The 106,535-nt window shown below is 42.1% G+C and overlaps 5 protein-coding genes across 8 annotated transcripts; 3 read left to right on the forward strand and 2 right to left on the reverse strand.

Moving 5' to 3' along the window:
* Window positions 1-9,895: 9,895 nt before the first annotated feature.
* Window positions 9,896-11,503, reverse strand: LOC146636557 (RING finger protein 227). 2 transcript variants are annotated; one of them, XM_085350892.1, is made up of 2 exons: window positions 11,026-11,503; window positions 9,896-10,174 (listed from the first exon to the last, which is right to left on the reverse strand). In XM_085350892.1, the coding sequence occupies exons 1-2, from the start codon at window positions 11,474-11,476 to the stop codon at window positions 10,116-10,118; spliced, it is 510 nt and encodes a 169-aa protein (XP_085207018.1). In that variant the 5' UTR covers window positions 11,477-11,503; the 3' UTR covers window positions 9,896-10,115. The 2 variants fall into 2 exon arrangements, with proteins under 2 accessions (XP_085207018.1, XP_085207017.1); XM_085350891.1 differs by having other exon boundaries at window positions 9,897-10,177.
* Window positions 11,504-15,849: 4,346 nt separating this feature from the next.
* On the forward strand, window positions 15,850-16,497 carry LOC146636558 (E3 ubiquitin-protein ligase RNF182). Its single transcript, XM_085350893.1, has one exon. The coding sequence runs from the start codon at window positions 15,850-15,852 to the stop codon at window positions 16,495-16,497; it is 648 nt and encodes a 215-aa protein (XP_085207019.1).
* Window positions 16,498-18,618: 2,121 nt separating this feature from the next.
* On the forward strand, window positions 18,619-41,381 carry dvl2 (dishevelled segment polarity protein 2). Its single transcript, XM_085350894.1, has 15 exons — window positions 18,619-19,116; window positions 24,489-24,558; window positions 27,753-27,907; window positions 32,707-32,816; window positions 33,041-33,170; window positions 33,331-33,421; window positions 33,512-33,581; window positions 33,694-33,833; window positions 34,316-34,392; window positions 35,134-35,201; window positions 35,287-35,421; window positions 35,862-35,993; window positions 37,953-38,129; window positions 38,535-38,759; window positions 40,128-41,381. The coding sequence occupies exons 1-15, from the start codon at window positions 18,956-18,958 to the stop codon at window positions 40,688-40,690; spliced, it is 2,304 nt and encodes a 767-aa protein (XP_085207020.1). The 5' UTR covers window positions 18,619-18,955; the 3' UTR covers window positions 40,691-41,381.
* Window positions 41,382-43,489: 2,108 nt separating this feature from the next.
* On the forward strand, window positions 43,490-62,904 carry acadvl (acyl-CoA dehydrogenase very long chain). Of its 3 annotated transcripts, none has more exons than XM_085349574.1 (21): window positions 43,490-43,574; window positions 43,819-43,906; window positions 43,996-44,065; window positions 46,514-46,588; window positions 46,948-47,020; window positions 47,155-47,219; window positions 47,322-47,456; window positions 47,539-47,683; window positions 47,909-48,038; window positions 48,792-48,917; window positions 49,037-49,235; window positions 53,837-53,941; window positions 54,248-54,334; window positions 54,601-54,663; window positions 58,424-58,525; window positions 58,847-58,944; window positions 60,256-60,328; window positions 60,551-60,623; window positions 60,792-60,864; window positions 61,086-61,161; window positions 61,933-62,904. In XM_085349574.1, exons 2-21 carry the CDS (start codon window positions 43,833-43,835, stop codon window positions 62,068-62,070), a joined length of 1,980 nt encoding a protein of 659 aa, XP_085205700.1. In that variant the 5' UTR covers window positions 43,490-43,574; window positions 43,819-43,832; the 3' UTR covers window positions 62,071-62,904. The 3 variants fall into 3 exon arrangements, with proteins under 3 accessions (XP_085205700.1, XP_085205702.1, XP_085205701.1); XM_085349576.1 differs by having other exon boundaries at window positions 46,514-46,582; XM_085349575.1 differs by lacking the exon at window positions 43,490-43,574 and adding an exon at window positions 43,584-43,691.
* Window positions 62,905-65,262: 2,358 nt separating this feature from the next.
* LOC146636561 (odorant receptor 131-2) lies at window positions 65,263-68,421 on the reverse strand. Its single transcript, XM_085349577.1, has 2 exons — window positions 67,466-68,421; window positions 65,263-65,407 (listed from the first exon to the last, which is right to left on the reverse strand). Exons 1-2 carry the CDS (start codon window positions 68,392-68,394, stop codon window positions 65,263-65,265), a joined length of 1,074 nt encoding a protein of 357 aa, XP_085205703.1. The 5' UTR covers window positions 68,395-68,421.
* Window positions 68,422-106,535: the final 38,114 nt, after the last annotated feature.

Raw genomic sequence — 106,535 nt, forward strand, 5'->3', positions numbered from 1 at the left:
GCAGAAACATCCAAAGAAGAGCTTTGAATGTCCTTCAAGAAGCCTTTCTAACTATTCCTGAACACTACTTAAGGATATGTCAAGAAAGCTTGACTAAGAAAGGACTTTTCATGAGAGGTTAGAAACAGCTATGCTCTTTTTTCCTTATTCCCCCTTACAGTTAGCCACATTAAACCATAAATAAGCCAATAAAACCTTTGACTACAGCCAGATGCAAGATGCTTCTCTTAATCCTACAACATTCCTGTATTTGTCTCCATGTATATATGAGCCTTAGGGCAAAGTTAATCACTGCAGACTCAGTAAAGTAAGTTTACACACAGTCATGGTATCCATGTGTGTGGGTCCATCCACTACATGACATCTGAAGCCATCTGAGCCACAAACACCACAGCCGACGCAACCATTTTCTAATGTATTTCCAGTTCCTTTTCCTCACCGCCCCCTCTTTCACATAGTGTACATAGCCAAACAAAAAGCCTTTCTCTGTCTTTCCCTCCCTCCCCTTCCTACTCCCGACACCACCCAGCTCTCACTCTCCCTCTCAGCCGACTCGTGAGAGACTGTTTGCTGTGATTATGGATTTGTCTGGGTTATAGGATGCGTATGAAATTAGCTCTGTCACTCAGGAGCTGGCTGGCTGGACTAAAAATGGGGAGGTGGAAACTGTAAAAAACAATAAGTGCCACATGGAGGGAGTGAGTGAGGGGAAACGAGGGGAAGAAGAAGAAAGGAGGGGGGAAGTAAGGAGGGGCTGCGAGGCCTCAGTGCTTTATTTTCTTTGAAAGCTCCCTGAAAACCACAGACACATGGTACAGAATTCCCCTCACAGTAGAAGTGGGAGGGAGGGCCAGCCTTTGCAAGAAAACACCACACACACACACACACACACACACACACACACACACACACACACACACACTGATAGAGAATATTTTAGGCGAGCATAGAAACTTGGAATTGTGTGAACTCGACACACAACACTCAGCTAACACAAAAGGCAGCACAGAAAGAGGGTGACTTTGAAGGAGCCGGCAGGCCCACGCCTTTACATGCCAGCACATGGAAACCTCATAACATCAAACATCATATCACCTTAATACCTCTCAGTCCCACTTTCCACGGGTATTGGTAGAGAGTTGGAGGGGGGTGTTAATCCAATATACAATGTGTTTAACTTTGACTGGCAGGTCCCCTCCAAATAAAAAAAAACCCTCCCACTTTCTCATGGCTTTGGGGCCTCTTCCAGGGTGTAGATGGAGGACAAGTGTAGAACTGGAATTTAAGTGGAGTACTGAGAGAAGGTGAAGGGTCAGGTGTGAATGGACTTGTGAGGAGCTGTGATCTGGGTTTAGTGTCGGCACAGCATCCCCGAAAACTGAACGCTTGATTGTCTGATCGATAAAGGAAAGGAATGGATTTAAAATGATTACTATCTGTTGCAATGATGATAGAAAATTGATCTTTGTGAATTCATTTTACTTAAAAGTCATGTAGTGGGCCAACAGCAGACCCCCAGGATGAGAAGTGCAAAGCCTCTTGACTTTATCACATTAGATAATACAGTGGATGAGCCACGCCATCTAGTGGAACATCTGTGCTCTTGCTGCAAAACCAGATCAGGTCACTCAATGTGTGCTATCCGTAAATTCAGCTAAAACTGACAAGACACAGAAGAGTAGCAACAGAATGATGATTACATCCTTGTGATTGAAACTAACTAAATGTGTACTACATCTGCATTCCCTTTACGGTTTAATTCGAGACAAATAGGGTAAATAATGGAGCGTTTTAATGAATTACTCTGTGTAAACTTATGAGATCGGTTGATGGAGTTCAAAGAAGCCCCACTTGGGCAAAGGAGGATCAAGTTTTCCATCTCAGAGACCGGCATGCTGAAAGCGTGAATGTAAGCTCAAAAACAGGAGATGGAAAATCTGTGTCAGCACACTGAACAGCCACTGCCTGCATGGAAATGAGGACACAAGGAATACAATCCATTTATAAAAAGCCTCAACAATGACCTTGCTCTGTTTTCCCTCTTTCTATTTGACATTATAGAACGCAAATCATTTGCCAAACGACTCAAAACCAACGCTCAAAAAGCCACATTTCACGTCTTCTCGGTCAGAGCTGGAGTAATTCAGTGAAAAGGCTGCGTTATCATACATTCCCAGCACGCTGAGTTTTCCACATCATCCAGAATTCCAGTAAAGCACTCTGCTAGTCATCACAAATTACTGGTTTAAACAATACTGAAACAAAGAACAGAAACGCAGGAGAGCTGATGCAGCATTAGGAAAATATGTTAAAGCCATTCAGTTCATTTAAATATCTAGACAGGAAATTATACATCAGTAATACCAGGAACAGACTACAGAGCTTTTCTGAACAGACTATTTTTTTCTTTATTATTTAAACTAGAGCAACATGCTTTTGGCATCATTCATAATGTGGATAATAAATATTGCAACATCAGCATACTGCAATCCAGTGGGATCTGGGTGAGTGCTAAACTCCTGCACCTCATGCACTACACCTATCAGTTTAACTGTAGGCACAAAGATGGCTTTATAAGCTTTAGTAACCAGGCAGAAATGTAATGGGTCACATGCCGTCACAATTCACAGGTTATTGGTAATGTGTGAAGTGCACAAAGAAAGTGATTAGTTTTCTTGTCTTTTCTTGGCTGACTGTATTGGACAAGCTAGTGAAAATTGCAATCCACTGAGAAGTCAGGGAGGTTCACGAACATTCATATTCAGGACAAATGAATCTCATTCAAGTCTAAATGAATGTGTTTGAGTTCCGGAGGATTATGAGTGCATGGTCAGTGGTAATCATGGCCATAAAAAGCATGAAAATATGTAATTTCACTGATCATGTTACTGATGTTAGCATAACAGTAATAGGAAGGCCAAAACCACAGCTTCCTGATGTGGGGGTCAACCAATAGGATCACTCCATCTATGATCATGAACATTTAACAGGGGTGGGCAAAACATTTTCCCAAAGAGCCACCATTAGGGCCTGATTGTAGCAATTACTATGATCAGTAACTGTTTATAATACAGAGATTAAATTCATATTGAGCAGAAGTTTAGCTTATTGGTTGGGTCATCCACAACAGTCCCCCATGTGGCCCCTTGGGAAAATTGTGCCAACCACTGCAGGATCCAAGTGGTAACATGGATAGCAATGCAATATTTCAAACTACCTCATCATTTGGTATTTCTTCATCATTTTGTGTAAAATGTATCATCATGAAGAGTCTTTTGTTAGACTTTGCTGAATGGTTTGAACTGAATGTTTTTCAGTACATCAGGAGCAAGAACTATGGTGAAGTTGTAAGTAGTGTGCATGGAGGTTATGCAGTGGAAAAAACAAAAGTTCTTGTAAAAGACAAATGTGAGCTTGATACATTACGTGATCATTATTTGCAGCTCATCCATCCTTTGCTGGAGGAGCTAAAATACTATTTAGAACGTTTTAAGCCAAAAGGTATTTCTAGCTTTATACTTAAACCTGCTTTGTTAGCATTAAGTATCAAAGCTAACTGGTTTTAGGTTTAAGACTAATTGGTCAAATTGTGCTTTTGTTAGCTAAACCTGACCCATTAGCTTTTGTTCTTTGGCTAAGCGGTTCTTGTTCCTAAAGCTAACAAAGTGGGTGTGTATGGGAACATCTTACACATTAGTCTTTGAGCCTACAAGTCAGGTTTAGCCACAAAACCTACTTTGTTAGCTGGCACTGGGCTTACTTAGCCTAGGAAGAAAAGCTAATTGGTTATATTTAGAAACAAAGAATACTTTGTTAGCTTCAACTATGAAGGCTACTTAATCTTTCACGTTTCCTAGGCCTTGCTTTTTGCAACTTTAGTAAAGTCCCAGGCTTTTAAAGTATTGGAAATGCTAGCCTAATTATAAAAATTACCAGGATGCTCAATACCACCTCCTCACTACATGAAAAGGTGAGGACAGATGTTTGAAATATTCTCATGAGATCTCATAATTTCACCAAACTACAGAGACCTTTTATGTAATTAGACACTGAGGTGTTTTCAGAGGGAAGACAGTTTCTGGTTGCAATGACGGTGCATATTTCACATTTTTGAAGCTAAATTAAGGGTATTTTCTGTTATCGTCCTAATATTACATCTACTATTACAGTTACATTACTATTAAGGGTCTTTATAGTGTTTATCCTTAAAACTCTGCAGATCACTGTCCAGTTAGTCCTCTTTGTTGCTGGGTACTTATAACCTAAAACAATAAATTATAACAAAACAAACAACAAAAGTAAATTATGAGCCTTTTAATTTGTATGGTGCAGCACATACAGAGGAGCATCACAGCAGATATACAGACAAGAAACAGAACTGCTCATCTCAACGATGCTCTTTCTGCCAGCAGACAAAGATTTGCACAGCTGCTCATCACAAATCTAGCATTTAAACATCTGCACATTTTAGTCAATTGGCTCTTTATGCTCCATTTCCAAGGTGAGAAGACCGATCAGCCCGTTGCACGCATAAATCCAGTTTAAATCTTCAGCAGGCGCGAAGAATGTAAACAAAAGGAAACAGACTGTCACTGTTTAAAGCTGGTATCAGGAGCTATAAACTTCACTAACAAAAGTACCCTTGAATGTAAACACGGTTTAATCAGCCATTTATAGCTCAGCCCTTGTAATAGTATATCCATCAGCTCAGTCATGTTGTTTAGAAATGTTTGTTGGCACAAAAACACTGTCATGTGTACTTTTCCAGCTTTTATTGGAACTGTTCCAGCATTTTTATTGTTTTTTTATCTGGGTGAGGCAGGTTCACTGACTTAAAGGAAACATTTTCAGTAGAAGTTTGTAGGTACTCCATCTCTAGCAAATCTTTTGTAAATGCCTGACTTCCTACTACACTTGATAAAACTTCAGAGCCACCGCTTTCCTCATTATCTGGAAAAAAAATCTGGTTTTTTCCATTCATAATCGGCTTTTTCGCTTTTATCCGCCTTGTTTTTCTCTGTGCCGCTGAAATCTCCCATCTCATTATCAGTATTTTCCTCAGAGTTCTTGGTCATGTTTTTCCACTGTACTCATCATCATCATCAGAGTTTAAATTCGAACGGTTCATCGCTTTCTTTTGCTCGGTCGTAGCTGTCACGTTTGGAAAATGATCCATATCAGTTGGCCTGTCAGGAGATTCTGTTGTTTCCATGACACCACTGAACGAAGCACTTCCAAGAACATCGGTGTAAGTGACGGCTTTAACTTCGGCGGGGCGCTTGGGCAGCCTGACTATGGCCACAGTGTGATTGGTGAATGTAGAATCGCCGAGCTTTTTGCTGTTTCTGTGTCTTGCCTTCGCGTGTTTGGCTCTCACGGAGCGGCTGGTGGAGGTGTGGAGCAGGGTTGCCTTCATCTCAGCAGGTTTGCTTTGGTTGGGTGTCCTTAGCTCTGATTTTTGCTTTGATGCAAAAGTGAGGCGCCCCGCTGACCTCAAATGAGCGGAGGAGACTATGTAAGATGCTGATGCTGGATCTTGCATCGGGTGTTGCCACCATATTTTGTTGCGAGCCTGTGCTGTCGTGTTTTTTAAGGACTTGAATCTCCGGAAAGTGTAGGGTCTGCTGCTGTTTTTACCAGGTAAGACTAATACAGAATCCTCTGCTGTCTTTAAATATGGTTTAAGGTCAACACTGCTCAACTCCTTTGGAGTCCATGTTGATGTATTGCTGCTGCCTGGCTCAGTTTGATTGGAAATTTTGAAGCTTCTCGGTTCTGAGGTCTGTCGACGTCCGACTTTAATACCATCAAGATCCTGCTGGAGTCTGGCAGATTTGTCCGGTCCTTGAACTGAAGGTTTGGCTCCCTCGAGTGGTCGAGAGTCGGATCTTTTTGGAGCTTTTGTTATTTTGTAGGTTCTGAATTGTCTGTAGTTGAGGTTTCTGTCCACACCAGGGTCACTTTTAGGTGTCATTACTTGCATAAACCCTGATACAAACAGCGTGGGTGTTGTGACTGGGATTAAGGTGCTGGGTGAAGGTGAAGAATAAACTACAGGGTTTTTCTCCAACATTACCGGTGGTGTTGTAGTAATAGCAGATCCTCCTCTTTGGCCAAAACTGTACCTTTGGAGCAGAGCAGGGTAAAAATTTGACATTTTAAACTTATAATGTTTCATGTTCTCAAAGCTGTGCTGTTTGGAGTTTGGCTGTTCTTTAAAGGTGAGAGCGCGTGGCTTCTTTACAGCTTGCCACACAGGATTTTTAAACTCTTTGAAGCCAAAGATACTTTGTGTGCCCCCTCCTGGTTTTTGGATTGGCACCAAATCTCTTGTAGTTGCATTGACTTTGCTGACTGAAAGAGGTTCCTCACTTCTGGTGGCATACCCGTGTGTGGAATAAATGTGAGGTGAAGGGGAAAAACTTGCCATATTCTTCGTTTTTACTGGAGCAAGATGGAGATCGGAAGATTGTTCTGTGATGTGAGGAGGAAGAACTAAGCTGGAGATGGGTCTTTTTAAATCTTTGTGCATCTGTTCATCATTCTGAGCCGCACTAGTATGATGATATGGCAGATTGGAAGTAATTTGCTTGGTTGTATCTTTTGTGTTATAATACCTGGATCCAAATCTGCTGGCAGCAGGTACATCAGAGGGCCTTTGATTATCTGATGTAATGAAAGCATTGCTTTGTCCACTTAAAGCCTCTCGTCCATCTCCCACAACTCTATTAACTGAGGTCTCAGGGCCCTTGAAAAGATACGCTTGCATCTTTTTGTGTCTTTGTGTCTGACCGTTGCTCATTGAGTCTCGCCCATGGGGGGAATCTGTGATGGATGATGTCAGTTTTTCTGCGCTTGGGTTTGTGTTAATAATGGGGGTGTTTGCGCCATTGCTGATTGATGTTGCGTGAGGAGCCAGATGACTTGTAGAGCTGAGAAAATTGCTTGATTGACTCCCTCTCCATGTACTCTGTGCCCCAACTGCTGGAGATTCATTTGTCTCTTTATAGTCACTGTAACGCCCCCTTGGTGTTTCCCAATAACCACTCGTCTGGGATGAAGAAAGAGAAAAAGAAAATGGGTTTCCAGGAGATTTATCTTCATCCGTCCTTGAAGAATCAGTCTTTGCAACTTGTCCTCTGCTGTAAGGTTTTGGAATATATTTCAGGTCCCAAATTTTTGAAAAACTCAAGCTTTGGTGACTGCCAGCTTTTTCTGTAGGTGGTTTTCTAATAATCATTGACTGGGAATCATGAAAATTTCCAATTAGGGCTTCTTTCTGAGTGAGCGTGGGGTCATTCCCTTTGGACCTCCATCTCTCTGCGCTTTGCCCTCCGTGCTGGGGAGAGGATCTGCTAGTTAAAAAGCTGCTTGCCGGCCTCGCTCCATCTGTTCTATGGCCTCTCTGCACTTTTATTATTCTCACTCGAGACTGCCTGCTTGCTGGGCTGTTTTGACCGTCACTGTAAATACCTTGTGTAACCTGGTGATCAATGATTGACGGAGTCCCTCTATAATTTCCACGCGTCTTAGTTTCGTCATCAGTTCCAGTGTGAAGTCCAGTTTCTGTTGACAGCAGACCAGTAGAGGCGGGACGATGTTGCCTATACGGAGTGTAAAGTTGTCTCCAGGCGTTGTACGTCGCTCCATTGTGCTTCTGAGTTGCTGTGTAACTGGCTGAAAGTGAAAACAGATAGAAAATTATAAACTAAAATATTTTACATATCATATAGCCTGGCAATTGGATGACTGACAACTCTAGCAGGTTTAAAGCCCGTGTTATGTCTTCTTGAAAGAGGTCTGATGACCTACATGATTGCCAAAGTTTCACATAATGACGACATTGTATCTACAAGTAATCCCTTTGGAAGCTCTGGTTTCAGGCTGCTGTCGATTCTCAGTTTCAAGCTTTCCCCCCTCATTACACTGTTAAAATTTCAGGCAAACACCCAGATATTCAAGGAATTACAACTGGTACGAAACAACAAAGTTTTATTGTATGCTGATGATATCCTACCCTCTCTTTTAATGCTAGCAAGGAAAGCCATGGTGAAGTGGATTGGCAAGGATCATCACTACATTTCTATGTGGAAATCTCAGAGGTTGTGAATCTGGAAAAGCAGCATCTCATCTCTTTGACATAGTTTCTTTTTTTGCTTTCGTTTGTTTACTTATATTTAAAAATGTAATAAAAAGAACAGTGTTATGCAAACTTTTCACCCCATGTACCAAAAATGAGAGCTTCACAGGATATTAAACTGAATACATTTTATATAACCTTAGTTTTATATAGAACCAATTTGATTTAACTGACATCTTAACTACGACACTTACAGCAAGTTATTATTTTCTAGAGGAGTCTAAGTCACGGTGACCTGTTAAAATCTTTGCTCTGGAAACAGTCAAACATCCACAGGAAGAACAATCTAAACACAACAGAACTGAAACACTGAACACAACACCGCAGAATTAAAGATGGGAAGCTAAGCAGTCTTGTTACTGCAAATGTTTTTTCATAATTATTAAATGAATCATGTTTGCGCCACTATATTTAATAAATAAACATTAGCTAAATCCACCGATTCAAATTAAATTGTTTGGCGTTTATAGAGTTTGTGCCGGTGAGATCATCTGCTGCTATGCTATCATCTGCTATTCAACCCTTCTGTTTGCAAGAGGAATCAAGTCAGAAGAAAGTTAGTCTTTAGAGGGCGCTCAGCTTCAGAAAGTGGATGAACTTGGCAGTCTGCACCATGGTCCTGTGACTTGTGAGTCATGCAAAATTCTCTGGCATCTTAGATTAAAAACAGATTCCTGACTGTAACACTTGTATTTCATAATCTTCCCTTATATGATGTAAGATTACTGTTACTGAAGATGAAATGTTTATTTTCTTCCCTCACGCCAGATGGCTGCCCCCCCACCCCTGTCTGAAAACCCCAACAATCTTCTCTCTACTATTGCAGGATTTTTACTTTTGCAATTTAAAGTGACTTGAGGGGACAGTTGTTGTTGATACTTTATAAATTTAAAAAATGGAATCAAATTGATCTTATTAAAATAAGATCCTTATCTAAATGACCTGGAAACTGTTTGTGACATCCCTGATAAAAGTGCGTTCTGCCATCATTAACACCATCAGCTTTGTTGAAATAAATACTATGACTCTCCAGCTAACACATGCACAGCAAAACCCCACAACAGCCATTAGGATGAGCATGCTTGGGCTCACCTCTCGCAGAATCTGGGCACACAATAAACAGCACGATGGCTGCACAGATCGGCACAAACACAAGGACTCTGGAGAGATAAAAATTACACCCAAATGTAGATAGATAGAACTGAACTGTCGTCACAAATAATTGCTAGTGCTTTTCAGATGTTTTATCTGCATGTGCAAAAAAACCCCACAAAATACTGTGTACCGTTTACCTCAGGTGAGGAGCAAAGTTGCTGAACATGATCAGCAACTTTTTTCCAGGTTTATACGACTAGTAAAAGCTGCAGCAGCGCCGTTAGTCGGTATCTTTTACTTGAACCATGTAGGGGATCTTGCAGCTCTGCTGGTGCTTGTCAGTCTGATTGGAGGCAATACAGTTCACCTGGCCTCAGGTGACCAACTTCCTGGAGCTATGAGCAAAGGGCTATTTGTTGTTTTTCTGACTTCAGTGAATTTTATGTAAAACATTAACTTTCCTTTTTTGTCTACACTCCTCTTTCCTTTGAAAGGCCGTACATTTCCCCTTCAATTTACTTATCAGCTTTTAATTATGACAATAATAAATTCAAACTTTGTTGTTTTTTATCAAAAGGCAAATCACTAAAAATCCACAGAAAGCTTCAAACTGTGTTTTTAAAAAAATGTGTTTATTTTTTTTAAATATTAAATACTTTAATAAAAACAAATTAAAAAAAACCAATAAATATCAAAACAGTTGCATCTGTACATAAGTGGGGCTGAAAAGGCTGCTTTGGCATCACATTTGGCTACACAGCGGCCAAACAAGGAATCAAAACATTCACAGTGTCCACATGGCTTTATCATCATCGCCATCAAGTCCATTTTAAGATGATTCGTCACTCATACTGCATTACTCTGGGGCCATATGGGCTGCTCAAAACATGTGGCAGGACATCATGGCGAGGGCCCTCAGGTCTTCACTGGTCATACAGTCTTCTGAAAGAAAGAGAGAGCACAGTAGAAAACAATGAACAACTTAATTCAATGGAAACCTCCCTAAAGTTAAAGAATGTTGTTATTGAATGGATACACATGCCAGTTCTTACAAAAGGTACCGAAGAAAGTGTGATCAAACCAAACTATAGTGTGACTAAGTTTGCATCTCTTTACAGCACTAATCATTTACTTAAAATAAAAAGTTGGCTATTATTTTCCTTTTAGTTCCTATAGCAGTTGGATTATTCATGTGAAGTTTTTTTCCTTAAGATTTCAGAATAAAATCACTAAATGGACACAAACTTGAGATTTTTAGATGATATTTTGACAGTCTGGTTTCGCTGATACTTAATCGCAACCCGTTCTCACTCCCAAAGCGTAACATTTTACGCTAGGTGACAAATCGTCACCATATTACGTTTTCGGCTACCCACCACGTTCCTAAATGACGACCTCGGAAAAAGAGGAAATATGAGAACCGTCTGGACTGAACCTACACATGTTCGCTCTTATTCTTCAAATCGCTTAGAAACACGCTATTTAACATCATTAAAGTCCTGGTTAAGGTCAGGAATAAGGTTATGGTCAGGGCTAGGGATAAGGTTAGGTTTAGGGCTGGAATACAGGGCTGGAACGTCTACTCCCGCGGGAGCGTCATTGCACTGGATTCCAGCCATAACCCGCCGCGTACCATAAGAACGCCGAAGGTCTCCTTTCGCGTTCCTCAGGAACGCCGCGGGACGTGACAAAACGTCGACATGTTACGCCTCGGGAGTGAGAACGCTCTGTTAATCGAGGATAAATCTGCCAGTGAAAGTATCATAAACCACAATCAGGGTCTCTCTTACCTTCTCTTCTCTGCTGGCCCTTGCCGTTTATCGCCTGCCAAACTTTCTTCAAAGACCGCCGGAGTCTCCCGCCTCCTGTGCCCGCGGAAGACTCGCTCTCCTCGGCTGGAGTCTCGGGAGCTGTCGCTTCCTCCTCGTCCCCTTGAACCTGATCGTCCACGTCGGGCTCGTTGAGGAGTCCCGCAGCCGTCAGCCGCTCCAGTGCGCTCTCGTCCACCCTCAGCTCGGCTCGGATCTTCCCATGATCGGAGATGGATGTGATGTGTCGGCACAGCGGGCATACGATCAACCTGCCAGCCCCCAGATGCGCATCTCCGGGTCCCAGGGGCCTGGACAGGGCCAAGAGGCAGCTCTCGCAGAAGCTGTGCTTGCACTGGAGCTCCCGGGGACACCGCCGACCCGCGTTGTAGGTCTGGTAACAAACCCCGCACTCGAGTTCCTCTGCGCACATGTCGTTTTCTGATGCTGGCGTTTCGTCCTTAAAGTTTGAATGAACCAGAAGGCGAGTCGCTCTCAGCTTTATTCAAACTGCACCGAGAGAGGCGGGGCGTGGACGTCCTGTCGGAAACCTAACCTTTCAGACCCAACTAAACACGGCCGATGAGTCACAAGCCCCACGTGATGTAACGATACTGCTGACAATGACGCCATGAGAAGTGGTTCCAAAACACACAGACACCCACACCCAGCTACAGTAACACAGTAACAAGTGTGTATCTACACAGAATATCCACATTAAACATACAGAGTTTGTTTTCATTCCTCCTTGTCTCTCACACACTCCTCTATCACTGTGCAGTACATGACAGGCAGGAGGGCAAGATACAACAAGTCAAGCTGTGTAGACATTTCTAATAGTCCCAGGAAGTTATCTTCAGAGATCAGAGAAATGTCTTTCACATATCAGACTAGGCTTTTCCTTCTTATCTAGTTGTGTATGTGTGTATATGCGTGGGTGACGTCGGCTCTTCCCTCTCCACAGTAATCCCCCAAATAAAACTCCTATCAGATAATCCAGCCCTAACTCCTTTCATGGTGATTTCCGCTGTGCCACAGTCTCGGCCAAAAATCACAAAGCCAGAACCTCTCCTGTTCTCTCCGTTTGTGTGTTTCCTGTGTGAGTTGTAGAGTCTTTTGTTCTCTCTGTTCTTTTTACGCCTTCCCACTTTCCCCCCCTGCATTGATCTTACTGTACAGGGTATAATTATGTAAAGCACCAGGTCTCTTTCTTAATACTCAAAGGAAAATGGGATCATATCCTGTGAAGTATTTCGTTTTTGTTTTTTTTTAGAAAAGGGGTGTTTGGGTTTTTTGTAATGGGTATATACATGAACCACTTTTCACCTGTTTAACTACAGACACACAGAACTTATACTGAAATGTTACGACTAATGTTTCAAGTCAACAAACCTAACCAGGAGTGATGCTCACTGATGCAAATATCCAATTAGTCAGTCACATCGCAGCAACTCGATATATTTAGGCATACGCCTGCCATGTAAACTGGAGCTGCCAGGGATCGAACCACCTGCCTTCTGAATAGTAGGCCTGGTCTACCTCCTGATCTACAACCAGACAGATATAAAGGCAAAATGGGCTCTAACTGGTTTGCTCATGCCTACTTGAGAAGTAGGGCGTGTGTCAATAATTTTAAGGGCTTTCTGAATCTTGCACAACCAACCTTTAAACACAGCATGTGTGATACAAACAAACTACGCCAACGCCAACGAACACAAGGGACAGACCTCAGGTGGGTTACATGTCGGTTTCACTTGCTGTTTGCGCTTCAGTACAAGTTTACAGTTTTATTTGTCATATGCAGGAAACAGCAGCACACACTTTATTCCCGGTAAGCAAAGCTAAGTGAACAGGTACCTTCCAAGTAATATAACAATAAACTAAATAGTAGGTCAGATCACTTAGATCAACATGGGTGTGTAAAATGAGTGAAAAAACACTTTAAGATCAACAGTTTAGGAAAATCATATCGAAAAATCTTAAGTCACAAGTTAAACTGTCTACTGTGAAAATTCTCCACCTGAGCTGTTTCAGGTTTCTGAGCTGGTCAGCAGGATCTCAGTAATGCTAAAGAGAAAGGAACCAGCCGTCAATTAAAAACCAGTGATGGTCTTTGCATGGAGCCTGCATCTCACGTGTTTATATCGCTGTATTAATTACAAAGGTGTAAAAACTATACACCTTCCAAACCGATACCAAAGTTTCTCTGTATGTGAGGAAACCTCTATGATGATCAGTTTCTCCATTTGAAGAGCATGAGAGGTGGCCACTGAATGAATCAAGGAATCTGAGCATGTATGCTATGTATAAACTGCAAGGATGTTTAATAATTTCAGCCTAAGCCCTACTTTCTATTTTAAAATCCCAACATGCTGACTGTGTGGAAGCATAATAACATGATACGCAAGCGGAGTAGTGCAAGTCATGATCGAGAGACACCAATCTGTCATTTTCTGTCTTTTGTGTCCTGGTTACCTTTACATCACTGAGGGTTTAATTACTGCTCAGCGAGCCACACAGGTGCCTCACTGGGGACCAGACGGATAAAATCAGGTGAGACTGAGCGAAAACAAAAGGTTGCCAGTCAGCTGAGCTCAGACATTATAAACTCGCCTGATTAATGTGCACCGTAACGAGAACAGATCTGTACCGACATGAGAGAAACTGCATGTGCCTGTGAAGAAGAAGGCGCCGGTGTTGTAGGTGGGAAACAAAGGTTCCTTGGATGAGTGGGAAGCGGAGCGCAGTGGGTAAGTGACTCTCTGATCTCTTTTACGTTTGTGATGATGGAGCGCTGTGTGTTACTCTGTGTACAGTCCCAGCAGGCCCGCTCGCCTAGAAAAGAGTTCGCTTAAGTATGCATAGCTGTCTTCCACAGGTCGCTTTCATTCACTAAAATGCTTAGTTTGGCTCTAAAAGTCGACTTTCTGTTCTCATTGCATGAATGTGCTGATGACTTATTGAAGAAAGGCTTTCAGGTTGCCATGGACCAATTCAAAGGGGACCCGGTGTGCTAAGCAACAGTCCCCCACTGAGTGTGTGTGGCTTACCTCGTCATTGTCCCGTGCGAGACACAAATATAGAAAAGCAAAGCGCCAGTAAAGCTACACAATTCTACTGATTCCTTTCATAAATCACAGATCAAATGACATCAACAAATGTTACAGACTGTCAGTGTGTCTGACCAAAAGGTTTTACGCCTTAAAGTAAAGTATTGTGTATTTCCTTGTATCGTTTTTATGGTATATACAGTGCCGTGGGAAAGTCTTGACTGTGCCATGATTGCTTTACATTTTGATACCAAGGAGCCAGAGTTCTTGTAATTTTTAAAGTTGACTTGAGCAGTATTTCTCCACAATTTCCAAAGGTCATGTTCAGTCCAGTCCTTATACCTGACCATTTCCAGAGGAGTGGTTTTGTATTAACCTCTTAACACTCACCTGTGAACCACTCAAGTCTAAAACGTATCTAACTCGAGGGATGAACGGTTTTTGTGTCTACACATAACAGAAAACTTAAAACATAAAATGGCGTGTTTTTGTGAGTGAGTCTCAAAGACCTATCAGCCCAAAGCTTTGCATATTTCAGCATGGTGTGCAGTGTGTCCTCAAAAAATCTGAGGAAACTGGGCAAAAGAAGAAGCAGCAGGTCTAAAAAAAACTATCTACAGCAGATGCTGTTCAAACCTTCTGTGTATTACAAACAACCAATTACAAGAAAGTTGCCTTAAAGAGAGAGGCACTAAAAATGGGTTGTTTTTGTCACAGGATGAACAGCTGGGCTGCACTTAAGTATAAGAAAAAAAGCATTATTTAAAATATAAATTATGCAAAGCTACTGTAGTAGAATCCAAGAATCAGAAACTGTGGAAATGAGCATAACAGTCTCCCTGAATTTGACTTCTGGCAGCAGCTTCTCATTGCAGACAACCTTATCAATCTTCACATCTAATGACAGGAAAGCAAAGCAGGGCATTTCCCAAAAAGTCTTCTTCCCATAAAGATTTTATTTGACTCTAACACAGCCACGGTGTTAAAATGCTGGGCTGCTGTGTCAATTCAACACACCTTTTGAAAAGAGTCTTTGTGTTAGAGATCCACTTAGTTGATTTAAAATTACACTTCCATGAAGTAGAAGAAAGCCGGTAAAAGCCAGCCCAACAAAAACGCTGGGTCTTACATCACCCTGAGTTCAGTATGACATCACTCAGTAAATAAATAATGACTTCTGGCTCGGTACACGCAATCTGTTTGCAACACAAACCGCTTCCCCTAAGTGCCTCCAAATACAGTAATTTTGATACCAACATTTCTTATGTTTTCTTAATTTAAAAAAAAAAACAGCTGCTTTGAATGACTGAAGTGGAACAAGCCTGAGCTGGGAAAAGACGACGTGCTCTGACAAACACACACACCCACAAATGGAGAAATCTTAGAGTGACTGATTACTTCCTTTCCCGACTATTTTGTATATTTTTCTCTGACTGTGTGTGTGTGTGTCTGTGCTATCTAGCACGCACTCAAGGGCAAAGGTGATTGTGAGTAAGTGAGGGGGGTGGTGGATGGTGGATGTGTGAGCAGTTAAACGGATGAATGCTATGACTCATGGGCCGTGGAATCTGTTCATGAAAGTTAAAGAAACAAAGGATCTTTGGGGGAGCAGATCCTGATGTTTCTGTCTCACGGAAAGTCGACATGAAGTTTATGTTGATCATGTTTTCTCTCTACAGAGTTTAACGTCTTTAGCTAAAAACTCATCCCCGACTTGCCTCTCGCCAGTTCTTCTACATCCACCCACTCCCACACCATGTCAGGGCATGTTGCCCCAGTGCCGCAGAAGGGGGATCCCGCTGCTGCTTCCGTGCCCAGCCGTGGCTCCGGTCCAGGGGAACCCATGGATGTGGAATGCCCCATCTGCTACCAGGAGTACAACTGCTACAACAAATGCCCCCGGATGTTGGAGTGTCTCCACGTTTTTTGCACTGAGTGCCTCCAGAGGATCCAGCTCTGCCCCCCTGACGCCCACAGCCCACAAGCCATTCCTTGCCCTCTCTGCCGCCATCTGACCCCACTGGAAACCGGGGATGCCCTCACCTTACCCTGCAACTCCCGCATCCTGTCCAGGCTGCCCCCCGGGGCCTTCCACCTGCCCATGACTGTGACCTCGCGGATGGCTACAGTCACCCAGAGAGTGGTGCTCTCCATGGAGGGCAACAGCAACAGGGACACCCGCTTCATCATCTTACCCACCGTCAGCCTGCGGGTGCAGCAGATGCACCCCGAAACCCCTTATGGCACAGCGCCTGGCCTGGTGGGCGAAGAGGAGATCATACAGCAGAGCAGGAAGACGCTGTTTTGTGTACAGATCCTGGCTGTCATCTTCTGGGTGCTGTTTGTGATCACTTGTGTGTTCGGGGTGGTGTTTGGGCCACATTTCCTGAACAGGAAATTTTAGAGTTACAGAAATTGTTTGCCAGTCTTTTTCTATTAACATGCTTTTTTAAGTGTACTTAGCATTCACCCTGTAATCAAATTAAGTTTTTACTTATTAGAGCTGCTCCTTTATTCAAAAGGGGTTGCTCCAGAAGACAGCTCTGCATATGGGATTTGGTAGAATTTTTTTGTGTTACAGTGGATACCCTTCCTGACACAACTCCAAAGGAGTTTGTGTCTCCTCCTGATCTTGAACTGGTGACCGTTCACATTCAAACTACTACACTAGAGTCCAATCCTTAAATGTGTCCTTACTGAATGCCTTAAGTACAGATTTTTAATCAGTGATAGCTTGATAAAGCGTGCCCCCTAGTGGTTAATAGGGAAACAACCAAACCCTAAGGTTTCTTTAATCGTTCTCATCATGCTTATTATGTTTGATAATATCATTTTGCAGCGGCTGACTCTGCTGCCAAAGAATAAATTAAATGAGGTCCTCAGTCCTTACATCAGTCCTTTACTTTGTGCAGGGTGTGCACATGTTTGGAAATCAGTGAAAGTGGCCTAACTTTAATAATCTACTTGAGAACGCACATGTATTTATTTCATCAGTGTGCACTCATTTCTCTCACCTGTGATGTAAACTACAGCAAACGTAATTGAGCATACAAAAGTTTGAACCGTACCTCACACAGAAACTTCAGTACACAGTTATAACTGTTTTTCTTGGATGAACACATCTGCCCCATTATGGAGAATAACTTTCATGGTAAGTGATATGATTTCTCTGTGCTTAATATGTTGGTATTATGTTTTGTGAAGTTGTAATTATTAAAGGAAGGAAAATGAAGTATTGAAGGAGGGCATGTAGAGGGTTGGTGGGACAGAGGAGGAGATAGCTGCAAGAAGATGATTAGCAATGAATAAAAACACGAGTACACATGAGTTTCTTTTTAACCTGTGGCTAGACAAACATTGTGCTGATATTAATTATTAATTTCTAGTTTTAGGTCATTTGAAACATGAAATATGCACTGTGTTAATAAAAAGCTCACCCTAAGCACTGTATTCTTCTGTTTGACATTGCCACCCAATTAAACATGCAGTTTGTCCCATTAGTGCCTTTTGTCACCCAGTGTCCAGGTTTCAGTTCATTTCAAGGGTACCTGTGGCTCAGGTGTGGGTCAGCAACGAATCAGAGGGTCAAAAAACAGAGCAATTACCAATAAGTGATTTTAGATATTTTCCAAAAAGTTATTTTAAATTTTAAACTATTATAAATGACTTATTGGCCTATAATTCCCCCCCCCCAAAAAAAATGTCAAAGATGTCTCTCATGAATGATGTCATGGCATTTTGACTCAGAAAGAACATTCCTGTCACTAAAAGGCTAAAATAAGCTGCAGTCAGTTTTTGGCAGAGTTACTGTTATATAGCTTTTATTTATCCGGATGCAAAGTCTCATTGACATTAAAAATGTCATTTTCAAGATCACAATTCTATAAAGATAGTTCTTGTGGCCAAAAAGGTCTGGATTCATTATAATGTAGACACAATAACGCAGATTCATGAAGACACTTGCAAAATAGGTAATTTCTTTATTTTATATATAAAGGTACTGAAACCTTCGTTACCCTTTTGCATCCATCGCAGTGGTGTTAATGTTAGAGAAAATGGTGCTTATGGACATATAAAAGCACTTTATGAATGTGTGTGACTGGGTGAATAAAGGCTCGCAGTAAGAAAGCCTTTTGAGTGTTTAACCTGAGTAGATAGGCGCTATTTAAGCACCAGTCCATTTATCATTTACAGTCTTGAAGTTTAATGCTCCATACTATTTAACCAACTGATGGAAATAAAAGCTCATTATTAAAATGTTAGACTAAAAAACAAAAAAAGTATTAAAAGAAATATTCAGAAAAATATATGAACGTGAACAGGCTGTGAATATATAGTATAAAATACCATTAGAGACGCTTTATTTATGTATGTAAGAATACTAATACTACAAGGTCGGGGGGTCTGGTTCGGAAGGGTACGTAAAAAAAAAGAAAAGAAGGGGGTACGTCTTTACGTCACACGCCGCGTTGGCTCGCAACAAGTGGTGAAAAGTTTTCAGACCCCCCCTCCCCTGTATGTTTTTGTTGGGGGAAAAGTTGTTGGGAGTTAGGTCGTGTGAATGTAGCTTCCCCGTATTTTTTCCCTCGCCTCTCGGTAACAGTGGGAATGCGAGTTTTTACTCCAGGGAAGTCGAGCTTCGAGCAGGGTTTTTCCTCCCTACGTCCTCCGGCTCGGACCGAAAATCTCGGTGGCCCTCATCGTTTCACCTCTGCCGTCTCGTTAGCCACCTAAGCTAGCTCCGCCGCCAGCTAACTGCCCCACAAAGTTATCGCTACCTCGCCTCACGGTGTGTGTATTTCTTTCGGAAACTTCCAGGTCGGCAGGAAAAGAAGAAGAAAAAAGAAACCGCAAACGTAGAGATGGCGGAAACCAAAATAATTTATCATATCGACGAGGAGGAGACGCCGTATTTGGTGAAGATTCCCATCGCTGCCGAAAATATCACTTTGCTGGATTTTAAACAGGTCCTGAACAAGCCAAACTACAAGTTCTTCTTCAAGTCTATGGACCAAGACTTCGGGTGAGCTCCAGTGATTTCTTTCCTTCCCCTCTCTCTGTCTCTAGTAGAAGGAGAGCTGTGAGCTTTGCATGCAAAATAAGGAGATCCATCATGCAAACGTGAATGTAGGCACAGAAATTTTGGAAAGCAGCCCCCCTTTTGTTGTGCTTGGATTTTCTGATCGGAGGAGTGACTTCCCAGAGCTAACGTGCGTACATAGTTGTGGGAGAAAATGCTGTTTGTATCTCTAAAACCACTCTATCCCATCTTGTGAGCAGTTGTGGTATATTTGTCGCTGGGGGTAACTTATGGTTCGAGGGAGGGTGAACATGCATGAAGCCAGCCTGTCTGGACCCCAGTCCCCCAAGCCCGGCCTTAATCAGAAAGTTGTAATGAGTGGTGATGAATATTCAAATACCAGAGGTAGCTGTGTCGGCTGGGACTTTTCTCAGAAAACATCATCATTACAATGGGAGGCATTCCCTGCCCCTGCTGCTTTTCTTTGCCCTAATCCTCATGCCTCCCTCCCTCCTTCAGTCCATCATCTGCTGAAATCCTCGCCTTTTCTTTCTTTCGGGTTTTGTCTCCCCTCTTTAACACTATGGCCTCCCAGCCATCCGTTCATTCCCCCAATTCCACACAGACACACACAAAACCTAAACTTCCTTAGAAAGAGCCGTCTCCTCGCCTCTATCAATTCAATCTTGCTGTGTGTTTTCGCGCAGAGGAATGCATGTTTGTGGTTTATTCACACAGCGAGAGACCCTTAGGGTTTCTGTTAAATACATTGTAGTCTTGGATGAAGATTTGGTCTGGGCTATTTGCCTCTTTTACTCCGTTTGGATGGCACCAGGGAGCCTGTGCCAAGCCAGCCCTAATATCAACCCGGAGATGAGGTGGATTTTTTGGCTTTTCACTGGGCTTTGACAAAGCTGGTGGGCCACTATTAGCTGTCAACAGAAGCAACATCAATATCAGATCTGTTTAAAAATACTGTACATCTGGTCTAACCAGTGCCTGTAACCCCCCCCCCCCCCCCCCAAAAAAAAAAAAAAAAAATAAATAAATAAATAAAGATTGGAAGTTGCAGTTTACCTAATGTAGTCGAGCTGTTTACATCATAGCGTTGAGCCTGGACAGTATATAAAAGATGGATAGTTTTGGGATGGATGGGCATGATTTTCAATTCTGAAAAGTGAAGCTAATGTGGAAGTACCTTGTAATAAACAGTAGGGGGCGACTCTTCTGGTTGTGAAAATAAGTCTGCTTGCATAGAAGTGAACAAAGTGATGTCACTCCAGAATTAGAGTGTTTAGTGGGAACGTTGTAAAAGTGAGGAAAAACAGGATTTGTTTTGCTTTTGATTAAGGTAGAGCCAGTGGTGTAGCACTAGTAATGCAGTATAGTGTTTGTTTTTCTGCACTTAAAAACAACGCTGGAGCACATTCGTGGCTGGAGCCTGGCCTGTGCTCTGCGTATGGCTTATTCAGTGAATCACAAATGCACAGAAGTTGTAGTTTTTATACTCTTTACCATTACCAGTACCATTTTGGATAGTAACCTCGGGGTTTATGGGACTGCTTCGTTTTTCTAAGTAGGAAATTCAAGTTGAGGGGTACGTTCCAGTTAAACATTCCAGCTGAGAACTCGGATATCTGGACTTTCATACAAATCTCTAACACAGCATTATGGTGGGGCTTTCTTGTGTTTGGCAACCTGCTGTTGTATGAGTGAGCTCAGATTTAAAAGTCTGAATTCTGCTTCTGCAGCAAATCTAGTAATGTAGAGCCCAAGCAAGTGCCAAACACTGTCGTCTGCATTTATACCCGTAGGAGCTGCACAGACGACGATGTGTACTTACATTTCTAGGGAGATGTGTGGCAGGTTATGGCATAGGTTTTTAGACTAGTATGAACACAATGATGGCCATGTTTGGCCTACGTATTTGAAACCCATATTTAGGATTTGGGATCCATCACCTAAGCATACCATACTATAGCATCTTTCTTTTTTTTTTTATAAAACAGTTTAAAAGAACTAAAACGAACACAAAGTGGTGTACATTGGAACTAAATGATAAAAATACACAAGATTGAACTAAAAATCAATTAAATAGGTCAAATAAATACAAGAAAAAGAGACTTCACCATTAAGGTGATGCTTTCAAATATCTTCCATATATATATACTAATATAATCACTTACTGTTTATTACATGTAACATGAAGAAAACATGTTACTTGATACTCTGCTCACTGACTGTTTATTTTCTATTGAATTTCCTTTCAAAAGCACCACAAACTGACGCTACCAACATGAAGTTTGAAACTTTAACAAAAAGGAAACTTTCCAGACTTTTTGGAGGTCTGTTGTATTAGTTTTAGTCTAATGTCCCAAAGAGTGCGTGTGTGTGTGTGTGTGTGCAGCTGTCATGTGCACAGTAAGATAATTGGCGAGCTTTTCAATCAGCGTGTCGGTTTATTATGTTACCTTTACTAGACTTTGTAAGTTAACTGTCAGATTAAGAGCTTGTCCCTGTGTAACTGGGTAACACATGATTATGTTTAGACCCCGTGTGCTTGTGTGTGAGTACTAAATGTTAAACGTCTCAAACAAGCCACCCTCTGGAAACTCTCAAAGACTGTATGGCCTGTCTTTAAGTTAAATTGCACTGTCTGGCATCATGCTCTCTCATTTGAATATCTCCAACTGAGTTCAGATGAAAAATTTCAAACATAGCTCTGAGTCAGCTGTCCAATCAAAGCAGGGACTTTTTCTCCCCCTCTCTTCCCCCTGCTCTCTCTTAACCAGGAGAGGAGTGTGTAATAGTGTGTGTTTTCATTTGTCCTGGGTTGAGGCCAGCTGTCGAGGAGATCTGTGTGTGTGGCAGAGCAGGCCAGGGCTGGTGCTAGGAACCTGGACCTGGACAGGGGCCATTTGCTGGGTGTCTATGGGGAGAAGAAAGGGAGAGAAGGAACAGGGTGGTGTTCACTTAGAGTCACTGGATATTCTGCTGTATACATGTGCGCTGAGAAGGGATCAGGGAGCTGTTTGAGTAAGATTAATTGTTAGAACAGCAATGCCGTGTTGAGAGTGAGGAATTTAAGGGTAGCAAGGGACTTGAAGAATGGTAGTCGGCAGGGAAAAGTTTAAGTTAATCCAACAGGACTCTGCATATTTCAGAGTTGTTTATGCATTGTATTCGAGGCATTTCAGTATGTGAGTGAAATGACTTTCGACTGTGGTCTCTTGTTTGTTTGGGGGACAGAGGAATGACGACAATCTTACTCTCTGCAGACAATTTGTGCATCTGTCCATCTGCCGTCTAGGTGCAGATTTGTGCTGAAAAAGCGTAATGGATAGGAAGAAAAAATATTGTTAGCTACATCAGTAGCCACATAGACAGGGCTCTCAAAACCTGCAGCAGATCCTCAATAGTGCCCACTACAATCCGGCTGTATGCTAGCATGCACCCACAAAACCAGCTCTCAACAGCTGCTTACAAAAGCCCAGTGGAACCTGACCAAGTCTCACACACTTAAGAGGAGGTACGCTGGCATGTGAAGCTGGAAAAAGGAGACTTTTGGAGACGCTTGAACAGCCAAGTGTCCTCTATGTAGCACTTACGCCCAGCTCGGTCTCTTGGAACTACTGTAGCTGAAGCCAAATGTTTGCCTCTCTGTAAACATGGAAGTCTTAGATGGAGGAGGGGAAAACTGCCAGACGGATGTGTTGTCTTTAAAGAATTTAGACCATGTTGGCTATTAATGTTAAGTAGCTGCTGTTATCTGTAATGGCTTTGCATGCAGATTTAGTTGACCGGGTTGTGTAATTCACAAGTAGGCTCAATGTGTTTTAGCTCATTGTGGTAAAAGAAGAAATTCCACAGTGTCTGTGAAGCAGTTTTGTGATGTTTGTTGTTAGTGTGCTGATTCATGGCTCCATGACTTTGGTGGTATTTTGGAAATAAGATTAGAAGCAGGATCCCAGTGATAAGCTTGTACTTATACTGGTGTGGAGTTTACTTTTAATGGGGGCTAACTGAAGCTAAATTAGTTAAATGTTGCTTTAATATTCATTTAAACCTCTTACAATACTGCTACATTACATTTAGATCAACTTGATCTACATTCAAGGAATCTGAGGGCAGGAAGGAGACTGACTGTTTTGGCTCTCCTTTGTGTACAACTAAGATATTAGCAAAATGACACCACGCCAACACTGTGGAAGTCGCATTCGCACTTTAAGAATAAGTGCAATTTTGTTAATACAATAGTCCGAAAGAACAAGAAAGGTGATGGATTTGTGCCAGAGGAAGTAACAGAGGCTCATCAGCTTTACTGTAAAGATCATCCTCCCCTAATAGCCTATTCAGTAAGGAGCCAGTATAATTCAGTTCAGGTTTAGTTATATAGTCCCAGTTCACAACAGCAGTCGCTCAAAGATACTTGCAGGGTTATTGCAGGATTAAGATGGTACATTGTTACAGAGAGAACCCCAACAATTAGATAAGCCCTGGTGTGTGACTACAAATGCTAAAAAAGCCAGTCCTAGGCAAGGTTTCCTCTACCTCTGCTGACTGAATCCAAAACATTTTTAATACAATTTCTGTGCCCTTGTTTCGTTTCATTTCATTTCAGAGATATTTTTGAGACTCTCGACTGGGTCACACTAGTTTCTTTCTTCTGCTGTCGTCACACTTCAGGGGTGTTTTTTGCCAGCCCCTAGTTTGGTAGTGTTGGTGAGATACTTGGATGTGTTATACAATCAATTCCCTATTATAATCAAAAACATGCAAATTATTTTATCCTTAAACCAAGTTTTTCTTATATAAAGGAATTTTTTGTACCTCCCAGAGAGGTTCTGTTCAACCATGAGTTGAACCCCTTCTTATCTCTATTGCCTTTACTCTTCATAGCAAGTAATCTGACTGGCCTATGTAGCCACCCACCAAAAACACAAAACAAAAGCCTTTAAACTCATTATCCTTTTTGTTTCATTAGAAAATGTTCCTCAGGTTTGGCCGAATGCGATCCTCCTCCCAGCCGTCCAGTTTTTCAGTGAAATCAGTTTTAATATGAGTGTGATCGACTGCAGCTGCATTGATGTGGCTGTAAGCTGATGATTTACCCAGATGGGTTTTGAGTTAACCCTGACACTTTGATTTGGTGCAGCTGTGTTGTTGTCACGGGCTCATATATTTCATGTAATGTGTCGGTAATGTAAACTGTTTAATTCCCCTCCGCACTTTCACTTTTTCCATCTATGACTTAATGTCGTTTTCAGCCCTCTTTTCTCCACTGCAGTGTACCATACAGATCACACTTATCATGATGTCAGAAAACCAGAACCGTTCAAACCTACTGAACCTCCCTGTGTGTCTCTGTTCTTCAGGGTGGTGAAGGAAGAGATTTCAGACGACAGTGCCAAGTTGCCATGTTTCAACGGCAGAGTGGTGTCATGGGTAAGAGATGATAAACTTGCTGTTTATTTTCTTTTTAAAGCAGGAGTGGAAGCTATACACATTTCCCTGCTAACCTTTCTTTTTCCATCATTTCCTCTTGAGGCTTGTCTGAAAATGTCAAGACTTAACTTTAATCTCAAGAATAAGCCTACATCATGTTTAGCCAGAGGGTGTTTGCAAAAACCACCTCTTCTTTTTCCTGTGTCTTCCTTCAGACCTCCCTCAGACCAACAGTCTTGTCTAACCAGCAGCAGTAAAATGAAGTAATTAGATTTCAGATTTTTAGCCATTAACTTTGCACAATTATATGTCATCAGAGAGTTTGCACATCTGGTCCTGGCTTGCTCTTTGGTGAAACGTTTGGAAACTTGGAACAGGAAAAAAACTGAACCAGAGTAACTGTCCACCCAGGTAAAACAGGAGGGAGCAGATTCAGCAGAAGTATGGGGAAAATTGTTCTTGGAGCTTTATCAACAGTCTGAGTCACTGGTAGTTTTGCTAGACTGTTACTCTCAGACTTCAATAAATCTTTTGTCACTTGAGAATTTTCTTACACTGAGCGCCTTGAACCGACTGTTTCTTTGCATGACATTTCCCTTTTAAACATTTAAAAGAGATTTGTCAAATGAAAGCGTGCACATTTTAACCTGGAGACAGACATGATGTCCATGTTTGCAGTAAGGCTGATGCACTTTTTCCATTTTTCTGAGAGAGGGTCCCTACAAATATTTTCCATATCATAGTTATGCTTCCATTCAGCTTGAGAGGGGTCCTTTTTGTACCATTTGTTTTACCCCGTTATGTGTTTTAACACCGAGGGCAGTAGAGATAAAGCTCTTATCTGCTTTATATTCATAGGTGTTTTTGTGTTGTTTCCTCTGCTATTTGTGTAAATTGAAAGTTTACAAAATTTCCATCCATCCACCTTCTGCCTCTTATCTGGGTCCAGGTTGTGGGACAGTAGTCTAAGCTGAAATGTCTAGACTTCCCTGTCTCCCTGACGTTTATTCTAGCTCTTTCAAGGGGGACAACGCAGGCAGTTTCAGGCCTGGGTCTAATCCGGGGCCTGCTCCCACTAACACATGCCCAAAACACTTCACCAAGAAGCATCCAGGAGGCATCCTAGTCAGATGCCTGAACAATCTCAACTGGGTCCTTTTTGTGTGGAGCATTAGCAGCTGCAGTTTGAGTGCCTCCTTAACTACCAACTCCACAGTCTATCTTTAAGGCTGGGCCAAGCCACCCTTTGGAGGAAGCTCACTTCCTTCTCCTTGTATCTGCCATCTCGTAGTTTCAGTGGATACCCACAGCTTAGGGCCGTAGGTCAGAGTAGGAACGTAGATCGACTGGTAGAGCAGCGGCTTTGCTTTCAAGCTAACTCTTACTTCACCACAACAGACTGATATAGCATCACTGCTGACACCACACCAGTATACCAGTCTCATGCTCCACTCACACCTCAGTGACCCTTTAAATTACCCCACTTGGGGCATCCCACCCCTTTCCAGCTGAGAACTGTGACCTCAGACTTGGAGGTCCTTATTGTCAAAGCACAAACTAAATGCCTATTATTAAATTTACGCATTTACATCAATGTCAGCAAAAACTCAATACTATAAACAAGATGCTATATTAAACTGGCTCTCATTAAAAAGATAGTTCATTATTTTCTTTGCCAGGTAATTGTCAAATCTGGCCGGGGTGGCTGCAAGTCCTTATAAAGCTTTTATCTTAAATACGTATTTGCTAATAAACAACCTTAAAAGTTTTAAATGGTCTTAAATTCATTTTAAATGTGTCTTAAATTTTTTTTTAGTCAACTCGCAGCTAAAATGTTGACCAGCAACATAAAAATTTTCACTCTGTCTACACATTGATATCCTACAATGTGACTGCATTGTCAAGCTGAGCTATTTTGGAACAACTGGACCCCCGATTTAGAAGGCGATATTAGCAGGAAAGCATGCATCACAGTTGTTTACATGCAGCAATGCATGACTTGGCCATGTGCAAACACATAGAATAGTATTAGGCGAGAAAGTCAAGTTGAAATTCTGTAGCCGCACGGAATTTAACATATGCAAACATTTAAATGAGCATATCGAGATAGAAAAGGCGTTTTTAAGTTTGCCAAACAAATTCACAAAGGAAGCAAATGTTTCTCTGATTGTGTTAACTGATACTCGAGCCGAGCTGCACGCAGCGTGGCTTGTTAGCAGTTATAGCACAGCGAGTTGCCAGGTACAGCTTTCATACTTTCCATTTCTCTTGTAGAAGACCCAGTTGTTGTACTCCACCCTGCGGGTTGCATTTAAAAGGAGACAAAACACTGAGACTTGGCCCAGATAAGAAGGACAGGGGCTGGAGCATCTGTTAAGTGCATAAGAACTCAAAGAGAGGGAGAACAAAGCTCAGACACCAGAGGGACTGATATGCGATCTGCACAGAGAGATGGATGAAGGGATCCCAGAAGATGAGTGTTTCACAGTTACGTAGCCATTAATGGAGAGCAAAAAGCAGGGAGTGACTGGATAAAGTGGGCGAACGTCTCTGTGCACATGCTTGTGGACATTTGGTTGAGTTATTTTGACAGGAAATACAAAGCATGTTTATATGAAGTCACTGAATGCACCAAACTTCCCAAACTCTGGAGCTCATATGAAGTTTATAATAAGAAACGTTATGTGTGGGCTCTGCAGTGATGTAAGAAGGCCTGGACTCCGCTCTCTGTGTTTCTATGGTCCATGTAATTGGAAGCTATATGCCATTCATCCTAATTGTTGATGTGTGATACCTCTCTCTCCCCTTGTATGTGTGTGTGTGGACACTTTTGTTGTATAATGAAGAGAGACAGGTTAAGTGTAGGATAGCGTTTCAGTTTGCCCTTGAGACCTTCGTCTGAAAAGAGTACAGTGTTTGTATGTGAAAGTAATTGACATAGTACCCGTTTTTCCTCCCTCTGCCCTCCACCTCCTTCCTTCTCGTCCTTTCATTCCTCTTCTTTTTTTTCACCCTCTCGTCTCTCTGCCCTCTCTTACTTTGTGCCAGTTTCTCACCACTCCACATACTTGCCTACTTTTTTCCTAATACTTTCCATCCTGCTTCCCTCGACCTTTACCTCAGATTCTTTCCTCTCTTTATTATTTTTTTGTGTTGTCTCTAAATCTTTTATTTTGCTTCCTTTTATATATCAGTTGGTATCTTCAGACACTCCAGCAGCAGAGCCTCCAGTGGCAGTGGTCCCCCCTGTGGAAACAACTACCCAGCCTTTGCCCCCTCCGCCACCCCTTCCTCCCCCACCTGCAGAGAGGACCGGGGGCATCGGGGACTCCAGACCACCATCTTTCCAGTAAGCAACACACACACACACACACACACACGTGAATCATGAATCATTTACTGTGTATTTAAAGTGAGGGAAATGATTATTTGATCCCCTGCTGAAGTTTGCAAGCTTGCTCACTTATCAGGAAATGAACAGTTTCAAATTTTAAGGTAGTTTAAGGTAACATCAGCGAACAATCCTGAAAAAAACACTGCATAAAAGTTTTAAACTGATTTGCATGTCACTGTCATGAAATTAGTATTTGATCAACAAGTAAAACTTAGTACTTGGTGGAGAAACTCTTGTTAGCAAGCACAGCTGTAAGATGTTTCTTGTAGTTGGTCACCAGGTTTGCACAAATCTTTAAATCCTTTCTTAGCTGCCCCATGGCAGCTCAAAACTTCAGCTTCCTCCACAGAGTTTGTATAAGTCTGAGGTTTGAAGACTGGCTAGGCCACTTCATGATTTCCTGCTTCATCTGTAGCTGCTCCTTTGTTGCCTTGGTGATTTTTTGGTCATGCTAGAACATCCATCCATGACCCGTTTTCGGCGTTCTGGCTGAGAGAAGGAGGTTCTCGTCCGTGATTGTATATTACATGTCTTGTTCATTGACATCCTCGATGCAGTGAAGTCATCCTGTCCCCTTAGCAGAAAAACAGCCCCAATAATGGTTCCAACTCCTGAACTGCAGGGATGTGCTCAGCATTTTCCTCCTTTCAAACACAGTTGGTTGAGATGATGTCAAAGAGCTAGATTTGAATTTTACAGTGTTTATTTATCGGATAAAATAAGTTAAATGTCACCGTTATTATTGTCCGGCTGGAAACAGCGGAGGTGTCCAAATTCAGAGGCTGGGTCCACCTGAGGACCCGGCCTTCGTGGTCTAAGTGGGTCGGGTAGACCGGAAATGAGCGACCGTGAAATTGGACGGTCTAGCCTTCAGAACTACGTCACGAGCTCTCTCGGTGGAGTGAAACTCTGCCGTCTGCTCCTTGCTATCTAAAATATAACCGGACGCTGGCGTACATTTTCGACCATCTCACACTTCAGTTTAATCAGTTTTCTGTCTGACGTTTATTCAGCTGTGTGAAAACCGCCGGAGGAACCCTCCCGAGAGATTAATAAAGTTTTGTTTAATCTAATCTAATAATTTTAATCTCAGCCAAACCGATTTACTCACGAACAAATAAAACACTGAAAAAGCCAAACAATAACATGTTTAAGTTATTTAAGTGACTTATATATCATGTTTATCCTGAGTAGTGAAAGACCGCGGGGGTTTATAAACGATGTGCCGGGAGTTTGCTGTTCTCGTCAGCTCAAGTTTACACAGCTACATTCTCGCCTGAAAATATGTTGAAAGTTTATTTTGTGACCCAGAAAGAATAATTAGAGTAGTATTAAAACTAAGTAACTGCAGTAGTAGTAGCCATTGTTGGAAACTGGAATTGCCTGGGCCTATCTGGGGTATGGTTTTTAAATTTTGTTGTCCGGGTGGAAAATCGGGAGATTTTCGGCAGGGGCACTGAAATTCTGAAAGACATGCAGTTTGTGGGGATAGGTTAATTGGATAATCCAAATTGCCACTAGGTGTGAATGTGCGAGTGAATGTGAGTATGAATGGTAGTCTGTCCTTGTGTGTTAGCCCTGCGACAGACTGGCGACCTGTCCAGGGAGTACTCCGCCTCTCGCCCTATGACAGCTGGGATTGGCTCCAGCACCCCCCGCGACCCTGAAAAGGATAAGCGGTAGCGAATGGATGGATGGATGGCACTGAAATTCGGGATTCTCACAGAAAAATCAGGAAGGGTGGCATGTATGGATGTTGTGTGCGCTGCAGGATTTCATTGCATTGTGCTCAAGTGTGTTACCAGTGTTGTTCTTAGCGACTGTGATCCCAACTGTCTTCAGGTCATTAACAAGCTGATCTCATGTAGTTTTGGGATGATCCACCACTTTTCACCCATTGTACTTGAAGACTTGCAACACACACCTGTGCTCCTCCTATAGTTTTAATTAGAAACTGTATATTTACCTGAATATCTCACACTCTCAGAGTATCAGGTTTACGCACGAATATGTGAGCTCATTTGAAACTGATCTTAGCTGGGACCGCCCTTGTTATTGACACAAGGAAAAGCTTTCAATCCCTGAGTAGACAGATCTGATTGAAGTGTTCCCTCACACAGTTTGAGTATGTTTTTTGCCATATTCAAGAACTTCCAGTGTGCTTTGAAATGTTGTGAAATGTGGTCTAGTTGGTTTGGATAGTTGGGGTTACTGCAGAAAACTGTAACATCACATTAAGTTGATATGACAAATGTGTCAACAAACAGTTTCCTAGTGATTATTCTTGTTTAACACTGTTTTGGAAAGATCTGCTAATCGCAGTGAACCAACTGGTTTCTCACTTTGTTTGCTGTCAGTTCCTGGGCAGGTATTCAACGCTGGGTTTACCAGAACCTGCATTGAGACAGAGGCTACCAAAAACATTAGTTTTGAGCTGAAAAAGCAAAACGAAGAAGTGAATGAAGCTTAAAAACTGTCAAGCTAATACAAGTCTTTAGAGCAAGAATGAGATCTCATCTTACATATAGTCATTTCATTTTTTAAAACAAACAACCAAAAAATCCATGCGCGCGCACACACGTGTGTGATTAGGACAGCTTTTAAAAAAGCAAAAAACCAGTATAAATTTCAAAATAACTATTTATTATTTATTTGTATTATATTATGTCATATTGTACAGCTTGTACATACATGTACGAAGAAGGTTAAAGTGGGACTTCACAGGTGGGCAAGCTGTAAGATCAGGTGTAGCAAAAATGTGTATCAGTGTGGGCCAAAAAATCAGAAGTGGTTGCACACTGTTTTGTATTGGGATATCCAGTAGATCTTTGCATTATTGTACATAAATCATAGGTCAGCTGTGATGAACTGCTACTCTGATATTCACTGCTCTTTGTGGATCGAGCCAATTGAACTCAACAGGATATAAACAGATGATTCAATAGCTGTAGGGATGATTTCTAACACCTGGGCAGTATAAAGCTAATCAAAAAGGTAGAATTCAGTGAGTGAATCTAATCAGCGTCACCAGCTTAGATATACATCGATGTTTGCTGCCTTTCATGTAATCTAATATTGATATTGATATGACCAATCCAACATTACTGAAAACTATAGTTATAACCATAGTCCATCCTTTATCTTTATAAAAAACCAAGTATATCTGCACACTGCTTTTTCACGAGTCATTAGTAAGGAAGTAAAGAAGAAAAAGTAAATTAGTTATTTGTTTCCATAATATGTTTGGAGCTAGACCGACACCTTACTGCTCATACGTGACAATCTTCAAATGAAAGGGTCTCTGGTACCAAAGAAAAGGTTCAGTTTAACCAGCTGTTTTTATGACTGGGTGGTGTCCGGGGTACTGGATGCTGATGTATTATCAGTGTAGATATAACACCAAGCTATGAGAAACTGATTTTGGGGGAAAGTTCTTTGTTTTTTTTGTATGTTAAAAAACAATCAACCAGCCATTTAATTGTGGGTCTCATGAATCCAGTGTTAGTTGTGCTTTTAAGTTTTTATAGTGTGGACAGTGGGTCTGAATCTTAAAAGCAAACTAATTATCATTCAGTCTGATTGTGGTTGTGTTGATGTACACACAGCTTACAAAAATGAAGAAATCCATGTGAGTGGTAGAAAAAAATGAAAAGCTTACTGTGTGATGTCAATAAAATTACAGTAGCTCTAATGCACAGTGACCATGCCGTGCTTTGTGTCTTCATGTGTCTTAAACTTTTTGATCATTGTAGGAAAATGTGCTAATATTGGACCAGCAAAGAGATTGTGCTGTTCTATAGCCTTCACTGCAATAAGAGACAATGTAATACATAGCAGATGTCATGTCCAAGGCCTGATTAAAGTGACACGTACCTGACCGACAACTTTAATGTAAGCAACATTAAGCACATAATGCTAAAAGTATGTATTAAAATGTTGATTTGGTGTTTAAAAGGGAACAGTTGTACGTGTGTTCAGCTCTATATTTGTATTCTTAGACTCACAGAGTAGTCTGACAGCATCTAAGGAGCCTATACTGGGCCTTGGTCCTTCTCAGGACACTTATTTGGACAATTACCAAGTTGTTTTTAAATAGCGTGATATAAATATGTAAATGTTCTGTAAATGTGACAGAAAATAAGGAAAAGAGTGAGTAGTTCTGTTTAACTGAAGAATAGTCTAGAGTTTGACTAAAGAAATGGACTGATATCAGCTGATTCTAGTTTATTACTGATAAGGATGTCTCTTGGGAGATAACAGCAAAATGTCTGCAAAGATGGCAATGAGATCATTTAGAAAAAAGGCCTCTTTTGAAGTTTGTCCAGCAGAAACACTGACAGGCTTTTCTTTTGACTGTTCAAATGTCCTCCTGAAAATATTACAGTTCTCTAAATAGCAAATTGGCACTTATTTTCTTTATTTATTTGTATGATAATTAATAAATAATATAAATACTTGTATTATGTGTCAGATTCAGTTAAGCCCATTTTCATTCAGAGGAAGCTGTTAGAAATTAGGACGAAAAAATAAAGCATAGATATTCGTATACAGCAGCAGGCAATACTGCTTTAAAAGAACAGGTAAATTAAGGAAGGGCATGTACTTTCTAGCCTACTATAATTGCAAAAATGCATAACATAAAAAACGTATGTAGTTAGAAATGCCTTTTATGTTGTAAACACTGATTAGTGCAAATCCAGTGTTGAAATCCAGTCGTGCTCTAATTCCATCTGTAATTGTGCTTATTTTTACAGTCCCAATGCAACAGGCAGCGTGGAGACTTTGGACGACCAGACTGAAACGGAGTCTGTAGTTTCTTTCAGGAGAGAGAGGCCGCGGCACAGAGAGAGCATGGAACAACACGGTGAGACACTCGTGCACACAAAAACAATCCTTTTAATACTGCCTCCTATCAAGATTTGGCACGTCTATATCTCCCAGACACTCAATACAAGTTGATATAATCAGAGAGTTGCTGAGGAGTGAGGAATGTTTGGGATCTATAGGGAAACCCTGACTTGCACAAACATGAAAAATCATGTTGATTATTTTCCTGTTGTCTTTGGGGACTCTCGTGCGGCATCTCAGGCCCTCGTATGAACGGCCAGAGTCGTCTGGAGCGCCACCTGGCAGGATACGAGAGCTCTAGCACGGTGATGAGCAGCGAGTTAGAAACGACCAGCTTCTGCGACTCTGAGGACGATGACACGATGAGCAGGTGAGAAAGCGATAAATGTCGTATGTATCCAGTAGGTGATGGAACAGGCTAATGCGAGAGAAGCTGTCCCTTAAATTTGTGTTGACCTCCTTAAGAACCAAGCCTGTTAAAGGTTTATGAGATATTTCTCTCTCTTGACCTTTCACCTTTTGTTGAACAGGTTCAGCAGTGCCACAGAGCAGAGCACAGCTTCGAGGCTTCTTAAGCGACATCGTCGACGGAGGAAACAGCGTCCCCCACGTCTGGAGAGGGTGTGTGCGCACGATTTACTTTGTGCAAACAGATTAAATATTTTGGTCACGTCAGTGTCTGTAGTGTAATGTTGTCATTTCCTGCTCCAGGCCTCCTCCTTCAGCAGTGTTACAGATTCCACGATGTCTCTGAACATCATCACCGTCACTCTAAACATGGGTCTGTACTCTCCTCATGCACCTCATGAACCTTTAAACTTATATCTCAGATTCATTTTTCTTACCTAATGTTCACCTCGTCTTAACATTATTGTGATTTCTCAACCGTACAGAAAAGTACAACTTCCTGGGTATCAGCATAGTGGGTCAGAGCAACGAAAGGGGGGATGGAGGCATCTACATTGGCTCCATCATGAAGGGAGGAGCTGTGGCTGCTGATGGACGCATTGAACCTGGTGACATGCTGCTGCAGGTGAGGAGGAATGATGGCTTTTTCCTATATAAATGACGATGTCTTGATTTATTTAGTTTTTTAAATTACTGCTCGGACAGCTGGTTTATCCAGGAAATACCAGTGTGGTTGTTTGGTTTTGAGATCTGCTGGGTCTCATTTCAGGAGCTTTTCTAGTGGGTGATCCAGTCCAGATCAGTGCTTGTTCACTTCAGTTGTAATTCATTCCTTGTCTACATGAACACATCTGTTTCTCTCTAAACATAAACAAAGGAAGTATTTATGCATATGAATGCAACTGGTTTTTATTTTATTTTTTTGTTCCGATCAAGAAGCTAGAACTGGGAAATTACTGACATTTTTCTGTTGAAAAGACTTTGATTAATCAGCTACCAAAACAGTTGGTTGTTATTCTTCATCATCAGCATCAATAAATAATTCATCTCCACTTATGAGTCTAAATAAACCTTTTTCTTATGCCTCATTATCCCCTCTCCTCCTAGGTGAATGACATCAATTTTGAAAATATGAGTAACGACGATGCAGTGCGGGTCCTGAGGGAGATTGTTCACAAGCCAGGGTATGTTGTTTTTTTTTTTTCCATCTGACTTTTTAGATGATATATCAAATGTTTTCAGGTTTTGTCTTGTCAACAGGTAGTAAGCTTTTGTTGTTATCAGGGATGGGTGGTATAGTCTCAAAATTATATCATGATATTTAGAGAAGCTATAATGATATTTCTGAGAATATAGGAAAAGTTTACTGAACAGCATTTTATTGATGCTTGCAGTTTTATTAAGGCAGCAGCATTTAGAAGTGTAAGTAAATAAAGGGGATTTTCCTTCTTGTCCTTCTGTGATGTTATATCTTGGGTTGGGCTTTAATCCAGCTTCTTAAAGTCCTGTTTCAGTAACTTTGATCCATCATTTGCTCTTCTTGTCTTATGATGTGTAGCTAGTGAGCGCTCCAGTGACGCTGTGTGGAGATTTGTTTAAATCGCACGTCGCTGCTAGTATCTCCTTCTTCGTAGCCTTGTGTTTTTTCCTCAAGTGGTGAAAGGTGTTCGTTCTCTCCACCTTCAGTTTTCTTGCATATTTTGCAAAGTACTGTGCTTTGGGAGGTTGTAGAAGTATCTGTCTTTTTTTGTTTTGTTTTATTAATAAATGATCATTGGAGGCTGACACACAGCTCTCACTCTCAGACATGCCCTGCCTTGTCTTGTTGCCATGTGACGTTTTTGTATCGGGTAAATCTTCACCCCAGTATTAGCGTGGACGATGTGATCTGACCGTAGTCGTGATGTTTGCGTACTCTTTTCCAGGCCCATCATCCTCACAGTGGCAAAGTGCTGGGACCCGTCTCCTCAGGGCTACTTCACTCTGCCTCGCAGTACGTACAGCTCTGCCTGAGACACAACACACGGATCCATGTTTGTGTCAGTAACTGTTTCCTAATTGTTTTCCTCACCCTGCAGATGAGCCGGTCCGACCCATTGACCCTGCAGCATGGGTCAGTCACTCCGTGGCCATGACCGGGGCTTACCCTCCCTACCCAGGCAGTTCCTCCCTCAGCACCATCACGTCCTCGTCCTCCGTCACCGAGACTGAACGTAAGCGTCTTTGCGTTCACCCTACTCTATATTTGCTCCTTTATAATATCCCCTTTAGTAATATCAGCCTTTTCATGGCTGTGTATTATTTTCATAAAACTGTCCTTCGTGTCTAGTTGTCTAGTTTCATATCCAGACTCGTGATATTCAGTCTGAATTCAGTTCATTATTCTAAAGTATCTCTTTCCCCTTCTTCAGTCTGTGTCCGTCTTTGTCTCCCACCGACACTGGCACAGGAGTCGTCTTTCACATCTGTCTTTCTGCTTTTGTCGCGGCTGTTGTGTGATAAATGACGTCTGCTGCTTTCCTGCTTTTGATCTCTTTGAAGTTCCACTCCTTGCTTTCTTGTTTTTGGCCCCGTTCTGTTTTCATCTGTCATGCTTTCTTGCATGTTTTTCCCTCCTGAGGTTTTTCCTTAACCATTCTTCATCCTTCTCCAGGTTTTGATGACTTTAACTTATCACTGCACTCTGACATGGCATCTGTCGCCAAAGCCATGGCCTCACCAGAGTCGGGTCTGGAAGTCCGGGACCGCATGTGGCTTAAAATCACCATTCCCAACGCTTTCCTAGGTAAGACAAAAAGTGGAAACGAGGCAAGAGAGACTACACTCGTTCCATGAACTTTTTGCGGCTCACAGGACTTTACAGGGCAGGCATTATGTTCACAGAATTAAAACCGTGTGACTTGTGGGAGGAAAAACCCCTCAAGTACAAACGTGAATGCCTGTTTTGAATGAAAACATGTGTTAAATTGGAATCGCATGCAGCTGAATCACAAGGGATAATTACTACATGTTTGTCTACTTTGTGCTTTTTGAAATGAAAATTTGGTGTTATATTCAGTCTCTGATTTTATTACTTTCCCCCCTAACTTCTTAATGCACTCTAACACAGCAGCTTACAGGCACACCTCAGGCGTCAGGCAGGTTTTTTTTCAGTCAGAGGTGTTCATTTCACCTGGCTAGTTTTTGAGCTTGTCGTTTTCCTGCTAAATTCCTCTTAAAGATATTTGATTTATAAATAATCCGCTGGTTAGATTTCCACTCGGCTACTTTAGATGTAAGCCAGAAGTAAGCCCGGCGGTGTTGATGTTTCAGTTTCTCCACATAAATACATGACTCAGTGGTCTGCATCCAGCACTGGGAACCCTTCACTTTAAAACAAACTCTCAAACAGAATGCAAGCAGTGAGGTTACAGACATGGGGAAGTTAAATATAAGGAAGTATATTAGGAATAAAATGTGTAACCACACCCAGCCAGCTGTGTGGTGTGGTACATTTGATGGCGGTGTTGCTTTTGTTGCTCTTCACTGCAGCTGTTATGGTGCTGCATTTAAAGTTCAATGTTTTTTCTCAAACTCAATCTGCTGTTTCTCAAACTGTCTACAGGCATAACATCAGATATGAAAACATCTGTTGTTTTCATATTGATGTGGCCTCCAGAGGGAGACAAACAACATTAATGAGTTAGTGTCTTTATCTAGTTCAATCAGTGTGGTAACTACGGCTTAACACATAACCTGAATTCTAAAATCCTCCGCACATATTGACAAGTTGAACTGAAAAATTCAAATTTGTATTTACCTATTGATTATTTTACACATCAAGTAATCTATCAAGTCAATCGATTAATGGAGTAATAAGATAAGAAACGTTTTTGTCTTATTATGGATCAACTGCTCCTTCTTGTTTAATTACTGTTTAATAACGGCGCCGCCTCTTTGCTCCTCGCGGTGTGTAAACAGACTCCGGCTCCACATTAAAGTGTGCCAGCATCATCATCCCTGCAGCAGTGACCTAATGTTAAACTTTTTATTCACACTCTGCACCTAAATATGTTTCTATTGCGAGTCTGTTTTTAGTCACAAATGTGGGTGAAATGCTCCCGTTTACATGACTCGATAAATCGTCGCACTGAACCATTAATCTCAGGTCCCCTTTTTTTGTAACAATGTTGGGTTTTACTGTTATATTTACCGGCCTGCGGCGCTCTTTTTCAAATTTTTCCTTCTGTGTTTACTGGTGATTTGAACAAAATTCCATCATGGGTGCAAATTTTAGTGACTGTTAAGCCACATGACGAACGTGACGCTTAAAACAAAAGCATTCACAGGGGATGAACATGAAACATGAACTGGGATTTATGATTATTTAAAAAACATATGTTAATAACTGAGGTATGCTCGTGCAAAGTTTTGCACGAGAGGGAAAAAGGTCCATGCAGATATATGTATGGTATGTTCATTATAATAAGATGTTCTTTAATTATCATTTTCATTTAGTACGTTTTCTGGTTGTAGTAGGGGCTCTCACTGGGATTATGTTTAGAAAAAGAGTCATGTGTGAAACAAATCTTTTTATGTGAGCACGCACTGAGCCTAGTGTGTGTTTTTGTTTTGCTAGTTTGTTTTTAAAAGATCAGTCAAAACTCTTTATTTCATGATTGAATTTTATTACGAAAACCTGGCATCTATGGGACAAAATGTTTCTTAATGATGATTAGAATGATTTCTCTGCACCCCTCATCAGGTTCAGACGTAGTTGAGTGGTTGTTTCACCACATCGAGGGATTTCAGGACCGCCGTGAAGCCAGGAAGTACGCCAGCAACCTGCTGAAGGCCGGCTTCATTCGTCACACGGTCAATAAGATCACATTCTCCGAACAGTGCTACTATGTATTCGGAGACTTGAGCGACTGTGAGAACTGTGAGTGGCTGCAAAACCCTGACATCAAACACTGAGCAACACATCCGACTGCTGAGTTTTATCCTTAATCACATTTTGCACATGGGCACTGGTGGACGCACCGGTTGTAGAAGGGGTTAGACATTTGACGTCATAGTTATCAAAGGATTCTTTAATGTCCTGCCATCGCTAAAATGAAATCTCAGGAAAGAAGACCAATCATTGTCCACCAGCTGCACCATATCAACGGTTCAGATGTAGTCATCTTTTTTTCGGGTTTGGTGCAAGAAAAGATCTTTTCACGTCAGATGTTGATATTTGAAGCCATTCATCATGCAAACCTAAAAATTATTCTCTGTTAGCTGTAAATCTTGAAGGAACATTTTTGCACCATTATTCACCCTCTCCCTCGTGTCTCCCACACAGATATGGCCAATCTGTCTCTGAATGACAACGACGGTTCCAGCGGCGCCTCGGACCAGGACACCCTGGCCCCCTTGCCGCTCCCTGGGGCTTCCCCGTGGCCCATGATGCACACCTTCCCCTATCAGCCATACCCAACACATCCCTTCTCCAGCCAGCCGCCTCCGTACCACGAGCTTACCAGTTACAGCTACGCCCCGGGCAGCACTGGCAGCCAACACAGCGAAGGTAAGCGGAGAGAAATGTTCTTTTATCCAGTATTTATTTTTAGAGTGAGATGCTGTAGGTGAGGCCGCTGTGAGCAAACTCTTCCTGTTTGAAGGGCCACTCCAAAATATTACTCAAGAAGTTTAGCTTTTCATGACAGAGCTACATAGTGTGCTCTGACATTGTGTATAATATATCCTGTGGCTCTTGATGACTGTACACAGGGCTATTAATCATGGATATAATATTAGAAAATACAATAAAACAGGACATATGAGCCTATTGCTCAATTTCTAACATTTCAGGATTTTCCTTGGCTCAGATGGGTCATTTGAAGATGACAGCACATCCCTGATCCATGTCCACTAACTGCAATAAGTCTGCATTATATTATTTTCTGCCCATTTAATGAATAAAAATGTCTGAAGCTGAGTAAATGACGGGCTTTTAATAAAACATTTTACTGCTTTTGGCCTAAACCTCCTTTGTGTGAGCCAAAAGTGCCTTCATGCATGAGAACACTGCATTTCCACAAATTAAAGTACACTACCTCTTAGACTGGGATTCTGCCTCCTCCTGGTCTCAGACGACACATTTTATCTTTCACGTGTAAGATGAATGTGTTCACCACTACACCAGAGACTCAGGAGAGCGTCTGTAGCATCTGTGATTCAAAATTCGGCTATTAAAAAGTGAAAAATCAAAATGAGCAGCAATTCCTGTTGTGCAAAGGAGAGAGGATAGTTGCATATGTAGAGTTAAAGGTTGAAGACATCTGCACACAGGAGTTTGCAACCAGCCATTGCCAAAGACTAGAATGCTTCAGCCCACTCAATCGTTAATCTTCACTTTAATCAAATACAAAAGAAAATGATGCATTTTCTTGAAATCTTTGTTTAAAAGCATAAACAGCACAGTCTGGTGGCTGTACCCAGTCATATGCAAAGTGTTAGGGCCAATGGTTCCATCGCCTGCTGCTAGGACACAACTTCAATGCAAGAGTAGTAAATTTAGATCACAGTAATAAGTAATATCATAAATGAACCACCTCCTATGAACACTTTTAATTCAGTTTTTCTATAAATAAAACTGTAGACAAAGGCAGCTTAAGTTTGCTAATGTGTCTTCGTCCCATGTGTGTCCTGAGGTGCATCTTTACTGTTCTGTCTGAGCCATCACACAATCCATGCAACTAAGTTGGTCTAACCCACCTCCACCGGGGGGCAGCAGTCAGCTGTGTGGAAAATGCTAAGAAATTACACAAGAAAGACTTCACAGAAAAGTGTAAATAATTTTAGTAAAACTGGTAAATCAGCTAAGCAGTGTCATCAGAGCTCAGATTTGTTTGACTTGTTATCAAACAGTATTTTCTCTCCCGTGTTGCTGCAGGGAGCCGGAGCAGCGGCTCGACGAGAAGCGAGGGTGAGCGGCGTCGCAGCAGTAAAGGCCCTGGTAGCACTGTGGGCGGAGGGGAGAAATCCCCGTCCGGCGGTGGTGGAGAAGGTGGCGGGGCCGACTCGCGCTCCGGCAGCGGCAGCGAGTCTGAGTACTCGACGCGCAGCAGTCTGAGGCGCGGCCACGGTTCAGCCGCCCCCAGCGAGCACAGCCACGCCTCCTCCCAACGCTCGCATCATCACCGCATACCCCAACCGCCCCACATGTCCCCCTACCCGCCGGGAATCCTGCCGTACAACCCCATGATGGTGATGATGGTACCCCAGCATCCACACCCGGCCATGGCAACCGCCCACGGCCTTCAGCACACGCAGCCGATGGCGGCAGCTCCCATGCACCCCGCGTTACCTCCACCTCCTTCCTCCACTCCTGGAGGACCGCCTGGTGCTCCGCCCACTCGTGACCTGGGTTCCGTACCCCCAGAGCTCACTGCGTCACGGCAGTCGTTCCACCTGGCCATGGGAAACCCCAGCGAGTTCTTCGTGGACGTCATGTAGTTTTTTTTCTCTTCCTTGTGTTTGGTGTCCGTTCATGTGAAGTTAGTGTTCCCACTTGTGTGGACGAGGATCTGATGGTAGCTTATTGAACTCGTGTGTGCCTGTTGGAGTCAGGGCGCTTGACACTAAATTTGGTCGAACAGGGTTTTAAAGTAAGAACGACGATAGGACAAATCTCAATTGATCTATGTAGAAAGTTTAGCTTCTCTTCTTCAAATCCACTACAGAGCGCAGCCTGTTTTTATTTTTCAGGCCTTAACCCAGGAGGTTATTGTTTCCCTCCTACAGAAAACTGTACAATATTTAGCATTTGATCATTACACTCCTTCAAACACTCACTTAATATTTTATCATGGGAAGACCCTTCCAGTTCAGCCACTTGCCCTTGAGCTGCCCATCCAGAAACAACTGAGACCACAGTTTGGCACTAGAGGGCGCCAGGCACTCAGGCCAGATTCATTGGCTGCACAGGAGCAAATCAAGTGCCTTTCCATTATTATTTACGTTTTCACACTCCAGGTACAGCAAGCATCTTTTGTTTCAGCATTGTTTGACAGTGAGCCCCTCTGTATATATCTATTACTCCTGTGTATATGCAACTCTACAGACCAGCAAACTGTAATGTGAAAAGAAAGAAAGGTCCAAAAATGTCAGAAGAACTTGTTTTTAGTAATCACTGTCTAGGCCTAGTCATGAGATAACTCTTGTTGTGAGGAATGCGGGGTGGGGGTGTTTTTTTTTTTTTTGTGTCAGGCTGTAGAGGCTCGATGGTACTCGTGGCACTAGACGTCCACAGCGGTACTTTTACCTACATGCAGTGTATATCCTCAGTAACTGTGATCCAAATGCCCCAGCTCTCCATGCTTATTTTTATGTTACTGACTCGCATTATTCACCCGTTCCTTTTTCTATGTGTGACTATATAAATCATGTGTAACCCAACTAACTATTAAGGTGCTAAATGAAGAGTCAACATTTCAGAAAGCTGACATTTATAGTGTCACATTGCTTGATTTCATATTGCCACCTTTGCTTGTGTATTTGAGAATAAATTTGATACATACTTATGGTTCAGAGTTGTTTATTTTAACTAGACACGTGAAGATTTGAATGAAGCTTGTGACCGTGAACTTTATCACATTGACAGACTGCAGTACAGATGCTGCAAAAACTCTAAGGTATGTGGGATTTGAATTTAGCTTAGCATCATGTTTTTAATAGATGTGATAATAGAAACAGAAATTATCATACGAGAGAACCGGTGTTGATACGGGAAAGCTTTATGGTAGAAGTCTTTAGAATTTATTTTAATAATACAGTTAGATCCAAATCAACTAACAGAAAGCAATCAAGTAGCACATTTTAGCAACAAATCAAATACAATTGTGCATTAACACATGTTAGCTGGTTACTACACGTTGACCACACACTTTTCTAGAATAATGTTCAGACCGATTTGTACTTGTGTGTGTGTGTGGGCTGGAATTACACACAAACTGCTATAACCATTTGTAAATCTTACTTTACGCTGATGGATCACATCGTACACGTTTGTCCATGCATACCGGACAGCAGGGGGCGTTCATGCGATGTTCCAACACTGTCGAAAAGTAGTAGAAGAAGAACGTCTGTTGATTGTAATAAAAAATACAGCCGCAGGGGGGGCGTTTTAAAAACGCACTACACTACGCATGTCAGTAATGGTATGCCCCCCGTCCCCAAGAGCACCTCCGTTTCCCTCCCGGACGCTCCGCCCACGTCAAATTTTCTCCTAGTTTGAGGCAGGCTCTGCCTCTTACGTCCACAGGAGACCGCTGTTGTGCACGGTCAGTGTTGCCAACTTTTTTTTTTTTTCTGAAAAGCGACCAGTGACAAATCTGGCGACTTTTCCTGGTGTTATTGGAGACTTATGACGACTTTTTGACGTGAAAGCACGTATCGCTCTTACAGCAGCGGGTGCTGCCGTGGGCACCTCGCCGTCTAAAATAAATCAATGCACTAAAACACATCATTGCAAACTTAGAAATCGGATGTCCTTGGAGAGCCTTAACTCCATCTTGTACATCTCATATATAGACTGAAGCTGTCTGGTGGGGCTTCCTATGAACACCAGCTGCTTGATAAGGTTTTGCAGCTGCACATCAGCTGCATGCTAACTTCCATTAAGTCAAATGCTACAGATGCTGATCCTGCCATAAAAGCTCTCAACCAAAACGAGGATGACCCACTCCTTCTGTGAGCCAGCACGGCCTGTGCGTGTGGAGGGGTGTCTGAAAAAAACAAAAACAAAAAACAATTAGCCTGCATTAGAACCAGACTAGTTCCCATCATTTTTCACATTGCCACTGTTTCTTCTAGTGTGTCTCTTTTTTTTGTCAATTTCGATTGTTAATGTAGTTTGTTACAAACGTTATGGTTACATATGTTTTTCTGTTACTTTTTGTGGACCACAAGGTTTGCAACTACTTAAACACACACACACACACACACACACACACACACACACACACACACACACACACATATATAAAGAGTGCCTATTTCGGGTCAGTTTTGCCGGTCCCAAGCCCTGATAAAGGAGGAAGATTGGAATTGTGACATTAAAAAAGCAATAATCGCTAAAAGAAATTTAATTTGTAGTTTTAAAAATATTCTAAATGCATTAGGGGTGTTTTTTTACTCACTTTGTCTCTCCCAGCGCTGGTTACAATTACATAAACACGACCAATTATGTAAATTAGGCGATGACGTCATCCGCTGACTTTTATGACAGCCAATAGCGATTTCCCTTACTGAGGAGTTGGCAACACTGTGGACGGTTCATTTTTACCGGACTGTTGGCAGCATCTTTGACGGAAGGGACGCGTTCTTCTTACATAGACAGGTGTGTTGCGTACGCTGATCTTTTTGGCCTTTCGTAGAAGGATATGAAGCATTTCCTCAGGCTTTTTGTGCGCGGGCTTAAGCACCGAGCCCAGCTTACAGAACAGACCGACGTTTGGTACAATTGTGTTAGCTAGACGCCGTCAACAGCTAAGCTGACTTGCATGACATATGTCCCTGCTTCGTTATTAATACTAGTTGCGGCAAATGATTGTGTATAACGTCTTCTTCTTCTTATTTTAAAGAACAAAATAAAACCATGCTGCTTCGCAAAGTGAGCCAGTCTTCCGCCCTGTGCAGCACCGTTCTCCGGCTTCCTGCCGTGCTAACCGGGTGAGTAATCATCAGTAATTATTGCTATAGAGACTTTAGAATGAGATGTTTATGTTTTACAAACATATCGTGTCATGTCTGATCTGCAGAGGTCAGCGTCAGGCCGCGGTGGTGTTTGTTGGGCAAAACGGCCGTCTCTACGCAAGCCAGGCAGCCGAGGTGCGTTACGTTATTATATCGTATTTCATTATAATGCATTAAGTACACATTACTCTGTTTAACACGGCAGCTTCACGCTGTGGCTCCACAACATTTGATCGAGACTGTGTCCTTGTTTGGGTAATCGCAGCTTGCGGCTGATAGAACTCCAGCACCCCCTCCCGCTCAAACTGGGGGAAAGTTCACTGTTCACGTGATCCAGGTATTAAAGGTGACACTGCAGTTGCTCAGGCAAGCGTTCACAATAAAAACAATAGGCCGATGATGTCATACGTGGAGTTTCGCCATGATGCTTGCACACCCGACATTACCACAATGTTTTTAACAAAAATGCATAAATTTATCAGCAGTTGTAAAGTCAGTGAGGCGTGTGTGTTGTTACTTTTGTTATTATAATTGTTAATAATGATATTATTTCTTTGTGTATAGTAAAACAAGTCGTAATGATAAATATGTCTAAGCAGTTTTAAAGTCTTGCAGGTCTTCCTCAGATTGACTGTGAACTTTTGGCTTAGCAAAATTGCTATGAAGTAACAAGGAAATATTTTCCACTGTTATCTGCAAATCAGAGTTTTTCCTGCTTTGAAAACAAAAGAGCTATCAACAGAAAATCACCACCACTGAGATAAAAAAATTTTTTTTAGCCTAAAATGTATTTCAAAATAAAGGTTTGGTTTATCATATTGTCAGAAGTGTCAGGAAAATGGACAGTAAGATACCCCAGAGTCATTGCCACAAATTTATCCAACCAGTCCAGTTTATCCTCCCAAGAGGTCAACTTTGATCTGGGATAAACTCTGTGTTTTTGTATTTGCTGAGAGGTCTCATATAGTGCTGGATCCATAAGCATTACATTAAAACAAATATTTCTAAAGTAGATTCTGGGGGAAAACAGGGGCTTTTCTATCCTTTGATTGTTTATCTACTACTTAATTCCTCTGGTGTAATAGAAATGGAGATGTGGAGGTCTTCATCAATAGAAAATCAGTTTGCTGAGTCTTCAGGGCTTATGTTTTAATCATTATTGATGGTGTGAATTAAGGTTGGGCAATTGGACGAATATATCGACGATAGGTTGAGGCTACCGTCATTCATTTTTACAAGGGCGATTAATTTATTTATTTGCTTATGAGTAAGTTTGCATGCCTGAATATATCGCCTATTGTCAATTACTGGACTGACGATTGTCAGCTGGAAAATTTTTACATATCGCCCAACCTTAGTGTGAACCCAGGTCCCTCTTACAGTGTTTGGTCCTTTTGACCAGCACATATAAAGTCTGGGGATGTTGTAGCTAATTCCTTATGACAATACCTATAATTATAATAATGATATTGCCTCTAGTGGTGCTGTTACACAGAGATGTTACTAGTGACTTATGGAGATCATCACTATAAAAAAAATAAGTGGCCACAAAGCTACACCAGCAGACCACCATTAAATATCTTGGCCAGACTTGGAAGTACTGGTGTTAGTGGATACGGAGGACAATGTGGAGGTGCCGGTTGTGTCCATCTGGATTTTCTTCTTATTGAAAACACTTAACCTCTGCCAATGATGCTGCTTCAAATAAAACAGTCAGAAGGTGATCTGGTACCAAGCCAGACCTGACTCCACACTGGCCCCGCATCAGTGGAACAGCTGTGTTTATTAACACGGTTATTAACTTGAAATTGGCAGTGAGTCCTGGTCAACACAGTAATTATTAGCTGGGAACAAAGTTCATACCTATTTTGTTGCTTTAATAAAATAAACATATGTAAATCCTGCTCCAAGGTCGTGCTTTTAACTCATTCACTGCCAGCCATTGGCAGTGAATGAGTTAAACCCATTGACTCATGCACTGCAATTGACGGCTATAGACGTCAATGGCAGTGAATGAGTTAATAAACACGAGCTCACAGGGTGTTGTCTGTATAGTTAAAAGCAGAACTTTATGACAGCCCTGTGATAAATACTTTTATTGTGAGGCGTAATAAATGTTGTCTTTATGAAATTAAAATGCAATTCACTGGAAGTTTTACTGGAGTTAATTATGAATCGGGTACAAAAGGCAGATTTAAAAACATGAACCACATACTCAGCACTCAGCTGAGTGGCTGTACCCTTGGCTTCACCTCTCACCTAGTTGAGATCGGAGCTGGTGTCCCGATTGAAACTGGAAAAACTGTAGCCTGTGTGCTCTTAACATTTAATCACCAAACAGCACTTGACAGCAAACTGTCTCCCTCTGTGTACCTTCATCCTGTTGGCTACATGGTGGTAAACCTTCAGATGTGTTATTCCTTTTACATGAGTCAACCAGACACTGCGTATGGTTAAGCAGTGATTTTGTATGTTTTGTAAGCTTTGTTGCACAGAGAGTTTGTAGCTTCCTCACTTGTTTCCCTTTATTCATTTTAAACATAATTTATATAATTTTGTCCTCTGCTCTGTTTGTGGTTTCAGGCAGTGCTGGAGAAGCCTGCAGCAGTCGGCAGTGACGCTGCCACCAAAGTGGAAAAGAAGACAGCTGCTGCTGCTGTATGTTTACTATCTGCTTTATAAGCAAGTCTTACGTTTATAATGGCCAAAATCTGGTTAAAATCAGTCAGTCTACTTAGTTTATTTTCAAAGTAAAAGGTTTGAATCCTAGGAGCAATAGGGCACATGTTTCTTTAAGAATGGGTCCCTCTTTAAAGCTGATTTCTTTGCTGTTTAAACACAACACACAGAGGCTTTCAGTGTTCTCAATTCACCAGCAGGTGGCAGCATAAATCACAGCAATGCATGTTTGTTAGGCCCTAAGGGCTTTAAGCTTGACCTCTCCTGTAGCTCCATAGAGCCGTTTCAGTGGTGTTTGAGTTAACTTAAATGTTACTGTTTGGTTTATCTTTTCACAGGAATCCAAATCATTTGCTTTCAACATTTTCAAGGGGCAGATCACAACTTCCCAGGTTTTTCCCTTTCCCCAAGGTAAATCCATAAGACGTATTTATGTTCTTACCTGATTTAAAAAAAAAAAAAAAAAAATTAAAGCCAGCTTCTTGCTGGTTGGCTTTGTTAAACTGGAAAGCTGTTGTCAGTGTAATGGTTTGTATGTGCCGCAGTCCTCAATGAGGAGCAGGAGCAGTTCCTTCGAGAGCTCGTGGGGCCATGCAGCAAATTTTTCGAGGTAATTGTAAATCTTATTCTGACCTCACGCTCACTGCTCCTAAACACCCCCAAACCCTCCCCTCACCGATTCCCCCTCCATGTTTCTGCTCCCTGTGGACAGGAGGTAAATGATCCAGCCAAGAACGATGCCTTGGAGAAAGTGGAGGATCACACCATGGAGGGCCTGAAGGAGATGGGTGCCTTTGGTATGCAGGTGCCAGCTGACCTGGGTGGCATTGGCCTCTCAAATACTCAGGTACAGCTTGCTTGACTTAATTATGATATTGACAACATGGCAATGGTTTTAAAAAGTTTAACGGAAATTATCCATCCAACAGTACGCCCGGCTGGTCGAGATCGTTGGCAGTCATGATTTGGGGGTCGGTATTACTTTGGGTGCACACCAGTCTATTGGTTTCAAGGGAATTTTGCTTTTTGGGAATAAAGCTCAGAAGGAAAAATATCTGCCAAAACTCGCCTCAGGTAAGAATACCAGCATCAGCATCTGGATTTCGAGGTAAACTGTAGCTCTGTAGAAGATTGGAGACGTTCTGTCTGTTTATTATTGAAAGCTAAAAAAGCCAGAGTGTTGGAGGGACACACTGTGCTAGAAAAGTCTAACTTCGTGTGAAAGAAAAGCTTAGTAATTTTTGTTGTAAATTTTTGCTTTGACAATGACTCTGTGTGTGTGTGTGTGTGTTACTCCAGGCGAGCACATAGCCGCCTTCTGCCTGACTGAACCAGCCAGCGGTTCTGATGCCGCCTCTATCAAAACCGTTGCCGTCCAGTCGCCCTGCGGAAAGTATTTCACCCTCAATGGAAGCAAGATCTGGATCAGGTGAGGACTCCAAGGAAGTTCTTGGTGAATAGTTTGCTAAAAAATAGTCCGACTTGATGACAAACCTAAAATAGAAAATCGGACAAACCACAGCACAGTCTGCTGAGGAGGGTTCAACGTTCTCTCCATAGTTATTGCCTATGTTTAAGCGCTTTCGATCCCGTTCTTCTGTATATGCTTGAATGGTTTTCAAAATGTTGCTGAGCTGAGACACTTTGCACTACACACAAGTTCTGGTGGTTATAAGACTGTGTACCCTCTGAACAACCACTCGCTTTCTCTCATCAAAGCAATGCACGACCGCAGTGGTTAGTGCAGCTGACACCTGTCTCACTTTCTCTCGCTTGAGTACAACTTCCTGTTACACGAAGACTGGGGAGTACGTGCTACTGTCTGTCATTAATCGTGAGATGCTGTGTGATTGCTTAGAAGCAACAGCTGACTGGCGTCACGCATGAATAAAATATGAATAAGTAGTTTAACCGTCTTATATCTGTGTGTGAGGGAGCTTTGATTTTATTACTTGTAGCATTTAAAAAAAATTGTATTTTATTAGTGTCTAAATCAGTGTTTAGTCCTTTTAAAACTCCTGTTTTTAGAGTTGACGTATTTGAAAAGTAATCTTAAAGTAAAGCTTGACTGTTTGACAGCTGAAGCTTTTTCGTGCTTTCACCACAAGGGGGCAGAATTACACAGTGCATCCAGCGACACACAGTAATGGCCACTCCATTCTAAATAACCTTCTCTCCTCAGCAACGGAGGTTTGGCTGAGATCTTCACTGTATTCGCCAAGACGCCCATGAAGGACCCCAAAACCGGGGAGATGAAGGACAAGATCACGGCGTTCATTGTGGAGAGGAGCTTTGGAGGAGTGACACAGTGAGCGCCCCTTTTCTTAACTTAGCAGACTGTTTGCCACTAAACCCTTTATTTTTGTTGTGGATGAAACTTTTTATTTCTTCCTTCCCATCATCGTAAACCTTACTTCTGTCTCGCAGTGGCCCTCCGGAGAAGAAAATGGGCATCAAGGCTTCCAACACGGCCGAGGTCTACTTTGATAACGTGCGAGTGCCGGCCGAGTGCGTGCTGGGCGAAATCGGAGGCGGATTCAAGGTGGCAATGAACATCCTGAACAACGGCCGCTTTGGCATGGCGGCCGCCCTCTCCGGCACCATGAAGAATGTCATCGCCAAAGCTGTGAGTGAATCCCCTCCAGGCTCCTTAAGTGTAGAAAGGAAGGGAAGTGGGTGAAGCGCACCGGTGGAGCTCTTCTCTCGAAGCCTATGGCTTTTACTTATGGTTTAGTTTCTATATGTGCTGTCAGGTTTCCCACTTGCTGCATTGTTTCTTATCTGTAACCAATATTGTCTGTGTTGCAACTCATTTCGCTTTGCTTTGTTCTTCATTGTGGGTTAGTGGGAAATTCCCCTTCTCTTTGTGGCCTCTTTCTGCTTCTTGCTGCGCTTAAATGTGCTGAAGGCCTCCGTTCGGCTCTGTCTACTGAGAGGATTCAGCTTTTTTTGATTAGTAAAGTAATTAATTTTTTTTTTAACTTAAATTACTTAAAATCAATGTTATGTTTATTAAAACAGTTTGAATTGCTACCAGTAGATGGTCATAAGATTAGAGGACCATAGACACAGTGACAACACACACTGGTTAATGGAGTCCTCTTTTGAAGCCTCGAGCTGACTGTTTTGGGTGTCTCGGCATTTAAAAACTAAATCTTTGAGCGACTGAGAAATCAAGACAATGCAGACTTATTCAGTAGCAACTTGACAGTCACATGCAGTCGTGTCCTGCTTTATTGTCTGCTTTAATATAAATACAAACATAATTGACTAAATGAACATCCTGCTGTGACTCAAAACGAACAGCTGAGAACGTAATGGCTTACTGAAAGCGTTTAATGAGGCCATAGGTCAAGGAAGATGAGGCGCAGTTTCTCATGAACGATGATAAAAGCAGAGTTGAACTATAAATATTTAATGAGACAAACGGAGAACGTAACATCACATTCGCAGAAGGATGTTGAACACATAAATCAATCAAATTGGAATAAATATTTTTTAAAAACATCGTGTGTGGAGATGCAAAGTTTCATTCAGATTGGCCCGCCTGTTAGGGAGGAGATAAGGTAAATGGAGACATACAGTGGGGCAAAAAAGTATTTAGTCAGCCACCGATTGTGCAAGTTCCCCGACTTAAAATGATGACAGAGGTCAGTAATTTGCACCAGAGGTACACTTCAACTGTGAGAGACAGAATGTGAAAAAAAACTCCATGAATTCACATGGTAGGATTTGTAAAGAATTTATTCGTAAATCAGGGTGGAAAATAAGTATTTGGTCAATAACAAAAATACAACTCAATACTTTGTAACATAACCTTTGTTGGCAATAACAGAGGTCAAACGTTTACTATAGGTCTTTACCAGGTTTGCACACACAGTAGCTGGTATTTTGGCCCATTCCTCCATGCAGATCTTCTCGAGAGCAGTGATGTTTTGGGGCTGTCGCCGAGCAACACGGACTTTCAACTCCCGCCACAGATTTTCTATGGGGTTGAGGTCTGGAGACTGGCTAGGCCACTCCAGGACTTTCAAATGCTTCTTACGGAGCCACTCCTTTGTTGCCCGGGCGGTGTGTTTTGGATCATTGTCATGTTGGAAGACCCAGCCTCGTTTCATCTTCAAAGTTCTCACTGATGGAAGGAGGTTTTGGCTCAAAATCTCACGATACATGGCCCCATTTATTCTGTCCTTAACACGGATCAGTCGTCCTGTACCTTGGCAGAAAAACAGCCCCATAGCATGATGTTTCCACCCCCATGCTTCACAGTAGGTATGGTGTTCTTGGGATGCAACTCAGTATTCTTCTTCCTCCAAACACGACGAGTTGAGTTTATACCAAAAAGTTCTACTTTGGTTTCATCTGACCACATGACATTCTCCCAATCCTCTGCTGTATCATCCATGTGCTCTCTGGCAAACTTCAGACGGGCCTGGACATGCACTGGCTTCAGCAGCAGAACACGTCTGGCACTGCGGGATTTGATTCCCTGCCGTTGTAGTGTGTTACTGATGGTGACCTTTGTTACTTTGGTCCCAGCTCTCTGCAGGTCATTCACCAGGTCCCCCCGTGTGGTTCTGGGATCTTTGCTCACCGTTCTCATGATCATTTTGACCCCACGGGATGAGATCTTGCGTGGAGCCCCAGATCGTGGGAGATTATCAGTGGTCTTGTATGTCTTCCATTTTCTGATGATTGCTCCCACAGTTGATTTTTTTCACACCAAGCTGCTTGCCTATTGTAGATTCACTCTTCCCAGTCTGGTGCAGGTCTACAATACTTTTCCTGGTGTCCTTCGAAAGCTCTTTGGTCTTGGCCATGGCGGAGTTTGGAGTCTGACTGTTTGAGGCTGTGGACAGGTGTCTTTTATACAGATGATGAGTTCAAACAGGTGCCATTCATACAGGTAACGAGTGGGGGACAGAAAAGCTTCTTACAGAAGACGTTACAGGTCTGTGAGAGCCAGAGATTTTCCTTGTTTGAGGTGACCAAATACTTATTTTCCACCCTGATTTACGAATAAATTCTTTACAAATCCTACCATGTGAATTCATGGATTTTTTTTCACATTCTGTCTCTCACAGTTGAAGTGTACCTCTGGTGCAAATTACTGACCTCTGTCATCATTTTAAGTGGGGGAACTTGCACAATCGGTGGCTGACTAAATACTTTTTTGCCCCACTGTACATGATCATATTTTTTTGATGGAAAAAAATTTTGTGCAGATGCTGATATAAAAAAACACATTTATCTGGCCAGTAGCTGATGTGGTATTATTACTATTATTAGATCTAGGTAGACTAAAGCATACAGCTGCACATAACTCTTTCACTTGTTTACAATAGGGCTGCCACAAATGATTATTTTGATAGTCGACTAGTCACCGATTTTGCGATTAGTCGACTAATCAGATCATCATCCATTGGACATAAAACTACAGCTTATTGCACCAGCAGCATCTGCTCTTATATAACTATCATTAGCTTACAGCTTTAAGTGTTTAAGGTCTGTGCTAACTAAAAATAAAGACAAGATGATAGTTTATTAAATTTTAATGAAATTTGCAGATTGTTTCGGTGAAGTTTAATAAACTCCTTGCTATCTAAAATATAACAGGACACTGGAGTATATTCTGGAGCATCTCACACTTCTGATAATCAGTTGTCTGCTTGACGTTTATTCAGCTGTGTAAAAACTATAACTTTAAACTCAGCCAAACCGATTTACTCAGGAACAAATAAAATACTAAAAAAGCCAAACAATAACATTAAGTTATCTAAGTGACTTATATATGTTTAACCTGAGTAGCAAAAGACGGCGGTGGGTTTGAAAACGATTTGCTGGGAGTCCGGTGCTCTCACGGACTCTAGTGAGCCTAGCCCCCGGTTAGCTATCGAGCTAGTGGGTAACAGACGTCTCCGAAAACGTCGGCGCACTTTTGAAAATATGTGGTGTCTTGATAAACTGAGCAGATATTTGAAGTTTACACAGCTACATTCTCGCCTGAAAATATGTTAAACGTTTATTTTGTGACCCAGAAAGAATAATAAGAGTAATATTAAAACTAACTAGCTGCCGCCATTGTTGGAAACTGAGCTGGGCTGCGCTATAAATTCTAGTTTCTTCTTCTTCGGAGTTTAACGGCAGCTGGCATCCTTGTACATGCAGTGCTGCCATCTTCTGTTTCAGTCCGTTATTACACTCTTAAATCCTACTACTTATTCCTGCGTCTTTTGGGATCTTACAAAGCTTCAAACAATGCGTCGACTATTAAATTAGTCGTAATCATGACTAGTCAACTAATCGTGGCAGCCCTAGTTTACAACACTTGTCTTTTAACAAGTGCAAAACTGATATGACACAACAGAAAACCACTGTTTACTGACATATCAGCACTGATAATTAGGCGACCGTGGACCTCTTCTTCAGTTGCAAATGTTTCACTACTAGAAAAATCCATTAATATTAAGCCAGTGTGCACATGTACCTCCTGAGAACATGAAGAGAAATTTACTTCAAAGTCAGTGTTACTGCGCTTATAGTAAATGAGATTCACAAATCAGTTTTGCAGCTAAATGGTCTCTACAGTAAGCATATTTTATTGCTGTGACTGAAGGGATTTCTCGCCCGGGGGGGAAAAACGTGGTTGTTTTGTTTGAGCAGTTGCGTCGGCTGGAGAGAAAACTGTGAAAAGTTCATGTGGGGGGAATTCCTGCCCCCTCAGCGTTTTTACTGAGGGAGAATCTCATGCAGAGGAGGCACAGGGAGCCGGTTCTCATGCACTTAGAGAAATGACTTGCTCACATGTTGATAAAGAGAAGTTCATTTTTTCACTGTTTAATGCCATGCAGCCATAAACTGCCTTCAGTGAGCGCTTGCGACCTAATTCAACACTAATCTTAACGTGTGAACTTTTTATTAAAGAAAGCATGGTTCTTTTCAGCTTTGTTGTTTGTTTTCACGTCTCATGGTATTTTGACACATTGCCACCAGTTTTGCACCTCACCACAATACTGATCATGCTTCTTTTTGTGGTGACCGGCAGCTCTGCCAAACTTCCTCTTCTCATACAAAAAAAACCTGCTAGATAGCAACAGCATTTCAGGGCACCAAAAAAAACACTTGCAAAAGCTTGTTTCCTCATATCTTGTGGCTTGAGTCAAATTCTTGACTTAAAATAATGAATTGTGGTCTTATAGCGGCCTGTGCTTTTCCACTTTTCGTCAGGTGGACCATGCAGCCAACAGAACCCAGTTTGGGAACAAGATTCACAACTACGGAGCCATCCAGGAGAAGGTGGCTCACATGACTATGCTGCAGTACGTCGCAGAGGTCAGACAACACAACACGAATCTGTAACGCTACCTCACCTGATGCCGCGCTGAGCCGTGTGGTGCAGGTTCTGAGAAGAACCTTGCTGATTAATGGTTTGCTGTTATCTTGACATCGTGGTTGATTTCCTGTTTTACTGTCAGTCAGCATAATCTGCTTGTCAGCTCACTGGGCTTTATTTAACACAGAGAATGTGCTGAGATGCCTTTTTTTAAATGTGACGAATTCAAATTAAATTCAGTTTTGATTGTCTTTATGAGAAAGGTGTCAAACTCATGGTACCATTACTTCTGTGTGTTTTCTCAGTCCATGGCCTACATGATCAGTGGGAACATGGACAGCGGAGCAACCGACTTCCAGATCGAAGCTGCCATCAGCAAGATATTTGCCTCTGTAAGAAATTTCCACTTCAGTGTTTGTACTGCAAGCCTTTTATTTCAGCTTTTGCAGTAACCAGAAAGCCTTTAAGGATGTTTGGCTTCAATTTTTCTGGCGCTTATTTCATAATCTTCATGAGGTTCCTTTTTCTGTGGAAGACTGAAGGATGGTAAATAGAGGAAGCATATGACTCCTGACTGATGTGAGATGAAATGTGATAGTGTGTTTGGCAGTGCTAAACGTCTTTTACATGTCTGTGTTTCTTTGTGTAATTGAGACAGGAAGCAGCATGGTTTGTGACAGACGAGAGCATTCAGGTTATGGGCGGCATGGGTTTCATGAAGGTGAGTCCTCAGTCCACATCCTGTTAGTTACAAACCAGGTAACACGGGGACAAATCTATTTGACAAAATTTAAAGTTTGTGTTTTTGAAAGCTAGAGTTTAACATCCTGATGAAAGCAGGTGAAACAGTAGATAGAACAGGAATTTCTCGATACTCAGAATTTATACCTTGTGTATAGTCTCTTTTTATATAGCACCAAATCACAACAGCATTCACTTTGTATTGTAAAGTAATAACACTACATTATTGGAATCAAACTTGAACAATCAACCAACCCAATAGGTCTGTGAAGGTTCTCAGTCATGGACCCCCTAACGCCTTAACACCCACTCACATCCAGGGCCATTTGACCTTGGGAAATCACATGATAGGGTGGGGCTAGGTTTCACAATGAGCTCACCTAAAACCTTGGCTGATTGTGACCTACACCCGTTTTCACAACTTGGCTTGTGTGATTAGGTAGAGGATCATTACGGGGTCCATTGTCCCTCTTGGAGTGGACACTCCCACTTAAATTTGAGACTCTCCACCATTTGACCCTAGAACTGAAGAAGGATGAGAGGTCAAACATCTTCAAGCAATTTAAAGAAGTCCAGACGCTTTTCTTTCCGAGCTGCTTAGACAACCAACCCACTATAAGCAAGCAGTTGGTAACAGTGGGAAAGAAAAACTCCCTTTTAACAGGAAGAAGGCTCCAGCAGAAGCCGGCTCAGGGAGGGGCGGCCATCTGTTGCCACTGTTGTTGCTCTGTCTCCTGACCTTCCTGTCAGTTTTTCATTATTTTATCCCAAAAGGGTAAAAATAAATATTTTTTTAAAAAACCCTAATGATGGGGCTTGATGTGGTGTCAGTGTAAGGTTTCACAGAAGACGTGATTGCTCATTAGCCTGCAGAAATGGAAGTATGTCCGTTTAAGAGTAATCGCTGTTCTTATCCCATTCACAGTTAGTGGTTACAAGTAGCTGAACAGTTCATTGTCAGGCCAACGCTGTTGGATGACTTTAGCTATTTGCTGCTGTACTAGTTCACATTGTTCACACGGATGTTCACATTGTTTACACAAACATTAGGCAGTAGGTAATGGATAATAGGCATTGATTTGGAAATAACTTGAGCTTATTATATAATATTGTACTATTCAGTGTATTTCTAATTAGGCAGCTGTAAGCATTTAAAAGAGGGATGTGGTGGCCGCAATAAAGGGAATTGAAAATATCAACATTCGGACGTTTGCCTTGTACTGCGATGCAATGTTTTTCTGCTGCTGAAAAACAACATGTTATGAAGGTGTAGATGTTAATTAATATTAACAATAATTCACTGTCCAAACCTAAAATCAATCAGGTCAAAAAAAGCTTTAATTTTCAGATTTTTAAATATTAACAGATTTTTTTGAGACAATATTTTATATTATTTCATTTTTAATCTGAAAAGTGTTACAAAGGGGATGAAATATATATGGTCTAGTACACCTCATACCCCCCTTTAGACTCACCCCTGCTTGCTTCAGTTATCGCATTAATGTACAGCTGCCTTCAGTAAGTTGCATAATTCAAACGTGCTGTTTGACCAAGTGAACAGTTCATCTGCAGATTTTAATGCAGCCTTACTTCTGGGGGCTTACTGCAGATTTTTCTCTTTGTAAAACAAGCGGCGGTGGATGGAGCACCTACAAAGTTTACTTTTCTTCACGTCAGAGTTTGTTGATCAGGTGGTTTGATTAAGGACTCCAGGTTTTAATGGTGATTACAGGAACAGCACTGTTTTCTTTCGTTCAATCTGAGATCACTGTTTCGGTAATGGCTCCGCCTCTTCGCTCTTTGCGGTGTGTAAACAGACACCGGCTCCGCGTTAAAACTCTTTGACGATGAAAGCCAAGTTTTAACATGACCCCTAAAAAGTAGATGTTTCTAAAGACATTGCTTTTTTTGTGTTTGTTTGTTTTGTTTTGTGCAGCCACAAATACAAAGGCTCCTACAACATGTAGGGGAGCTGTAACCATCAGCACTGGGAATGTGTGTAGATTGTTTTTGGATGTATGCTGACTGTGGTCACGTGCGCAGTTTCCAGATAGTTGCGCTCATCTTTTGGCTTCGCTTCTGTTTGGTTTTTGTTTTATCTCAAACACGGCTGTCAGTAAACGTTGGCGAGCCTTTGACAGGTGTGACAAGCACTCAAACAAGGATGCGCCTAAAGGATCCGCATTTCCTTGTTTTATGCGCTGGAAGATAAAATCGTTTTCCCGCTCTGTTTACTGTGTGTTTCTGTCCACGAACGCTTCAGTTTTTGTTGTGATGATGATGGTGATGGTGGGCTAATGGCCTCTATCTGTTTAGAGTTTTAAACAGAAGTAATGATGTAATCGGGCAACAGATCTTTGTTCTTATCCATTAAAGATGCACAGGTGTGGCTAAGACTTCTCAGAAGCCTTTGCACTGTATAGTGGCAGGTGCTTGCCTTGCTGTTGCGGTATTGAGTCATGTAGTTGCAACAGGCGAGTCGGCATACACACACAGAAAATACTGAGACCACATTCGAGTGAAAAAAAAGATATCAAGCAAGAAGTTCACTAGAATAGACTGGAAACAACCAGCTGAAGATACGGGGGCGTGGTGGAGCTGTGTAAACAGTTTTGTGCTGCTTAAAATAAACCAGACAGTGCAGAAGAGAGAAAAAAAAAAGCTTGCTGCTTTGGTTTGATTTTTAGTTCAGTGGAAAGCGTGCTCAGTCATGGAGGACAATGTACTATGACTTTTAAAAAACAAAAAGTTTAGTTCAGCCACTGTAAACAATGATTTACACTCTGAGTACTTGTATTGTTGAGTTACGATTGGATTGGTCTGATGTAAAGCTGCTTAAAATAATTCCACTTCCTTTGTGTTACGTGCCAGTTGATAGTGGAATTAGTTGCGCAGCAGCGGGGGGGACGAATGCAGCAGGCTTTTAGCGGTTCTGCTCGCTCTGTGCGTTTTGACTCAGGGTTTCACTTCAGCAAGGAAACCAAGTCAAATGTGTGCTGGTGTACATTTTCATTTCTGTGCCACTTAAAATATGCACACTTTCCACATACAGAATTCAGAAGCGGTGCAAAAGCCTCTATTCCTCTTTAACGGTGCATTTTCATTACCTTATTTCAGGGCGTTAAATGGACGTGAGATGGGAAAGAATTAAGTGCTAACCTTGGAAAATGTACAATATTTGCATTCCTTCTGTCTTATTAGGGCTTTTAGTTACTTAGTTATTTTTATTATTACTTTTTAATAATTCAAGTATTTAGTAGATTTTGCATTTTAGAACAACAAATGCAAAAATGCATCAACCAAAAACAAGAAGCAAACAAACAAAAAAACAAAACAAAAACAGTGAGGTCTTAACATCTGTTGCATTAAGTCAGGTATACATGTAGGTGCAAAAGTTGTCCCACTGTTCAACTGCAGCTTCCGCCACATGATGTAACTTTCCCAACATCTTTTCGCAAGCAGCGTTCCCAATCATTCTTTCTTTCCACATTTTAAGCGTTGGCATATGGGAGTCCTTCCAGGGTTCCAAAATGATACGGGCACATGTTACAAGTGCAGTATTTAACACTCTAAACTGGTGTTTATTTAATTGTGGCACCTCTCCTTTGTCTCCTAGTAGACATAATTTAGGTGATCTGGGCAAATTACACTTAGTTACTTTTTATTTTTGGTGCTTTATTGAGGTGGAGCTGAAAAGCAATGGAGCCCATCATGTTCTTTATTTGTGTTTGTTTCTGCAGGACGCTGGAATAGAGAGAGTGATGAGGGATTTGAGAATTTTCAGAATCTTTGAGGGTACAAACGACATCCTGAGGCTCTTTGTGGCTCTGAATGGCTTCCAGGTAACACAGAAATTTCCTCTGTGTGTGTGTGTGTGTGTGCGCGTGTGCGTGTGCGTGCTTTGTGAAAGTACAGAGGAAGTGGATTCTGCTTGCTGTATAAAATGCTGAAATTCTGTGATAAGAAGCAACTTCCTCTACACATTTCACATTTGAGTTCTGTATCACATCCACGTTTTCTGCACTTCGCTTTTCCTCACTTTCTATCAGGAAGTATTCTTAACATGTTGCATATGACTACAGATTGAGCAATCCAGATAAACCCTGACTCCTCCTGACTACGTTTAGCCCTTTGCTCAGCAGCTTGCATGTGCTTCCCTGCAGAATGCTGGAAACCAGCTGAAGAGCCTGCAGAAGGCCCTGAAGAGCCCCATCAGCAACGCCGGCGTGCTCGCAGGAGAAATCACCAAGAGAGCCAAAAGGTTGGTTTAGCTTCTGCAACACTGTTTTTCCTTTCTGTATGTCTGGAAGGCAGTGGGTGTGCGATCAGGGGTCGCCCCTTGCAAAAAATAGAACGTGACCTGAAGAAGTGATACAGGCTGATGTCGACAGAGACAGCAGTTATGCCATCAGATTAATGGAAATGGAGGCATTTTTTATGCACTCTTTCTCTTTCTGAGAAAAGCAGTGATGTGAAAATGATTTTCTTACACTTGTGTACTCGCAAGTGCAAGAAAATCACGTGCTGCACACATACACACAGGAGGCAGAAAAGTGTGGCTTCCTCCTCTCTTTGTGTTAATTTGATTAAGACTTCCTTTTAACCGTTTACTTACCGCTGTCAGAGGCTGTGTGAGTGCTTTTGTAGCTCAGGCATACAGGCTCATATAACTGCGGTGCAGATCATTTATCCTCTCTACTCCGCCTGCCCAATTCTAGGAGACACTGAAAGCTGCTTGCACGTCAGGGTCTGTAGTCTTGCTTTTATAGCAACAGTAGCACACAAAGGTGTTGTGTGGTGCTGCATTGCGCTGGTTGTGCAATTAATACAATGAACGGCTAAAAACAAACAGTCGACCACTGAACGCATCATAGAGAGACTTTTAGACGCAATGATAGCATTTATAGCATAAACTTGTCATAACCTCTGTATAGAGCCTCAGCTGCAGGTTTCAGTCAGTTTGACCAGCTGTTTGGCTTATTTTTGTTCTGTATTTAATTTAAACATGGTTAACTGTGCAGCTTCCCACACACTGTATATAAAAGATGGTCTTAGCCATCGTGACTTCACCATTTGGGAATTTTGGGACTTTGTCGCTGGCTTTTCCAACCAGACATTGACAATGCATGACTGCATTTTACTCGCGAAAACTGGAGTACAAACTTCTTTGATAGGCTGTATGTCAGACAGCATATTATTATTATTATTATTATTATTATTATTATTATTATTATTATTATTATTATTATTATTATTATTAACTGGACAAATTAATTTTTATAGCAGATTTAAAATGACAGAGTTGACCAAAGTGTCAGCGTGCCAGCACAGGTGCTGTCACACACCTAGCTTTTTATTTTTAGCTTTCAAAAAACATCCATGTGCACTGCATCATGGGAGTCTTTGAGGGCTGGCCTTTAGACTGAGCAAGTTTTGGCTTAAATCTGGAGCCTCGAGGTTGCTTTTTGGGATCAACAGATCCATCGTAGACTCGGACGGACGGCTGAACGATGCTGTCGGTGTTGCTGAGAATGACTTTTTGTTGTGTAACGCGGTCCTCTCTTCTTTACAGGAAGGCAGGTTTGAGCACAGGTCTGACGCTGCAGGGGACGGTGCATCCTGAGCTGGCACACAGCGGAGAACTGGTGTGTTATTTTTCTTATTATTTGTATCGATCAACTGTTATTTATGAGACAAACCCATCTAAGGGGCTGGCCCAGGCTGGATGAATGGGTGCCTGGCACTTTTAAGAGGACGCTTTGTTTACTAATGGAACATTTCCTCCTGCGTTGCCTTCATTTTCTGCTTTCTGCTACAGTCTGCGTGTTTCCTAACGCTCTGCACTTTTTGTTGTTTCTGCTTTCCAGACAGTCAAAGCCATTGAGCAGTTTGGAGGAGTTATCGAGGAGCTGCTGATCAAACATGGCAAGAAGATCATCGGTGAGAGAGTGTGTGTGTGTGACTGCGGGTGTTTCAGCTCACCTGGAAGATTTGAACTTGACTATATTATGAGTTATTTCTGACAGTTTAGAAATGACATCTTTGCATTTTATTAACAATTGTTATTTTTTTCTAACTTATCTAAACTTGTGTGCTTTCATTTTTCAGATGAACAGTTTATTCTCAAGAGAGTCGCAGACTGCGCCATTGACATCTACGCCATGGTGGTCGTCCTGTCAAGGTATGCAAAAGTGCAAACAACAGATTTAAGTCTTCGTTCTTTTTTTTTTTTTTTTTCCACTAACCACACCATCCTTTCTATCTGTCCCCGTTGCGCTCTTTCTGCACGCTCCCACCCACCTTCTAAACTAAGGTCTTCTTTTATTCCACAAACAAACTCCTACGCAGCCCAAACCGACCTTTCTTGTGAACGTCTTTTTTTTTCTCGGCCTCTTTCTGCAGGGCGTCGCGAGCTCTGAGTGAAGGCCACACATCAGCTCAGCATGAGAAGTTGCTGTGTGAGACCTGGTGTACCGAGGTAAGATCCTCCGCAGAGCCAGACACAAACACGTGCTGCTATGTAAGGAGGATGTTCGGTGTTTTTAATGACCTGAACCGTGGCTAGCACTCTTAGGTAGTGTCACTGTGGTAAGTAGTGGGATACATGATTAAAGAGAGGAGCTAGTTTGGCCTGGCGTCATTTTACACAGCAGTGAAGACACAAGTTTTAAATATAAACCAGAAGCACTGGGAGAGCGCAAACCAAGGCGCTCACTCTCTGAGCAATATTTCCCTTTAAGGGAGTAATACTGTATTTGTATATAAACATTATAGGTATTCAATGTTAAGTAACTGGACTAAAAATAAAGCTCTATAAAACATTATTATCACTTTGACCTTCAGAGGAATCTGTTGACCTTCAAGGTGAGATCTGACAGGAAATTTTAAATCTTTATACAGGGTTATATTAACAATACACACCACATTGGTCATAATTATAGTTTCTATGTTGTAACGCTTTTTGTCAGTTTGTGACTAATAGGTCATTGAGTTGACTTTGGATACCTTGGTGGATGTAAGCCAAGGTCTAAAGGAGCATTAGCACGACCCCGCGCTACACTCCTACAAAGTTTAATCAGAATTCAGTCAAATGTTTTGACCTGTCTTGTTTACAGACAGAATGGCACTGTGAATAAAAACATAAGCTCTCCTTGGCTGAGGAAATAAGTCCATACTTTACCTCTGTGGTGTTCTGATGCCATCGCGATCAGTTTGATACCATCGCTCTCCTTCTCTCTCCGTCCCCCAGGCTCACGACAGGGTCACGCACGAGATCAAGTCTCTCCACTCCAGCGAGTCCAGAAAGCTCTTCAGCAACATGCGGGCCATCTCTGCAGCAGTCGTGGAGAACGGAGGAGTGGTTGCTGCTCACCCCCTGGGTTTCTAAACGCCCTCGCTCTTTCTGCGTTTCGTCAGTCTTCTCAACATCTCGTCCTCCCGGACTTTTTTGCCATTAATCCTCTGACACACATCGGTGCCCTTTTTTAATTTATGAGATGCATTTACAGCCTCAGAAACTGGTTTTGGTTTTGGTGTCTTTTTTAATCCCACTGTTTTTTCCTGTCATTTATTTATGACATTGTGACTCAAGGCATCTAAATTTTGAGCTGCACTTTTGTTCTGTGAGAAATAAAAATGTCATGCGAGTTGGAAACGTCACAGTTCTACATTTGTCTAAAGTGTGAAGGGGGCTTTGAAATGCACCCTTTCCTTTGTATCCAAGCCTTCATGATGTAAACCCTCAGTGTTTAATCTGTTAATACATTAATTTATGCTCTTTTGGTTCTTGGTAATTAACCATAAATACAACGATATCAATGCAACTTTAAGTCAGGGAGCCAGTTAACAGGAAACTGATGTGTCTTTAAAGGACAGATTTTTACACTTGGTGTTTAAATGCAGAGAACAGCGTGATGTTTGTTCTTAACGCCTTTCTGCATGTTCAGTTTGCTCGTTGATCAACAGACACACAAATATCAAGACTGTAAAACCTTTTTGCCTTAGAAACCGGCTCGAACACACAAAGCTTTCCTAACAATACTTCACTGTGTGCTCTTTACTGTCATCAGCCACCTGGAACTGCAGTGAATGTAACATCGTCTGTGTACCATGTTTAAGTTTTCTGTCATTTATTTCTCTACCGTAGCGAACGTGTAACAAAGTGGGAGTCTGTATAGGCTGTAACTATACTGCTTTTTCCTGCCAATAAAGTTCATTTTCTCCAGACTGTCTCGCCCTCTTTGTGATTTTCAGCACGTACAGCAACACTGACTTTTAGTGGCACTTAAAAAGAAATAAAAAATCCCATCACTGCAATATTTTTACCCATCTTGCCGCCAAACGAGCTTCCTATTTCTGTTGTATTCATAACAAACTTTGCTAATTCAGTTTCACTTCTGCAGTTCGGCTCTTCAAGGGCAGGTGCCTTACAGGAAAGCCAGTATTTGCTTTTATGTCAGGAGTCGTCTGCCGGTGTGTATACAAGTGAAGTGCAAACAGATGAACCCCTTCCTGTCTTTACACAGGCATACGCACACGAGATGACAAGCGTTACTTATGTGGGTGAGAGTCTAAAGAACTTAATGCGAAAGGTGCCGATGCTGTAGAAGGCCTGCGGTTGTTGTTGCTGAGAATTCCCCAGGCATGTGTCTGTCCTCCTGGTTGAAAACCGTTTCTCAAGCTCAGCAGTAGCTGAGAAGCAAACCCAGCATCCCTGTATGATTTCCTTTTTTTTTATGCGGAAACATTCGAACCAAGATCAAAACAAAATTCGATTTGGTGTTTTTAAAAAAACAAACAAGCAAAAAACACCAGTCTCACTTTAAAAATCGAATCTTCTAAAATAATAATGCACTGGTGTCGAGCATTAACCAATGAGTGTAAGGAGAATTACGTCACTCTTAGAGGTGTTACGAGATGTGGTTAGCTCAGGAAATGGGGGCTCAAACCACCAGCTTTTTTTTAAAGCTTACTTACTGGTCATATTTCTCCAATAACAGAAGAATCAAGTGTAAAGTGGTTTAGCATCTCATCACTGCAGCTTTTTTGACCGAGGCCTGTAGCTTTCTCAGTTTTTAAATCAATATATGGACATGCGTGAACCCCCCTACCCACCCTGTTGTGTTTGGCTCATCATCCACCATCATCATCACCTCATTCAGAGCAGGGGAACGTGGCTTTAGGTCCTCACTATGTGCAGAGAAACGGATTTTTAGCATCTTTTTTAACAAACGATTTCCTGTCAATCATTTAATGGCATCTTATAATGTTAGGCTGTAAGAAAGCTCTGGTTTGCTGTGCGGAGTAACAAGCAGCGGCGTTATGTCAAACGCTCAAAACAACCCACATTATCTAACCTGGTGACAATGTTTTTAAAACTAAGTGATATTTATACTTGGACAACAGATAAATTATAACCCAGCTCGCACTTGTACCAATACGGTCAGAGGTCAGGTGATCATTGTTTGCAGATTTCACTCATGTGTGACCTTGTGTGTAACAGCCGTGCTGGTCAGTGCACGAGTTTAAACAGGTGTGTAAAAACAAAAACCCGTGTGAGTGAGGGGATGAACTGGCTCCTTAAATGGAAATCGGTCTGAGATCAAATATAGTCTGTGTCTTATGTTAAAAGCACATTTTTAATGCTGAAACCCGAAGTTGTATTTTTGTTATTTAGCTCTGTATTTAATCACGTTTATAGGCAAAGCTGTCCGCCTCCTTGTCAGCCGTAGTTAGTGTACCTGGTATGTGTTCATGTAACCGGCAGACTAATTATTACACGCGCTCAGTTAGATATGACACAGACTCTAATAGTGAATAACTTTGTGTGAATTCTCTGAGGTAAGTCTTTTCCACATGTAGACTAGCTTGCACACTAATAACATGTATATTTTGGTAGCATTGTGTTTAGAGTAGGCAGGATATTGGACGACCAACAAACAGGAAATGGTCAAAGGCAGATTTGAAACCGGGCCCCAGTGAAAGACATTGTGGCCTGTGAGTCACCTACGCAAACCAGTGAACTAAATCCACGGCCACACGTCTGCCCTTCCACAGACAGACAGTGTCTGTGTCATGTTTCTCGTTTATGGGCTATGATTGCTTGCATTATCATTGCGCAGTGTCTATGGCCTCACAGTGCTGGAATTAGCGCATCAACACCATTTAACTCACATTTCTTTTTTTAATGTCAACAATATTAATAATATATAAACAACATTCATCAGACCACATATTTAAGAAACTCGCGTATTCCAGTCATTAAGATCCCAAATGTCTCCATCAGCCTGGAGGTCAGGGAGCTTAAGTCGGGACCAGCCAGGACAGGGAACGGTCCCTCCGACCACTGCGCAGCTCTGCTGTTAATCAGCATGTGGTTCACCAGGAAAAGGCAGAAAAGGTCAAAAATAGACCCAAGTATAAACATGCTGATGTTCCATCTTGCTGCTGCTGCATGACTGTAACATTCCCATATCAGGATGAAGCCTCACGGACTGATGTGATGGCGTAAAGGGCCCTTCCTAGCTGAGAACATGTTCCTGTTACAAATAAAATCCCAATGAAGACCGGCTTTTTCCCTTCAGGCGTCCTCCGCGTTGCCTTGACATGAGCTCTGGTCATGTGAGAAACTCCTGACTGCTACCGGCTGAGTTTCCTCTTGCGGGACTTCAGGGACTTGCGAGACTTCCAGGGAAATGATGGTCTGAGCCGTCATCGTTCTCTCCCTGAAGGGCAAAAAAGAGCAAAGAGAACAAATAAGCTCATTTGCCTCCTTTCTGAGGCGTCGTGGTGGCTGGCATTTCCAAATCACTGAAAAGGAAAGTCATTAATATTCACGAAGCCGCACTTTCATCTTGAAATCACACACCAACTGTCCACAGCGATCCCTCATTGAGTCACGGTGTAGTAATAGCAGTTGTAGTGATGGAGAACCTGAAGCAAATGAGCTTTGTTTTACACGTTTATCTCAAAATTAGTCACCCGTCTACAGAAAGTTCCCTTTTTGACTGTTTCTAATATGTGAACATTAATTTGCATTGTTTTACATACATGGCACACTCAGTTTTACAGAGAACTGCAGTGCATGGACATTACCAGACGATAGGGTGAATCACGCAAACACTCCTGCCGTAAACAAACTCAGTGAAATCCTGTCTCGGTTTACTGGATTTTACAGTCAGCGTCCTATTTATTGACTAAAAGGCAAAAACAATGTAAAGTATATTCTGGGATGAGCTGTGACGGGATTGCCCCCCTCGTCTTCTGGACATCTACTTTCAAATCAAACTATTGTCACATAAAATCTGACAACAACAAGTTTTTGTCTTTATGTTTTTCCCCTTTCTACTTAGTTGCTCCATGTTAAGGATTTCTACATTCATTGATTGGTAAACTGAGCTCAAAGCCGTCCAAACGCCATTTGTTCACACTGAGAAGCTGTGAGCTCAGTGAAGGTGAATTGTGCGACTGCAATAGTAATCTTTACCCATTTGCCAGTGTACCTTTACTGCTGTAAATATTATAACTAGATCACAGTCTGATTAGCGGATTAGATAGCTGTGTGACTAATTAAAGGTAAAGATCAGACTAAACCAGTGGAGGAACTTGTGTGATGATGCCTCACAGCAACAAGGTTCTGGGTTTTTAGCCTCCAGAATGGCTTTGTGTGTGCACTTGGCATGTTGTCCCAGTGGCCTATGTGGTTTCTGAGTGCTCCATCCATAGTCCAAAGACGTGCACGTTAGGTTATCCGTTGGTTCTAATTTAGCCCTACAGGTTAGAACTGTGCCCTACTGTGTCCGTGTCAACCCTGTGATGGGCCAGCGACAGCAGCAATAGGCTCGAGTCACCCACTGTGGTTAAACGGTTAAGAAAGAGGGAGGGTGAAGTAACATGAGTCATGCAACTGCTTGTTGCACAACATCTTTAAGCAATTAATATCTAACATCTGTGGTCCTGCTTTTAGATGAAGCTGACTTTGAAAAATACTGAGCACACCTTTGGTAATTTTGTGGTGACCCTTATCACTGCGTAAAGGAAAACAGAGGGGCAACTTGTTGCCAGGTGAATGTCAGAAGATCACACTGCCTGACGCAATGATCGGGATATTAAAGCAGGACTGTAGAGCATCGACCTTAAAAGATGAAGGCACGTTTGAAAGTTCAGTGGTGCACTGTGACCCAGGGAATGGTGCAGTGATCACAAGAGTTAGACATTAGACTAAAAGTCTAATTACTTTGTTGGACTATTGTGGAGGTTTTGCAGGCGGTTCTGCGTTCAGGAGGTTCCGTGTGGAGTTTGCATGTTATCTCGGTGGCTGCGTGGGCTCTCTCTGGGTATTCCTACCATGTTAGCTTAACGTGCTGTAGTGTGACTGTGGGCGTGCACGGTTAGTATGTCTCTCTGTGAACCCTGCATCTAGACCTGCGGCAGCTGGGATAACGACCCTGAACTGAATGAGTGGATCCATGCACCTGTCCACTTTGTGGAGAGGGTCACTTGAAAACAACACACATTATTGAACATTATTCTATGTCTGTCCTAAAGGACATTTCTTTCTATCGCTTTTATCAAAACACTTAAATTAAATGAGGGGTTATTATTATTATTTTTTAGAACTTTTTTAGAAGCCGTTTTTATGATGGTCTTTTCCCCTTTAATTAGTCACTTGTCTGTATATCATCTATAGACGCAGACAGAAAAGTAGAAACTGATGGAATATTGCAATTTTGACCATTAAGGGGTTGTAAATACATTTAATGAATGGATGAGCCCGGACATACCTCGTTCTGTAGGGCACATGAGACCAGTTAGCACGCACAGTCCAGCCCAGGACACTCTTCAGATATCGGGAACAGCAGGGGAACCTGCGACTCAACTGCTCCAGAAGTTCCTCTTTACGCAAACCGTAAACAACTGGCGCAACGCACTGGGCCAGACTGAAGAAAGCAAAAATGACAACGGCGGACAGCTCCTTGGTCTCCCGCTGAATAAACTCCCGCTTGTAGAGAATTGAAAGCACGAAGTTCACAAAGTTGGGGAGCAGGTAGACAGCGAGCTGGGAACCGTGAAGGGCGATCGTTCTGCATCCTGCCCGATTTCTGCGATTGAGGACCCCGAGCCGCCGTCCCTCCATGAGTATCCTCACGTAGCTGTAGAGAATGATCAGCGTGCACAGCCCTATAAAGAGCACCTTCTGTAGTTCGCCTTTCTTCAGTTGCTCCCGGCCGCACTCGCCCCGATCAGGCGCACCACTGTCTTTAAAAAGCAAACTGAGGGGGATCACCAGCGCCACCATCCAGGTAAACACTCCAAGGAGCCAGGGCCAGTGGCCCTTATTGCACACAGAGCTGTAGCGCATCGGGTGGCACACGGCGCAGAAGCGGTCCAGAGCCATCGCGGTGAGCGTCAGGAGGATGTTGGACGCGCTGCTGATCAAAATGGTAATCATTGCCATGCACGCAGAGCGGGACAGCCGCGTGTCCAGGTGGATCTGGTAGTAGAACACACTGCTCATGCCCAGGTGAACCAGCGCGGACACCAGCAGGTGGAAAATGAGCACGAAGCGGGCGTGACGCCGGAGCCGCTCCTCGCGCAAGATAGTCCAGTTGATGATGAGGTTGAAGAAAAGCAGCACGGAGAAAGAAACCGTGGACACGTAAAAGCGTACGCAGGTGTAGTCGCTGACCTCCGTGGTGTTGTTCCGTGACATTATTCTTCATCGGGGTTTGGGTGGATTTACAAGATAATGACGGAGGCAGCGGTGGAGCTGATGGGGAAGACAGTTTGTCCGCCGCATGTTCCTCTCTGTCTGCTGCTCTGTCACTGCAGACCCAGACATCCGCTCTCTCTCTCTCTCCCTCTCTCTCTCTCTCTCTCTCTGTCATAGGCAGGCCTACTTGTGTCACGTGTCTGTATGAGGTCTTATGGTAAACAATAAATTCTCTATAGGTGTTGCGACTTTCATCTGTAAATAAAGCCGCGGCCGGCTGAGTTGGTTGTGTCCCTGTGACGCGCCTCCAATAATCCATAATGGGTCGTACTTGTACTTTGCACATTTATTTTAAGAACAAAACAAAAACAAACATTTGCGCTTTCAATCAATTTACAAATAGCGCATGGATTAACTGGTGTGCCAAAAAATGACGGTCAACAGAAAAGTTTGCCCAAAAACCACTCACCCAATACCTGCTGCGAACACCGACATCAGGTAAATAGACTGTGACCACACCCACATACCATCACCTGAGACGCAGGTAAAGCTATACACCTGTGCCACCAAAACAAAAAGGAAAAACATAAACATTGACTTTGGCTCTTACAATAGGCTTTATCAACCATCCTCACACCGGCCTCCTTTCTAACTCCAATCCCAGCCAAACCTCGACATCCACTCTTAACACCCCCGCAGTTTGCACGTGGCCTTTGGGAGAAGTTCAAATCTAACACAATTGCTGCACATTTACACCACACGCAGTATTAATTACCAGTGATTAAGTTAAATTCTATTAGTCCTCTTTGTCTTTTGAAACGACAGAAGAATTCAGGTTTAAAACGGATCAGCAAAATTAATTTAAAAAGAGCTTTTGAAACATTTTGATATTATTATTAAATATAACATTAATATTAATTATTATTATTATTATTAAAATTAACACGCGAGTTACACAGTTGCTTTCACGTAGGGGAGACCGGGGATAGTTGTAACGTGGGTCAGTTGTAACACTTCCAATTTCTCCAATCAGGGCTAAGTTTCAAATGATGTGACTCATCCTGTGCATGCCCAATTCAGTTCTGCTATCACATGTGAAAAATCAGCACATTTTGTCAAACACAGACAATTTAACACGAAAGAAAAGTAATTTGTATGCCAAAAAGTAAGTTTTTCTACTTTATTTCAATTTGTAATAGCATTATCTGCTTTGCAGTTAAACTCATAAAACTTAAATTATGTTATTTGTATGTCTATGGGGATATATTCTGTGTAGGTCTTTAGTGCTAATGTTTTAGCCGTTGGCTGTAATGTTAGCTAGTTCATGGCTATAGGAGTCTGGGTTAGTTGTAACAATAATGCAGATGTTGCAACTTACCACACTATTACTTTAACTTATATTAAACAAGTTGGGGCAACGACATCAGCAGAGAGAGGTTCACTGGTCGCTTTTGTATATGCGGTTATTGCCATTGGCAACACAATTCCTCCACTGTTTGTGTTCCCACACATACATTATGCAGACCACTGTGTCAGAGATGGACCAGTAGGAAGTACTGGTAGTGGAAATAAATCAGGATGGGGGCAAGAAACAGATTTCCTCATCTTTCTGAAGCACTTTGCAAACCACACCAAGGTAAGCCATGATAAAAAGTAATGGAATTGCGATGCTGGTGAACAACTACATTTTTTCAGCTTCATTGTTATGTTCAGAATTGGTGCAAGAGTTGTAGGTTATAATGCCCACTGAGCCAATGAGGCCAAACTCAAGGAAGACCAACCAAAATTAATGAAATATTCAGTTGCAGAAAATTCCATAATTTGTCTTTTTTGGGGGTTGGAATATGTTCAAAAGCTAGATTTCTGCATTCTGTCACACACACACACACACACACACACACACACACACACACACACACACACACACACACACACACACACACACACAGCTACATACATGGCTCTAAGTGCATTCATGTGTTGAATAAACAAAGATTACATGTTAATTTTTTGTTAGTACCCTTATTTCATTGTGTTACATTTCACCCCAGGATATGTTACAACTAACCCAGACTATGGGGTTAATTGTAACATTTCACTCTTTGTGTTTGAGACCATACCATGCAATGGGTAATTGTGCTGCAGAGAAAATAGCTGCACTATTTAATAGCAGAGACATGTAAATACTTTGCATTACATTTTGAACCCACTACCTTAAAAGAGCTCCAATTTACAGACAGAAATGTCAAAAATGTTACAACTATCCCCGGTCTCCCCTACAAAGTTTCCTCGTGTCTGAAATTGTGCAGTTTGTCATGTAAGCACTGCAACGAGGTGTCTGACAGCAGGCTGCCACCTGCTGGGCTCCAAGCACACTGGCTTCATCTCATCATGTCGACTGTCTTACACGGGTGCTGTAAGAGCCAAAGTCAATGTTTATGTTTTTCCTTTTTGTTTTGGTGGCACAGGTGTATAGCTTTACCTGCGTCTCAGGTGATGGTATGTGGGTGTGGTCACAGTCTATTTACCTGAGGTCGGTGTTCGCAGCAGGTGTGTTGGGTGAGTGGTTTGTGGGCAAACTTTTCTGTTGACCATCATTTTTTGGCACACCAGTTAATCCATGCGCTAGTTGTAAATTGATTGAAAGCGCAAATGTTTGTTTTTGTTTTGTTCTTAAAATAAATGCGCAAAGTACAAGTACGACTCATTATGGATTATTGGAGGCGCGTCACAGGGACACAACCAACTCAGCCGGCCGCGGCTTTATCTACGGATGAAAGTCGCAACATTTAGTCAACAGAAAACCTTGTCTTTTATTGCACGCATCAAAACAATGAAGAGGATTTTTGGATATACGTTTTGGAGTCACGGAGCTGTCAGATGAGTGGACGCAGTTCTCAAATGAGTAATTGGAAACGGCACCGTCACACTGGCATGGTGGAACGCAGCGCAACAGACACTTCAGAAGCGGTAGGACACGCGGATTCACTCTGTGTATTATTGGATGTTTTGAACACAGTTTGTAAGTGTCATCGCTTGTCCATTGGGGACATTGGTTTGATCTGCGTTGTGTGCGTGCGTGTGCTTGATTTGGCAAGCTGGAGGACGCTGCTCTGGTTTTGACAGCCTGTGACGCTGCTGCGCAATGGTTTACACGGAAGAAAAGTATTGGCTGTGATCTATCTTTGAAGCTGTGGAATATAATGTTGTTTTGATGCATGTGAAAAAGTGACGATGAGTGAAATAAAAGAAGCCGAACATGAACTGGAAGAAAAAAGATCTGCAAAACTGACGGCTAAAGCGCTTGCTTTTAAAATGGAAACTTTGCAGAAAGAGCGAAAAGCTCATGTTAACAAGATTAAAGGGTTAACTCGTGATATTAAAGAATTGATGAACAAGGATGACTATGCAAAAGCTGTGCTGCTTAACTTGGAAAAACTGAATGATTTGTATAAAAATGCCAAAACTGTTCATGATGCATTCATTTTATTGATTCCTAAAGATGACCAAGATGCTCATATTGACTGGTTTGGACGCATAACAAAATGTAATGATGATTTTGTTGAAGCTGGAAGACCTTTTATGGAAAAAGACAATGAAGCTGAGAAAGTGCCTACTGCTGTTACTTTGGATGTGCCCGTTTCTGCTGAGACGGTTTTATCAAAGGAGACGGTTTCTTCCACAAATGATAAACATAACATCTTAACATCCCCAAAGCAGGTTAAAACAAATTCTGACATACAAGATGAAATACAGCCAGGTGACAGTGTTTCAAACGTAAGAAGCAAAAAGAGTAAAATCAGTTCTTCAAGCTCAAACTCCAGAGCATCAAGTACAACATCAGCACGAATAATGGCTGAAGCTGAAGCAGCTGCTCTGATGGTAAGGCAAAAAGTGCTTAAGGATAAACATGCCTTGGAGGAACATGAAGCACAGTTAAGGAGACAGCGGGAGCAACTGGAGCTGGAAACAAATATAGCTGCCACGGTTGCAAAAATGAAAGTACTGAAAGGCTCAAAAGGATCCAGTATTAAAAGTAAACTATCAAAAATATCAGATGGTATGGAGTCATATTTTGAAAAGGGACAGAAGGTAACTCAAGTGTTGAATACTAGTCCGGATACTCCTGTACATGAAAGGCAACATGTGCATATCTTTAGGGAGCATAATGTTGCAGACTCACAATCTCTCTTAACCACAGGCAGAGTTCCAATACAACCTCAGACTCTTTCTGAAGATCCCTTGACATATCAGTCAAACATTAGAAATTCACATGAAAATAAACATGTACCTTCTCAAATTTCTAGTCATGAAGAAGACTGTAACATCTTATCTGTCATGAGTAAGCAGAACGAACTCACTGCTTTATTAATCCAACAACATAGTCTTTCTTCATTGCCTAAAAAGGAGATCCCAGTTTTTGATGGAGATCCACTTCAGTACCAGACTTTTATTAAATCGTTTGAACACAACATTGAAAGCAGAAATAAAAACCCTGGAGATTGTCTTTATTATTTGGAACAACACACAAAGGGTCAACCAAGAGAACTTGTAAGAAGTTGCCTACACATGACTTCAGAAGCAGGATTCAGAAAGGCGAAGTGTTTATTACGGCAGCATTTTGGGAATGAACATAAACTTGCCACGGCTTACATGAGCAAAGCACTTGCTTGGTCTTCAATAAAAACAGAGGACATGAAAGCTCTTCAAGCTTACACAATATTCCTAAGAGGCTGTTGCAATGCTATGGAAGATCTCAGTTATATGCAGGAGCTTGACATGCCTGCCAACATGTTAGCTATAACAAAGAAACTTCCCTACAGGCAAAGAGATAAGTGGAGAACTGCAGTCTGTGATTTCCATGAGAAGTGTAATCGACAAGCTACATTTAAGGATCTTGTGGAGTTTTTAGAAAAACAAGTTAAGATCGCATCTGACCCAGTGTTTGGGGACATCAAGGATATCTGCACGACAAATAGAGACACAAGAAAACTTAAGTCTCAAACTCACACAAGATTCAAAGAAAGTTCTTTTGCTACCTCTGTGATGGCATCTGAAAAAGAAAATAACAAAGTTAAGGAAAAGGAAAGAATAACACAAATGAGGAGTTGCTTGTTTTGCAAAGGTGAACATACCTTAGAAAATTGTCAAGAGCTGGAAAGAAAAACGCAAAAAGACAAAATCACTTTTCTAAAAGAGAATGGAGTCTGTTTCGGATGTCATTCTAAAGGTCACATTAGTAGAGACTGCAAAAAGCGCCTCAGGTGCAAGACGTGTGGTTTAAAGCATCCTCAAATGTTACACATCTATCAAAAGACAATGAGTAAAGAACAAGAATCAAAGGAACAAACTCAAAATCGTGCCATAGTCTCTATTCAGACCAGTGCTCTTACTGGGGCCGGTAAAGATGAATTCAAACTTTCAATCGTGCCTGTGAAAGTTAAGGCCAAGAAAGGAAATGTAACATTGTACACCTATGCATTTCTTGACCCAGGCAGCACTGCATCATTTTGTACAGTAAAGCTGATGAATAAGCTGAAAATTCATGGAAGAAGATCCAACATTCTGCTGAGAACTATGGGACAGAATAAGGTTGTTGAAACGGATATTATTGCAGATTTAGAAGTTGCTGGACTAGATGGAAATGAGTTTTGTGATCTTCCCATTCTTTATACTCAGTTCACTATCCCTGTCCATAAAGGAAACATTCCTCACCACAACGATATACTCCGGTGGCCATATTTGAAGTCTGTACATCTGCCAGAAATTGACTCTGAAATTGATTTGCTAATTGGCTCGAATGTGCCAAAGGCTCTGGAACCACTGGATGTCATTAGAAGTGTTGGAGATGGACCGTATGCTGTTAAAACTGTCCTTGGCTGGACAGTGAACGGACCTTTGGGTGAGACTCAAACTGAAGTTCACAATCAGCCACAGATAAGTGTCAATAGAGTTTCAGTGGTGAAACTTGATGAGCTGTGGAATCAGCAGTTTAAAACTGATTTTCCAGAGTGTGCCAGAGATGAGAAGGAACCTTCTAAGGAAGACCAACAGTTTTTGGATAAAGTTTCCAATACTGCTAAGATGCATAATGGTCATTATTATATTGGACTCCCATTGAAAGACTTAAAGGTCTGCATGCCAGATAATAAAAGTGTTGCTGAACAACGCCTTCAGAATCTGAAGAAAAGACTTATGAAGAACTCTACTTTTCTGCAGGACTATAACAGCTTTATGTCAGATATGATCTCTGAAGGTTATGCAGAAAAGGTACCAGAAGACAACTTAGAACGGACGGATGGCAGGAAATGGTATTTGCCGCACCATGGTGTTCTGCATCCGCAGAAGAAAACCCTTAGAGTGGTGTTTGACTGTGGAGCCAAGTATCAAGGAGTGTCGCTAAATAGCAAGCTCTTACAAGGTCCAGACTTGACCAGCACATTAATTGGAGTTCTGACAAGATTTCGTAAAGAACCTGTTGTCATTGCTGCAGACATTAAGGCCATGTTTCACCAGGTTAAAATACCAGAGGAGGATCGAGATATGTTAAGATTCCTTTGGTGGCCCAACGGAGATTACACTCAAGCCATGGTTGAATATAGGATGACAGTACATGTGTTTGGAGCAACTTCATCTCCCAGTTGTGCAAATTTTGCACTAAGGAAATGTGCTGAAGATCATAAACAACAGTTTAGCCTTCAAGCCGTGGATGCAATGTTGAACAACTTTTACGCCGACGATTGTCTCATCTCAGCAGCCACAGAAGAGGATGCGATCGATCTCTACCATGAACTCTGTGCCATATGCTTGAAAGGAGGCTTTCCACTGAACAAATGGATAAGTAACAGTCGTAATGTGTTGGCTGTAATACCTGAAAGTAACAGAGCAAACAAAATAAAGGATCTAGACTTGATCAGTGATGAACTTCCGGTGGAAAGAGTTTTGGGCGTTCAATGGTGTGTGGAGTCTGACGTTTTCAAGTTCAGAATCACTCTAAGAGATCGACCTTTGACAAGACGTGGCATCCTTTCTGTAGTCAGCTCTGTTTATGACCCCCTAGGAATGTTGGCACCAGTAATCTTAACTGCTAAAAAGATTCTGCAAAATCTGTGTCGAAAAAAGATTGGATGGGATGATGCATTACCTGATGCGGTTATACAGGAATGGACTATTTGGATGCAAGAGCTCTACAAGCTGGAGGAGTTCAAGGTTGATCGTTGTTTTAAAACCAACAGTTTTGGAACTGTAAAAACTGCTCAGTTGCATCATTTCGCAGATGCATCTGAGGACAGCTATGGAACAGTGACTTATTTGTTACTAAAGAATGAACGAGACCAGGCACACTGTGCATTCATTATGGGAAAGGCACGTGTTGCTCCTTTAAAACCAGTTACAATCCCTCGAATGGAGTTAACTGCTGCCACCTTAGCAAGCAGAATGGATGTAATGTGGAAAAAGGAGCTGCAGATGGAACTGAAGGACTCAGTATTTTGGACTGACAGCACCTCTGTACTGAAATATATCAACAATAAAACAACAAGGTTCCGCACTTTCGTCGCCAACAGAGTTTCTGAGATTGTCAAAGTTTCAAATCCTCAACAAAGGAGATATGTGGACACGGATAACAATCCAGCAGATTTGGCTTCTCGAGGTTTAACGGTACAATCCTTTTTGAAAAATAAACAAACTTGGCTCTCTGGACCTCCATTTCTTCTACTACCACAAGAGGAGTGGCCTCAGAATCCTGATGAAGTGAAACAACTCTCATCAAGCGATGCAGAAATTAAAACAACAGTGAATGCTGTTCAGACGTCACAAGAAATGGATCCGGTTTCTCACTTCATTCAGTATTTTTCATCCTGGACTCGGCTGAAGCGTGCAGTAGCATGGATTCTGAGAGTTAAAAAACTGCTTCTGCATTACAGTAGAAGAAAACTACAGATTAAACATGATCCTGAACAAAATCTTGAACTTCAAATGAAGAAACACTGTCTGGACACCAGCAGTCTCAAAGTTGAGGAGCTGATTAGCGCTGAAATGGCTATAATCTCCTTTTGTCAAAGGAAGCGGTTTGCTGATGAAATCTCCTGTTTAACAAAAGGATCGAATGTTAAGAGAACCAGTCACATTTATAAACTTACTCCCATCCTGGAAGAAGGTGTGTTGAGAGTTGGTGGACGACTCAGTAGAACTGCAATGCCAGAAGAGAGAAAACATCCTGTTATTCTGGCCAAGGACTTCCACATTTCTAACCTAATCCTTCAACATGTCCATGAAGCGGTGGGTCATGGAGGTCGTAACCACATGTTATCTAAACTGCGTCAAAAATACTGGATTTCAGGTGTCACAGTACCTATAAGAAAAATTGTGGCTAAATGCATTGTGTGTCGGCGCGTAAATGCCCCACCAGGACAACAACAAATGGCAGACCTGCCCCTACACAGAGTAACTCCTGATGAACCACCATTCACGTATGTTGGAGTGGACTATTTCGGACCGTTTCTAGTGAAACGTGGAAGGACTACTGTAAAATGCTATGGTGTGATATTCACATGTTTAGCGTCAAGAGCCATTCATATTGAAATGGCATCATCACTGGACACAGACTCTTTTATCAATGCCCTTCGTCGCTTTATTGCCAGACGTGGTCAAGTAAAAGAACTGCGATCTGACAACGGCACCAACTTTGTGGGATCCCATCGTGAGCTGAAGGAAATGATAGCAGATTGGAATCAATGTCGTATACACAATACCCTTCTTCAAAAGGGCATTAAATGGACTTTCCATCCCCCAGCTGGCTCACATCATGGAGGTGTATGGGAAAGACTTATAAGATCTGTGAGAAAGATTCTTAATTCCACCTTAAGTGTACAAAGTCTTGATGAAGAGAGCCTCAGGACTGTTTTATGTGAAGCTGAAGCTATTTTGAATGGTCGTCCTATTACAAAGGCTTCTACAGATCCAAATGACCTTGAAGCACTTACTCCAAACCACCTGTTGCTTCTTAAGACTGCACCATCATTACCACCAGGATGTTTTCAAAAAGATGACATATATGCTCGTCGCAGATGGAAACAAGTCCAATATATGTCAGATTTATTCTGGAAAAGGTGGATTAAAGAATATCTTCCACAACTGCAACAAAGACAGAAATGGTGCAACCCAAAACGAAACTTCATGCCAGGAGACATTGTGATCATTGTTGATGATTCCGCACCACGGAATTCCTGGATAACTGGAAAAATAGAAGAGACAATCCAGGACAAAAGGGGATTTGTTCGTCATCTTCGGATCAAGACAAAGACTGGATTCCTAAACAGACCTATAAATAAAGTCTGTCTTTTGCAGGAAACAGAGACTATTTAACATATTGGACTGACTGGATAATCTTTAAGTGACCTACTCCTTTTATTTATGGGTTATTAACTTCACAGATGGTGAACCACAAGTAGTAGTACTGATGCATGTTGCACTAAAGGGCGATTGACATGTTTTATGAACAAGAAAATGACGTAAGACTTGATTATTTTGTAATTATTATTTAAAAGATAATAATTAGGGGCCGGTATTGTAAGAGCCAAAGTCAATGTTTATGTTTTTCCTTTTTGTTTTGGTGGCACAGGTGTATAGCTTTACCTGCGTCTCAGGTGATGGTATGTGGGTGTGGTCACAGTCTATTTACCTGAGGTCGGTGTTCGCAGCAGGTGTGTTGGGTGAGTGGTTTGTGGGCAAACTTTTCTGTTGACCGTCATTTTTTGGCACACCAGTTAATCCATGCGCTAGTTGTAAATTGATTGAAAGCGCAAATGTTTGTTTTTGTTTTGTTCTTAAAATAAATGCGCAAAGTACAAGTACGACTCATTATGGATTATTGGAGGCGCGTCACAGGGACACAACCAACTCAGCCGGCCGCGGCTTTATCTACGGATGAAAGTCGCAACAGGTGCTTTATACGAATTTTCCTCTTGTGAGTATAAAAGGCCCCAAAGTTCATAGGATAATTCTATCTGAGTTCTTACAGAGGTATCCCTTAAAATATGGACAATAACAAACCTGCTAAATTCCTTCCAGAATCTCTGTGTAAAAGAACAGTACCAAAAAAGATGTGTCACAGTTTCTGGATGATCCCCACAGAAAGTACAATTAGTATTTATGTCCCTTTTAAATTTTACCATGTAGAGACTGGCTGGATAACATTTATGTAGAATTTTAAATGAGACTTCTTTCACCTTATTTACAATCAAATATTTATGGGGGACCATCCAGACTGTCTTCCACTTGCTATCTGGAACATATCGGTTCCAATAAAATATTATATATGGGAGAGAGACGATATCTTCTTGGAATAAACTACGTATTCTCTTATTGCTGTTACCAAGTTCCTGTGAAAAGCAGATTTTTCCTATTGGTGACTCAGCTGGATCAGAGAGAGTGACTGAGGTAGAGATCGAGCTGTCAGTGTTTTTATATAACATTAAAGTCCCTGAGGGCATGGCACCAAGCACCATTATGATACAGACTTATAATTTGCAGCTTCCCCCCGAAATTCTATACGCGAAAAGTTAGCGCCAGAGGCCTCGGGGCGCCTGCTTGCTGCTGAAGTTAAAGTAAACTTTATTGTCATCTCCGTTCAGTGATTCTTGAGATAAGGGACAAAACATGTCCGGCAGATAAAACCCAATTTTGTGGTTAAAAATATGCATACAAGTGTTAACCCAACTGCCTAAAAGACAAACCAAGGCAATGTTTATACAACAAAACTATGATTTTGCATTTTTTATAAATATATATTTATTTTAAATGGTACAATACATTACCAGTACCTTAAAAATCCATTGTCCAGAAGCAGGTGTGATAATATTAAAATACAGAAAAAAAATTTAAAGTAATGTAAAATTAAACATCATGGCTCTCGTCACTAAGTATTTAAGTCAATACCTTATATAATATCAAAATATGCAATTGAAAATTTATTTTTAAATATTTTTTAAGTGATTAAAATCGTGTCCAGAGTTTTTGTCAACACCGTCAGATTTTTTTAAAAGTACAAAAAAATCAGGAATTATTGTGGGTAGCTTACACTCTGAGGACCCCTTTACCACTTCCTGTTTGATACACATGCCATGAGGTCACTGCTGTGATAATTCTTTTGTTTTTATTTCATGTATTGCACACCTTTCTGATAAAACTGTGTCACAACCATAATGCGTTAACACCAAAGTCGATGTAATCCAAGATTTAATTATTTTTTCTTGTAAAAACAGCCTCATTTAGGTAGATTGTAGAGGCCATAAGCAAATGATGAAAAACAAGATGGCTTCTGTCAGATAAACACGTGTTATGAGAGAAAGTAGGGTATTTTGTCAACACCATCAGGATTTTTGTCTGACGGTGTTGACCCTTTTTCTAATGGTGTTGACAAATGTCACAAAAGTGTGCTATTCACCATTTATATTAAGTTATTTTTTACTAATATTTCAGATATATTACCTCCTGTGTATTTTACTGATATTTCTGCTTCACAGATGTGTCAAATATTATCAAATTTGCCTTATCTTGAATCTCATTGTTTATGTATACATCATTAATCCTGTAGGAAAATGCTTAGTCCTCTGCATTTAACCCATTCACTCAGTCATGCAGTGGGCAGCTACCAATCCAGGATAGCCTCTGTTCGTTGGATTTGAGCGCCCAACCTTTCGATCATGTGATATCCACTGAGCTAGCTGTGCCCCGAGAGCTGTTCTTTAAGTGATGATGTATGAATCTTGCTTCCGGGCCCAAACTACTCTGTGTTTATTAAGCCTGTTGTGCTGTTAAAATGTTTTAATGCTTTTTATCTTGTTCTATTACATCTGAACAAGCCCCTAAAACAACATTCATCCTCCAGCTTCACTGTGTTTATGTTATGCTAACACAGCTGTGTCGCTAGCAATCACGTAGCACATCACTATATACCAGCTAGCCCAACTTCAGTAACCTGACAATAGTCACTGCTGTTTAGTTTACTGTCTCCATTTATGTTGGAAGTGGTAGCAGAGCTGGTATATCATGTTCAGGTAGAAACAAGCAATCTAACTTCTAACTCTGTTAAATTTCATATATTCTGTTTTCATGGATGCCTGGATGTTACACCTGGTAGAGCAGCCACACTGATCATTTTATTAAAGATGAAAGAATTTAGACAGTTTGTAACTCTCGGTGATGCCGCAGAGTTCCTTTGACTTTGGGATCTGCAGCGGAGTTTGGACCTGGAAATGGCTAATCAGAATCAGAATCAGAATCAGAATCAGAAAGGGGTTTATTGCCAAATGTTGAGCAGGTTTACAACATTAGGAAATTGCTGCGGTGCTTCAGTGCAAACATAGTGTCATAAATAGCACTTAAATAGACATGAAAAAATAAAAGTAGGGATAAGAATTAAAAGTGCTACGTGGAAAGATATGTGCATGAGCTATACATGAGATATATACATGAGAATAAGAATTAAGAGTGCTACGTAGAAAGATATATACATGAGTGCAGGTGGTGATCAGTGCCAAACATGAAATGATGCAGTGACACAGCGTAGGGTCATGTGTTAGTGGTGGGAACAGTCATATGGTTATTGTTCATGTGTCCAACAGCAGAGGGGAAGAAACTGTTCTTATGGCGAGAGGTTCTGGTGCGAATGGACCGGAGCCTCCTGCCTAATAACATCAAACTTAATGGCTGGATAACATTTCTATTGCTTAATGCATAATTTTGTTGTGAATATTCATCCTTAATCTGTAAAAAAGCATAAGGTTCAGAAGAATTATAGTGATTACAAAATGGTACATTTCAGGCTATAGCAAAGGGGAACCTGTTAGTAGAGGAACGAAAGAGAAGGAACAGGGATAATCGAAAAAGGAGAGAAAAAATTAACAGCCAGCCTGAGTTGAAGAAAGAGTTTCTCATAAAGGAAAGGGAAAAATGGAGAAATAGAGTGAAAGAGGGAAAATAAAGAACACCAGTGATCTGAAAGGAAGAGAAAAAAGTCAGAAGAGAAGGTTTTGGAAACAAGCACAGAGAGACAAAAGGAGAGAAAGTCCAGCAGGGTCTAAACACACAACCACAGAGAACTTTAGGAATCAAGGAGTAGTAGGCAGCTACTTGCTGGTGAACTATTAAGATGTAGAACTTGACATGTGCAAAAACAGAATTGTTATGATGTGTCTTGTGATATTACAAAGGTTGTTAAGGTTTAATTGTCATTTTGAAAGAAATACTATCTTGTTTTCTACTAGTGTGTCACCACCGTCAGCACCTTAGTTGACAAGGTGTTTATTTTTCTAGTTGGAGAACCATATAGTTTCCTCCCTCATGATCTTCCAATAAAAATACGTAATTTTCTCAATAAATGTGTAATTTGCATGCTGCTTGATATGACTGTTTCTTATACAGATTAAATACAAGCTTCTGAAAATATGTATGACTGTAACTCTAATAATAAAAAGCCAAAACAATCTTACTTTTAAATGTGGTATAATTACTTTGAAAACATATGTGCATAAACAATAGAATAGAGAAACTGCTAATAGTCAAAATAGCTGAAACAACTTAATTTAAAATATATATTGTTGCATTTCTTTGTGTCTGACGGTGTTGACAAAAACCTTGCACTACTCCAGCAAAAACATAAATTATTAAAAAATGTTACACCTGGGAGATTGTACCAAAACATGGAGAGACAGCCAAAACTTTGTGTAAACATTATATGTAAATATGTTTTTGAAAAATCAAAAAATATATTTTAGAAAATTAAAACCTGTTTTGTGCCTAATCTCAGGAATCACTGCGCTACATACAGTCCAGTATAGAGACGAGACGACGAGGCTCCAGTTACAGCAGTGCAAGTAAACGAACAATAAATATAAGAAGAGTAAGAAAATAAATATACACTTTATACACTTTGTGTGTGTGAATGGGTGGATGACTGGATGTGTAAAGCGCTTTGGGGTCCTTGGGGACTAGTAAAAGTGCTATACAAATACAGGCCATTCACTTTAGGGCTCGGGGTAAAGGGATCAATAACAATTTAAATGGTATAATTTCAAGTTTGATGATTTAAGTCTCACACACAACCGACACGGGAGGGGGGCTGCTGCTTCCAAATAGAGCACATTTCATTCATAATGTTGTAAATCCAAGCCCATTATGTGTTCATGATTTGAAATAAATCATAGACAAAGCATATCTGTGAACTAAGGTGTAGGTATATTAGGTTATGTTGTGGTGATCCTCTGGTTGGGGGATTTGTGTTCATACTGGAGTGCAAAATTAAAACCAATGGAAGATGGACAAGAAAAGATCAAAGCCATCAGGTGCTCAGTTTAGAAAACTGCAGATGTGTCATTGGAAAATGGCAGATCATTCTGAAACAATCAGAATCATAATCAGAATTCTTTATTAATCCCTAAGGATAGTATGTGGGTTGCAGTTGGCCCAAGAAGAAATGGTAAAAATAGTAACAGTAACAGACTAAACTGTAAACAATACATTATGTTAGAGTTTACACATTTAGGAAATAGCACTAATATATACAGGTCACTCAATTATAAATATCAAGGAATAACAGAGGTGATAATAAATATCAAGAAAATTGACAAGAATATTACAGAGTAGAAAAGAACATGTGTAAAAAGGGTGTAACATAAGGGAGTGTTCGCCTAGTGCACCAAAGAGGGATGGACAGCCCCTGGGTGGGCAGTAGTGAGGGATGAGCGGTGGATTGGTTTTGTGGGGTAGTACTGATTCCTGTGGGATAGGCTTTCACTTGTAAAGAGGCAGTGAATCAGAAAGGGTGTGAGAGACAAGACTCAGGACAAAGGATCAGCAATGACCTGGCCCCTGTGTGATGGCTGAACGGAAAGATGCGGAGAGTTGGACATCAATGCATAATTCATGTTTTGGGTTTAAAAGAAAAGTTATTCACAATAGTAAGTAGACACTGAAGGAGAAGCGGTGAATGGCCTTATTAGTTTCTGTACTTTTTTCTCTTGTTTATTCAGTTAGGGAGTTAGGGGCAGCACTTGTCTATTTTTGGTTTTTGTCTCAACCAGGGGTTAGGTAGCACTTCCCTTTTTGAAAGAAACTTGTGTTATTTGTCATTTTGGTCTTTGTTAATACTGGGGTTAACGCTTTCAATTTGGTAGCAATAAAATCACCTTAACTTGTAAACTGGCTTCTGGGTATGACTTTGGGGACCAGGGCGGGGTCACGTTCCTTTTAAACCCAGTGCAGTTCAGACCTGCGTATAATTCCTCCCGACCGGCGTATGACTCTCTCGACCGGCGTATGACTCTCTCGACCGGCGTATGACTCTCCCGACCGGCGTATGAGTCTCTGACCGGCATATGACTCTCCCGACCGGCATATAATTTCTCCCGACCGGCATATACTTCCTCCCGCTCGGCGTATCACTCTCCCGACCGGCGTATGAGTCTCTGACCGGCATATGACTCTCCCGACCGGCGTATAATTTCTCCCGACCGGCATATACTTCCTCCCGCTCGGCGTATGACTCTCCCGACCGGCGTATGACTCTCCCGACCGGCCTATAGTTCCTCCCGACCGGCGTATGACTGTCCTGACCGGCGTATAATTCCTCCCGACTGGCATATAGTTCCTCCCAACCTGCGTATAGTTCCTTCCGACCGGCGCATGACTCTCTCGACTGGCGTATAGTTCCTCCCGACCGCCGCATAGTTGCTCCCGACCGGCGTATAGTTCCTCCCGACCGGCGTGTGACTCTCCCGACCGGCGTATAATTCCTCCTAACCTGCGTATAGCTCCTCCCAACCGGCGCATAGTTCCTACTGACCGGCGTATGACTCTCCCGATCGGCATATACTTCCTCTCGACCGGTGTATGACTCTCCCAACCGGCGTATAGTTCCTCCCGAACGGCGTATGACTCTCCCGACCGGTGTATTACTCTTCCGACCGCCGTATGACTCTCCCGACCGACGTATGACTCTCCCGACCGGCGTATAGTTCCTCCCGACCGGCGTATAGTTCCTCCCGACCGGCGTATAGTTCCTCCCGACCGGTGTATAGTTCCTCCCGACCGGCGTATGACTCTCCCGACCGGCGTATAGTTCCTCCCGACCGGCGTATGACTCTCCCGACCAGCGTATAGTTCCTCCCGACCGGCGTATGACTCTCCCGACCAGCGTATGACTCTCCCGACCGGCGTATGACTCTCTCGACCGGCTTATACTTCCTCCCGACCTGCGTATGACTCTCCTGACCGGCGTATAGTTCCTCCCGACCGGCGTATGACTCTCCTGACCGGCGTATAGTTCCTCCCGACCGGCGTATGACTCTCCCGACCGGCGTATAGCTCCTCCCAACCGGCGTATAGTTCCTCCCTAACGGCGTATGACTCTCCCGACCGGTGTATTACTCTTCCGACCGGCGTATGACTCTCCCGACCGGTGTATTACTCTCCCGACCGACGTATGACTCTCCCGACCGGCGTATAGTTCCTCCCGACCGGCGTATAGTTCCTCCCGACCGTTGTATAGTTCCTCCCGACCGGCGTATGACTCTCCCGACCGGCGTATGACTCTCCCGACCGGCGTATAGTCCCTCCCGACCGTTGTATAGTTCCTCCCGACCGGCGTATGACTCTGCCGACCGGCGTATGACTCTCCCGACCGGCGTATAGTTCCTCCCGACCGGCGTATGACTCTCCCGACCGGCGTATAGTTCCTCCCGACCGGCGTATAGATCCTTCCAACCGGCGTATGACTCTCCCGACCGGCATATAGTTCCTCCCAACCAGCGTATGACTCTCCCGACCGGCGTATAATTTCTCCCGACCGGCATATACTTCCTCCCGCTCGGCGTATGACTCTCCCAACCGGCGTATAATTCCTCCCAACCGGCGTATAGTTCCTTCCGACATGTGTATAGTTCCTCCCATCCGGCGTATGACTCTCTCGAATGGCTTATAGTTCCTTCTGACCGGCGTATGACTCTCCCGACCTGCGTATGACTCTCTCGACTGGCTTATAGTTCCTCCCGACCGGCGTATGACTCTCCCGACCTGCGTATAGTTCCTCCCGACCTGCGTATAGTTCCTCCCGACCGTAGTATGACTCTTCCGACCGGCGTATAGTTCCTCCCGACCGGCGTATAGTTCCTCCCGACCTGCGTATAGTTCCTCCCGACCGGAGTATGACTCTTCCGACCGGCGTATAGTTCCTCCCGACTGGTGTATAGTTCCTCCCGACCGGCGTATGACTCTTCCGACCGGCATATAGTTCCTCCCAACCTGCGTATAGTTCCTCCCGACCGGGGTATGACTCTCCCGACCGGCGTATAGTTCCTCCAGACCGGCGTATGACTCTCCCGACTGGTGTATAGTTCTTCCCGACCGGCGTATGACTCTCTCGACCGGCTTATAGTTCCTCCCGACCGTCGTATGACTCTCCCGACCGGTGTATGACTCTTCCGACTGGCTTATGACTCTCCTGACCGGCGTATAGTTCCTCCCGACCGGCGTATAACTTTCCCGACCGGCGTATAATTCCTCCCGACCAGCGTATAGTTCCTCCTGACCGGCGTATAATTCCTCCCGACCAGCGTATAGTTCCTCCTGACCGGCGTATAATTCCTCCCGACCAGCGTATAGTTCCTCCTGACCGGCGTATAGTTCCTCCCGACCGGCGTATGACTCTCCCGACCGGCGTATAGTTCCTCCCGACCGGCATATTAACATCCTCCGTGCTACGCAAGGTGGCAGACCTGTGCAGCCGAAGTCTCTAACCCATCTCTTGTTTATTCAGTTAGGGAGTTAGGGGCAGCACTTGTCTATTTTTGGTTTTTGTCTCAACCAGGGGTTAGGTAGCACTTCCCTTTTTGAAAGAAACTTGTGTTATTTGTCATTTTGGTCTTTGTTAATACTGGGGTTAACGCTTTCAATTTGGTAGCAATAAAATCACCTTAACTTGTAAACTGGCTTCTGGGTATGACTTTGGGGACCAGGGCGGGGTCACGTTCCTTTTAAACCCAGTGCAGTTCAGACCTGCGTATAATTCCTCCCGACCGGCGTATGACTCTCTCGACCGGCTTATAGTTCCTCCCGACCGTCGTATGACTCTCCCGACCGGTGTATGACTCTTCCGACTGGCTTATGACTCTCCCGACCGGCGTATAGTTCCTCCCGACCGGCGTATAGTTCCTCCCGACCGGCGTATGAGTCTCTGACCGGCATATGACTCTCCCGACCGGCATATAATTTCTCCCGACCGGCATATACTTCCTCCCGCTCGGCGTATCACTCTCCCGACCGGCGTATGAGTCTCTGACCGGCATATGACTCTCCCGACCGGCGTATAATTTCTCCCGACCGGCATATACTTCCTCCCGCTCGGCGTATGACTCTCCCGACCGGCGTATGACTCTACCGACAGGCGAATAGTTCCTCCCGACCGGCGTATGACTCTCTCGACCGGCGTATAATTCCTCCCGACATGTGTATAGTTCCTCCCGTCCGGCGTATGACTCTCTCGACTGGCTTATAGTTCCTTCCGACCGGCGTATGACTCTCCCGACCGGCGTATAATTCCTCCCGACATGTGTATAGTTCCTCCCGACCGGCGCATGACTCTCCCGACCTGCGTATAGTTCCTCCTGACCGGCGTTTGACTATCCCGACCGGCCTATAGTTCCTCCCGACCGGCGTATGACTGTCCTGACCGGCGTATAATTCCTCCCGACTGGCATATAGTTCCTCCCAACCTGCGTATAGTTCCTTCCGACCGGCGCATGACTCTCTCGACTGGCGTATAGTTCCTCCCGACCGCCGCATAGTTGCTCCCGACCGGCGTATAGTTCCTCCCGACCGGCGTATGACTCTCCCGACCGGCATATAATTCCTCCTAACCTGCGTATAGCTCCTCCCAACCGGCGCATAGTTCCTCCTGACCGGCGTATGACTCTCCCGATCGGCATATACTTCCTCTCGACCGGTGTATGACTCTCCCAACCGGCGTATAGTTCCTCCCGACCGGCGTATGACTCTCCCGACCAGCGTATAGTTCCTCCCGACCGGCGTATGACTCTCCCGACCGGCGTATGACTCTCCCGACCGGCGTATGACTCTCTCGACCGGCTTATACTTCCTCCCGACCGGCGTATGACTCTCCTGACCGGTGTATAGTTCCTCCCGACCGGCGTATGACTCTCCCGACCGGCGTATAGTTCCTCCCGACCGGCGTATGACTCTCCTGACCGGCGTATAGTTCCTTCCGACCGGCGCATGACTCTCTCGACTGGCGTATAGTTCCTCCCGACCGCCGCATAGTTGCTCCCGACCGGCGTATAGTTCCTCCCGACCGGCGTATGACTCTCCCGACCAGCGTATAGTTCCTCCCGACCGGCGTATGACTCTCCCGACCGGTGTATTACTCTTCCGACCGCCGTATGACTCTCCCGACCGACGTATGACTCTCCCGACCGGCGTATAGTTCCTCCCGACCGGCGTATGACTCTCCCGACCAGCGTATAGTTCCTCCCGACCGGCGTATGACTCTCCCGACCGGCGTATGACTCTCCCGACCGGCGTATGACTCTCTCGACCGGCTTATACTTCCTCCCGACCGGCGTATGACTCTCCTGACCGGTGTATAGTTCCTCCCGACCGGCGTATGACTCTCCCGACCGGCGTATAGTTCCTCCCGACCGGCGTATGACTCTCCTGACCGGCGTATAGCTCCTCCCAACCGGCGTATAGTTCCTCCCTAACGGCGTATGACTCTCCCGACCGGTGTATTACTCTTCCGACCGGCGTATGACTCTCCCGACCGGTGTATTACTCTTCCGACCGGCGTATGACTCTCCCGACCGGTGTATTACTCTTCCGACCGGCGTATGACTCTCCCGACCGGTGTATTACTCTCCCGACCGACGTATGACTCTCCCGACCGGCGTATAGTTCCTCCCGACCGGCGTATAGTTCCTCCCGACCGTTGTATAGTTCCTCCCGACCGGCGTATGACTCTCCCGACCGGCGTATGACTCTCCCGACCGGCGTATAGTTCCTCCCGACCGGCGTATGACTCTCCCGACCGGCGTATGACTCTCCCGACCGGCGTATAGTTCCTCCCGACCGTTGTATAGTTCCTCCCGACCGGCGTATGACTCTGCCGTCCGGCGTATGACTCTCCCGACCGGCGTATAGTTCCTCCCGACCGGCGTATGACTCTCCCGACCGGCGTATGACTCTCCCGACCGGCGTATAGTTCCTCCCGACCGGCGTATAGATCCTTCCAACCAGCGTATGACTCTCCCGACCGGCATATAGTTCCTCCCAACCAGCGTATGACTCTCCCGACCGGCGTATAATTCCTCCCGACCAGCGTATGACTCTCCTGACCGGTGTATAGTTCCTCCCGACCGGCGTATGACTCTCCCGACCGGCGTATAGTTCCTCCTGACCGGCGTATGACTCTCCCGACCGACGTATAGTTCCTCCCTACCAGCGTATGACTCTCCCGACCTGCGTATAGTTCCTCCCAACCGGCGTATGACTCTCCCGACCGGCGTATGACTCTCCCGACCGGCGTATGACTCTCCCGACCGGCGTATGACTCTCCCGACCGGCATATGACTCTCCTGACTGGCGTATAATTTCTCCCGACCGGCATATACTTCCTCCCGCTCGGCGTATGACTCTCCCGACCGGCGTGTAGTTCCTCCTGACCTGCGTATAGTTCCTCCCTCCCGGCGTTTGACTCTCCCGACCGGTGTATGACTCTTCCGACTGGCGTATAATTTCTCCCGACCGGCATATACTTCCTCCCGCTCGGCGTATGACTCTCCCGACCGGCGTGTAGTTCCTCCTGACCTGCGTATAGTTCCTCCCTCCCGGCGTTTGACTCTCCCGACCGGTGTATGACTCTTCCGACTGGCGTATAATTTCTCCCGACCGGCATATACTTCCTCCCGCTCGGCGTATGACTCTCCCAACCGGCGTATAATTCCTCCCAACCGGCGTATAGTTCCTTCCGACATGTGTATAGTTCCTCCCATCCGGCGTATGACTCTCTCGACTGGCTTATAGTTCCTTCTGACCGGCGTATGACTCTCCCGACCTGCGTATGACTCTCTCGACTGGCTTATAGTTCCTCCCGACCGGCGTATGACTCTCCCGACCTGCGTATAGTTCCTCCCGACCTGCGTATAGTTCCTCCCGACCGTAGTATGACTCTTCCGACCGGCGTATAGTTCCTCCCGACCGGCGTATAGTTCCTCCCGACCTGCGTATAGTTCCTCCCGACCGGAGTATGACTCTTCCGACCGGCGTATAGTTCCTCCCGACTGGTGTATAGTTCCTCCCGACCGGCATATAGTTCCTCCCAACCTGCGTATAGTTCCTCCCGACCGGGGTATGACTCTCCCGACCGGCGTATAGTTCCTCCAGACCGGCGTATGACTCTCCCGACTGGTGTATAGTTCTTCCCGACCGGCGTATGACTCTCTCGACCGGCTTATAGTTCCTCCCGACCGTCGTATGACTCTCCCGACCGGTGTATGACTCTTCCGACTGGCTTATGACTCTCCCGACCGGCGTATAGTTCCTCCCGACCGGCGTATGACTCTTCCGACCGGCGTATAGTTCCTCCCGACCGGCGTATAACTTTCCCGACCGGCGTATAATTCCTCCCGACCAGCGTATAGTTCCTCCTGACCGGCGTATAATTCCTCCCGACCAGCGTATAGTTCCTCCTGACCGGCGTATAATTCCTCCCGACCAGCGTATAGTTCCTCCTGACCGGCGTATAGTTCCTCCCGACCGGCGTATGACTCTCCCGACCGGCGTATAGTTCCTCCCGACCGGCATATTAACATCCTCCGTGCTACGCAAGGTGGCAGACCTGTGCAGCCGAAGTCTCTAACCCATCTGGAAAAGGTCTACTCACCTTTTACAAGCATTACACCCTCAGAGAGACTCCTGGCAGAAGAGACTCATTGGCTTCAACCAACAATGCCTTACCCGAACCTGTGGCTGAATCGAGTCGGTGACTGGGGGAGAACAGCTCTCTTACACATGATGAGATCCATCTTGAGGCTGAGCAGCTTAGTCTTCTGCATCTGTGGGCAAATTCTCCATTCAGTCATACATAGGCTTCCACCTCTGACTCTGACCATTCAGCTTCCCTGGTTCACCGTGGCGTTACTGAGAGAAGGACAAGTTTGGACTCTGACCATTCAGCTGCCCTGGTTCACCGTGGCGTTACTGAGAGAAGGACAAGTTTGGACTCTGACCATTCAGCTTCCCTGGTTCACCGTGGCGTTACTGAGAGAAGGACAAGTTTGGACTCTGACCATTCAGCTGCCTTGGTTCGCCGTCGTGTTACAGAGAGATGGCCAGGTTCAGAGAATCGTCAATGACCTGCCTCCTGTTTGATGGCTGAACGGAAAGATGCGCAGAGTTGGACATCAATGCATCACTCATGTTTTGTGTTTAAAAGAAAAGTTATTCACAATAGTAAATAGTCCGGAGAAGCGGTGAACAGCCTTATTATTTTCTGTACTTTTTTCTCTTGTTTATTCAGTTAGGGAGTTAGGGGCAGAACTTGTCTTTTTTGGGTTTTTGTCTCACCCAGGGGTTAGGTAGTACTTCCCTTTTTGAAAGAAACTTGTTTTGTCTGTTATTTTGGCCTTTGTTCACCCTGGAGTTCACGCTTTCAGTTTGGTAGCAATAAAATCTCCTTAACTTGTAAACTGGCTTCTGGGTATGACTTTGGGGACCAGGGCGGGGTCACGTTCCTTTTAAACCCAGTGCAGTTTAAAAGGAAGTTGGTATATTTGCAAAAGTGTTTTGGGTTTTACCAGGACATTATTACAATGAATGCCTAACGCACACTGCATCAATAAAGATTTCGTTTGATATACAAAGCGTTGTAGTTGATTGTGTTTCTTTTTAATTTTAGTTTTGACCAGATGTGATCAGGAAGCCGGTCAACAAAGCACAATATTCAGCAGCTACAGAGTCATTTATTTCTAAAAGGAATCATCAGGTTAAATAACAGAAGAAGAAGAAGAAGCAACACAAAAGCTTGGCATCGACTCATGTTCCCAAACAAGACTTAAACGAAACGCTATCCTTTGTATGAATGTTTAAATGTTGGCAGAAATGTTGAACTTATGAGGATAAAAGATGATATGAGTGTTTCCAGTGTCCGGTCAGTCCCAAAGCAGACGTGAAAAAAGACAGGTGGAAAATATATTGTAAAAGCAGACGGTAGAGAAATATGAATGATTTTTAGACGTATGTGTTCAGGAATAATGTATTAAAAATGTTTGTGTGTGTGTGTGTGTGTGTGTGTGTGTGTGTGTGTGTGTGTGTGTGTGTGTATATACACACTAGATGGTACACCCATTTGTTTATTTTTGATTATTTGTTTATTTTGGTTTATTCGTGTTTTTATAGGTTGTTTATTTAAATATATATATATATATATATATATATATATATATATATATATATATATATATATATGTTTCAATTCCTTGGAATTGTTTGCCATTTTTGCAAACGATTCCCTTATCGATTCCCGTCGCCACGAATTACGTCACCACGTTGCGGAGCGTCATGTACATGGCAGGAAACATGGCGGCTCAAACGCTCAAAAGTTTGGTTATACTTTACGAGAACGGTTGACAACAGGGTAACTTGCAATACTTGAAAAGTAGATATTTCATTTCAGGGAGGAAACACTACGAATATGCAAAAGCATTTGCTCACAAAACACGTGATAACCTTAAATGAATGTCGTGTTTTTAATTCCGCTCCGGACTCGTGAATCTCAACCCAGCAGCAGCGGTAACGTTTGCACGTCCTCTCCCGTTAATGCAGCAGGTAAATAATCAACTAACAGTGCATATTATGTTAACGCGATCTGCCTTCTTACAAAACCTGCCATTACTGTGCATTTAGGTGACCATGATGAGACAGACAGACAGAGTCTGGCTCAGATGCTGGCAGTTCTCGCTGCAGTCTACCGGTAGCGTCTCCTTTCAGGCCAGGATAGACGAATGTCACCGAGCAGTGACTAAGTTTGTGGTCAAAGGCTTACACCCATTTGCCACAGCAGATGTGTTTAATTGTAGGCAGGGACATTACTGGATATTCTTCTGCAATTGTAATTATTGCTACAGAAGAATATTTATGTTATTATTTTACATTTACAATTTTTTTTCCTGGGGACCCTGTGACACCCCATTGAAGAGCCGTAGGCTGTGTATCTCTTAAGATCTCACTGTTGGGTTTGTAAGGCCATGTTACTCCTAAATTTCTATCTTGTTCAAAGAGAAGATATAAAACAAAGTTCTAAGCTAATCGACCTTAGTGTTCTCCTTTTTGAAAAAAAAAATCGATAAGAGAATCGATAAAGAATTGAATCGTTAAACAGAATCGAAAATGGAATCGGAATCGTGAAAATCTTATCAATACCCATCCCTACTTGCACATATTTATTACAGGTGCATTGAAGCTAAAGGGGATATTTACTGTCAATCTCTGGCTGCGATTAATCACTTTACTGGAAACTTTATTAACTAGTAACTTCATCAGTCATAACAGAAGCTAATATTTCTGTCCTATCATCGTTTAAACAGTAACAGCTTTACTACAATATAAGCTAACGTTTAAACCGTAACTTTAAGCTAGCACCATAAAGATGGTAAAACACGTAATAATATCTACAAATGCATCTTAAAGCTGTTATATTATCACTCGTTGTATTACTAACATAACCACATTAACATTATTGACACTCGCTTACTTTTAATAGTTATTCTATAAATGCTGTCCGTTCAAATGGTAACACTGCTGTAATCAACTGATTCCAGCCAGAGTGGCTTCTGGAGTCTTCCCACGCTCCTAATGATCCTCCATCTGGATGGATGATAACCACCTTCTGAACAAACTAGCAGGTGGAGATGGGCCATGCTGGCCCATTTCTATGGTACTGACGTCTGCTAATAACGGCCAATGTATCGACTGATAACGTCCAAAGCGGGTGAATAAAGTCACCCGGTTGCTAGCTGTGCCATTACCCAGCTGCATACATCACTGCCTCCATCAATGCAATAAACGATGCAAAAGTAATAGCCTGTATTTAATTTTTAGTGAGCTCTATAATATTTAATAAGTGTACCCATCCGGTGCGTAAATCAAAATTTCAGGTTAGTATCTTGAAATTTCAGCACACTATGAAACTTTCTCATAATTTCTAGATGGCCAGTTAATAAGTAAGAAATTTGAGCCTCTGTGGTGTTTATCACCTCGGAGTGTTAACAGCAAAATTGTATCACAATTGACACAAGCTTCGGTTTTCCTGTAGAGGGCAGTGCTAGGCTGAATAAAGGAGCCCTTCAATAATTTATGTTTAATGGACAGGATGATAAATCTGCCCTCTTTTTACCGTTTTTATATTCTTTGTGCTATTATGTTTAATCCAGATATACTTACTACAGCATTATATTTTATTTCTATATGCACTATCATAGTACAGTCAAAAATCCATAGTGCACACTAAAAATAATTTGTACTGGAACTACTTGAACTACTTCATAATACACCCCCAGATAGAATCAAAACACACAGCACCTTGTTCCCATTTCAGATTTTTAAAACACAAAGCTTTAAGTTGCAGGGTAAAATTGTAGGTAACTTTGCTTCAAGAGAAAGTCAGTTAGCAAACAAACACTTGGATCCCTGTACAACATCCATAATCAGCAGGAAGTGCACCAAAATAAAAGGCTCATTATGCCAAAAAGTAACTAACAAACAAAGGTTTTTGAAAAGTTATTTGCAGTGCTATAGAGTTTTCTAAAAGCCATCCTCGTGATGCAAGGGCGTATTTGGCATGGACGGAAGGGACACGTCCCCACCAATATCCAGCGATTATTGAATTGTCCCCACCAATAATTTAATCTCTTCCAGTTAAGGAAAACAAAACCGATAGCAAGAAAAAAAAAAACGATCTGTCAACGTCTCATTCACCTAGCGGTGCACAGAGCGTTAAATTACGTTCTCTACTGGAGTCCTACGTCATGTGACAAATATGGCCAATATGATTGGCTGTGCCTTTCAGAGAGCTCGGTTTAGTTTTAGCAGCGGCAAGCCCGCGCTGCGAGGACCGGTGTTCCAGATTAACTGGATTTGGTGGAACAGATGTGTGGCAGACTTGCGTTTCAGGAGCTGCTACCGACAAACCAGCAAAAAAACGCCAAATGTGTCATCTGTGACACTTGTGAGGTTATCTCAAACACACTCCGTCAGTCTTGATGCTTTTGAACAACAAAATATTTAAAAATGTCGCGAGTTTACCTGGTGATATTGTCATGCGCGACGCGATCACAAAAAAAAAAAAAAGCAAACAATTAACACCACGCCGGTGTTGTTCACAGGACAGTAAACGTAAGTAAACGATCGGGAGACTCTAGTCGTTCCCCTCGTACGTTTTATTACTCCGATTTCAGCGTTTTTGCTTCACAACTAAAGTGTGCAGTTTACTTTGTGTGCACTAACATGGACTCGAATCAACCAGCGCCACCTCTGGCCAAGTGCCACAGCCTACAGCCGGATCGACTTGTGACACACATCTGCAGCACGTTTGAATTCGTTTCATGCACAACACATTTGTACCTTTCAATTGTGTGTTTGTCCTTTCCTCTAAAACACCTCAGAGTTACATGATACTTATTACTTAATTGTTAACCCCTTATTCTATTATACCTGGCAGTAAACATTTAAGATAATTTTAATTAAACCCCAATTTCCATTAGGGTTACCATTCTATTGCTTCCAGGTTAAAAATTTGTTGCCAGTACACTGTAAAAACGATAACTAGCAATTGTTGATTTCACTAAAGTTTTTAAATTAAACTGACTTAGAAATAAAACTTTCCATTTACAACCTAAAAAAGCTTGTCTACCCAACAAATTTCTTTCATTGTTGTCCTAACTAAGATTTTCTAGACAGCATAACAAAGATTATCAACTTTTGAGCAGAGTTTCTGAGTCAAGTTGGGAACCAGTGGGAAACCCCGTAGATGACTGGCACATGTGGTCTGAACAAGTTTGAACTAAACCAAACGGACTTTCAACTGAGCCTGAGCAGACCTGAGCTGTGTGATAGTGGTTTACCATGTGTTCTAGACTAAAAACCTCCTAAGAAAATTTGAACCATCGTGGCTAGATTTGGATGTAAAATGCAATTTTTCGACCATTGAGGATTTTCACTTCTGCAGTTTTGGACAGGTGCTGGAGCTGCCGACCATTTACCCTAGCAGGTAAGCTAACTACATGTGTTATTAAGATTTTCTACAAGCGCCTAGGCTGCATCCTCCTGAGGACCCGGGAGGATGGAACTAGTAAAACACTGAAAAAGGCCAACTATAGCATTTTTAAGTTATCTAAGTGACTTAATTGACCCCCCCCCCCCCCCGGCTAGCTATCGAGCTGGTGGGTAACAGACGTCTCCGAAAGCATCGGAGCACTTTTGCAAGTATATGTTGTCTTAATAAACTGAACAGATATTAGCAATTTACACAGCTACATTAACGCCTGAAAATATCTTAAAAGTTTATTTTGTGACCCAGAAAGAGTAATATTAAAACTAATTCCACAGATAGAATTTGCACATGCGCAATAAGGATCGGGGAGTCCGATCCGTAACTTTTTCTCTCGTTTTTTTTCTACATTATATTGAAATGTTTCAATATTGCAAACATTTTAAGAGATGCTTATTATAAGGAGGACGTATTTCTCGGACGCATTTAGAGGAGTCCACTATGAATTTGGGCAGCCTTCGTCGCGCCGCTGTGTCGTAATCGGGCTACAAGCAGCCTCTGAAGGTTTTAGCTCAGAGAAAGACTTCAGTAGATTCATTGCTGGACATCTCTATAATGACTTTACTGTGAAATGGGAAAATGTTGTATTTTGTTTCTTTCGAAGGCAAAAACAAGAAGATGTTTACTTTATAATAAACTTATTAGTTATCTTAGCTAAATTTTATTTTCACAAATGCAAATACAGTAACAAAAAACCTAATTTTAAACATTACTATAATGATGTTTTATGTTACATAAAATTGATTAGTGGATCACTTAACAAAAAGGCTATGAAAACTATTACCATTTGTAGTAATTACAAATTATTTGAATGTATGTAATTCTTTGTATTACACCCCCTGGCATATGTTAATTTTGTTCTGATTGTATACATGTTCTGTATACTGTTTCTTAATAAAGTTTAATATTAAAAAAAAAAAAAAAAGGTTTTAGCTCAGAGTAGTGGCCAGCGCAAAAAGTAATGTTTAATGTTAAACACTCTGAAATTCAGACAGACATCACTAAATGACGGTATCTCACACTGGCTTTTTACAGCACTTCTGCCATGGTAAAACTTATTAGCTTATTACCCGTTTTGTAACCAGTTTCAATGTTATCTTTGCATGAAAACGTTATGTTAACCTTGACAACAAACTGGGCCAAGCACGCGTTGTCATGGAGACTCTTTCATGGGTCGGTGTAGGATATGTGCGCCAATTATATGACAGTGATATAAGTAACTTGCATATTGTCTAATATTTGTCTAATATTGTTTTTTCACTTTTTCAATAGTCACCGTTTATCCGGTGCAGCACTGTTACTTTAAAGTAATGTTTAAAGCTGACTTGACAGTTTGTCAGCTGGTGTAAGATTGCCTAATGTACTGTAAGTTAATGTCACACGCAAATTAAAGTTGTACTTCATGCTCTGTATTATAAGATTGCTACATTTTCAGAGCTTTTTACATAATGGGGAAGGAGACAATATTAAAGGAATGATTGTGTGTTGTTGATGTATACTGTGTTACAGATAGTATTAATTTTTCTATAGTTATTGCATTTTTTTATCATAGTAACAAAAAAATGTTTGAATTCAAGCTTGCATTTATGTTACATGTCATGTATGTTATCAATCATATACTTGATATAGTAGACAAGTGGTCATATGTAAGTTAATATGATTCCTTACATATTTTTTTCATGATGTCTCTGGTTTTGGCTTGTTGATGTATTCAGCTCCTGCATCTATGGATTCCTTCTGTGTGTTAGATATGGATGTTTTATCCCATTGCAAAAGTGCTTTTGGCAAAATTGACTATGTCTCTTGTGTTTCAGGGGTGGAGTTCATGCAGTGCCGATTTTGCAAATTCACAAGCTCCAGTCAAGAGACTCTTTTGAAACATTTCCGCCTTCATCACGGACAAGGTGCACATTGGCCATGCATTCACACAGACTTTGTATGTGTATTTAAAACACCTGGAGCATTACGATCACACCTCTCAAGGTCACACTCAATAGTAAAAATCCACAAAAATTCCACATTTCAGTGTGAACATAATATATATTTGCATATTGATACTGTTTTTTGTGGAGGGTGTTTCTATTCCTGTGCAAAATGTGTATTCATGAGAGATTTTTGAAGTAGGTTTTGCGGTTGATAACACAGTCAGGCATATAACATGGTGCAGACTGTACAAGGCAGCTACCCAGAAATTTTCTGTGCTGAATAAATGGCAATATTTTGGTTATTGTCTTGTTTAGATATCTGAAGAATTTCATCGGATCACAAGCAAAGACCTCCTGGGGACGTTCAATGCATCCCTGGACAAATTTGTGCCTGGCCTGCTGAAACTATACCGGTCTAAGAAGGGAGCTCTTGGTGAGGAGATGGAAGACATCTTGGATAAACTTGATGAACAGGTAAGTGCTCCTTTACCTGACATTTTTAGAAGAGAGTATACCTTTGTCATAACAGAAAAAAATGTTGGCTTCAGCCAAAACACATCAATGGAAATGAATGTCATCAGTCATTACTTTGTTTTTATTTGGCGGTATTTTATTTAATTTGTAAAAAGAAAGTAAAATTGTTAAAATGGTGTTTTGTTTTTTTAAGTTTTACATGTTGCTGGGCCTGATCTGTATTTTATTTTCATTACTATAAGAGTTCTGATTTTGCATTGTGTGTAGGTACACCACGTTACTATACTAATTTAAATGTCTGTTTTCCACTGAATACTCTTTAGACATCTGACATTGTGTCCCACCAAAAGACAGCAGCACTGAGAGGCCTGCCCATTTTCCTCGGAGAGGATGCAACACAGGTTTTCCTGAAGTGCTTAGTAAGTACAAAAAAGTAATGCAAGAAAAACTAGTTGCTATGAGATGTTTTTAAAAGATGATTTAATCCAAAATGGAAATGTACACTTCCTCAGTGCAGTCCAGATAATTTTATGGTGAGGATTGCAGTTGTCATAACTCTCGCTGCTTTTTTTTCTGCTGAGGAGCACCTGGGCATTGTTAGCGGGTGTTCAACAGCAGAAAATATTTTTGTACAAAACTCATCACAAGGTTGGTTGGTGAAAGATATTGTGCCGTTAATTAAAGGAAAATAAGCTTTTTCTTTTTAAAACCTCCATGAGTCAAATGAGCATCATGGTATAGAGGTTAAAGTTAAGATCTTTAGAAATGTATTTTGTCTTTAATTTTTCTTAGCTTTCAATAATTCATATTTTACTTTTCTTCTCTTCAGGACACTGACATTTTGGAACCAGTGTTGAACGGTGCATCAGTTGCCATCCTCACCATCCTGCAAGATGACGATGCCGATACGTCTGTGCGAGAACATGCTGTTGTGTTGGAAGGGGACATCGTGCTACATAACATTCCAGACCTCTCTACTGCCTTGGCATACCTCTTTGGCCTTCTGTATGCCCTCAACATTGATTATCCAAAGCAGATGAGTTTACCTTTGAAGCAATTCAGGGCATCTTTTTTGAACTCGGTGGCTCTCGATGCTCACAGCGCATAAGGTCTCTAAAAACAAAGCTTTTGCTGTGACTGTTAACGGGGAAGCCAGACATGAGTTTAACTTGTTCTTAAACATGTTCAAGTGCATTGTAGAGTCATGTAAAAAAACAAAACAAAACCCAGTAGTTCAACCCATTTCCCTCTATATAATCGTTCATTTTACCTGATAGTTCACTGTTCATTGATGGTAACATTTCTAATAACTTTTGACTTCTGTAGTTCATCATAGTGAGCCCATGTAAAATGTCAATGTCTGGGTACAAAGGCAATTGTTTGTTGCACTACCCTATTTAGTGTGCAATAGTTAAGTTAAGCTTTTACAGGACAGTCAGGGTGTGAACGTGAATGACTAAGCTGCTGGACACTTTTCTTTTTTTCTGGACTCTGGAATTTTAATGTCTCTGCTGGGGTGCTCAAAGCACCCTAAAGAAACTGGCAACACGTTTTTTTCTGTTTGTTTGCTTTTTTACAGAAATTCACCCCACTGCCCATGACCTTCTGAAATATACTGAAAGCACTGTTGAAAAAAATAAATACGTTTTTACATAACATTCAGTTGTGCTTTGTTTTATTCTATATCTGTTTGAGTGTTTTTTCAAGTACGATAACAGCATACATTTTTCTTTATTAATATTGGTAAATTTTCAACTCACTGGAGTAAGAATTGTATGATTATTCAACAAGAATATCTGTGTTTGGTGAATTTAGGAATACATGGCCTTGGAGGGAATGATTGTATGTTAATTCAACAGGAATATCTTTGTTTGGTGAAGGCAGAAATACATGGCATTGAAACCAGAATTTCTTTGTTAGACTTACAGGATTATCCTAATTAGGTGAACAAGTAGATCCAAGTTGGCAGAACATGAAAATATTAGTTAAGTCAACTACAGTTGGCAGAAGTTGAGAAAACTCAAAAATCTCTTGCATCATGTTGCCTTGAAATTTTAAGTTTTCTCAACTTTTTCTTTTTTACAGTGTATATAACAGCACCGTTATTAATTGGTTTTGCCTCACAGGCACGTGTTTTTTAACCACATTATTCCCACTACTAGGATTTCATTATTTATAAATATAAAGTTACTAATATTTTCTTATTATAGTTTAAGCTACCCAGCAGTATATAATTAAGATCAGTTAATGATTTGAAGTGATCTACAGAAGATCTACACACAGCAGAACTTCAGATAGTCTTCATACACCAGGACTCGTGTGCTGAGCTGTGGATTCTGGCACTTTGTTGTCATGTGATGAGAGCTGAGTGCTCGCTGACACGTTCATTGCAGCATTGAAGCAGAAGATTCTCCATGAAAGGAACACTGGACCCGTATTCGTGGGATACGGGACACAGATTACAGGAAATGTGAGATACTCACTTGTTGAGGCATGCCAACCTCACTTCTGTAGAAACGTATTGTCTTTCTTCACATGCCCTGCTGACATTTAGATTTCGTTTTTCAGAATCTAAAACTTATGGAGGTATGTTTTCTTTTCTTTTTCTTTCTTTTTCTCCTCTTGCCACTGAAAATCGAAAGCGGGTGTTAAATAGGTGTAATACACAAATTTCAACTTGCATTTTTTTCTGGCTCTGCTTCACATGAAATTACATCTGAACAAAATAATAAGACCTGCGATTATCCAAAGTTTCCCATCAAGTGGAGGAGGTGCTGTCATTTGGTTTTCTCTCAAAACACTTGAAGATTATTAAGGATCTTTTTGCTCAAATAGATGTACTGTAATCCAATTATAGTTTAAACTGTGTCCAATCCTCACATACAGTATCTCTCTCACCCACATCTGTAGGATGAAGATATGCTGAACACTCCTCATTGATAAAGAGGCGTGTTAACAGCTCCTCAATCCCCTCAAACCTGAGTCTGTCTGTCGTTTGTTTCTTCTGTGTTAAGCAAAATAATGTTTGTGGGTTACACCATCACACACAATCCTTTCACTTTAATTTGTAGGTGTGTTTGAAAAGTTACAGAAATGTGCAGTGTGCCTGCTACGTGTCCCTGAGGCACCCCACCCTTCACACGATGGTGCTGGGTGATTTGTTGTGATGTTGTTTTGTGCCAGTAAATAACTAAATCGTATCAGTTCTGAATACATCTTATTTATTTAAGACAATGCATCCTAATGAGTGAATAAGAATAGTTTTCTTTTTACTTTTTATTTTTAAACTCAAAAGATTACAACAACAGGAATCCTGTTACATGAAATAGAAAGATTTTATTGGTCAGATTAAAACCTCTATAACGCTATTTTAAAATGAGCTTACATTTTCTTATAGCTTTTATTATTACTACATTACTACATGACATGGGCCCTGAACCATGAGCTTAATCCACAGGTAACGTGCACCGTGATCAGCATCAAGTTTGAGGGCTAGTGGCGTTCCCTGATCACCACCTCACGATACATCTGGCACCAGGCACACGAATAACAGCAAAGTACATTGATGACATCATCAGTGGCAGAGCCCTACAGGATGGAGAAGAGGAAAAAGAGAGAGCTGTTCAGACAGATTTTTAATTAGTTTGGAGTATCTGCTCTGTGAATAATAATAATGGATTGGATTTATATAGTGCTTTTCAAGGCACCCAAAGCGCTTTACAATGCCACAATGCCACTATTCATTCACTCTCACATTCACTGTGAACTAGATATTTCTTCTTTGAGCTCTGCTAAGAGCTCCATGATGCTGGGCATTACATTTTACAACCAAAAGGTGAATAAGGCAGTCTTCAGTAGTAAGTAATATAAATTTGGGGATTTTTTGGGGTGTGTGTGGATGCAACTGACTAATGTGATTTTTAACTCCACCCTCTTGGTCACCCTTCAAATATGGTTATTTCTGGCTATAATGCTCAAAAGAAAAGCTTTAAAATGCAGAGTGGCCAAATACATCTCTTTTATGCAGTGCATAGTCCCGCTCCATCTCAAACCCAGCCTTACTTCGATGTTGTGGCGCTCTCTGATGGACTGTCGGAGTAAGCAGGACACCACACCACAAACATCCAGCAGTGGCATTGCGCAGCACCATCCATGCTTACTGGCTGTCTGACACTGCATACAGGGGAAACACCAAAGGCCGTAGCAACCTTGAGGGAGGAAAATGTGCAGAAATACAGCATTAGAGTATCAGTGTTTACTGTAGTTTATAATCACTATATATCAAATGTCAGCGTGAGCAAGGATTGTTTTCTAAAGAGGTCATTTGTTTTAGAACTTTCTTTGGCTTCTTTATTTTTGTTTTTCCAGGAATTTTAGTTTTCTGATGCCACCAATGAAAATAAAAAAGTTGTAGTTTGGACCTCGTTGAGTTTGATGCAGTGTTAATGCAAAGTGTTTCATGCACATTATTACATTTCTTGCTCTCATATGAAAATCTGACTGGTGCTCTGAGCGGTGTACCAAGACGAGGTACACATTCCTGTGAAAACCTTCAATAGGGTGAGAAGCAGCCAGGTGTTGTTAGTCAGATGTGCTCGATTAACTTATCATCAGTAAGACTTTGCCAAATTGCACTCTGATAGTCGTGTTTTTGTGGCCTAAATGCTGCAGTGTAGCTGCTGTGTTGCAATTCTAAAAGGCCAATTTAATGTAATGCAATGCCTGGAAATCATTCTGTTGGTCCTCAGGCAGCCAGACTCCTTTTCAGAAACCCATGCAGTCACGAAATGAGGCCATCAGAGGCCAAAAACTACTCGCTATGAGACAACAGTGGTAACCGCTCCACAGCTGTGCTGCCTATGCTTTTAAATTCCCATAGCAACAGGGAAACTTAATCTTCTGTATGTATAAGTGGACAGTTTTATAATTTAGATAAATTTAGATATTTTGTCAACATTCTTGAATTGTCTGAAACAAAGCCTGAGGACATGGTAGATTCATAAATTACTGCTGTTTGTTTGCTTTGGTTTGCTGGGAAGACTTACAGGTTTTCATATCAGAGGTGCAATCTAAGAGCTCGGTGCTCCATGCTCCAGAGCGGGGGGATAACATCCCCTGGGTGGGCTGCTGGCGGACAGCCATAACTGGAGGAAACAAGCCAGGAATGGAGACACAGAGTGAAACTTTATAGCAGTTACAAACTGGCGCTAGAATACAATAGAGATAACAGACTGGTTTAAAGCATTATTGTCTACAGTGTGGCCATTATTACACGTGTAACAAGATGTTTTCTATTTCATGCAAATCATTACAAATACCTGGAGTGACATGTACAAATAATTTGTGTGCAGTACAAAACAGTTCAATATGCAACGAATTACATGATTTATATTTTTTTCTTCCTAATTTTGTCTTTTTTTGTGCATGTGGGTCTGGAAGGCTTTAACATTTCCTTTAGTTCCAGCATCTCATGCATAAACTGTTTCATTACTACAGGTTATACTGAAATAGTAAAATCGATTCACATAGATTGCTGTATTTAGCTCATCAGTATAAAAAGTTTCTCTTACCTCTTCTCTGGTTCTCTGAGCTTTGAAGAGAAAATGGGAAAAAAAAGGGCTGAAACCCAGAATTTAACTCCAACTAAGGGAGGGGAGGGGACACATACACAAACACACCTCTAGCTCAGCAGTGTCACAGCCCTTTTAGTTTAACAGTTAAATTTGATGTTAAATGGATAGGCAAGGCAAGTTTATTTGTATAGCACAATTCAACAACAAGGTGATTCAAAGTGCTTTACAGAGACATTAGAAACAAAAACAAATAAAAAGCATGATTTAAAATAGATTAAAACAAGCAAACAAACAAACTAATTAACAAACAAACAAAACAGTATATAAAATCAAAACAGATAAAATCAGAACAATAGATAAAATCAGTAGTTAAATGTAAGTTTTGAAATTTAAGCTTAAAAGTGTGGATTTGGTGCTTTATTCAAATGCAGCTGAGAATAGGTGAGTCTTCAACCTGGATTTAAATAAACTGAGTGTTTCAGCTGATCTGAGGCTTTCTGGGAGTTTGTTCCAGATATAAGGAGCATAAAAGCTGAATGCAGCTTCTCCGTGTCTGGTTCTGACTCTGGGAACTGATAAAAGACCGGATCCAGATGACCTGAGGGATCTGGAAGGTTCATACTGGGTCAGGAGGTCACTGATGTATTTTGGTCCTAAACCATTCAGAGCTTTATAGACCAGCATCAGAACTTTAAAGTCTATCCTCTGACGGACAGGCAGCCAGTGTAAAGACCTCAGAGCTGGACTGATGTGGTCCATTTTTTGGTCTTAGTGAGGACTCGAGCAGCAGAGTTCTGAATGAGCTGTAGTTGTCTGACTGATTTTTTAGGTAGACCTGTAAAGATGGTGTTACAGTAATCAAGCCTACTAAAGATGAATGCATGGACTAGTTTTTCCAGGTCCTGTTGAGACATCAGATCTTTTATGCAGACCTAAACTTAGAAAAACACATTAAGACAATAACAAAGTCAGCTTACTATCACCTCAAGAATATATCAAGGATAAAAGATCTGATTATGTATTGTACGAACGTGATAATTATGTATATTGTAATAACGTGATATTATGTTGTTCAAACGTGAAAAGTATATTGTACAAACAGGAAAAGTATCTTGTTAGAACAATAAACCTTTCACGTTATACCGTGATACACTTGTATTTTTCTTTTGCCTGGGTGGCAGCTCTACGCTTCCGTAGGTGTGGGTAGTGAGAGGCTCACAAAGTAATTTCTGCAGAACTGGAGAAATGAGGTGGGCATGTTTTAACGAGTGGAAAGTCTCCTTTCAGTAAATCCTGCCCTTCATCACACCAAACAAAACAGTTAGGCATTAAGAGATTGCAACTCTTTTTATGCAGAAACTCTACTTGGCCAACATGACAGAGAGAACCTATCAGAATGAATTAACTAATCAATGCTCTCCTCCCATCCCGTTTCAATAAAGTGATGCACTCAGCAGAAGAGCTCTTAAAGTTCTGACACGTGGAAACATGACACAGGAAATGCACAAACTCATCTTATCCAAAGACTTATTGAATTAAAATGCTGAACATATTGCCATTAAAACTTTATATTAGTCTTGTTACTGCCAAAAGAGATACTGAGTGAATGATAATGTTTGTTGGGTGTTTAAATAAAGCCATCTTTCACAAATATGTTTATAATATCAGCCTAAAAGATGATGTGTTGAGGGAGTTTACATATGCTTTCCATTCGCTTCATATTAAACTCACTAACACATCTTACATCTTGTCATTTCCAGTGTTTTTTCATAGTAACTCTCTGTTGTCTTTGGGTCACACAGGTTTTGAAGAAAAAAAAGGTTTTCAAGCCAAAGAAGGTGTGGATTCATACAGATACCTCTGTGTTTGACAGAGTGTGATGTGAACTGAAAAAGTAAGAGCAAGTAGCAGCTGGAACAATGACAGTTGAATTCCCAGGAGAATTAGTCAGCAGCCTTGCAGCGTCGATCAGAACAACCCACAGATGTTTTAAGGAAATCAAAAAAGAAAGTCAAAAATCTAGTAATCGAGATGTGATATAATAAAGGTGTGAATAACACCATTCTCTAGTTTAGAGCGTGATGCAAAGGTACTCGGAAATATTCTAAGCTTCCTGTTACATGATACTACAGATAATAATGGATTGCATTTATATAGCGCTTTTCTAGGCACCCAAAGTGCTTTACAGTTCTGCTATTCATTCACTCTCACATTCACACAGTGGTGCAGGCAAACCACAGTTGTAGCCACAGCTGCCCTGGGGCAGAGTGAGAGAAGCGAGGCTGCCAATATCGCGCTTCTGGCCAACACCAGTAGGCGGTAGGGTAAAGTGTCTTGCCCAAGGACACAACGACCAGGACAGAGAGAGCTAGGGATCAAACTGACAACCTTCTGTCGCGGTTCGGATTTTGAGGAAGAGACATACGACTGGTAGTAGTGGGTCAACACAGATTATTTTTATTATAACACACAGTACAAACAAGTTAGAGACAAACAAGTGTGTGATATGTTGTGCAATTGTGGGTTCAGGCCAACAAAAGTCCACTGTCCTTATCTGACTCGCTGTGGAGCGCCTGGACCTCCAGCTTCTCTGGTGCTATTTGCATGACAGAGTATAGTATTATATCTAGAATGTGTTTTATTCTGGAATAGCAGATCTACTAAGTGATCAATGATAATACTGATGATAAACTGATGATCAGTGATGCAGACTAATGAAATAATGATAAAATAATGACAGTGCATGTAAATGATAACAAAGTGACAGTAAAATAA

Source organism: Diplotaxodon limnothrissa, linkage group LG3 (genome assembly GCF_057381915.1).
Source record: "Diplotaxodon limnothrissa isolate DT_005_m linkage group LG3, D_limnothrissa_male_GT1.1, whole genome shotgun sequence".
Classification (NCBI taxonomy): Eukaryota; Metazoa; Chordata; class Actinopteri; order Cichliformes; family Cichlidae; genus Diplotaxodon; species Diplotaxodon limnothrissa.

Coding starts and splice junctions, on each gene's coding strand:
- acadvl (XM_085349574.1), top strand. CDS start 43,833: ATGCTGCTTCGCAAAGTGAGCCAGTCTTCCGCCCTGTGCAGCACCGTT. Junction 46,589..46,947: donor AGAAGACAGCTGCTGCTGCT/GTATGTTTACTA, acceptor ATCTTTTCACAG/GAATCCAAATCATTTGCTTT. Junction 54,335..54,600: donor TCAGCAAGATATTTGCCTCT/GTAAGAAATTTC, acceptor TAATTGAGACAG/GAAGCAGCATGGTTTGTGAC.
- LOC146636558 (XM_085350893.1), top strand. CDS start 15,850: ATGTCAGGGCATGTTGCCCCAGTGCCGCAGAAGGGGGATCCCGCTGCT.
- LOC146636557 (XM_085350891.1), bottom strand. CDS start 11,476: ATGTGCGCAGAGGAACTCGAGTGCGGGGTTTGTTACCAGACCTACAAC. Junction 10,178..11,025: donor GGGCCAGCAGAGAAGAGAAG/GTAAGAGAGACC, acceptor TCTTTCTTTCAG/AAGACTGTATGACCAGTGAA.
- LOC146636561 (XM_085349577.1), bottom strand. CDS start 68,394: ATGTCACGGAACAACACCACGGAGGTCAGCGACTACACCTGCGTACGC. Junction 65,408..67,465: donor CATGTGCCCTACAGAACGAG/GTATGTCCGGGC, acceptor TTTGCCCTTCAG/GGAGAGAACGATGACGGCTC.
- dvl2 (XM_085350894.1), top strand. CDS start 18,956: ATGGCGGAAACCAAAATAATTTATCATATCGACGAGGAGGAGACGCCG. Junction 27,908..32,706: donor TCCAGACCACCATCTTTCCA/GTAAGCAACACA, acceptor TTATTTTTACAG/TCCCAATGCAACAGGCAGCG. Junction 35,422..35,861: donor CTCCGTCACCGAGACTGAAC/GTAAGCGTCTTT, acceptor ATCCTTCTCCAG/GTTTTGATGACTTTAACTTA.